The sequence below is a fragment of the Malaclemys terrapin genome, chromosome 8, assembly GCF_027887155.1.
Source record: "Malaclemys terrapin pileata isolate rMalTer1 chromosome 8, rMalTer1.hap1, whole genome shotgun sequence".
NCBI lineage: Eukaryota > Metazoa > Chordata > Testudines > Emydidae > Malaclemys > Malaclemys terrapin.
Genome location: NC_071512.1, coordinates 40,779,157 through 40,923,335, shown reverse-complemented (window position 1 = coordinate 40,923,335; position 144,179 = coordinate 40,779,157).

The following is a 144,179-nucleotide window of genomic DNA, read 5'->3' as shown; positions in this document are numbered from 1 at the left end:
AGTCTAAGCCTAATACAGTAGGAGACTAAATGCAGGTAAATCTTACCCTCAGAGATGTTCCAATAAGCTTCTTTGACAGATTAGACTCCTTCCTAGTCTGGGTCCAGCAATCACTCACACCCTCATAGTTACTGTCCTTTGTTCCAGTTTCTTTCAGGCATCTCTTGAGCCAGCTGAAGACAAAATGGAGGGGTTTCCAGGGGCTTATATAGTCTTTCTCTTGTGGGTGGAAACCCCTCTGTTCTCCTGTGTAAAATCCCCTCAACAAGATGGAGTTTTGCAGTCACCTGGGCAAGTCACATGTTTATGAATGTCTATGAATGATTCAGCTTTTTGCAGGCCGACGCCATTGTTTACATTAGTTTGAATGTTCCCAGGAAAGCTTAGATGTGGATTGGATCCCAAAGTCCATTGTTAGACAAGTACTCCCAATTACTTGAATAACCACTTCACACTATGTTGACCAAATCTGCCGTGTGCTTCCTACAGCAAACACTTTAAACACAAGCATAGAGTCACCGCTCATAACTTCAGATATAAAAATGATACATGCATACAAATAGGATGAATCCATTCAGTAGAACATAACCTTTGCAAAGATATGTTACATGGCACATCTAGCATGAAGCATATTCCAGTTATGTCACATTTACACTCATAAGCATACCTCCATAAAGTATTATGGGGTGCAATGTCACAATCGCACGACTAAAAAAATTAATCACGATTAATTGCGATTAATCATGCAATTAATCGCATTGTTAAACAACAATAGAATACCATTTGTTTTAAATATTTTTGGATGTTTACTACATTTTCAAATATATTAATTTCAATTACAACACAGAATACAAAGTGTACAGTGCTCACTGTATTTTTTATTACAAATATTTGCACTGTAAAACAAAAATAATTGTATTTTTCAATTCACCTCATACAAGTACTCTTTGCAATCTCTTTATCATGAACGTTGAACTTACAAATTTAGAATTATGTAAAAAAAACCTGCATTCAAAAATAAAACAATGTAAAATTGTAGTGCCTACAAGTCCACTCAATTCTACTTGTTGGTCAGCCAGTCACTCGGACAAATAAGTTTGTTTATATTTGCAGGAGATAATGTTGCCTTCTTCTTGTTTACAATGTCACCTGAAATTGAGAACAGGCATTTGCATGGCACTGTTGTAGCTGGCGTTGCAAGATATTTACATGCCAGATGTGCTAAAGATTCATATGTCCCTTCATGCTTCAACCACCTTTCCAGAGGACATGCTTCCATGCTGATGATGGGTTCTGCTTGATAACGATCCAAAGCAGTGTGGACTGATGCATGTTCATTTTCATCATATGAGTCAGATGCCATCAGCAGAAGGTTCATTTTCTTTTTTGGTGGCTTGGGTTCTGTAGTTTCCGCACCTGAGTGTTGCTCTTTTAAGACTTCTAATAGCATGCTCTACACCTCGTCCCTCTCAGATTTTGGACAGCACTTCAGATTCCTAAACCTTGGGTCAAGTGCTGTAGCTATTTTTAGAAATCTCACATCGGTACCTTCTTTGTATTTTGTCAAATCTGCTATGAAAGAGTTCTTAAAACGAACATGTGCTGGGTCATCATCCGAGACTGATATAACATGAAATATATGGCAGAATGTGGGTAAAACAGAGCAGGAGACATACAATTCTCCCCCCCAAGGAATACAGACACAAATTTAATTGACGCATTATTTTTTAAACAAGCATCATCAGTATGGAAGCATGTCCTCTGGAATGGTGGCGGAAGCATGGAACGGGCATACAAGTGTTTAGCATATCTGGCATGTAAATAACATGCAACGCCGGCTACAAAAGTCCCATGTGAATGCCTGTTCTCACTTTCAGGTGACATTGTAAATAAGAAGCATGCAGCAGTATCTCCCGTCAATGTAAACAAACTTATTTGTCTTAGTGACTGGCAGAATAAGACATAGGACTGAGTGGATTGGTAGGCTCTAAAGTTTTACACTGTTTTGTTTTTGAGTGCAGTTATGTAACCAAAAAAATCTGCATTTGTAAATTATGCTTTCACAATAAAGAGATTGCACTTCAGTACTTGTATGAGGTGAATTGAAAAATACTATTTCTTCTGTTTATCATTTTTACAATGAATATATTTGTAATAAAAATAATAATATAAAGTGAGCACTGTGCACTGTGTACTCTGTGTTGTAATTGAAATGAATATTGAAAATGTAGAAAAGCATCAAAAATATTTAATACGTTTCAGTTGGCATTCTATTGTTATAAGTGCAATTAATCACGATTAATTTTTTTGAGTCAATCGCATGAGTTAACTGCGATTAATTGACAGCGCTAATATATACATAAAGGATTGAAATATTCCCCAGACAGCTCAGTCCCAACTGTCCTCCTTCGTTGTTGCCAGTGAAGCTCAGTTCTGTCCCACAGCCCCAAGAACAGCTGGCTGCAAGTCCTGGCCCTGATGTGAAGAAAATGTATGGGTGACTCTGGCTGCCTAGACTTTTCAGTAGAAAAATTCAGACACAATACTATGTTTGGTGAAGGACATACAGATGTGTTGTTTGATTGTTTCCCTCATTTTAAATGTTCTTGATCATTTCCATGAGACCATGAAAAAAGGAAGAAACCGTGAAAATACCCATGGGAGAGAGGGAGGTTTCTGAGAGGTGGGGTAGAGATGGAGATTTTCATGAAAGGGAGAGAGGCCAAAGTAGGACATTTAGCTGGAGCAAAGGGAGAGGTTTTTTGGGCAGTTTCATTTTAACCAGCCTACATCCTTTAGTCCCTAGTGATCTAGAGCCTCCACTCTGGCAAAGCCACCTGTGACTCCTGAGACAGCCCCATGTCTGGCTCTCCTCCCCACTGCAAAACTGCAGAGCCCCATGGACTCCCTCTCCTAGCTGAATCCCGTAGCAGCCAGAGTTCTCTGCAGAGCTGTGGTGGTTACTCTCCTAGGTGTCTGTTCAAGGACGACTATTGGCTTATCCTGAGAATGCAGCTGAGAAATGACTCTCCCTTCTCTAGATTCTCACTTCTGGGCTCTGAGAAGCAGGCTGGAGTCTGTATGATAAAGTCCATTCAAGGGGGAGGGATAGCTCAATGGTTTGAGCATTTGCCTCCTAAACCCAGGGTTGTAAGTTCAATCCTTGAGGGGGGCATTTAGGGATCTGGGGCAAAAATCTGTTTGGGGATTAGTCCTGCTTTGAGCAGGGGGTTGAACTAGATGACCTCCTGAGGTCCCTTCCAACCCTGATATCCTATGAAATCCCCCCTCACTCTTCTCTTCTGCAGACTAAATAGCCACAGTTCTCTTAGTCTCTCCTCATAAATCATATGCCCCAGCCTCCTAATCATTTTCCTTGCCCTCCGCTGGACTCTTTCCCATTTTTCCACATCCTTCTTGTAGTGTGGGGCCCAAAACTTGACACAATACTCCAGGTATGGCCTCACCAATGACGAATAGAGGGGAATGATCACATCCCTCGATCAGCTGCCAATGCTCCTACTAATACAGCCCAACATGCTGTTGGCCTTCTTGGCAGCCAAGGCACACTGCTGACTCATATCCAGCTTCTCGTCCACTGTAATGCCCAGGTCCTTTTCTGCAGAACTGCTGCTTAGCTGGTCGGTCCCCAGTCTGTAGCGGTGCTTGGGATTCTTCCTTCCTAAGTACAGGACTCTGCACTTGTCCATGTTGAACCTCATCAGATTTCTGTTGGCCCAATCTCCAATTTGTCTAGGTCCCTCTGTATCCTATCTCTACCCTCCAGCGTATCTACCTCTCCCTGCATCTTAGTGTCATCTGTGAACTTGCTGAGGGTGCAATTCATCCCATCATCCAGATCATTAATAAAGATGTTGAAAAAAAACAGTCCCAGGACCGACCCCTGGGGCGCTCCGCTTGATATCGGCTGCCAATATCCCTAAATCACTGCTCTATTAAGTCATTAATTGCACGTTCCTCATCTGTGAAAGGGTTCAAAGAAACTAAGTTGTTGGATATAATTGGTTCATTGAGACCTTTTAAGCTTCTGCTTATAACAGTCTCAATAAGGTCTATATCTGTGTTGTGGTGAGGCGGCGGCTTTAATTGGCTCTGAGGTTGTGGCTTAAAAAGTAAGCAATAATTTGTTTTCAGTATTGAAATATTCAATTAGCTCAGTCTGGATTGCACTGGTTGATTTCAATTCTCTCTTTTAGGATTTATAAGTGTTGATTTTCTGCTGTATTAATCTGATGATTTGCTTAAGCTGGTGACCTGGTTCCAATATAATAAACTCATTGATTTGACCCAAACGTGATAACAGTATTATTTCTCCCTTAGCTAACTGAGTGGTGTTTATAGTAGTTTTGCCTTAGTGAGCTGTATTCGTGATTGTACTGGTTCATTTTAATAAACTGTACAAAAGGGATATAGAATCAAAATTCTTTCACTGAGCACCATGAGCTGGAACTGTAGCAAATCTGGGTGGAGATCAGCCTCTCCACCACAGAGTCCCATCGGCTCCCTCTCAGTTTAACCTCTGGTTCTCACAGGGGAGCAGTTGAGGTGGGTAGCAATCTAAGAGCCAGCTGAATCCTGTAGCACTCAAGGCGGTACAAGGGAAAATAATCTCCCCCATGCAGGCTTTTTGGGAGTGTGTGTGAGGGCTGTGTGGCTGAGGGAGGGATCACTGCACTGGGAGGTGTTATGAGTGGGTGGAGCTTGTTAGGTATTTACTGTCCTACCCAGGCATAGTCAGGGACCTCATCTGGCTCACCCTGTTCAGGGCAAGCTGAGGCTGTAGATCTGGTTTGAAGAGATCTAAATGGAAGGGAAAAGCTCCTCCTCTTGGTGGCCTGAGAATTCAGGCTCCAACACTGAGCTTCACTCGAGCTTCCCAGGAACTGGCAACACACAAATACCTTCTGTCTGGAAAAGGCATGGAGTAGCCCCAAGCACTGCAGACACATGCTCCTTCAACCCTACTCCAGTAGTGTAACACCGACAGATCCCGGTCGTCTGTGGGTGGGATTGAATCTGGGACTTCTGAAACTAAATGCATGAGCCTCTATTGCATGAGCTAAAAGCCACATGGCTCAAAGCTAATGCTGTAGAGCAGACTCATTAATCTCTCTCTAAGTGGTCTCGGTGCCACTAGATGGGACAAAACACCACACCCAGGTGGTGCGTGGGTTACAGTAGCGCACCTCTCACATGCCTCCAGCTACAGGAACTAGCCCCAACAGCTGCAGCAGTAACCAGAATTGGGAGCAGGGCCGGCTCTAACTTTTTTGCTGCCCCAAGCAGCAAAAAAAAGCGCCGCCCCTCCGAGCGCCGCACCACGCTGCGCTGCCGGAACCCCTCCCTGAGCGCCATGCCCCGCGCCGCCCCCCCGCCGAGCACCGCGCCGTCGGAGCGCACCCCCCCCGAGGAATGCCGTGCCGCGCCGCACTGCCTCCCGCCACCCCAAGATTGGCCGCCCCTTACCAGGTGCCGCCCCAAGCATGTGCTTGGTTGCCTGGTGCCTGGAGCCGGCCCTGACTGGGAGGTGGGGGGAGGTTCAGTCTAAGCCTAAAAGCTGCTCCCTCCAAGGAAAGTCAGGCCCTGGGTGAGCACCAAAACTGAAGGTGGATTTCTTTCACGCTCTGTGTAGAGCCTTGCACTGCTGCAGGAGAGAGCACTCAAGGAGCAAATGTGCCAAACATTCTACACATCCTGCCTCAGAAAGGAAATCCAAGTCAGCAAATTCACTTAAAGATAGAAGCAGAGATACAGTTCACCCTACCATCAACAGTGAATGCAACCATCTAAGAGAGACAGCAACACCCCAGTGCTTTTCATAAGAGCACAAGCTCTTTTTCCCTCCAGATTGCAAGGCCAGGAAATTGTGCCTACAGTGCCAAGCATTAAAGGGCATTTTCTCAGGAAGGCCACCTACTGAAGAGAAAGAGTAACATCAAGGTCCTGGGGCATGCACGAGAGAGAAAGGCTCCCTGCCTGATCAGTAAGGCTGCGAGCCAATCACGTAGCTCACGGAAGTCACGGATTCCGTGACTTTCCTTGACCTCTGTGACTTCTGCAGTGGCTGGTGCTGGCTCAGTAGCTGACCGAGCCAGGCAGCCCCTGGGCTAGCAGCAGCAGTTTGAGTGTGTAGGAGGGGGCTCAGGGCTAGGGGCAGGGAGTTGGGGAGTGCAGGGGGTGTGACATTATGAGTGTAGAATAATATTTCATTGAAAGATGACAGGGCCAGAAAGAGTTAATTAACTCAGACTGACCTGACCCAGCGGTGAACTGTATAAACTGGTTAGGAAGATATGTAAAGGAATAGAGCTTTGAAATGCAAGTCTGCATTGTTAGAGATCTCAAGGGTAGATGTTTGCTCAGGTCTTGTGATGTAAGCAAACAAGTCTTGTCTATTGCTGTAACTTTAATTCAAAGATCAAAAAGGAATATTAACATTTATGTTGATACTTTAGTGAAATAGTATTATTCTCTATATGTCTCTGAAGGTTGTGGTAACCTGTGTCTGAACTGTTGAATGGATAAATTACTTTTGCTAATTGCCAGGATGTTTGGAAGGAGGATCAAGTCTATTGTTTTCTCAGGCCGAAAGGCTGCTGAAAATGTATAAGAAGCCTGGGACATGATGCTATTTCATCTCACATCTGCTTTGGGTTTCAAGAGGGGGAAACCTTAAGCCACAAGGATTGAGATCCCCAGTCATTGACTGGAGCCAGCCTGAATATGGACATTGGACTATAACCTATGGACTATTTCTAAATGGACTTTTGGCAACTACAAGCTCACCTCTGCTATGCATCTGAACCTCAAGAATTGAATTCAAGTCTGTATGTATATTGATCTTTTAACCAACACTCTCTCTCTTTTTTTAATAAATTTTAGCTTAGTTAATAAGAATTGACTATAGTGTGTATTTTGGGTAAGATCTAAGTTATAATTGAACCTGGGTATGTGGCTGATCCTTTGGGATTGGAAGAACCTTTTCTTTTATATGATGAAGTAAGATTTTCAGTAATTTTCAGTAATCATCATCATATCTGACAGGTGTGTCTGGACGGAGACCTGAGGCTGGGTACTTTAAGGGAACTGCATTGTTTGGCCTTCCGAGTAACCAGTGAGGTACTATAGAAGCTGTTTTGTGCTGGCTTGGTAAATCTAAGTATTGGAACATCCACCAGCGTTTGGGGTTTGTCTGCCCCGTTTTGTTTGCAGTTCACCCTGATTGAGTGGCCTCAGTTGGCTCCCATGGGCAGCACCGTCACAGGGGGTGCTTACCTCGGGGTGGGGGGCTCCTTGGCTCCCACTGGCATGGCCACCTGCAGCTCCTAGGTGGCGGAGGGGAGGAGGGTCTCCGCGTTGTGTGTTGGCAACAGACCCCGCCTCCACAGTTCCCATTGGCTGCGGTTTCCAGCCAATGGGAGCTGCAGCAGCCGGCACTTGTGGTGGGAAAATACCAAAAATACCCGTGACTAAAACATAGCCTTATTGATCAGGGCTGGCTCTACCATTTTTGCTGCCCCAAGAAAAAAAAAAAAGCCGCCCGGACTGTGCTGCCCCAAGAATCAACGGAATGCCGCCCCTTAGCATGTGCCACCTCAGGCAGGTGCTTCCTCCACTGGTGCCTGGAGCCAGCCCTGTGCCCACCACAATATCACCCTTGTTGCTCTCCCCTCTAAACTTAACGAAAGACTGGAGAAAAGCCTATTGACAGTTTCATATTGGAGCTCTGAGTAACCATACTGCTCTCTTACATACAGTGCAACTCTTCCACCTTTTCTCCCCCACCTGTCCTTCCTGAAGAGTTTATACCTATCCATGACAGCGCTCCAGTCATGTGAGTTACTGCACCAAGTTTCTGTTATTCCAATAACACTTCCTTGGTTGTGCCAGGACTTCCAATTCTCCCTGCTTGTTTCCCAGGCTTCTTGCATTCATGTAGAGGCACCTAAGATAACTAGCTGATTGCCCTACTTTCTCAGTATGAATCAGAAGGCCTCCCCTGTTGCACCCTCCTCCTTGTGTTTCCTCCCGGTATCCCTGTAACAATGCTGGTTCTGGCGGGACCCAACTGAGAGTGCCAATTCAGGACAAATTGCTTACAGCAGGGCAGTTACAGCTCAAGGCTGCAGTTTTTCGACCTCTAAGGCAAACCAAATCAGCCAGATAAAGAGGACTTTGGTCTCACCCCAGCGGCTAACCACAAGTCACACAAGCAATTCCCTTAGACACTCCAGTTTACCAGTATCATCACCAGTGCCACTCATTATGGGGACAAATGGTTATGAAAACCAATGCCCTAATAAAAGAAAAAGGATTATCTCCATCCCAAAGGACCAAGCCCCAGACCCAGGTCAATATACAAATCAGATCTTACCCACAAATCACCCTGTTGCCAATCCTTTAGAATCTAAAATTGAAAGGTTTATTCATAAAAGGAAAAAATATAGATGAGAGCAAGAATTGGTTAAATGGAATCAATTACATACAGTAATGGCAAAGTTCTTGGTTCAGGCTTGTAGCAGTGATAGAATAAACTGCAGGTTCAAATCAAGTCTCTGGAGTACATCCCCAGCTGGGATGGGTCATCAGTCCTCTGCGTAGAGCCTCCATTTGTAGCAATGTCCCTCCAGAGGTAAGAAGCAGGATTGAAGACAAGATCGAGATGAGGCATCAGCCTTTATAGTCTTTTCCAGGTGTAAGAACACCTCTTTGTCCTTACTGTGGAAAATTACAGCAAAATGGAATCTGGAGTCACATGGGCAAGTTCCTGCATACGTTGCTGAGTTACAAGGCCTATTTGCCTTCTCTCAATGGGTCAATTGTATAGCTGATGGTCCTTAATGGGCCATCAAGCAGGCTAGGCAGAGCTGACACCAACTTGTCTGGGGTGTCACCCAGAAGCATAGCATAAGCTTGAAATACAGACAGTATAGAGCCAATGTTCATAACTTCAACTACAAAAATGATACACACATATAGACAGCATAATCATAACCAGCAAAGCATAACCTTGTCTTAGACACCTTATTTGACCCCCTTTATAAAAGATTTGGTGCCACTACAGGACCTTGGTTGCAACCATGTTCTATACGGTCCCAGTTCAAGTAAAAAACATGACAATTCCACTTCTCCACTTACCTCAGGGCTTAGATCTCTACCCACCGGTAACCTTGTTTAAAGTCCTCCTCACTAGGTTAGTAAGCCTGCCTGCAAAGATGTTCTTCCCTCTCTTCGTTAGGTGGATCCCATCTCTTCCTAGCAAACCGTCTTCTTGGAACAACATCCCATGGTTGAAGAATTCAAAGCCTTCTCTCCAACATCACCTGCACAACCATACATTTACTTCCACAATTCGATGGTCCCTACCTGTCCCTTTTCCTTCAACAAGGAGGATGGATGAGAATACAACTTGCACCTCAAACTTCTTTATCCTTCGTCCCAGAGCCACATAGTCTGCAGTGACCTGCTCAAGGTCGTTTTGGCAGTATCACTGGTGCCCACATGGAGAAGTAGGAAGGGGTAGTGGTCTGAGGATTTGATCAGTACACTATATCCACTGGATCCCCCTTTTCCACATGGTTGTTGAACCCCGTAAACAATTCTAGTAGACTGATGAGGCATCATTTCCCTTTACAAAAACCACGTTGACTCTTTCCCAACTAATTATGTTCATCTATGTGTCTGACAATTTTGTTCTTTACTATAGTTTCAACTAGTTTGACTGGTACTGAAGTCAGGTTTACTGGCCTGTATTTGCCAGGATCACTGGAGACCTTTTTAAAAATTGGAGTCACATTAGCTATCCTCCAGTCATTTGATACAGAAGCTGATTTAAATGATAGGTTACAGACCACAGTTAGTGGTTGTGCAATTTTACATTTGAGTACCTTCAGAACTCAGGTGAATACCATCTGGTTCTGGTGACTTATTACTGTTTAGTTTATCAATTTGTTCCAAAACCTCCCTATTGACACCTCAGTCTAGAACAGTTCCTCAGTTTGTCACCTAAGAAAGAATGGGTCAGGTTTGGGAATCTCCCTCACATCCTCAGCTGTGAAGACTGATGAAAAGAATTCAATTAGTTTCTCCGCAATGGCCTTATCGTCCTTGAGTGCTCCTTTAGCATCTTGATCGTCCAGTGGCCCTACTGGTTGTTTAGCAGAGTTCCTGCTTCTGATATACTTAAATTTTCTTTGCTATTACTTTTTGAGTATTTATCTAGCTCTTCTTCAAATTCTTTTTTGGCCTTCCTAATTATAATTTTGCACTTCATTTGCCAGAGTTTATGCTCCTTTCTATTTTCTTCACTAGGATTTAACTTCCACTTTTTAAAGGATGCTTTTTTGCCTCTCACTGCTTCTTTTACTTGTTGCTTAGACACGGTGGAACTTCTTTGGTTCTCTTATTATGTTTTTTTAATTTGGGGTATACATTTAAGTTAAGCCTCTATTATGGGGTCTTCAAAAAGTTCCTACGCAGCTTAGAGGGATTTCACTTTTTGCGCTGTACCTTTTAATTTCTGTTTAACTAACCTCCTAATTTTTGTGTAGTTCCCCTTTCTGAAATTGAATGCTACAGTGTTGGGCTGCTGTGGTGTTTTCCCCACAACAAGGATGTTATATTTAATTATCTTATGGTCACTATTACCAAGCGGTCCAGCTATGTTCACCTCTTGGACCAGATCCTGTGCTCCACTTAGGTCAAGAATTACCTCTCCTCTTGTGGGTTCTAGGACTAGCTCCTCCAAGAAGCAGTCATTTAAGGTGTCAAAAAACTATATCTCTGCATCCCGACCTGAGGTGGCATGTAACCAGTCAATGGGGGGATAGTTGAAATCCCCCATTAGTACTGAATTTTTTATTTTAATAGTCTCTCTAATCTCCCTGAGCATTTCACAGTCACTATCACAATCCTGGTCAGGTGCTCGATAATATATTCCTACTGCTAGATTCTTATTACTAGAGCATGGAATAACTATCCATAGAGATTCTATGGTACAGTTTGGTTCATTTAAGATTTTTACTTCATTTGATTCTACGCTTTGTTTCACATATAGTGCCACTCCCTCACCAGCACGACTTGTTCTGTCCTTCTGATATATTTTGTACCCTAGTATTACTGTGTTCCATTGATCACCCTTATTCCACCAAGTTTCTGTGATGCCTGTTATATCAATATCCTCATTTAATACGAGACACTCTAAATAATAAAATGGGTGAACTAGACTTCTAGTATTTGTATATAAGCACTTTAAAAACTGCTCTACAGTCTTTTTAATTTTAACTAAGGGCTTGGGGAAAGCCGACAGGTGTGGGGGAGCATGTGGTTTGAACAGACACATCCCTTAGGGGAGGATCTATTAATGGAGATTCTCTATGTCCTAGTAAGGAGGAGAGGATGGAAGATGATAAAATACAGGTAGGGTCTGATGAGAAACAGTCAAATGAAAAAAAGTACCATTCTATTACATCATGTAATGGAAGACAGCTAAAAAGTGACAAGTTTTTAAAGTGCCAGCAATCTGGTTCCATTTTGGTTTAGGTGGAGCTCAACCTTCCTGTATAGACGCCCCCTTTCCCAAAAGTTTCCCCAGTTCCTAATAAATTTGAACCCCTCCTCCCTTACACGATCCCTACATGCATTGAGACCCTGAAGTTCTGCCTGTCTAACTGGCCCTGCACATGGAATTGGAAGCATTTCAGAGAATGCTATCATGAAGGTCCTGGACTTCAATCTCTTACCTAGCAGCCTAAATTTGGTCTCCTATCCTTCCCTGTGTCATTGGTACCTACATGTACCACGACATCATAAAGTTCCTAGCTGAACAGAATTCAGACTTGCCTGACCTGCTGAGTGTCATGGATTGGAGCGACAACTCAAAGCGATCAGGGGAGGTCCTGGATGACTGGAAAAAGGTTAATGTAGTGCGTATCTTTAAAAAAGGGAAGGAGGAGGATCCAGGGAACTACAGGCAGTCAGCCTCACCTCAGTCCCTGGAAAAATCATGGAGCAGGTCCTCAAGGAATCAATTCTGAAGCACTTAGAGGAGAGGAAAGTGATCAGGAACAGTCAGCATGGATTCACCAAGGGCAAGTCATGCCTGATTAACCTAATTGCCTTCTATGACAAGATAACTAGCTCTGTGGATGAGAGGAAAGCAGTGGATGTATTATTCCTTGACTTTAGCAAAGCTTTTGTTACCGTCTCCCACAGTCAGGGCCGGCTTTAGGAAGAGCGGGGCCCAATTCGAACATTTTTGGCGGGGCCCCGGCAGGGATGACTAAAAAAAATAAAACACGTAAAAAAAACCCTTTCATTTCTTCCATGTAATATTTACTTTCCATAACTATATAAATAATAACAAAATTATGTATTACGTACATTGCTGGCTGGAGGTATGTCAGGGGCTGACTGGCAGTAGGGTCTGGCTGGAGGCAGGGCAGGGGGTGTGGGGCTGGCTGGAGACAGGGCCTGGAGGCAGGACAGGGGGCAGCAGGGGCTGGCTGCAGGCAGGCGGGCAAAGCACGGGGTGTGAGGCTGGCTGCAGGCAGGGCAGAGGGTGTGGGGCTGGCTGGAGACAGGAGCTGGTGCGGGCAGGGCAGGGGGTGTAGCAGGGGCTGGCTGTAGGCAGGCGGGCAGGGCATGGGGCTGGCTGCAGGCAGGGCAGCGGGTGGGAGGCTGGCTGGAGACAGGGGCTGGTGCGGGCAGGGCAGGAGGTGCGGGGCTGGAGGCAGGGCAGGGGATGCAGCAGGGGCTGGCTGCGGGCAGGGGGTGCAGCAGGGGCTGGCTGGAGAAAGGGGCTGGCTGCGGGCAGGGCAGGGGGTGCAGCAGGGGCTGGCTGTGGGCAGGGAGTGCGGGGCTGGCTGCAGACAGGGGCTGGCTGCGGGCAGGGCAGTGGTGCGGGGCTGGTGCGGGCAGGGGGTGCAGCAGGGGCTGGCTGCTGCTGCGGGAAGGGCAGGGGCTCCCCTGCTTCTACCGCCCTGGCCCTTTAAATAGCTGCCGGAGCCCTGGGGAAGTAGCGGGGCTCTGGCGGCTATTTAAAGGACCAGGGTGCCTGTAGCAGTTGGAGCCCCGGCCCTTTAAATAGCCCCCGGAGCTCCCCCACTACCCCAGGGCTCTGGGGGCTATTTAAAGGGCCCGGGGCTCCCCTGCTTCTACTGCCCTGGCCCTTTAAATAGCTGCTGGAGCCCTGGAGAAGTAGGGGGGCTCCCGCAGCTATTTAGAGAACTGGGGTGGCAGAGGCAGCTGGAGTCCCGGCCCTTTAAATAGCCGCGGGAGGCCCCTGCTACCCCAGGGCTCTGGGGGCTATTTAAAGGGCCCAGGGCTCCCCTGCTTCTACCGCCCCGGCCCTGCACGAGTTGCAGCCGGTCCGGTTCCAGACCACGCCACGAAAACTTTTGTACACGCTCATGCTCCACACCCTTCATGTCCTCACCCTTGCATCCTGCCCTGACACCAAGTGGCGGGACCTCTTGTCACCTCTGGAGGGTGAGGCGCCCCGGTGGGCCAGCCTGTATTCCACCCTGGTCCCAGGGCCCACCGGGGACGTAGGCTGGCGAATCCTTTATGGAACCGTGAGCACGGGCATGTACTTGGTGTGGTTCACTCCCCTTCCAGACACCTGCCCCTTTTGCTGTGTGAGGGAGACCCTGGCACATGTGTACCTGGAGTGCACCTGGTTGCAGCCCTATTCCGGCTCCTCCTAGATATTTTATTACATTTTTAGTTGCACTTTTCCCCTCACCTTCTCATCTACGCACTCCCTATCCGTGGCCCCACAACGTCTTGAGACCTCCTTGTCAAAGTCCTCCTAGCCCTGGTCAAAATGACCATCTACAAAACCAGGGAGTGGAGGTTGGCTGATGGGGTTTCCCACAACTGTGGGGCCTATTCCCGCTCCTCAGTCCGCTCATACATCTGGGCAGAGTGGCTCTTGGTGGTGTCCACTGGCTCCCTTGACACCTTTGTGGAGCAGTGGGCACTGTCCAGGGTTCTCTGCTTGGTGTCCCCATCAGGTTCCCTTTGTTTAGCCCTGTGACCTCATTCCCATTCCTGTTATATCATTAGTTGTCCCCCACAATTATTTGGAATCCCAGAGCTGTAGAGAGGTCCGTTAGATCCACTTCCTGGATCCCAACAAGACTACTCTGCTGTACCCCACTGGCTTGGGTCTATCACAGTATATATAAGAGTAACACATTACTCTGTGTGTGTGCGCACACACACACACACACCTCCCCCTCACCCTCCTCCAGGAGAGGTCCCAGAAGACTGGAGAAGAGCTAAGGTAATGCCCATATTTAAAAAGGGGGGGAAAGGAGGAGCCAGGGAACTATAGGTTAGTTAGTCTGATCCAGATACCAGGGAAGCTACCAGAGCACTGTAGAAAACATTCAATTTGTGAATACCTGGAGGATGAAGGGGTAATCGTTACCAGTCAGCATGGCTCTACTAAGAACAAATTATGCCAAGCCAGCTTGATTTCCTTCTTTGACAGGGTAACTGGTTTGGTGGATAGAGAGAATGTGGTGAACGTAATATATGTGGACTCAGCAAGATTTCTGCTGCAGTCCCACCTGATAAGTAAGCTGGAAAAATGCAGGCTCGATAGAACTATCATTAAGTGGATACATGATTGGTTAAACAACCTCACACAAAGAGAAGTTATTAATGGAATGATGTCAGATTGGAACCCCATTTGAGACCTCCCTCCATAGGGATCTGGCCCAGTGTTTAATATCTTTATTAATGACCTGGATGTAGAAAGAGAGATCCATACTGATCAAATTTGCAGATCACACAAAGCTAGGGGGGTTACCAAGACTTTAGATGATACTGCTAAAATTCAAATGTATTTTGATAAATTGGAGAACTGGGCTATAGACAACAAAATGAAATTCAACAAAGACAAATGTAAGGTGCTACACTTAGGGGAGAAAAACCAAATGCATGAATACAGAATGGGGGATAACTGGCTTGGCAGTAGCAGAGCTGAGAAGGATCTGGGAGTTGTGATGGATCATAATCTGAACATGAGTCAGCAATGCGAGGCTGTTGTGCATTTGCTTTTTTTTTTTTTTTTTTAAAGGTTAGGTTGCATTAACATAGTACTGGGAGGTGATAGTACCGTTCTATTCAGCGATGGTTAGGCCTCAGCTGGAGTACTGTGTCCAATTTTGGTCACCAGTTACTGGTGCTGCAATAGGCAGAGAGGCATGGTGTCACACTGCTGGGGATACCCAGGGCTGTGAGCCACTGTATTGCCGTTCTACCTCAGCAAGTGTGAGGTTTCCTGGTGACTAGACTTTGTCAGCTTCCTGCCCTGCAATGTGTCTTCCTCACCAGCAAACTCCTGAAGTTACTTCTGGCCCAGACCTTGCCTACCAGATAGCAATCATTGGACTTCAGCTCCCGAGCTGCTCAGAGCTGTTTCTCTGCAATGCACAGCTCCTACCATCTTGCATTCACAAAAGATATTAACTTCACTGCTCTGTTAAAGAGTCAGGCCTTGTCTACACTAGCCATTCGGTCCCTAGTCTGTAGCAGTGCATGGGATTCTTCCGTCCTAAGTGCAGGACTCTGCACTTGTCCTTGTTGAACCTCATCAGGTTTCTTTTGGCCCAATCCTCTAGTTTGTCTAGGTCCCTCTGTATCCTATCCTGAACGTCCAACATATCTACCACTCCTCCCAGTTTAGTGTCATCTGGAAACTTGCTGAGAGTGCAGTCTACGCCATCCTCCAGATCATAAATGAAGATATTGAACAAAACCGGCCCCAGGAACGATCCTTGGGGCACTCCACTCCCGGCTGCCAACTAGACATGGAGCCATTGATGACTACCCATTGAGCCTGATGATCTAGCCAGCATTCTATCCACCTTATAGTCCTATCCATCTCTGGAACCACTCTTCCACCCTGTCCTCTAAATCTTGCCAGTTTTCTCGCAGACACGGATGCCTAGCAGAAAGGTAAACGCCAAGATAGAGCAACGGACCCGCGCTCCACCGGATGGCCTGAAGTGCGGGTGGGAGGGAGCTCGCCTGATACCTGTCCCTGACCATTGGGCCAGAGCTCTTGACCCCATTGACCCGCGTGGAGGAGGCCGCCAAGTAGACGGCCTGGCAAGCCTCTACCCCCACCAAGTCGCCCGGGTCCTGGACCACAAGGAGCACGTTGTTGGCATATGCCGACAGGACCAGCTGCAGCTCCGGCTCCTGAGCATCAGTCCTGTCATCCTCCAGCAGAGGATCACCAGAGTGTACAGCTGGCCCGAGAGGGGGCATCCTTGCTGTACTCCCCACCTGAAGCTGTCTGGCTTGGTCAGGGTCCAGTTGAGCCTGACCAGACACTCTGTGGAGGCATACAGCACCTGGAGAAAACCCACAAACTGGGGTCCAAAGCCAAACACTTGCAGAGTGCCCAGGAGATACCCGTGGTCCACCCTGTTGAACGCCTTCTCCTGATTCAGGGACAGAAGGGTGAACAACAGACCATCCCTACACAGGAGCGCCAAGAGATCCTGGACCAAATAGAGATTATCAAAGATGGTATGGCCAGGGACAGTGTAGGTCTGGTCTGGATGGACTACGTCCGCCAGCAGGGACCCCAGCTGCAGCGAGATGGCCTTCACTACAACTTTATAGTCTGTGCTGAGGAGCGAGATGGGATGCCAATTCCGAAGGTCGTGAGGGTCCCTCTTCTTTGGGAGCAAGGTGAACAAAGGCACCCCAGGCCCAATGGTCCTCGAGGGCCCGGAGCGCCTCCTGCTTCTCCCGGCATGCTCCACAGAGGGATGGATCCTTGGGGCTGGCGGCCAGATGCCTCTCCAGCGCTAAGACCTCCCATTCCAACTGCTCTATCGTCGCATCCCTCTGTCAGCTGCCGACCTGGGTGTAATCGCAGCAGAAGAGCCGGGCGTGCACCTTCCCCACGTTCCACCCCCGCCGCGCCAAAGGAAAGGCGTGCCTCCGCCCTCGCCAGGCCAGCCAGAACTCCCAGAAGGACGCCACAAAGCCCACATCCTCCAACTAGCTGTTATTAAAGTGCCAATAGGCCGGACCCAGACTCTCCATGCAGAGAGAGGCCATCACGGTCGCTAGGTGGTGATCCAAGAATGGGGCCAGCTGGATGCTGGAGGAGTGGGCCCATGAAAGGTGACAGCACGAGAAGTAAATGCGGTCCAACCGTGAGTGGCGCAACCGATGGGCCTCCATCCGGACAAAGGTGAACGTTGAGACGTCGTCCGGGTGGTGGTCACGCCAGACATCCACCAGGGAGTGATGGTTGACAATCTCCTGGAGGACGTCTGCGGCGGCCGGGCACTGCTTGGTCCCTGAACGGTTCTGCTCCTCAAGGGTGATGTTAAAGTCCCCACTCAGATCCAGGCACTCGCAAGAATCCAAGGAGCTGAGGAAGGCGGATGCCTGCTGATAAAAATGCAGCCACTTTGGGCCCGATGTCGGGGTATAAACATTGACGAGGTTGACCACAAGCCCCTCCATGTGGACCCGAAGGTGAAGCAGGTGGCCCGGCACAGCCTCGGCGACCCCCAGCACCTCGAGCCATAGGTTGGGGGAGAACAGGGTGGCCATCCCAGCCAAAGTGGTGGTGAGGTGGCTAAAATAGACCCTGTCCCCCAACTCCACCTGCCAACTTGTTTTGGCAGCTGGATCCGTATGGGTCTCCTGCAGGAAAACCACATAGTGCCACCCCTTCTGAAGGAAGGAGAGCACCTGGCACCTGTGGAGACCCATCCTACAGCCCCTGGTGTTTAACGTTGTGAGATGATGGGCATCATGTGAAGGGCTGGGGGGGAAATCCTCGCCGGCAGGAATGCTCATGGCCCCCGTTGGGCCGCGCAGCAAACTGTGACCTACCCCATAGGTGAGCAAAGAGTCACGGAAGCTGCGGGCCCGCTGGTAGGCCAAAGCGGCCTGCCTCCTGATCCCTTTACCCTCCCCTGGAATGGTCCTTATGGCCCGGAGGATTTGATAAAATTCCCCCCAGAGCTGGAGAGCGAGCTGCACCTTGTTCCGGGACCCACGGGCATCTTGGAGAAACTCTTGCAGCTCCTCTCACAGCCTATCGGGGGTGGGGTTACAGGCCCCTGGCTGTCCTCTAGTGGGGCCCCTGCTGAATCCCCATGGCCTACCGAGACGGGCAGGCAGGGGGCAGACCCTGGCATGGCACCCGATGTGTCGGTACCACACACCCCGGCTCAGACCCAGGCTCAGTGGGGGGTGGCGGAGGGAAAATAGCAGCCCCTATGGGGTCGGGAGAGGGGGAACACGAAGGCCGCTCCCTGGGGGTCATCCTCCAGGAAGGGGAAGGAGATGGCACCGGCACCAGGGGCAGCAATAGCAGCATGGGAGGTGGAGGGGAGAGGGGTGGAGTCAGCAGCAAGGGCAGGGTAGGGGTCAGGAGCAGGATTGGGGAGAGGGGTAGAGTTGGAACCGGGGGCCTGGAATCAAGCTGCTTGGGGTGGTGGCACCTCTCAGTCAGGCTCAGGGGTCTGTGGAGTGGGATGGGGGCCCTCAAGAATATTGGGCTTGCACTCCAAGGAAGGTGTTGTGGCCATGGCATCGATATGTGAGGAAACAGCAGTGGGGTCCCCACCTGGGACGGAGGTCGCATCAACGAGGGATGGCCCTGATAACTTGGGTCCTGGCCGCGTGGCACTGGCTGTTGCCTCAATAGACTCGGTGGCAGTTAGCAGGGGGCCATCTGCGTCCTGGCTGGTGGAAGAGTCCAGGGGTTCCTCAGAGGCGGGAGCAGAAGCAGCAGTTAGGGGGAGAGAGCATGGGGAAGGGGACGCTGGGGTGAGATTGCCCAGATCGAGGCCCACAAGCAGAGGATCATCCTCCCCCTGGGTGACTGGGGTCAGACCCAGGGCCTCGATCTCCTGAAAGATGGAGGGGAAACAACCGCCCCACCACCCCGGGGACCTCCTCACCAGAGCCCTAAGTGACTCTCACCTCGGAGCATGCAGAGAGGGCAGGTGGCAAGGGGGCAGGAGGGGTTCCATTGGGGGCCCCCTAGGGAGGGACTCCGGAGGAGGGGTAGTGCTACCCTCCATTGCTGCCACGTCATCCCCAGCCAGCTCTAGCAGATGGGATACACCCGGGGGCAAGGCAGAAGGCTCGGTGTCAGGGGCCCCCTTCCTGGGCTTTCGGGGGGCATCGGCATCAGATGGAAGGAGCAGTGCTCGAGCCTTCTGCTTGCCCCGCTTCCCCTGTACTTGGACCCAGCCCTCTATGGCATCATCCGTGGGCTAGTGGACAGGGGTTCGGCCGGGGGGCAGGGGCAGTGGCACTGAAGCTCGGGGAGTTACTGGTCGGGCAGCATGAGGGAGGGAAGATTCACCCTGGGGCAGGCCCTCTCCCACGCCCGGCGGTAATCCCGCCATACCCTCCTCAATAGGCCCTGCCATACTACATGTAGCAGAGGCAGGGTTCTCATGCTCGTCTGGGCATGCTGAGGGAGGTGCGCTCAGCACCTGAATGGGAGAAGTGGTGGGCTGGGAAGGAGGAGGGGTGGCTCCGGGCGCTGGGCAGCCAGGGGCACTGGCGATGACATGGCCAGCACCCTGCTGGGGCTTGGGGCTCCCAGACTCTCCTCCGTGCCAGGCCAAGGGGCAGTCCCTCCGGACGTGCCCCATCACCTGGCAGAGGTAGCACCAGGCTTCCCACATAAAGTAATGCACCTGGTAGCAGGCCTCTGGTAGGGAACTAGAAAGGACCCCTTGAGCTCCTCTCCGACACAGCGGTGGCAGTTGAAGCTGTACCTGCTGGAGTGCGGGGTCTTTGCAGGCCAGCAGGAGAGGGCTGACAACAGAGATTGGTTTCCCCAGGGCAGAAAGGGCGGGTAACAGGTTGGCGTTAGGGAGGAACAGAGGTCAGGACCAACCAGATGCCAGGGTCCTCCAGGGCTCCAGGGCAACGAACTGCCCCCCCCCAGGCCCTTCTCCACCGCCTCTTGGGTCGCAGTCTCCGAAGCCAGGAAGAAGACGACCTTCCCACAATGGCCGTGGGCCTCACCACCCTCACCAATGCCCGCACGCAAGTCTCCACGTGGGGCAAGGCAGGCACCAGGAGGCAATGGACGCCATGCTTCATGCTTCAAAGGGAAGGGGTCCCGGCCCCCGGAGATGGTAGCAGAGGCGGTGGCCGGGAGAGATGACGTAGCGGCAGGCGGGGAAGTGGCCGCCCCCTGGGTGTATGCCCTGGGGGCCGGGAGAGGAGCACCTGCAGAGCTGGTGGAGGGAGCAACAGGGAGGGACGCCATGGCCGGTGGCAGGGCTGCGGTAGAGGGGGCAGTCCCTGCCATGGAGGACTTAACCTTTTTGGCGGGGCCCTTACCTTCTTTTTTCCTTGGCCTTTCCCACAGGCTGGGAGGGCTCCCTCAGAATCGGAGAGGGCAAGGGACATGGCAGCAGTGGAGTTCACCCTGTTGTCCGCCGCTGCCCCAGCAGGGGCAGTATCAGGTGGATTGGCAGCGGTGTTTGAGATGGAAGCCACAGGGGATAATGGGGGGGGGCAAGTGGAGGAGGGGCAGCGTGGTCTACCTGAGGGGTCCCACCTACATTGTCCCCTGCCCTAATGGGCAGGGAGGGAGGAGAGACAGCGGACTGGGGTAGGGAAGGGGGAAACTGGACGACCACTCCTCCCCGCTAGGCTGCAGGGAGGGGAGGAGGGCACCAGAAAAGCGGGGGGGGGCTATCAAGGGTCAGTCACCAACTCAGTTTGGGTTTCCAGATCCTCTAGCTGCACTAGGGGAGGGGGGTTATAATAGCATTGTGCGGGGAGTGCAGTGAGACAGGGGCCAAACAAACAGGAGAGGGGCACAAGCGCACGGAGCAAAGGGCCAGGCAGGCACGGGGAAGGACAGGGAAATGAAAGGGCTAGCTTCAGAGGCTGGGGTAAACAAAACTGCAGAGGGAAAAGGATGGGGCAGGAAAACAAACTGAAGGTGCTGAGGGACTGGGGCAAAGTCAGAGGGAGAAGCAAAGGGCTGCAAAGGGAGAGGGGGTGACTGCTGCAGGGAAGGGGGTGTCAGTCCAAGGGAGGGGGGACTATGTGCACCCACGTGCACTTGCAAATAGTCAATGTTTGCTGGCTTCTGTTTCAGACCCAAATGGTGGAAACAGGGCGTGGCAAGCCAAGCAAGCAGCTGAGTCCTTGAGGCAGGAGCTGAGGCAGATGGTAAGTGTCCACTGGTGGTGGTGGTGGAGGAGGGAGCAGGGGGAGGACACAGATGGGGCAGGAGGCAGCTCCACACCACACTCCCTGTGTCCTCACAAACACAGTCAAGACCCACAATGACAGAGTGGACCTCTACCTAGAGTGCTTCCGCAGACATGCACAGGCTGAAATTGTGGATAGACAACATCATCACTTGTCCCATAACCTCAGCCGTACAGAATGCAATGCCATCCACAGCCTCAGAAACAACTCTGACATTATCATCAAAGGGGCTGACAAAGGAGGTGCTGTAGTCATAATGAACAGGTCGGATTATGAACAGGAGGCTGCCAGGCAACTCTCCAAGACCACATTCTACAGGCCACTATCCTCTGATCCCACTGAGGTATATCAAAAGAAACTACACCATCTGCTCAAGAAATTCCCAGCTACAGTATGGGAACAAATCTACATGGACACACCCCCAGAACCCCGACCAGGGGTATTCTATCTGCTACCCAAGATCCATAAACCCTGGATGCCCCATCATCTCAGGCATTGGCATTCTTACAGCAGGATTATCTGGCTATTTGGACTCTCTCCTCAGACCCTACGCTACCAGCACTACCAGCTATCTTCGAGACACCACCGACTTCCTGAGGAAACTACAATGCATTGGTGTTCTTCCTGAAAACACCATCCTGGCCACCATGGATGTAGAAGCACTTTACACCAATATTCCACATGAGGATGGACTACACACTGTCAGGAACAGTATCCCTGATGAGGCCACAGCAAGACTGGTGGCTGAGCTTTGTGACTTTGTCCTCAACCACTTCAGATTTGGGGACAACTTATACCTTCAAGTCAGTGGCACTGCTATGGGTACCCACATGGCCCCACAGTATGCCAACATTTTTATGGCTGACTTAGAACAACGCTTCCTTAGCTCTCGTCCCCTAGTACCCCTCCTCTACTTGCGCTACATTGATGACATCTTCATCATGTGAACCCATGGAAAGGAGGCCCTTGAAGAATTCCACCTGGACTTCAATAATTTCCACCCCACCATCAACCTCAGCCTGGACCAGTCCACACAAGAGATCCATTTCCTGGACACTACAGTGCAAATAAGTGATGGTCACAAACACCACCTATACCGGAAACCTACTGACCGCTATACGTACCTACATGCCTCCAGCTTCCATCCAAGACATATCACACTATCCATTGTCTACAGCCAATCCCTAAGATACAACCAAATTTGCTCCAACCCCTCAGACAGAGACAAACGCCTACAAGCTCTTTATCAAGCATTCGTAAAACTACAATACCCACCTGGGGAAGTGAGGAAACAGATTGACAGAGCAAGACGGGTACCCAGAAAACACCTACTACAGGACAGGCCCAACAAGGACAATAACAGAACACCGCTGGCCATCACATACGGCCCCCAGCTAAAACCTCTCCAGCGCATTATCCACGATCTACAACCTATCCTGGAAAATGATCCCTCACTCTCACAGACCTTGGGAGGCAGGCCAGTCCTCGCTTACAGACAACCCCCAAACCTGAAGCAAATACTCACCAGCAACTACACACCACACCACAGAAACACCAACCCAGGAACCAATCCCTGTAGCAAACCTCGTTGACTACTCTGTCCCCATATCTACTCTGGCGACACCATCAGAGACCCAACCACATCAGCCACACCATCAAGGGCTCATTCACTTGCACATCAGTGGTTTGAGCATTGGCCTGCTAAACCCAGGGTTGTGAGTTCAATCCCTGAGGGGACCACTTAGGGATCTGGGGCAAAATCAGTACTTGGTCCAGCTAGTGAAGGCAGGGGGCTGGACTCTATGACCTTTCAAGGTCCCTTCCAGTTCTAGGAGATGGGATATCTCCATTAATTTCATATTTCATGCCATCATGTGCCAGCAATGCCCCTCTGCCATTTACATTGGCCAAACCAGACAGTCCCTCCGCAAAAGAATAAATGGACACAAATCGGGCATCAGGAATGGTAACATACATAAGCCAATAAGTGAAAACACTTCAATCTCCCTGGTCATTCTATTACAGATTTAAAAGTCACTATCATTGAACAAAAAAAACTTCAGAAACAGACTTCAAAGAGAAACAGAACTAAAATTCATTTGCAAATTCAAGGCCATTAATCTGGTCTTGAATAGGGACTGGGAGTGGCTGGCTCATTACAGAAGCAGCTTTTCCTCTTCTGGAATTGACACCTCCTCATCTATTATTGGGAGTGGATTACATCCACCCTGATTGAATTGGCCCTGTCAACATTGGTTCTCCACTTGCGAAGTAACTCCCTGCTCTCCATGTGTCAGTATATAATGCCTGCATCTGTAACTTTCACTCTATGCATCCGAAGAAGTGAGGTTTTTACCCACGAAAGCTTATGTCCAAATAAATCTGTTAGTCTTTAAGGTGCCACCAGACTCCTTGTTGTTTTTACAGTCAAGACCCCCACCACAAGAGCACAGTTCGAGAGTTACTCAGTCCTTGAAGGCCCCCTCCATGGTGGTCTGCAGTCTCTGTTTGCTCTCCCAGCAGCAGATGGTCCCCTTCTTCCTCCTCTTCAAAGCTCTAGTAGCTCCCAGGCAGTAACAGCAGCTCCAGTCAGCAGTCCGGTGCCCAGGCAGGAAGGACCCCTCTCAGGTGGTGGTGTCCACAGCAGCAGTAGCAATGGTTAGGGCTCCTCACTCCCCTCCTCTGGGAAGCAGGCCAGCAGGCCCCCCCCTCAAGGGGCTGCAGCAGGAACAGCAACAACCAGGGGTGGTCCAGCAGCCAGGTAGCAGAGAAGGGGGGGGGGTTGTTTGGCTCAGCCAGGGGAATAGCTGGAGCAGAAGCAGCAGCAGCAAAGGTCCAGAGCCTAGCAGCAACAGCACCTCCTATTGGAAAACCCAGGAGGTGTGCAGGTGCAAGCCCATCCACTTCTAAAGGCCCCTCCCCCAGCCTAGCAGGAGGGACCACTGGACCCAGGAACCAAACGAATGCGGGGGACAACTAATGAAAAACGGATTGGAGTGATGGTCACAGGTTCAAAACAAGGTACTGGGTGGAGACACTGAGCAGAGGACCCCGGACAGCACCCACTGCTCCTCATCAGTGTCTAGGGAGCCAGCAGACGCTGCCCAGTGGAACTCTGCCCATAGACGTGAGACCAGGGAGGAACAGAAATAGGCCCCACAGTCACAGAGCACCCCCTCATCCAACATCTTCCTCCTGGTGTTATAGATGGTGACTTTAGCTAGAGCCAGGAGGAGGTTGACAAGGAGGTCTTGCGGCTTTGTGGGGCCTCGGATAGGGTGTGCGAAAATGAACAGGTGTGTGGAAAAGTGCAGCCAGAACCTGGAGGAGCCGGAATAGGGGCTGCAACCTGGTGCATTCAAGGTAAGCATGCGCCAGGTTCTCCCTCACGCTGCAGAAGGAGCAGGCCTTGAGTGTGGGGTGAACCGCGCCCGTGCTCACAGCTCTGTGAAGGAGCCGCCAACCGATGTGCCCGGCGGGCTGTGGGACCAATGTGGAATAGAGGCTTGGGGCGCCTTCACCCTCCACAGGTGGTAAATAGTCCTGACACTTGGTGTCAGGGAGGGATGAGAGGGTGAGGAAAAGCAACGTGTGGAGCACGAGAGTGTACAGTTGGTCCCCGGGTGCGGTTCGGAAGCGAACCGACTGCAGGGTGCGCAGCTGGCTTGGAGTATGGGAGCTGGGAAGCCGGGGGAGGGGGGGTTCACGGAACAGGGGCCTGATAAAAAGGTCCAGAGGGCCTGGGGTGAGGGGTGGGTGGGGAGCGCCCTCCTCCTGGAGTACATGCAGAAGGGTTGGAAAGGTGGAGAGCCCCATGTGCCGACCTAGCACAAGGGGATCCACCCAGTCACCCCTGTGATAGTCCAGGAGGTCTCCCTGGTGATTTCTGCCAGGACACACCTCTGGCACACTGAGGGAGACTTTGCCACCTGCACACGTAGACCAGGGATATGTAGCAGGGGCTCCATGAGGAGGTCTGCTCCCTCGGTGGCCACAACAGACCTAGTCACTGAAAAAAGCTTCCAGGTCAGGAGAAGGTCCTGGTAGAAGACTGGCACCTCTGAGAGGTGGAAGTCCCCTCGGGTGAAGAAAAAAGAGCTGCCAGTCATATCTGAGCCCTCAGAAGCGACAGAGGAAGGCGTGCGCCAACGTGCTCCATGCCGGACTACGTGCACCATAAAGGGCCTGGAGGCGGAAGATATTGACCTGGCTATGAAGGCAGACCAGGCCATGTCCTCCCACCTCCAGGGGAAGACTCAGGACCCCTGCAGAGACCCAGCGTAGTCCTGGCCAGAAAAACTTCAGGGCTGTCCTCTGGAGCCTGGCCAGGATCGCTGGGGCCGGGCTCAGGGTGTTGAGCTGGTGCCAGAGCATGGACAGGACTAGCTGGTTCAGCACCAGTGCCCTCCCCTGCAGTCCTGTCCATCTCCGCAGCTGCTCATTCACCCTGGCCTCCAAATCCTGCCAATTCTCCAGCGGAGAAAGATGTGTGTCAGAAAGGTAAACGCCGAGATAGAGCAGCGGACCCGTGCTCCACCGGATGGCTTGAAGCGCGGGTGGGAGGGAGCTCGCCTGCCACCCATCCTGGACCACCAGGCCAGAGCTCTTGACCCAGTTGACCTGGGTGGACAAGGCCACCGAGTAAACAGCCTGGCAGGCATCCACCCGCACCAGGTCACCTGGGTCCTGGGACCACCAGGAGCACGTCGTCGGCGTATGCCCACAGGACCAGCCACAGCTCCGGCTCCCAAAGCACCAAACCCATCAACCTCCGGCAGAAGAAGGGCTCGATTGCCAGAGTGTACAGCTGGCCCAAGAAGGGGCAGCCCTGCTGTACTCCCGCCTGAAGCTGACTGGCTCGGTCAGGGTCCAGTTGAGCCTGACCAGACACTCTGCGGAGGCATACAGCACCTGAAGAAAGCCCACAGACTGGGGCCTGAAGCCAAACGCCCGCAGAGTGCCCAGGAGATACCAGTGGTCCATCCTGTCGATGGCCTTCTCCTGGTCCAGGGACAGGAGGGCAAATGACAGACCATCCCTACACCCCAGCTCCAAGAGATCCCAGACCAAATAGAGATGATCAAAGCTGGTATGGTCCGGGATGGTATAGATCTGGTTTGGATGGACCATGTCCGCTAGCATGGACCCCAGCCGCAGCAAGATGGCCTTCGCTACAGCTTGATACGTGCTTCTTGGCCCTCCTCTTTTTCTCCAGGGAGTAGAAGAAGCGGGAGTCACGATCCATCTCCCGAAGGAGGTGGATGCGGGATCGAACAAAGGCACCCTGGGCCCGATGGTCCTCGAGGGCTCGGAGCTCCTCCTGCTTCTCCCAGCATGCTTCTCCCTCAGAGAGATGGATCCTCAGGGCTGGCAGCCAGATGCCTCTCCAGCTCTAAGACCTCCCATTCCAACTGCTCTATCGTCGCATCTCTCCGTTGGCTGGGGCCCCAGGTGTAGTAGTGGCAGAAGAGCCAGGCACGCACCTTCCCCACGTCCCACTACCGCTGCACCGAGGGAAAGGTTGGGGGGGGAAACAGGGTGGCCACCCTAGCCGAAATGGTGGTGAGATGGCTAAAATAGACTCTGTCCCCCCAGTCCAGCTGCCAACTTGCTTCGGCGGCTGAAGCCATATGGGTGTCCTGCAGGAAAACCACAGAGTGCTCCCCCTTCCAAACGAAGGAGAGCACCTGCGGAGACCCATCCTACAGCCCCGGGTTTTTAATGTTGCGAAGATGATAGATGCCATGGGGAGGGCTGGGGGGGATCCTCGCCAGCAGGGACACTCACAGCCCCCGTTGGGCTGTGCAGCAAACCGTGACCTATCCCGTAGGTGAGCAAGGAGTCACGGAAGCCGCGGGCGTGCTGGTAGGCCGAAGCGGCCTGCCTCCCGGTCCCTTTACCCTCCCCTAGAATGTGTCACGGACTCACAGACCGTGCCCACTCTTGGCCCCGTGCAGTCTGTGGGGGATGTAAACTGGGGCCTTCTCTCCTTGCTTCTGTCCTCTGGCTGGAACCGGCTGGTTAGGTCACTGGGTCCTCACTCTGCAGCCCATTGTCCACCCACTAGCCAGAACCGGCTGCGTCTCCTCAGCTGGGCCTCCAGGTCACCAGTTCACCGGTCACCGGGGTATCCATCCTCCAGACCATCGGTGGGGTCCCCAAGTCCTCTCTCCGGTCCTCTACAAAACAAACTCCTTCTCCCGTCACCTCGTTAAACCAGTAACACTCAGGGAAACTGAGTCCCACCCCCTCCGCATGCAAACCATTGAACACTCCACAGAAAACAAGAAAACCCCCCACTTCGTCACATCTCTCCCCCCTTCGAGATGTAAAGGAGCAGGGTCACTTAGCCAGTGACCTGGGGAAGTTCAGGGTCCCCGCCCCGCGATAAAGCATCCGCTATAACATCGGCACTCCCCCTCACATGGACCACCTCCATGTCATACCCCTGGAGGAGCAGGGCCCATCTCAGCAGCTTGGCATTAACCCCTTTCATTTGGTGCAGCCACGTCAAGGCGAATGGTCGGTGTACACGGTGAAGCGCCGCCCAAATAGATATGGTTGCAGCTTTTTAAGGGCCCACACCATGGCCAGGCATTCCTTCTCTATGGCCGCATAGTGCTGCTTGCGGGGCAGCAGCTTCTTGCTCAGGTACACAATGGGGTGTCTCTCCCCCTTAGTATCAGTTTGCACCAGTACTGCCCCCAACCCTGTGTCCGAAGCATTGGTGAACACCAGGAAGGGTTTGTTAAAATCCAGGTTTACCAGCACTGGGCCCCGGATAAGTCACAAGGGGATAAGTGCCCCCTTCAGCGCACAGAGAGCCCTCTGGCACTGCTCGGTCCAGACCACCTTGTCCAGCTTTCCCTTCCTACACAGCTCCGTGAGGGGAGCTGCCAGGGAACTAAAGTGGGGCATAAATCTCCGGTAGTACCCCGCCATCCCAATGAAAGCCTGGACCTGCTTCTTAGTCTGGGGGGGGGCGGGCCAGGCTTTGATTGCCTCCACTTTAGCTGGCTCTGGCTTCAGGTGGCCACCCCCAACCTTGTGGCCCAGGTATAAAACCTCTGCCATCCCCACCTTGCACTTTTCAGCTTTTATGGTCAGTCCTGCATCCTGGAGGCGACCCAGCACCCTCTTCACCTGGGACGCATGTTCCTCCCAGGTCTGGCTAAAGACACAGATATCATCAATATACGCTAGAACAAAGCCCTCCATCTCCCTTAGTAACTGATCCACCAGGTGCTGGAAGGTGCCCCCTTGAGGCCAAAAGGCAGGACCAGGAACTCGAAGAGGTGGTGAAGGCGGACTTCACCCTGGCCTCTGGGTCCAAAGGCACCTGCCAGTAGCCTTTGGTAAGATCCATGGTAGTGAGGTACCGGGCACCCCCCAACTTGTCTAGGATCTCATCGCTCCTAGGTGTGGGGTAGGCATCGGACACGGTAATTGCATTGAGCTTCCGATAGTCCACACAGAACCGGATTGACCCATCCTTCTTGGGGACCAGCACCACGGGCGAGGCCCAGGGGCTGGCGGACGGCGGGATCACCCCTAAAGCCAGCATGTCCCAGACCTCTCTCTCCAGGTCCTAGGCTGTTTTCCCAGTGACCCTGAATGGGGAACACCTGATGGGATGCTTGGTTCCCGTCTCCACCTGGTGGACAGCCAGGTTAGTGAGCCCAGGCCGGCTGGAGAACAGCTGCCGGTATTAATGCAGCACCTCTCTGATCTCTGCCTGCTGGGCAGGGGTTAGCTGGTCTGAGAGGAGAATTGATTCTAGCGAGGGGTTAGCCCCAGCCTCAGGGAGGAGTCCCACCAGGGGGTCCTCTCCTTTCTCCTCCCACTGCCCACACACAGCCAGCACCAACTTCTCCCTGTCCCAGTACGGCTTCATCATGTTGACGTGATACACCCGGTGGCTGTGAGCCCGGTTGGACAGTTCCACCACATAGTGCACCTCGTTTACCTGTCTGCTGACCGTGAAGGGGCCGTCCCAGGCCGCTTGCAGCTTGTTCTTCCTCACGGGGATGAGGAGCATCATCTGGTCCCTGGTAGCATATGAGCGGGCACGTGCTGAGCAGTTGTACCAGACCTTCTGCTTCCTCTGGGCCCTTGCTAGGTTCCCCCTAGCCAAGCCCATGAGCTCCACGAGCTTTTCCCAGAAAGTCAGTACATACTCTACCACTGATTCCCCATCAGGAGAGGTCTTTCCTTCCCACTCGGCCCTCATCAAGTCCAGGGGCCCCCCTCACCCTCCTTCCGTACAGCAACTCGAATGGGGAGAACCCTGTGGATTCCTGGGCACTTCCCTGTATGCGAACAGCAGATGGGGTAAATACTTGTCCCAGTCCTGCGGGTGCTGGTCCATAAAGGTTTTCAGCATCCTGTTTAAAGTCCCATTGAACCTGTCCACCAGCCCGTTGGACTGAGGGTGGTAGGGTGAGGCCCAGGTGTGTCGGACCCCACACAAGCACTGGAGCAGGGTTGACATGAAGTTAGACCCCTGGTCTGTAAGGACCTCCTTGGAGAACCCCACTCTGCTGAAGATGGTCAGCAGTGTGTCTGCCTCGATAGAGGACAAGGCCACTGCCTTGGGGTAGCGCGTAGCAAAATCTACCACCACCAGGATGTATTTCTTCCCTGATCAGGTCACCCTGCTGAGGGGCCCCACTATGTCCATAGCCACCTTCTGGAAAGGCTCCTCTATGATGGGCAAAGGTCTCAGTGGGGCTTTACACTTATCCCAGGGCCTTCCCTACCCTCTGGCAGGAGTCACAGGACCTGCAATACTGTTGGACATCAGAGACCCCGGACCAGTAAAAGTTCTGCAGCAGCCTCTGCCTGGTGCGCCGGATGCCCTGATGCCCCAAAAGGGGGATATCGTGGGCCAAGAACAACAGTTTGCGGCGGTACCTCTGGGGAACCACCAGCTGCCTCCCACCTTTCCACGATTCAGTTTGCCCTGAACCAGTCCATTCCCGGTACAGGAATCCCCTCTCCCACCGGAATTGCTCCCGGCAGTCCTCCCCCTGGGACCTGCACTGCCGTGGCTAGCCAGGGCCCTCAGTTTCTCCAAGGAGGGATCCACCTGCAGCTCCGCTTGGAATTCAGTTACTGGGTCTGAGGATACAGCCCTGGCTGGTGGCACCTCGGTTTCCCCACCCTGGGACGGAGGCTCCGGCCCAGCCCTGTCGAGCCCTACCCTCGGCACTTCAGCCCCCTCGGGAGGTCCTGCGCCCCTCGCTGGCTTTGGCTCCGGGTAAGGACCAGGGCATTTTGAGTGCCATCCAGCCAGTTCTCCAAGTCACTACCCATTAGCACCTCAGTAGGCAGGTGGTTGTGCACCCTGACCTCTTTGGGTCCCTCCTTAGCCCCCCATTTCAGGTGTATCCTCGCTACAGGCACCTTGAACGGGGGCCCAAACACTCCCCTCAGGGTCAGGTAGGCATCGGGCACTAGCTGGTCGGGTCCACCACCTCGGACCACACCAGCGTCACCTCTGCACCCGTGTCCCAGAACCCCTGGACGCATCTTCCCCCCCCTCAATGGGGATGATGTGGTGATTGTCCCCCGGGCCTGTCCCATGCTCACCCGGCAGATTGGGTACGGGTGCTCTGGACCTGGGGCCCCCCATTCCCCTGCTGGCCTGGCCTGGCGGTCCCCTCTCCCTGGCATAGCCCTCTTGACTGCAGCCCCTGGGCCCGGTGGTGCCCCCTCCTGGTGGGCTTCCACCCAGTTAACACCCTGCAAGTTCTGCTTGGCCACCATTTCCTTCATCTTCAGGCACTGTGCCACCTTCTGCCCCTTTTGGTCACAGTAATTACATCTCAGGTCCCTCAAGTCCCACGAGGGGGGTCGCCCCACCCCGGCATCCCCGGACACCCCTGAGTTGGGCTTCCTGGAGTCCCACCTTTGAGAGGTCTCTAGGTGACTCCCCTTATGAGTCCCCGATGTGGGTCTCCCTCCTACCCCCGATCTGCTGTCCATGAACTCCTCTGCCAGTGCACCTGCACTGCGCAGATCCTTGGGCTTCCGGTCCACTAGCCACATTTTAAGGTCTGGAGGGCAGATGTCATACAGCTGCTCCAACCCCACCAAGTTATACAGGTCCTCTGCGGTAGTGGTCCCTGCGCGCTTCCCCCACTTACGGAGATATTCCCCCAGCAGGTTGGTGACCTCCTTGTAAGAGACACCTGGGGTCTTGCGTACACCCTGGAATCACTTCCTGTACACCTCGGGGGTCAGTTCCTACTTCAGTAGGAAAGCCTGTTTGAACAGGTCATAGTCCCCCGTCTCAACACCATTCATTTGGCTGAACGCCTGTATGGCTTTGGGACCCAGCAGGGGGTCAGACAGTGAAGCCTGTCTGCAGGGTCAATCTGGTCAGTTCACAAGCCTTCTCAAAGGCTGTGAGGTAGGCATCAACATCCCCCCCTCCTCAAACTGGGTAGCAGTTTGGTGTCTAGATTCCCCACACCACTGGCGTCTCGGGGCCCTTCCCCACTTACCCTGCGGCAGGCCCTCTTGGCCTGCCTCTCGTCCATCTCCAACTTGTGCTTCCACTGTTCTACATGGTCCGCTCATTCTCTCTCTCTCTGTCCACTAGCCTCCGATCCTCTACCTCCAGCTCCTTTGCTTTCAGCTGCAGCTCCAATTTCCGCAGCTCCTCTAGGGAGGACCCTGACTGGGGTCTCCCTGTACTGACTGGGGAGCCAGGTCTGACCCACTCCCGGTCGCTACACAGACTGCCCCCATGGCTACTCGCCAGCTCTCCGGATACCCTGGGAGCCCCCCTGGGGTCTGGAGCCTGTGCCTCAGACTGGTAATTCTCTACAAGATGAGCAATCAGCCGCTCCTTAGCGAGCCTCCCCACGCTCAGCCCTCTCTCCCTGGACAGACGTGCCAGGTCGCTCTTACGGAGCTGGTTGTAGGCCATTTCCAGGCTGGTTCCGCTCAATACCCTCGTTCTATCGCTGGCAGCCACTCACTGCAAAGCGCCTGCACCCGCAGCCAACGACTACAGGGTGCATCCACGAAACATCCCACTTCTGACACCACGTTGTCACAGACTCACAGATTGTGCCCACTCTTGGCCCCATGCGGTCCGTGGGGTCACGGTCAGTGCGACAGCCCTTCTCGGGGGTCCACTCTCTCGGGGTCAGGCCCCTCCATCTCCTGGAGCCGCACCTCTCTGAGCCTTAGCACGTCTGTCTCTGCCGTGGGCCCCCTCAGGGAGTCCACTCGCTCTGGACCCCCGGGGCCTCCACCCACGAAGGATTGATGCAACCCTGTTCTCTAGACCGGAATGACTCTCAGCCAGCATAAAACAGGAGGATTTATTGAGAGGTGAACACAGCACAGGAAACTCAGGGCCTCAGGCCTGGCCTCCCTCAGCCCAGCACATCCCAGTCTCTCTGCATCCAGGTGGGCTCTGCCTGCTCCCCCTCTCCAGCCCCGAGCCCCCCTGCTTCCCAGCTGGGCATCTGAGATCACCGGTCACAGGCCCTCCTCTGTCCATTGTCTTCTCTCCAGGTAAAGAGGGTTGTAAACTGGGGCCTCCTCTCCTCGCTTCTGTCCTCTGGCTGGAACCGGCTGGTTAGGTCACTGGGTCCTCACTCTGCAGCCCATTGTCTGCCCACTAGCCAGAACCGGCTGCGTCTCCTCGGCTGGGCCTCCGGGTCACCAGGTCACCGGGGTATCCATCCTCCAGACCATCGGTGGGGTTCCCAAGTCCTCTCTCCGGTCCTATGCAAAACAAACTCCTTCTCCCCTCACCTCGTTAAGCCAGTAACACCCAGGGAAACTGAGTCCCACCTCCTCCGCATGCAAACCATTGAACACTCCATAGAAAACAAGCAAACCCCCCACTTCGTCACGGGGCCTCTGCCAAAGTCCCATGGCCTACCGAGATGGGCAGGGAGGGGATGGACCCCCAGTGTGGCGCCCGATGTGCAAGCGCTACGCAGCCTGCCTCAGACCCCTGCTCAGTGGGTGGTGGCAGAGGGAAAATAGCAGCCCCTAGGGGGTCGGGAGAGGGGAACATGAACGCCACTCCCTGGGGGTCATCCTCTGGGAAGGGGAAGGAGACGGCCCCAAGGGCGGCTATAGCATCACGGGAGGTGGAGGGGAGTGGGCCGGGGTCAGCATCAGGGGCAGGGCAGGAGCAGGGTTGGGGAGAGGGGCAGAGTTGGAACCGGGGGCCCCCGCAGCCGAGCTCCCGGGGGGTGGCACCTCTCGGTCAGACTCAGGGGTCCATGGAGTGGGAAGGGGGCCCTCGACAATATTGGGCTCGCGATCCAAGGTGGGTGTTGGGGCCACGGCATCAATAGGTGGAGAAAAAGCAGCGAGGCCCCCACCCGTGAAGGAGGTCGGCTGCCCCACAGCAGCAAGAGAAACCCCCGGTGACTCAGGTCCCAGCCATGTGGCACCAGCCGTCGCCTCAATTGGCTTGGTGGCCGTTAGCGAGGTGCCATCTGCGGCCGGGCCGGTGGAAGAGTCCAGGGGTCCCTTGGAGGCGGGAGCAGAAGTAGCGGTTAGGGGGAGAGAGCATGTGGAAAGGACAGTCGGGGTGAGGTTGGCCAGATCGAGGCCCGCTGGCAGAGGGTCGTCATCCCCCCGGTCACTGGGGTCAGACCCAGGGCCTCAATCTCCTCAAAGATGGAGGGGAAATCACCACCCACCATCCTGGGGACCTCCTCATCAGTGCCCGAAGCAACTCTCACCTCGGAGCATGCAGGGAGTTCAGGTGGCAAGGGGGCATGAGGGGTTCCATCAGGGGGCCCCCCCCAGAGAGGGACTCCGGAGGAGGGGCAGTGCTACCCTCCATTGCTGTTACGTCATCCCCAGCCAGCCTTAGCAGATGGGATATACCCAGGGGCAAGGCAGAAGGCTTGGTGTCAGTGGCCCCCTTCCTGGGCTTTCGGGGGGCCTCCGCATCAGACAGAAGGAGTAGTGCTCGATCCTTCTGCTTGCCTTGGTTTCCCTGTACTTGGACCCAGCCCTCCATGGCATCATCTGTGGGCTGGTGGACAGGGGTCAGGCTGGGGGGCAGGGGCAGTGGCACTGGAGTTTGGGGAGCTAGTGGTGGGGCAGCATGAGGTAGGGAAGATTCACCCTGGGGCAGGCCCTCTCCCATTCCTGGTGGTAATCCCGCCACACCCTCCTCCACAGGCCCTACCAGACTACATGCAGTGGAGGCGGGGCTCTCCCCAGCACGCCCAGATGAGTGGGAAGGTACCTCCAGGGCCCGAGCTGGAGCAGTGGTGGGCTGGGAAGGAAGAGGGGTGGCTCCGGGCACCAGGAAGCCAGGGGTGCCGGTGATGACAGAGCCGGCGCCCTGCTGCGACTCGGGGGTCCCGGACACTCCTCCTTGCCGGGCCAAGGGGCAGTCCCTCCGGATGTGTCCCATCACCCGGCAGAGGTGGCACTCGGCCGAGGTAGCACCCGGCCTCCCCTGTAGAATAATGCACGTGGTAGTGGGCCCCCTGGCAGGACGGACCCCTCAAGTGCCTCTCTGTCATGCGCCGCCAGCGGCAGTTGAAACTGCACCTGCCCAGTGGGAGAGGGCTGACAACAGAGATTGGTTTCCCTAGGGCAGAGAGGGTGGGTAACAGGGCAGCATTAGGGAGGAACAGAGGTCAGGACCAACCGGATGCCCAGGTCCTCCAGTCCAAACATGCCCCCCCACCGCCAGACCCTTCTCCGCCCCCTCTTGGGCCACAGCCTCCAATGCCAGGAAAAAGACTGCCTTCCTGTACATTACGGAGGCTGCCACGATGGCCGTGGGCCCCACCACCCTTGCCAACGCCTGCACATAGGTCTCAACGTGAGGCGAGGTGGGCACCAGGAGGCAAAGGACGCCATGCTTCCTGGTCAAGGTGGGGACGGGGCCCCAGCCACCAGAGATGGTAGCAGAGGCGGTGGCCGGGAGAGATGACGTAGCGGCAGGCGGGGGAGCCACCACCACCACCTGGGCGTATGCCTTGGGGGACGAGAGAGGGCACCCGCAGAGCTGGTGGAGGAAGCAAGGGGAAGGGATGCCACGGCCAGTGGCGGGGCCGCGGTATAGGGGGCAGTCCCTGCCATGGAGGGCCTAGCCTTTTTGGTGGGACCCTTACCCTTCTTTTTGCCCTGGCCTTTCCCGGGGCTTCAGCAGGAACAGCAACAGCTGGGGGTGGGGGTGATCCAGCAGCCAGGTAGCAGAGAAGGGACATGGTGTCTGATCCAGCCAGGGGAGTAGCTGGAGGAGGAGCACTAGCAGCAGTAAAGGCCCAGGGCCTAGCAGCAGCCCCAGTAGCCTCCCACCACTTTCCAAGCTAGAGGGCTATAGGAGAGAAGTCAAAGGACAAGCTACTAGCCACTGCAGAAACAACAGGGTTCTGTTCCCTGACTGACCAGAGCAGGGGCTGTTCTAGGCTAGAGTGGACACATGACTCCAGTTAGCCTGCAAAGAGTCAGTTAAAGCCCTTAGGCAAATGAGAACACGTGACTCCAATTAACGTGCAAAGAGTCAGGTGAGGCTGTTAAGCTAATGTGAACACCTGACTCTAATTAAGGCCCCTCTGATACTATAGGGTTACCATATCTATTAAATAAAAAAAGAGGACCCTCCACGGGCCCTGGCCCCGCCCATTTCCCCACCCCCAGCCCCGCCCCAACTCCGTCCCTTCCCCGCCCTAACTCCGCCCCCTCCTCCCTCCCACTCCCAGCCACAGGGAAAGGGCTGCCCGAGCGCTACCGGCTTCACGGTTTGCCGGGCAGCCCCCAGACCCTGCGCCCCCGGCCGGCGCTTGCCCAGCGCAGCTGGAGCCCGGGAGGGGAAGCGCCCAGCCGGGGGCGCAGGGTCTGGAGGCTGCCCAGCAAACCGTGAAGCCGGTAGCACTTGGGCTTCGGGGAGGAGCAGAGCAGCCGCGGCTGGAGGCTCTGCTCCTCCCCTGACTCTTCGGCTCTGTTTAAGAGCCGAGCTGCCCCAGCGCTACCAGCTTCGGGCAGCCCCCGTGGCTCTGGACCCTGCACCGCCAGAGCCCGGGAGGGGAAGTGCCCGGCCGGCGGCTGGGGTCCGGAGGCAAGAGGGCTGCCTGAAGCCCATAGCGCTCGGGCAGCTCGGCTCTTAAACAGAGCCGAAGAGTCAGGGGAGGAGCAGAGATGCCATTTTCCCGGACATGTTCGGCTTTTTGGCAGTTCCCCCCGGACGGGGGGTTGAGTGCCGAAAAGCCGGACATGTCCGGGAAAAAGAGGACATATGGTAACCCTACATTACCGGAATGCTCTTATCTGTAAGGCTTCCTCTCTCCGGCTTGGCAGTAACAGTAGAAAGTGCAGCCCCTGAATCCAAAAGACAAGAATAGGCGGTTCCTCCCAATGTTAGGCGAACCTGTGGGTCTGTGAAGGAACAAACATAAGTGGTAAAATCATTTGAATAGATGACCCCCCCGGTTGCCGTCATTCCTCATTAGCAATAGCGTCTGTTCTTGTTACAGCTATCTGTTGTTGAGATCAGTCTCGGCGACGGGGTTGTCCTCCGGCAGGTCGGTTCGGACACTCTCTCTTCCAGTGGCCAAGCTGCTTACAGTAGTTACATATGTCATTGGCGTGTCTCGGGGTCCTCCCATAATCCGATTTTGGTTGCCACCTGGGGGGGTCCCTGCCGCCCTCCCTGTTTTTCATTTCCAGTGTTTACAAGGGCTGCTAGCATCCTCTCCTGTTTGGTCTCTTGAACTTTTTCCCTTGTATGATATACCCGGGTGGTCACGCTTACCAGTTCCTCCAGGGATTTTCCTTCAGCACCCTCGAGCTGCTGCAACCGCTTCTTGATGTCCAGGGCTGACTGGGAAATAAAAATAAGATTGACCGTGGACTGTGTCCGTGGCCTTGGGATCTGCATTGTGGCATCCTCAATCTTTGTTGGTAATATCTGTCTCGGTAGACCTACTATCGTGGGCTCCGTTGAGGAGGGTACCGGGTCCACCGCAATTGGTAATGCTGCCGCCGGGGGTGGGTGTGGTCTAGAACAATACATGGGGTGCGATATCCTCCAAATAATCAGCCTTGTGAGGGGCAGAAGCTTTCGGGAATAGAGGGGCCTGAATCTGTACCTTCTTCATGCAACGATGAGCCTCATCGTCCCACAAAAACCAATAGTCCATTTGCCCCGGCGCTTGGTTTTCCAGTGTCAGGCGTAAGGGGGTTAAATGGGTAGGAATATCAAAGGAGCCATACTCGGGCCATGCAGTACCCAGGGCTGGCCAATCCTGGGTGAAAAGTTGTAAAAAACGCTTCCTTGACATCCCTTTTTGAACACTGGGTAAGGGCCATTTGCTTAACATATAATCCAAAGGACTATCCTTTGAGGGCTTTACCAGAGACCCAACCATCTGCCTGCTGACACTCTAACGAAGAATTACACAGAGAACAGAGGGGAATTATGGCCTAATAGGAGCCTATTACAGGAATTTCTACTAATACTGACTGCTAGGGGACGGGACAGAAGGATCCCAATTCGACCTCAGAGCTTCATCGCACATGATGGCTTCCACTCTGAGGAATTACGAATGAGAGGCTCAGTTCCGTCCACACACACACCTAACGCCCAATGTATAAGACAGAAATTCATTAACCGGTTAACCAGACCAGAACCAGAATCAGATAGTGTCTCCTTATCTTATTAGGACTCACCTTATCGGAACACGAACCCCAGGGGCTGCGGTGAAGCAGTGAAAAGGGGCGAAACACCCCGTTGGCGCTGTTCCCAGTTCGCCGCAGCCGTCCAGAGTCCAATGTCCGAGCTAGGAGAGTCCCGGCAGAGGGACTGTCACCGAAATATCGGGTCCACCTAGCTGAGAGCCAATAACAGCCAGACAGGGATAAGGAAGAGTTGCTTTATTCTGCAGAAGAAAGGAGAGCCTTGTACCTTGGTACAAAGACTGTGTCTTACACACATTTTACAGATTCTTTATACACATTCAGACCAAGGTCCTTGCAGTGTTAACACTTGATTGGTGGTTGTCAGACCCGTGCTTTTGCTATCTGGTCAGTGAAAACCGGCTTGGGACCAGCTCCAGCTACCTTAAGGCCTTGAAGGTAAAACAGTTGAAAAGTTCAGGCTACTGTGTCCTTAAGGTGTCTGCTTCCCCCTAATGGCCGCTGGCTGACATAACGACTGCTCTATTAAGGGGGGGGGTCACTAGTAACTTTCACAGTTCCTTGTTCACCAGGAGCAGTTGTATCCTCTGCTTGTGTTGCCAGATTATCAATATAATGTCTTTTGTCCTCTCTCACAAGGAGTTTGACCTCACGGTGTGCCTTGCAATACTGCTTGTGGTCTTTGTCCTTTAGCTTCTGGGATTTTGTATAAAACTTTTTTTTTCTTCAGGGCTCATGTGGTTTCTATGGTGTTCCATGTGCTGGGTGTAATCCACTCCTTCCTTCTCCTCTGCCTGTAGCAGATTGTGCAAGGGTGCTGTTCAATTGCAGTGATTTGGACTCGGGCTGGAGCCTGGGCTCTGGGATGCTCCCAGAGTTAAGGCTGCAGCTCCACCCTGAACATTTACACCAAAATTACACAGCCCCCTTATCCCCAAGCCCCATGAGCCCGAGTCAGCTGACATGGGTAATCCGCAGGTGTCTAATTGCAGTGTAGACATGCCCCCATTTGGCTCGCCCAACCCCTTTCTAACTTGTTTCCTATTACAAATGTAAAAAAGCATTACAGATATTCTCCTACTACCAACTCCAAAAGCAGACTGTCCCTGACAGCTTCCCACCCATCACTCCTAGGACTGTGCATGGAATGAGTGTGTAGAATTGTGCTAGGTATTGATAAAAGGTTGGAGATTGACAAATACAAAGATGCACTTGTCAGAAATGTGAACCACTGCTGTGAAATGCTGCCTCGGTTTTCCCCATCTCTGCAATAGGGACAATGATTCTGAATTTCCTTTGTAAAACATACTGAGATCGACAGATGAAAAGGTCACTGGATGTACTAATCATTATGGCCTGGCAGTGCGGTACCTAAGGAAGGGCATCCAAGAAGTCTGAGTACACTTTGGAAATTGCACCGTGCCATGTATAGAAATAATGACTGTAGTGAAAGGTTTTTAACAAAGAGATTATGGAGGGGGTTTGTAGGGACTCCAGGTGTACAAACTCTGCCAGGGAGCAGTTGAGGTGGCACAAAGTGCCACAAATCCTCCCTCTGCGGTAGGATCCAGAGTAAGCCAGGGCAGACCATAAGCAGGTCGAGGCAAGAGAGATGCCGTGGGCCATATTCTTTGCCCCACACCAAAGAGATACAAAAGGGCAGCAAATCCAACCAGCTAAAGATTCTTCCAGGATGGGGGAATCCCCAGCTGGCTTATTGCTAAAATACTAAGCTCTATCCCAGCCCCCGCTACAAGAAAGAAAAGATGCCTTAGGCAAATCATCGCTGCCCTTTGGGATTCCCTGGCTTCTGGACAACCCTTTGTGGCCACTGGCCATCTTAGAGCCACTTAGGGTTTGACAATAGAATCCGGCAACATGAAGGTGACACAAAACCACCTCTGTTCCCACACCTGCTCAGGTACGTGCCCAGTGCACATTGTCTCACGTTTGTGCCACATCTCACTATCTCATTCTCTGCATCTGTCTGCCTTGATATGAATGTAATCTGTGAAGCAGGGCCCCTACATGCACAGAAATAGAACATACCCTGTTTCTGTGTCACCTAGGCATTGAGGTCCAGGCATGTTGCGGAGTTTTGTGGTTTTTCAGCAAGCTTCTTGCTGCTGTCATTACCAGAGGGGAAGAAAGTTTTGGTTTGGGGAATTCTGAAGGCTGTGTCCAGAGCTGGCTCCAGGCACCAGCGTAGCAAGCAGGTGCCTGGGGCGACCAATGAAGAGGGGGGCGGCACGTCCGGCCGTTTGGTTGCAATTCAGCAGCGGGGCCGTCACTCCCTCTTGGAGCGCAAGACCTGCTGCCAAATTGCCGCCGATCGCGATCATGGCGTGCGTGCGTGTGTGTGTGTGTGTGTGTGTGTGTGTGTGTTTGGGGTGGCAAAAACACTAGAGCCGGCCCTGGCTGTGTCCCATTGTCCCATTCTTACACAGTACCATCTGCAATGGAGACAGCATCAGAATGAAAGAATTGCCCACAATTGAAGAGGGAAGACAGGAGTTCAGGAACCAAGACCTCTTCGAAACCCAGGTCTTTTTTCAGAGGTCTTTGAAATCAGCCCACAGGAAGCTCCTCTGTGTGTAAAATACAAAATGAAGCAGACATCATTTTGAACAAGTATTTGAAGGAAGATTAAATGAGAAAGGAACTGTAATAGTCTTTCCTTTGTGTCTCAGGCTTTTCTTATTGTAATTCTCCTACCTCCTTTGGCCTCCAATTTTGTCCTGGCATTTCCACTGTAAGAAACAGTATGAGAAGCTCAGAAAACTTTATTACTTTTTGTGTAGGACTAAACATGGAGTAGGAGGTCAGAAGAGCCATTTTCCTCTAATAATGAGATGTTGGACACTGTGGAAAGCAGGGACATGAAGAAGAGCAGCAGGTGATGGAGACAGCAGCTGCTTTACTCTCCTTTGCGTAGAAGTCACCAGGGACCAGAATAATAGACCAGATATCATGCCAGGAAGCTATTAAAAACATATGCACCATCTATAACTTCAAGACATGTCCAGTCTACTGAGGACAGCCATGGTGTAGCACACGGACAGAGACATCCTCTAAATTATGTGTTTACTTATTCATTAAAGTTTATATTCATGATAGCTGTCTCCTTCAGCTGTCACAGCCAGGTTGTCAGCAGCCAGACCTAGTGGTCAGAGTCAGAGTTCACAGACACAAGACAGGAGTCAAGAGACAGCTGGATCAGGATACTGGGAGATTAGAAGCAGGAGACAAACTTGAGATCAGAACTATGAGTTGGGAATCAGAGTCAGGCCAGGTCAGGATATGAAGGGCTTAGAAGCAGGAAAAAAACCGGAGGTCAGAAAATACAAGTCAGATGCCAGGAGTCAAACTGGATCAGGATACCAGGAAATGAAGAGCTGTTCAGACAGTTTCCTGTTCCTGTTCCTGGCTTAAGTAGGACCATAGGACCAATTTGCCATTCAGGGGCTGCGCCAGTCAGACTACAGGGGATGAGCCTCACCCTGGAGCTGAGCTTCATGGGACCTAGGAAAGCCATCTACAGGCTGCCTTGTGGAGGGGTGGAGTGTGGCTGCAGACCTGGGTTTGAGACCCATAGGTCATGACTAAGTCTGCGATTCTGTCACAGAGATCATGGATTCTGTGATCTCTGTGACTTGTGCAGCGGCCAGTGCAGCTGATAACAGGGCCACCCGAGCAGCTAACCACTGGGTCCTGCTGCTGCTCGGGCGGCCCTGAGGAGCACCCCTGAGCAGTGACCAGTGCGACTGACCCCAGGGAGCTCCCGAGCGGCAGCCCTGGGGAGCGCTCAAGTAGCAGCTGGTGTGGCTGGCCCCGGGGAGCTCCCAAGCATTGGTTCTGGGCGTGCCCAAAGCAGCGACTCCAGGGAGCACCCGAGGGTCATCAGTCCCAGGGGCAGCCCCGTGAACCCTCTGAGCATCAGCGGTCCCGAGTGTTGCCAGAGTAGCAACCCTGGGGAGTGCCTGAGCATTGGTCCCGGAGGAAATTGGAGCAGTGGCCCGCCGGGGGCAGTCAGCCCCCACCACTGGAGCAGGGGCCCCCAGAGCAGTGGTGTCCCAGGAACAGAGATTTAGTCATCATCGGTATTTATAGTAAAAAAGTCATGAACACGGGCTGTGAATTTTTATTACCCTTAACCTGTCCATGACTTTTATTACAAATATCTGTGCCTAAATCTTAGCCTTACTTATGGCATCAGCTTGAACTGATGTGATGTGCTTTATATGGGGCTATGCCTTAAACCTATTGACTATTTGTGATGATGCTGCCCGTGGAAGCCAGCTGAGGTCACTCAATTAGGGTGAACTGCAAACAAAACAGGGCAGACAAACCCCAAATGCTGGTAGATATTCCAATACTTAGTTTACTAAGCCAGCACAGAACAGCTCCTATAGTACCTCACTGGTTACTCGGAAGGCCAAACAATGCAGTTACCTTAAAGTACCCAGCCTCAGGTCTCCGTCCAGACACACCTGTCAGATATGATGATGATTACTGAAAATCTTACTTCATCATATAAAAGAAAAGGTTCTTCCAATCCCAAAGGATCAGCCACATAGCCAGGTCCAATTATAACTTAGATCTTACCCAAAATGCACACTATAGTCAATTCTTATTAACTAAGCTAAAATTTATTAAAAAAGAAAAGAGTGTTGGTTAAAAGATCAGTATGCACACAGACTTGAATTCAATTATTGAGGTTCAGGTACATAGCAGAGATGAGCTTGTAGTTGCCAAAAGTCCTTTTAGAAATAGTCCATAGGTTATAGTCCAATGTCCATGTTCAGAGTGACCCCAGTCAGTGACTGGGGATCTCAATCCTTGTGGCTTAAGGTTTCCCCCTCTTGAAACCCAAAGCAGATCTGAATGAAGAAGGATATTGTCCCAGGGTTCTTATAAATTTCCAGAAATGGAACATTCTGGGGCAAGCAGGGAGGGTCTGTCCAATGTCTAGGAACCTGCTCCTCCAACGTACTATTTGTTAGTATATGAAGTAGGCTGGATTCTCTGACTACTGCGTCATGTCTCTTATCCTCCGTGCAAGGTCTACACTTAATGTGCAATTAAAGGCAAGCTCAAAGGAAACCTCCACTTATGTTAATCCTGTTTAAAACAGATACAATGTATATTACAGAACTGTGGTGGCAAATATAGAGCTGTATTGGGGGCCACTTTAATTTTAAATTTTCTTCCAAATGTTTTTGTTTGAGCAGAAATTCCTTATGCTGCTTCTCAGCCTAAAAGTGAATTAATTTTTGGAAGTTTTGTAAAATTGCAAGCAGCTATTTTTGGTATGGGAATTGTTGGATTGAGATTCTCTTATTCAGCAAATGGATTGAACATATCTTTATTAAGGCAAAATACTCAGCAAAACGCAGTTATTCACAGGCTCATCGGGATGATCTTATCACAGTTTCCTCCAGCACCAGATCATACAGCTTCAACCTCCCTGTACACAAATTTATTTATAACTTTTTATTATCTTTTTCATATACATTTGCATTAGTCTCTCATTTCCATGTTAGCTCTCTTCCGCTGTCAGTACAGGGTTAGTGTAAGTTCAGACCAGTCTTTTCTAGCTTTTAAATTATTTTATATTTTCTTTTTCTCACAATTACCCTGCAGTTTCTCACACAGGTGCAACACTAAACACGATATCTCTGCAATTTCTTACACATGCACAATTCTTATGCTTATGCTGTTAAACATCAGAACAAACTCTTAAAATCCACAGAAGGATTCTGTCTGGCCTAAATCTGCCTTCGCTCCCATCAGGACTCATATTTTGAGATTTCTTATGTATGTCAGATCTAAACAATAGTATTACAGAAAGGTTTTCTTCATTCTAACAATACACAAATACAACATTAAGATAGCACAGTTTTAATACAATCAGAAAACTCCATAATATTGTGACTGTAGGAACCCTAATCCAGCCAGATGCATATCCCATTTATATAGCTGTTACACACAAGTAAACTATGTTAGAAGAACATTATTGAAGATGAAAAGTTAAGCACTCAATAGTTAGGAGATGCTAAAATTCTGACAGAAGGAAGAAAGGAGAGCAGCAGAATATGGACCCTGGACTTCAGAAAAGCAGACTTTGACTCCCTCAGGGAATTAATGGGCAGGATCCCCTGGGAGGCTAATATGAGGGGGAAAGGAGTCCAGGAGAGTTGTCTGTATTTTAAAGAAGCCTTATTGAGGGCACAGGAACAAACCATCCTGATGTTCAGAAAGAATAGCAAATATGGCAGGCAACCAGCGTGGCTTAACAGAGAATTCTTCAGTGAGCTTAAACACAAAAAAGAAAGCTTACAAGAAGTGGAAACTTGGACAGATGCCTAGGGAGGAGTATAAAAATATTATTTGAGCGTGAAGGAGTGTAATCAGGAAGGCCAAAGCATAGTTGGAGTTGAAGCTAGCAAGAGATGAGAAGGGTAAAAAGCAGGGCCGGCTCTAGCTTTTTTGTTGCCCCAAGCAGAAAAAAAAAGCGCTGCCCCCTGGCCCCCCTGCCGAGCGCCGCCCCCCCCAACCGAGCGCCACGCCGCCCCCCCGCCGAGCGCCGCCAGAATCACCCCTGATCGCCCCCCCCGCGCCGCCCCCCCCGCACTGGAGCCCACCCCCCCGCGTGGCGCGCCGCCGGAACCCCCCTCCAAGCGCCGCGCCCGCGCCGCACCCCCACCGAGCGCCGTGCGCCGGAACCCCCCCCGCGAGCGCCAAGCCCCACGCTGCCCACCAGCCGAGAGCCACGCCACCGGAGCCCGACCCCCGCCAAGCGCCGCCGGAACCACCTTCCAGCGCTGCACCCGCGCCGCCCCCTCGCCGAGCCCCGTGCAATCAGAGCCTGCCCCCCCAGCGCCGCGCCGCCGGAGCGCCCCCCCGCGGAAAGCCACGCCGCCCTCCTCCCCGCCGCCTCTTACCAGGTGCTACCCCAAGCATGTGCTTGGGTGCCTGGTGCCTGGAGCCGGCCCTGGTAACAAGAAGGGTTTCTACAGATATATTAGCCATAGGCGCTGACTCCGTGGGTGCTCTGAGGCTGGAGTACCCATGGGGAAAAATTGGTGGGTGCTCAGCACCCACCAGCAGCTCCCCACTCACCTCCGCCTCTGCTCTGCCTCTGCCTCCTCCCCTGAGGACGCTGCATGCCAGCTTTCCCCCCCAGCTCCCAGTGCTTATGCTGCAAAACAGCTGTTTTGCATGGCTGGAAGGGGGGCGTAGGGAGAACGTGGTGCGCTCGGGGAAGAGGCGGGGCTTGGGTAGGGATTTTGGGAAGGGGTCCAATAGGGGCAGGGAGCGAGTGGAGTTGGGGCAGGAACTTTGGGGAAGGGGTTGGAATTGGGGCGGGGCAAGGGAGGAGTTGGGGTGGAGCGGGGGGCGCAAGTGCCCACCAGCGCCGGTGAAAGTTGGCACCTATGATGTTAACAACAGGAAGAAGGCCAAGGAAAGTATGGGACCCTTACTGAATGGAAGAGGCAACCTAGTGACAGATGATGTGGAAAAAGCTGAAGTGCTCAATGCTTCTTTTGCCTTGGTCTTCACAGACAAGGTCAGCTCCCAGACTGCTGCACTGGGCAACACAGTATGGGGAGGAGGTGAGCAGCCTTCAGTGCTGAAAGAACAGGTTAAGGACTATTTAGAAAAGCTGGACATGCACAAGTCCATAGGGCTGGATGCAATGCATCCAAGGGTGCTGAGGGAGTTGGCTAAAGTGACTGCAGAGTCACTGCCCATTATCTTTGAAAACTCATGGTGCTTGGCGGAGGTCGTGGACAATTGGAAAAAGGCAACTATAGTGCCTATCTTTAAAAAAGGGAAGTCTGGAAAAGTCCACAATGCTAGGAACTCAGTTCTATTTACTTTACAAATAAAGGAAAGTTTGCTCCCAGGATCACTATGGACATGATTGGTGTGGAGATTACTCCAGTTATCCCTGGAGACCAGGCTTATCCCCTGCTGCCCTGTCACAGGCCAGGCCACTTGGACAGTAGAAAGGCACTGTTTAACTACCACCTCAGCAGTTCCAGAATGACAGTATAGATTGCATATGACCCTCTGAAAGGAGGGTGGTGTTGCTTGTGGAATAAATTGGAAGCTGCAAAAACAAACAAGCAAACAACCCCATGCCAAAGGCTATGTTTACACTTGGCACATAATCGAGGACTGGGCTGTGCTGGACACACCTATAGTGCTCTATACACATATATTACCATGTCCACACTCCCACTGAAGATATGTGACGTTAATGCTTCCATTTCAGCAGTGGTATCCCTGGCTTATATGTGTCACAGGGAGACACTCTACGAACCACTTTGCTGTGTGTTGTTTGGACTGTCCCCTGCTGAGGGCACATCCTGACCATTTCATCCTTCACTGTTGTTCCCTGAAAAAGTGGGTGGAACAAATGGAGAGTAGTATAAGGGGTTTACCGTCAATCAAACATTGGCTCCTCCCCCTTACCTATTAGCCCCCCCATCTGTCGCCCTAAGACCCGCCCACTATGATATTACTTCCAGGATCAAGACAGAGACATGACCCGAAACAAGGGGTATCATGTGACCCCTCTAAGAACTCTTCCCATCACCCTCTACCAATCAGGATGGGTTTCAGCCACAGAGAACCACCCAGAGAGCAGATTTGACCAATTGGGGAATCTCTGGGGTGGGGTAATTCATCTGGAAATGTGTCATGTGACCCATCTAAGAACTCCTCCCATCACCCTCTACCAATCAGAGTGCAGCACCACTACCCTATAAGTCCCAGCGCCATATGGAAGAGGCCATGTCATTGTGTGAGTTTTAGAAATGAGAGCTCTGAGGGTTTCAACCACCTGCGGAGAAAGCACTCCATCAGCGAAAGTTCCAAGGAGGAAGAAGAGAGAGCAGCTGAGAGGAGCCCTTTGGCCCAGCCATTGATGGATACGTTGGAACCTGACCCTGAAACCCAAGCGTTCATGAGGAAGACCAATGAGCGTGATGGCCTCTTGTTGGCCAACCCCTATGGAGGAAGGTGACCGAGGCTTGTGGACAAGGTGAATGGAAAACACATCGCTCAGGTAAATGAACAATTAAGAAGTGACAGTAGAGGATGAGGTGTAATAGGGTCAGGAACCAACCCGGGATTGCATAAATCTAAAAACAAGCAGTGGGGGCTTACAGTTGTTTCTTTTATGAAAATCTCTTAACAGCGCAACGATGTCTTTCTAGAGGACCTGGGGGCCCTGAAGAGCATTGTATCAGACGAGGAAGATGAACCAGGCCTGTCTTATTTTTGCTCAACACCGATACAAATAGTTGAAGAGGACACTGAGGATGACAGCTGGAGTTTAGGAGTGGGCTTGGCATGGAACTAAATGACCCAATGCCACGTCATGAGCATAAGAAAGTCATGTGGTCTATTGTACATGTTGCTGTTAATGCTGTCCTTAATCACTGTCTTAGGGAAAAACTTTTTGAAGATCCTGAGGGCTATGTGACTTGGACTTCAGAGGATATAAACTGCAAGCTCCAGGACCCCTGTGCTGAACTGTGTTTTGAAAGTTTATTAAATGCAGTTATTGCCATAGGTTATGCACTGCAACAATATCTGTGTTTAACTCAAAAACATTTAGCATAAGGGGTGATCTTGGTAAATGCTGTGCAATTCGGTCAAGACCCTGATAGTATTTTAAAGAAAATGACGAAACCAGAGGATGTCTGCTCAGAGTGTTATATTGATTGTCTGCTCCGCACAAAAAGTTACAGAACCCTGCTTAGAAAAAAGACTATTTGTAAGAAATCTAAAAGGATTAAGTTAGGTCTGGTCTATACTACCCGCCTGAATCGGCAGGTAGAAATCGACCTCTCGGGGATCGATTTATCGCGTCCCATCGGGACGCGACAATCGATCCCCGAATCGGCAATCTAACTCCACCAGCGGAGGTGGTAGTAAGCGCCGCCGACAAAAAGCGGCAGAAGTCGATTTTTCCGCCGTCCTCACAACGGGGTAAGTCGGCTGCAATACGTCGAATTCAGCTACGCTATTCACGTAGCTGAATTTGCGTATCTTAAATCGACTCCCCGCTGTAGTGTAGATGTACCCTTAGAGAATGGTGAGGGGACAAACATGTGATATAAAAGTTGGTAGCTGTAAATAAAAATATCTATTGAAAAGGGCTTTGTGACTATCTGTGTTTCTGTTAGAAGGTCTGTGTGGCCCTTAAATAAGATAAAAGTTTTTATGGAGCATCTTGGTTTGTTGTTAAGGGGCTGTATGTCTTTTAAATAAATACAAAAATAGTTTGTGAGAACCTAGTTCTTGTGTCTTTGTGTAAATGAGACCCATTTACAGCAAAAGCTGAAATGTGTGTAGTAGAATCTTGTGGGGGGAAAAAAAACAAAAAATGTGTTTAAAATAAAAGCAAATAAAAATTTTTATACTATATTCTGTATAAAACAGGGATGTTTGAGTACAATAGAGCTGACTCATTCTGTTGAGCTGATGGTTTAACCACATCCCCACTAAATAGTAAGGGTGACTCTATTACCTTAAGGAGTTTGTAGGCCTAGGTGTGATTATCCACCCTTGTTTCCATCAGGGTTAAATTTATTAGTGATCAGTAATTAAATTTGATGGGTGTACACCCACAGTAACGGGAGTGGGTGGAGATATCAAGCTCTGATTAATATTAAATGAAATAAAACCTCAGGAGTTTGTAGATGCTATTGGACTGTTTAAATACAACCCCAGAAGTTGGTTGAACATTATGTGTCATGCTTTCTAGCAACTCAGTCATTAAAAGTTTAAAATAATATATTTACAAAAAAACCCCAAGGATCTTACCCAAAGCTCAAACGTTTCAAGAGTTCACAAACCTCCAACATACTTTTATAAAACAAGCATTTGCTGTAAAAACATTAAAACATTTAAAAGCTATGGGTATTTTTAGGGTGTTTACTATGGTTGTGATTCATCCATTTTATTTCAAAACAACCCAAAACTTTAAACATGAAACAAACATGTTTTAAAAAAACAACAACCCACAAGACAGTCATTGATATCTGCAAGGTGCCCCTACTCAGGAGAGAATATAGTAACATTAAGGATTTTATGTAAGTGGATTCACTGTTTAATACTGTAAGATGGCCCTACAGTGCTCTGTTTTTTCATTGAAACAGAAAAATGTATTTTAACTAAAAGAAAAAAAATGCCCAAAGCAGCCCAGTTCTGTAGACAACTTAATTTTCACACACACCCCAGATCACAAAAGGGAACGTTTGGGGAGGGGTGCCTCAATTCCTTAAGTATCTCTTAATTCAGAGTTGTAGTGATCAAATCAAACCGCTAACTACAGACTTTTGTTTGAAACAAAGAGTTAGGATGGTATAAAAAAACAGGTTTTTGGAGACGGTACTCTTTTTATCTTGAAGAGAATAGCTGCTGGACTGCAAGTAAATGTATGTTGCTTGTTTTTAACTCTGAAAATATATACTATATAATGTCCCTCTTTGTCCATGCTGTTCTTACTAGCTATCTTTATTGCAGGGTGATCTGTTTGGTATGGCAACAGCAACTTCAAGCTCTGTTTCACCAGGGCCAGGTAAAACCCCATTTTAACTATAGTTGTGCTTAATACTCTTAAATTAAAAATTTAATTATAGTTGTGCTTAATCCTCTTAAATTAAAAATTTTTAACACCAGGTAATACACAGGTTGCATAGGGATTTGACGCTGTGGAAGCAGAGAAAGAACTGACAGGAAGGGGATGCAATGCATGACAGTTCGTTAGCAAGAGTTAGGCTAACTGAAACCCTAATAACGCGAGATTTGTAGAAGCGAGGAATGTGTGAGACGAGTTGGAAAGAACTGTGTGAGAAGTTGTTTCGACCTTGTGTAGATAATGTGTAGATAATATGTAATGTAGACTGAGAGTCTACATTAGTGAGCAAAACAAGATATCAGAATGACCTATGTATAAACAAAATGCAGCTGTTGCTCATTATTGTCTGTAACAAAAGGTATAAATGCTTGTTGTAATTGTTTACCTGTTGAGAGACCTGTTTAGCTTTCTCCCTCTATGCAATTGATAGAGAGAAAATAAAGTATCTGATTTGCTGTACCCAAACAAAAAGTGAAACTCTGTTATTCTCCGACAACGCATTTGGGAAATAATACCAACTAATTTTTTTCTTTAACCCAAAGGCCCAAATATACATGGGGAAAACAGAATAACAATAACAGCATCCCTTTACCCTGGGGTGGAAGGCAACTTTCTGCAATTGATTTTTAAAAGGGTGTGTGTTTTAAAATATTTTTTTAAATTAATTTTAATGTTTAAATTGTGAGTTAGGGGCCTGTGCAAGACATAGGTATGTTTATTGAAAAGTATATTGTTGCAGACTGTTGGTTTGGTGTGTTTCAAACTAACAGGGTTTTTTACTGAGCAAAATGTAAGAATGGGTTGTTTTAAAATTAGTTTTAATGTTTAAATTGTTGTTGGTGATTTAGGGGGCCTGTTGAAGACCTAGTTATGGTGGGGGATTTAAAAGTATTTTATTGCTAACTTGCATGGTGGGAACGTGCTTGTATTAAAAAATGTCTAGATTTTGGAGAAACACTAGTGGTAGAAATAAATTCAAATCCTATATTGGTTGTACAGACTTAAATGGATTATTTTGTTTAAAGCTATGACTTTTTACCTAGAAAAACACCCTAATGAATATTTTATTTTTATGTTTGCAAGACTGTTTCATGTGTTTGCTCCACAGTATGGTCAAAACATGAGACCCTTAGACAAGAGGGTAAACAAGCTCAAAAGAAAAAGGAAAGAGACAGCGGAAAAGGCAAATTCAACAGCATCAACGGCTGATGGATGGGTGAAGCCTAGTAAATATATTTTACTTATTGGTTTGGTGTTTTATGAGGTTTTGTATTTTAAGCAAATACGTAAGTGTGGGTGAGAGAGATGGTAAAGTTAAGTTTTGTGGTTTTGGTGAACTTTGTAAAATGTTTATTTGATGCTAAATTGGAACATCTCTGTTTTTCCTAATCAGGCATGGGCAAATCCCCTGACAATGCCGTAGTCAGAGCTACAGGGACTCCTCCACCAGAACTGCCAAAGAACCAGAAATCTGCTCTTGGATCTTTAATAACAACGCCAATGCAAAACAGCAGAAGAGTGCAGACAAAACATCAGGATAGTCCAAAGCTCGTATATATCAAGTCAAAGGATAAAACAAAAGATTCTGGTAAAAAGCAACCACGCAAACACAACTCCAGTTCCTCAGAAGTCAACACCACACCAAGCCCTGAGAAAACTGTGAGTGAAAACACACACATTCACAAATCCAGAGCACGTGCTTTATGGGTTATGAATAAAAACCCAAGGACTGAAAGCTCCTGTGATGCTGGGGTATATTCTTATGAAGTATCTGAAAATTATTACGAATCATTTTCCCAATAAAATAAGCTCAGCACAGCTCTTTGGTATTCTAAAAAGATTTGGGAAAAATGCGATGCTTCATTCAGAAAGCTGATGGATCCTGTATCCTCTGAAACTGTAAAAGAAAGGAGGACTGGAAACTACATCCAAAATGCAAAAGCTCTTGCGGGTGACTTTTTGAAAAATACTTCAGTTTTTCAAGATGATGGCTCTGAGCATGACTAGTCATGGAAAGGGCCTGGGTAAAAGGGGCATCCTCAAGGGTAAACATCAGCTAAGGTGTAAATAAAAGGGGGGGGGGGCAGCATTTGGGCATGGCTGCCCAAAAGTTATGTCCCAAATTGTAAATTTTTTTAAAAGGCTAACGAGGTGATGAGGACAAAAAACAAAGAGATGCACTCTATTGGAGGCTCTCAAACAGGTGCGTCTGAGAAGGGAGAGGTGGAATCCAACTTGCGGGGCGGTGGTGATTCTCACAGAGTCTGATTTAGAATATTCCCCACAATGCTCTCTAGATAGTCCCCATCTACTCCTGATGATCCTCGCAGTGGCCCCTTGGAGTCTGAGTCTCAAATATTGTCTGACTTAGAATTTGTAGCTGATTGTCCCATAGAGGAACCCCCAAATAACCCTGAAAATGCAGCTGCAGACCCCCCCAAACAGACGTGTATATGGAGTGAGTGAGAAGTTGGCAATGGGAATTACCTAGATTTGGGGGTTCGATGTATTGTGAGGAATTTCATTTTGTTAATCTTGAGCGATTAAATTCAGCTCAGCAGGTTGTTGAAGCTGTATACGGGGATACAGTTAGTTCTTGATGACATTAGCAGTAGCCTAGCCCCTGACCATTATGTTCAGTTAGGTTTAGAGAGTCATAATTTAACCAACCCTTTGTTTTCGGTAAGAAGAACTACGGATGAGCTGTCTGCTGATGATTTCTTAAATCAGACTGTGACACTCTGCATCTTGGGCGAACACGCTACAGCCCCATGTTCTCCCTTATAATATGATTGCACGGTATCCAATGCAAAGTTTGTCATGTTGAGTGTCTTTGGAAGGCTCATGATGCACTGAGCATTGTTATTATAGTAATGTTATACGTTGTAATTTCATGTATATAGTTATGAGGCTGAAAATGTGTCCTCATGGCTTAAAAAAAGCCTAGGCAAAACTCTCCAGGAGCAGAGGGGCAGTTCACACCTCATCAAGGCATGTATGGGACAAACTCAGCCCAGCCTCACAAGAAGAAAGGACACTGGCCTAGTAGCAACAAAGGATCTCTTGGAATCTCAAGTGAGTCACCCCCCCTTCCCTTGGTCAGTTTGGGGCTACGATGAGATAATGCTAACCTGACTCTGAAGGGTGGAGGGCAAAGCCAAGAGAGAAGAAAGAACATGATAAAAGGAAGCGACGTTTGCCATGCTCTCTCTCTCTTCCATCTCCACCTACAGACACGACCGCTAAGCAACTGAAGTGCTGATCAAAGGGGAGAGCCTGGCTGAAGGGCAACCAGCCACCTGTGGTGAGAAGCATCTAAGTTTTTAAGGGCACTGAAAGTGCTAAGATCAGCTTAGAATGTATTTTGCTTTTATTTCATTTGACCAAAAAAAGACCAAAAAAATGACCAAATCTGACTTGCTATGCTATTACTTAAAATCTATCCTTTGTAGTTAATAAATTTGTTTGTTTATTTTACTCGAAGCAATCTGTTTGGTTTGAAGCGTGTCAGAGACTCCCCTTAGGATAACAAGACTGGCACATATCTATTTCTTTGTTAAATTGACGAACTCGTATAAGTGCCCAGCTGGCATAACTGGAGGTTCCTAGTGTTGTGTCTGGGACCAGTGATATTGGCTGGTGTCATTCAGTTGCACAATCCAAGCAGTGGCTGGCCAAAAGTGCTCATTTACATAGTTGGGAGCAGTTTACATGCTAGAGTCTATGTGTGAACAGTCCAAGAGTGGGGGTTCTCAGCAGAGCAGGCTAAGGCTGGCTCCCAGAGCCAAAGATTGGAGTGGCCTAGCAGATCACTGGTCCAGGGGAACATCACACAGACCTCAAAGCTGTTACAGAGTAATAGAGAGATGCATGTCGATGGTACGTTGCACCTCATTGTGATGGCTGTAAAATCATGGGAGGGGGTGACCATAGAATTTTACATTCTATCCTCAATAGTCAAATTGTCCATAGAAACAGACAGTGTTTAGTAGGCCTGACTTACCTGACCGGTACCAATCTATGTTTCGCGGGTGGGGTCTTGGCTGTCATATCCAACTGTAAACATACAGATGCAGAATTGTTATTTGCATGAGAAACTGGGGTGGTCAGATTAAAAAAAAATATGCTTAGCGACGTAGCAGTGTTTGAACAGCATTTACCAATCAACATACGTCTTTCTACCTTTGTTAAGACCTTCTGTCAAGGCTGTATCCCCACTTTGAACTTTAGGGTACAAATGCAGGAAAAGACTATTGGTTTTTTTTTTAAAAATGGGGGGGGCCCAGTGTACCCCAAGACTTTTATTTTCATCCTATTGCACCATGAGCATTACTATAGGGCGCTGGATGTGAAAAAGTTGTTCAGTGCAAAAAATTATTGTGAGTTTTGCCACGTGGTGTACAGTCACGACCATTCTTGCAGGTGTCGTTGCTTCCTCTTCTTGAGTTCGACTTGCTCAGACAGTGTGGGCGTGCAGCTGAGGAGTCCTAGCTGTAGACTGTATTGTCAGTCCAAAGAGTGTTTAGACAGACATGTAGACTGTGCATTGTTGAATGCCTGTCTAATGCTTTATGTGATAAGTGTCAGTGTTATGTGGACAAGGGGCACAAGTGTAAAGGGAGGCGTTGAAAGCAGTGTCAGGGTTTGATCACTGGTGATGTAGACAGCCACCTGTGTTTTTCTGGACAACATTAGAAAGCCCAAATCACCAGAAAAATGTATTTTTTACAATTTTGAATGCACGCAGGAGACTGGGTTGCATGTGCCCAATTATATTTTTGCTATAAGTTTGACCCTCAGTACAGGGTCAAACTTAAACTGGTTAAAGGCTTTCTGACACTTATCAGTCCACTGAAGTGCATTTGGTTGTTTTTTCCTGGTTAGGTCTGTTAGTGGGGTGATAATTTGGCGGTAGTGTGGTACTAATCATCAATAATACCCGGCCAAGCCCAAGAAGGACTGGACCTGCTTCTTTGACTTAGGGACAGGCCAATTTTGGATAGCATTTACCTTAGCCTGTAGGAGTTGATAGTACCTTGACCCACCTTGTGTCCAAGGCACATTACCCTGTTTAGGCCTATTTTACACTTTTTGGCCTTAATGGTTAGTCTTGCCTCCCTTATCTGCTGGAAGACAGCTTGGAGGTGTTCCAGGTGTTCTGCCCGTGAATCTGAGAACTATAGCCACATTGTCGAGGTAGGCAACTGCTAATTCCCCAAATTGAGCCAGAATGTTATCTAACAATCTCTGGAAGGTGGCATATTAAATGCATACAGCCCTACATGGGTGATGAAGGCTGACCTTTCCTTGGCTGGGTCATCTAGTGACACTTGTCAGTATCCCTTAGTTAAGTCTAAGGTGGAGATGAACTGGGCACGTCCCAGTTTCTCCAATAGTTTATTTGGGCATGGCATTGGATAGTTTTCTGGGTGAGTTACAGCAAAAGAGAATGTCCCCATCTGGTTTGGGAACCAGAACCACTGGAGAGGCCCATGCACTCTCAGAGGGGCAGATTACACCCATCTGTAACATGTCCTTGATTTCCCTTTCTATTGCGGTTTTGGCTTGAGAAGCCATCCGGTTGGGTTGGGGTCTAATTGGGCGAGCATCACCTGTGTCAATGGAGTGGTACGCCTGTTCTGTCCCTCCTGGGGTGGCTGAAAACATTGGCGCAAAGCTGATGCACAGCTCCTGGATTTGCTGTTGCTGCTTAGGCCCAATAGTGACGGAAAGGCTCACCTCTTCTACACCACCATTATTTTTTCTGTCAATAGACTCCTTCAGATCAATCAGCGTCATCTATCTCCTGGGCTGTAAACTGGAGAACCTTGAATTCTTGGGAATAAAAGAGCTTTAGAGAATTAACATAGTATAGTTTAGGTTTTAGGGTAGAGTCTGGGAACGCTATAAGGTAATTAACAGCTCCCAGGCATTCTCGGACCATAAATGGCCCTTCCTATGACACTTTCATTTTATTGCCTTGGAGCGCTTTCAGGACCATGACTTGGTCACCTACTCTGAAGGAATGCTCTCTGGCATGTTTATCATACCAGGCCTTTTGCTCTTGTTGAACATCCTATAGGTTTTCTTGAGCAAGGGATAGTCTTTGAGAGCGTTTTGCAGGTTGGTTACAAAGTCCAAAATGTTAGTTCCTTGAGAAGATGTAACCACCTCCCTTTGCTGCTTCACCAACTGAAATGGCCCCTTAACTTCATGGCCATAAACGAGTTCAGGGGGTGAAAACCCCAAACTGGGATGTGATACAGCCCTGTAGGCAAAGAGCAACTCCTGCAACACTAAGTCCCAATCATTGGTGTGCTTATTCATGAATTTACGTATCATGGCCCCAAAAGTCCCATTAAACTTCTTCACTAGGCCAACCAAGCGGTTCACCCCATTAGCTTCACAAAGACATTTCATGGTCCCTGTCAGGAAGTTAGTTCCCGAATCTGTAAGGATGTCAGAGGGCCAACCTATCCTGGCAAAAATGTCTGCCAATGCCTGGCTCACGCTTTTAGACCTTGTGTTGCTTAGAACTACTACTTCCAGCCATTGGGTAGCAAAATCCATGAAAGTCAGTATGTACAGCTTTTCTCTGGGTGTCTTTTTAGGGAAAGGACCCAGAATATCCACAGCTACTCGCTGAAATTGAACCTCAATTATGGGGAGTGGCTGGAGAGGGGCTTTGACCTGGTCTTGGGGTTTTCCCACTCTTTGGCACACCTCACAAGACCGGACATAGGTAGAAACATCCTTGCCCATTCCCTCCCAGTGGAATGACCTCCCCAAATGGTCCTTGGTCCTGTTCACCCCAGCATGGACTCTAGGATGATTGTGAGCGTAGCTCAAGAGCTTTTCCCTACATGTAGTTGGAACTATCAATTGTCTCTGAGAATGCCAGTCCTTCTTGCGCCCACCAGAAAGGGTCTCCTTGTATAAGAGTCCTCTTTCAATAACAAACGGCCTGTCGGAAGAGCTGAGAGGCAGTGGGTTGCTCCGTGTTGCCATCCAAGCTCCCTTCAGTTTTCCATCCACTTCCTGCTCTGCCTGGAACTGCTCCCTTGATTCTGGAGACATTAGTCTCCCTTGCTCTGTTGTGGACTTGGGCTTGGTCCCACTGGAAGCAATGCAGGTGATGGGGTTGTTTCTGTCGATTGTGAACGGCTCTCCACTGGTGCATTAGGTGGTATTTCAGGCACCGGTTTAGCTGCTGCTGCAGGTGCAGGCTCTGTGGCACCCTTTGGTGCTGGATCCTCTGACTCTGGTGATGTTGCAAGCTTGGGCTCTGGTGCTGACTGCACCACCAGTTCTTATCCTTGGGCTGGTTCTGGCTGGGTCTCAGGAACTGGATCTACAACTGCTGCCATAGACTCTGGTCTGGAGTCACGTTTCGCCACCTCTAGCTGGGTTTCTGTCGGAGGCTCAGGAATGGAGTTAGGTGTGGAGGCCTGTTTAGCCTGGCTGTGGGTGACCATCCCCCCACCCTTTTTGTTAGCCTTACATGTTGGCTAAGTCTTCTCCCAGCAGCATGGGAATGGGATAATTGTCATAGACTGCAAAAGTTCATATTCCTGACCAGCTCTTGTACTGGACAGGTAACTTGGCTGTAGGCAAGTTAAAAGAATTGGCTGTAAAGGGTTGAACCATCACTTGGGCCTCTGGATCGATTAATTTGGGGTCCACCAGGGATTATTGGATAGCTGACACCCGTGTGCCAGTGTCTCGCCATTCAGTAATCTTCCTCCCACCCACCCACACACAGTTTCCCTTCGCTCTGGGGGTATTTGTGAGGTATCTGGGCCTGAAGGCTCCAGTGGGACTCTGGGGTGAGGAGTTGCAGTCAGTCAGTGCTTTTGGGGTAGTTAGCCTTCACATGCCCCAACACATTACATTTGAAGCATCACCCACCCAGCTGACTGTGGGCTAGGGCGAGGTGGGTGATTGGAGAGTGGGGTGGTGGGACGAGAGGGGTCCTGGAGTCTCCCTGGCTGTATGGAGGGTTCCTCCTTGTGAGGTGGGGCTTTGGGCTGAGCCTGATGGTGGGGTGTTGTCTCGGGTTGCCCCTTCTGTTATCTGCTCCAGCTACTAGCTTTCTTCTTCTCCGCCACCTCCACCCATTTGATTCTGATCTCCCCCGCCTCAATTACAGATTTCTTGCAATGGGGAGCAGTACCTGGAGAGGACTGTTAGGATTACCATGTTGAGCCAGTTTAGCCCTTCTAGCTTTAAGCACTTCAGTTCCATTTCCGTCTCCAAGCGCTTAATTTCCAGGCACTTCACCTCTCTCCTCTCCTCCGCATCCGCCTCCAAGAGCTTGTCCTCTGCTTCCAAGCGCTTCATCTCTAGGAAGAAATTCCTTTCTGCCTCAGTTAGAACTCAGCCTGAGTTAAAGGCATCCCTCCATCCTGGCACCTGGATCTCAGGTTGGGGAGGGCTGACCCTTCCCTCCTGGATAGGGGTCGGGGCAGTCAGGGGACTGGGTCAGGGGGGGGTTGGTGGAGGGTGGGGTCCTAGGGTGGTGGTTGGGGGAGGTCTTGGGGGGGTGGTGAGGGGACAAGGAGCAGGATGGGTCGGGGATTCTGAGGAGGTAGTCGGGGGGCAGGAAGTGGGTGGGGGGGTCGGTTGGGGTAGGGCCAGGCTGTTTGGGGAGGCACAGCCTTCCCTACCCTAAAGCTCATTCAGCAGTTTGATGCTTGCAGACAGCTATTTAACACAAAGAGACAAGCTGTTATCTTTTCCCTGAGGGCTACCACTTCTCAAATGCCAAATTATAGTCTACATTTAATTTCATGTCAGAGGAGGGTAGCTTCATTTAAAATTAGCCACTTTAGATTAACAGTGAGAGAGCTAAGAGAGCCATTGGGGAGGGATCACATGAGAAGAGCAATATCCTACACTACCTACTTCCTTCCCAACCCTACCAAGGGAGAACCCCCCGCCTGCATTCCCAGAGGCTCCAGAGGGATTAATTCAGTGGTTCTCAAACTTTTGTACTGGTGACCCCTTTCACATAGCAAACCTCTGAGTGTGACCCCCCCTCCCTTTATAAATTAAAAACACTTTTTTATTTATTTAACACAATTATAAATGCTGGAGGCAAAGTGGGGTTTGAGGTGGAGGCTGACAGCTCGCGACCCCTAGTAATAACCTCATGACCCCCTGAGGGGTCCTGACCCCCCAATTTGAGAACCCCTGGCTTAATTTAATTTTAGCACCCTGTGTCCATTCGCATACATGTGCTATTTTGAGCATTTCAGTTTTCACAACATAGGCTCATCCCAAATTCTGGAACAAGCTCAAATGCTCAGTTTGTGGATTATGTACATAAGCTGTACTAAAGACAAATCCACAGTAACCGTCTCCAATCTGTGAGGGACCCCATGGAGCCAGTCTCTAGGAAACAGATACATTCATGGAGGTTAAATCCATTAATGGCTATTAACCAGGATGGGTAAGGAATGTTGTCCGTAGCCTCTGTTTGTCGGAGGGTGGAGATGGATGGCAGGAGAGAGAGATCACTTGATCATTGCCTGTTAGGTTCACTCCCTCTGGGGCTCTTGGCATTGGCCACTGTCAGTAGACAGGATATTGGGCTGGATGGACCTTTGGTCTGATGCAGAATGGCCATTCTTATGGTCAAACCTAAATGAACCCAAAGTTATGGAGACAGATATGAGTCAAGGAAACCAGCAGAATATCAGAAACCTGGAAAAATCTCTGACTGGATGGGCACAGGCATATGATCACAAGCTGAGGTGGTTCAAAAATTTTGGATTTTTTTTTTAAGCAGAATTTTTTTATTGTTTCTTTAAACAATCAAACACAGCAAACAGCAAATATTTAGCCACACACATCTAAAACCTAAACCATGTTCAGGTTTTGGCAGACCAATTTCAGCTTTTTAATTAAAAAAAAACACAACAAAATTTGAAGGAAAGCAGACATTGTCCGTGATTTTTTCTGCTTTTTAAAAACCCCTAGTTTTCGATCCAAAAAAAGTTTTCACGGAAAATATTTCTCCAACCCTTTTAATGCGATTTAGTGCCTTTTAGCACTAGCTGATGCTGAGAACCAGTGATACCTTGTAAAGGTGACATGAAAAGAAGTTTTCTCAAAAAATACGGAAGGTTTTTAAATGTTTATTTTTCCCAGGGCCGCCCGGGGGTGGGGGTAGGGGGAAGTGGGGCAATTTGCCCTGGGCCCCCAGGGGCCCCACGAGAATATAGTATTCTATAGTATTGCAACTTTTTTTGTGGAAGGGGCCCCCGAAATTGCTTTGCCCCACTTAATCCGTTTATAGATACAAGGATTGAAACCCCCTGTGATGTCTGCTGAGAAGGGGATTTTTTGGATGCTGGGCTTGGGGACCAAACCCAGAATATTAGCTAGCTCCCTGCAGATAGAAAAAGTATAAGTAAAATCAGCAGATTTATGTCTGTTTTCTAACCACAGGGTTGTAGTTCATGACCACCTCACGCGGATGGCGAGCCAGGGTACTGTTCATATGATCCAGTAATTTGGGTATGGACAAATAATAACCTCGTTGTAGGATGAAACTCCATGTTTTAAATCCAAAGTTGATTTCGAAAGAGGTGTCTTCATTGATACTGTTCCAGCTGTGCAGGTATTGTAGTTCATAGAATGATAGAATCATAAAATATTAGGGTTGGAAGAGACCTCAGAAGGTCATCTAGTCCACCCCCCGCTCAAACCAGAACTAACACCAACTAAATCATACAAGCCAGAGCTTTAAAAACTTCTAAGGATGAAGATTCCACCATCTCCCTCGGTAACCCATTCCAGTGCGTCACCACCCTCCTAGTGAAATAGTGTTTCCTAATATCCAACCTAGACCTCCCCCACTGCAACTTGAGACCACTGCTCCTTGTTCTGTCATCCGCCACCACTGAGAACAGCCAAGGTTCATTCTCTTTGGAAGCCCCCCTTCAGGTAGTTGAAGGCTGCTATCAACCCCCCCACACAGAAGAGAACTTCTGCAGACTAAACAAACCAGGTTTCTACAGCCTCTCCTCGTAAGTCATGTGCTCAGCCCCCTAATAATTTTTGTTGCCCTCTGCTGGACTCTCTCCAATTTGTCCAAATCCTTTCTGTACTGGGAGGTCCAAAACTGGATGCAATACTCCACATGTGGCCTCACCAGTGCTGAATAGAAGGGAATAATCACTTCCGTCGATCTGCTGGCAATGCTCCTACTACTGCTCCTATTAATATGCTGTTAGCCTTCTTGGCAACAAGGGCACACTGCTGATTCATATCCAGCTTCTCATCCACTGTAATCCCCAGGTCCTTTTCTGCAGAACTGGTGCTTAGCCAGTTGGTCCCCAGCCTGTAGCGGTGCAGGGGATGATTCTGTCCTAAGTGCAGGACTCTGCACTTGTCCTTGTTGAACCTCATCAGATTTCTTTTGGCCCAATCCTCTAATTTGTCTAGGTCACTCTGGACCTTATACCTACCCTCCAGCATATCTCCCACCAGCTTAGTGTCATCTGCGAACTTGCTGAGGGTGCAATCCATCCCATCATCCAGATCATTAATAAAGAGGTTGAACGAAACCAGACCCCTGGGGCATCCCGCTTGAAACTGGCTGCCAACTAGACATCAATCCATTGATCACTATGTGTTGAGCCCAACAATGTAGCCAGCTTTCTATCCACCATTCATCCAATCCATACTTCTTTAACTTGTTGCCAAGAATACTGTGAGAGACGTATCAAAAGCTTTGCTAAAGTCAAGATATATGACATCCATCACTTTCCTCATATCCACAGAGCCAGTTATCTCATCATAGAAGGCAATAGGGATGGTCAGGCATGACTTTCCCTTGTCGAATCCATTTTGACTGTTCCTGATCACTTTCCTCTCCTCTAGGTGCTTCCAAATGGATTTCTTGAGGACCTGCTTCATGATTTTGCCAGGGACTGAAGTGAGGCTAACTTGTTTGTAGTTCCTTGGGTTCTCTTTCATCCCTTTTCAAAAGATGGGCACTATATTCGCCTTTTTTCAATTGTCCGGGACCTCTCCCAATCGCCACAAGTTTTCAAAGATAATGGCCAATGACTCCAATCACATCAGCCATCTCTCTCAGCACCCTCGGATGCATTATATCCGGAACCATGGACTTGTGTATATCCAGGTTTTCTAAATAGTCCTTTACCTGTTCTTTCACCCCTGAGAGCTGGTCACCTCCTCCCCATACTGTGTTGACTAGTGCAGCAGTCTGAGAGCTGACCTTGTCTGTGAAGACCGAGGCAAAAAAGCATTGAGTACTTCAACTGTTTCCACATCATGTGTCACTAGATTGCCCTCCCCCCATTCATTAAGTGTCCTACACTTTCCCTGACCTTCCTCTTGTTGCTAACATACCTGTAGAAACCCTTCTTGTTACCCTTCATATCCCTTGCTAGCTGCAATTCCAGCTGTGCCGTGGCCTTCCTCATTACACCTCTGCATGCTCGAGCAATATATTTATACTCCTCCCTAGTCATCTGTCCAAATCTCCACTTCTTGTAAGCTTCCTTTTTGAGTTTAAGCTCCCTGAAGATTTCACTGTTAAGCCAAGCTGGTTGCCTGGCATATTTCCTATTCTTTCTGCACATCGGGATGGTTTGTTCCTGCATCCTCAATAAGGCTTCTTTAAAATACAGCCAGCTCTCCTGGACTCCTTTTCCCCTCATATTAGTCTCCCAGGGGATCTTGCCCATCAGTTCCCTAAGGAAGTCAAAGTCTGGTTTTCTGAAGACCAGGGTCAGTATTTTGCTATTCTCCTTTCTTCCTTTTCTCAGGTTCCTGAACTCAGCCATCTCATGGTCACTGCTGCCTAGTCATCCCACTTCCCAGGCACCTGGGAGATCCAAGGCTTTAATTAGCTGTATTATAAAGTTCAAGCTGGTGTTTTGGGGAACAACCCCAGAGCTGGCATTGCTGGGCAAAGTGATGGAAACCCCCCCATTGCTCATTTTACTCATTTCTCTCTTTCTTTGCAACAAGAATTGTTTTCGTTTGCCTGTAAATGTCACGGAGTTGAGAAGCTTCCACCCAGCTGTTTAACTTATGGGGCCACCACAACTGTTTCACCAGTAGCTGCTTTTTTCTCCCTTTTCCTTTCTTTGCAAGAATTTTTTCAATCCTGTAAATCCTGTCTCATTTGGGGTTTACTTTTTGTAATTCTTCAGGGTAAAAAGATCCAGTTATATTCTCACCCTTGTAATATTTTAATTGGTATACAGGTCTTCGGCCTCTGGTTAAAGCTTCATCCACTATGAATATCTCATCGGTAAACATTTGTTCATAACCTTTTTCAAAAGCTCCTTTGGTTTCAGAAAGTCTCATGTAGTCACCTTTTATAAAATGGGCAACAACCGATTTTATTTTAAAACCATGTTTTCTGTACCTTCAGAGAATTTGAGGGTTAGCATCAGTGGGTCTGGTACATATAATTCTGTGAAAGCTCCGGTTGTAACTCTTTATAAAGTCAGGTAATACGTCAGTGTAACTAAAGGTGTTATGGGCTGTAAAATATCTCCACGTCCTAGATTTTAAAGTTTTGTTAAATCGCTCCACAACCCCTGCTTTGACTTCATTATTAGCAAAAAATAGTGAACACAATGCCGCTTTAAAATTCTGCTTAAAAGTTTGTTTAAAAATTCATTTCACCGATCTGTTTGTAATTTTTGAGGCACTCGACCTTTGCTGAAAATAGCTTTAAAGGCCTTAGAGACCTCACCACCCATCTTGTCTTTTAGGCCTAAGGCGCGGGCGTATTTGGATAGAATGTCTATTGCTGATAAGATGTAGTTAAAACCCCTGTTGTGTTTGGAGAACCAGTGCATATCCACCAAATCTGCCTGTCATTGCCCATCCACATCTAAAAACAATGGTCTTGTTTCTTTTCAAATGTATTCGAGCTGGTTGGTGTAAAGCGTAAGTGTCCTGGTCTGAAAGTCAAGCTGTTACCTGTTTTCTATTCCAAGTTTTACTATGCTTTTTGGCCACTTGAAAAAGAAGGGTCCACTCCACCGAAGCTCCCAGCTACCCTGGGGGTGTAATATATTTTCTTTAACAGAGCTGTCTGCGTAGACATGACTGTTACTTGTATCATCTTTTACTAAAATGAGTATGAAGTGGACACATTCACATTGACAAATTTAAACAAGTTTTATTAATCACCTGGTTTACAGCCACCTGCAAAAACGGATGAAATGACCCCTATCATTAGGGAGTCTGAGCTGGTTCATTCTTCCATTTTGATCTTTTCTGGATTTTTCCTCTCGAGATCTGTCTCAGACACAAGCAAAAACCTGATGCAGGATAGATTTACTCCCACAGGTTTACTCATATGTAAGTTAAAGTTCTCAAACACCTCTAGGAAGGCATCATCGAGCTGTTGAGAGATTTTCAGAATAGAAACAACTGTATACCCCCCACTGCTTGTTTTTAGATTTACACAACTCTGGGTTGGTTCCTAACCCCATTACACCCCATCCTCGACTGTCATTTCTTAATCGTTGATTTACCTGTGAAATGTCTTTTCCATTTACCTTGTCCACCAGAGCCTCCCACGAGCCTCGGTTGCCTTCCTCCACAGGGGTGGACAATGAGAAGCCATCATGCTCATCGGTCTTCTTCATAAATTTTTGGGTTTCAGGGTTAGGTTCCAGCATAGCTATCAAGGGCTTCTCCCCCCTTTTTGGCCTCTTGTAACCTACAAAGAAACCTTCCACTCTCCATTCACACACCTTTGGCCCTCCCCAAAATGCTTTGCGATACTTGCAACAGCATTAGCAATATACAATGCTGATCTACTTTCCCGGGGGGGGGGGACTCCCTAAGGGGAGGGGACCATTGGGGTGTGACACAGGTACACTAACACATATATGCCTGTCCCGTTGCAACAGCTAGCTAAGTTAATGGCGGGACTTTCCATTATCCCCTAGGCCAGCCAAAGACATTCCCTCTGAGATATCTTTTTATACATCAATGACAACAAGTTATGTACTGCGACTCTGACATAGTTAGTTGACACCCTCTGATATAACCAGTTACCACCCATCATGTACATCTCTATCAATCAGACCGTCATCCTGACCTTATCTTTAGGATGGGTCAGCGTGTTCCTGTTATCATTAGGGAATGTGTTGGTATTGAGGTATTCTGGTACCACCCTTCTGGAATGTGTTTGCGGGAGTGCTCTGCGGCTAGCACCTCTTAGGAATGTATGTTTTTGCAATATCAGCCCTGTTCTTGTCCGATTCTGTGAGTTTGCAAGCAGGCAGAGCTCATTTTGCTTCTTTGCTTTATATCAGCAAAGCTTGACCACTACTTTATTTCTGCCCTTAGACCTGACCCCAGGCCTATGATACAGGGCCTTACGTTTCAGGCTCTCTTGCTACTACAACAACTCCCACTGCAAGGAGTCAAGGACCAATTGAGGAAGATGAACCAGTCTAGCTAGAGGGTGAATAGTGGGATGATAAACTGTCCTGAGACACATCTGAAGGGGGCAAAGGTGCAACCTTGCAAACTGAACCACTTGTGTGCAAGCGGACATGTGGCCCAAAACCTCAGGCAGGTCCAAACTTTCATGAAAGGCTGAGACTGGAGACTGAAGCAAAGGTGGTGAATTGTCTGAAAATGGTCAGCCAGTAGAAATACTTTTGAAGTAGTGGAATCTAACAAGGTGCCAATTAACTCATTTTTCTGAGTGGGAGATAAGGTTGACTTCCTGATGTTTAGGATGAGATCCAGAGGGTTGTGTAAGCATGGTGTGATTCTGATGCAAGAACTTCCTCGCTCGGTAACCAGTTGTCCAGATATGGGAATATGTTAATTCAAAGTAATGAACATTGGAAAACATAATCCCAACTATATATATATATATATACACAAAATAATGGAATATAAATTAGCTGTTACCACTCAAGAAAGAGTGGCTAGTTCTCTGAAAACATTTGCTCACTGTACAGCAATAGTCAGAAAAGCTAACAATGTTAGGAACCATTAGGAAAATAGATAATAAGACAGAAAATATTAAAATGCTGCTGTATAAATCCATGCTATGCCCAAACCTTGAATACTGTCTGCAATTCTGGGCACCCCATCTGAAAAAAGATATATTGCAATTGGAAAAGGCACAAAGATGGGCAACAAAAATGATGCGGGATATGGAACAGCTTCCCTATGAGGAGAGATTAAAAAGATGGGGACTTTTCAGCTTGGAGAAAAGATGCTAAAGAGGGGATATGATAGCGATCTATAAAATCATGAATGGCATGGAGAAAGTGAATAAGGAAGTGTTATTTACTCCTTCACATAACACAAGCACCAGGGGTCACCCAAAGGAATATTAATTCAGCACGTTAAAAAAAAAAACAAAAGGAAATACTTCTTCACACAATGCACAGTCAACCTGTGGAACTCATTGCCAGGGGATGTTGTGAAGGTCACAAGTATAACAGGGTTAAAACTAGAATGAGATAAGATGATGGAGGATAGGTCCATTAATGGCTATTAGCCAAGATTGTCAGGGATGCAACTTCATGCTCTGGATGTCTAACTCTGACTGTCAGAAGCTGGGAGTGGATGAAAGGGAAAGCGCGACAGGAGATGGATCATTTGATGATTGGCCATTCTGTTCATTCCCTCTGAAGCACTTGGCATTGGCCACTGTTGGAAGACAGGACACTGAGCTAGATGGACCATTGGTCTTACCCAGGATGGCCGTTCTTATGTTCTTAAGCACAGTGTACCAAAAGTGGCACTCTGCTATGATGAATAGAAGGAACTTTCTGCGGCTCGCGTAAATCGCCACATAAAAAGTAGGGATCTTGAAGGTCCAGAGCAGTCACTTGGGGGGTACTTGAAAGATACTTAGCAGCACTCTGGGGAGCAGCTGAATTAGGAAGATGAGATAGCAGTTGCTGTTGGACTGGTTCAGTGAACCCTGAACTCAGCTACCAGTTCAGTGAGCCTCTCCATTAGGGAATTCTCCTGTTCTCTACAGCGTGCCTCCTGCTCCATTAACTGGTACATTAGTGTCTTCTCCTGCTGAAGAGCCCACTCCTATGCCCCAAGGAATTCAAACTGCTCCTTGCCTCTCCTGTCCATCCCTAGGAGCAGCTCTTCCCGGGTCCTTCTCTGTCTGCCTCCGCTGTCTATGGGATGCTACTCCTGCCCTCCTGGTATGATGGTTTCCATCTCAGGAGCTGAAAGTCCTACCAATTCAAAGAGAAATGCAACATTAATTTTGCCATAGAAGGCCCCAATTTATTCCAGGAATGTGACTGTTAGACCATCTTAGGTTTTCAAATAACTTTTGCAGCTGAGGAGGAAGGATCAGAGGCTAATAATGGTAAGAAAACTGTACTAATGTATTAAAAAAGTTTAAATATTCATAGGTCTCAAATGGGGGTAGGGGTTAGTTTCTTCCCGGGCCTATGTTACCAGGTTATAATTTCTTCTTGAAAGGCTGACCAACATTTGGAAAGTATAGCTGGTTTCAAGGTACCAGAAAAGGAAACAGGAATGGCTTTCCAGTCCTGTGGCGGAGATATCTGCAAAGGACATTTCTGCTAATGGTCATGCCTCTACATATTGCCAAATGAAGAGGTCAGCTGTGAAGATGGACCTAGCAGATTTGAGCTGCCATTTAACTTCAGGACCCAGCTACACCAGAAATTGGCTGAAATTTCCACTGGAAATATCCACTGAAATATCTACTGGAAATTGACCATATTCTCAGCTAGCATATGGGGTTTCCATGAAAAGGGAGATTCAAACCCAAACCACAAGCACTGCCCACCCCCCCATGGCATCACTAGAAAATCCTGCCCCAGTGCCTAAAACAGTGAAACAGATGATAGAGAAGAAGACACACCATAACTATTTCCTTCCCTGAAGTTTCATCTGAGCATCAAAAATCCCTTGCCTCTCCACCGCAGAGACCCCAAAGTATGTTTATCCAGCTGCTAGACAAGATCTTTCTCCTACCCCTTGCCCCCCAGCTTGTGCAGCATAGGTCAGCGCAGGGCTCAGTCAGACATCTGGGACAGGTAGAGTACAAAACTGTTTATCTTCCAAGAGAGAAAGGACAGCTGTGACTAACTTTTCCTCAAACTATCAAAGTACTCTACAAGTGTGTTCTGTTGCTTTCCACTTCATAGGCCTAACCCCCTGACGGTGTTCTACATGGCTCCCTTTTGTAAGATCAGAGATTGGGGGAGAAGCACTGAAACTGTGTAATCTTCCAGGGGACAAAAGACAGCTGTGACTAACTTTACACAACCAACTATAAGTTTTCTACAACTTTTCCATCCACAGCCAGGGGTTGTGTAACCCATCTTCTCCCATACTCGACTCTGCTCAGACCTTTGCTGACTGACTGCTGGCTGAGAAACACACAGACATGGGACAGTGTTTTTCCTTAATAATCAGATTTATAACTGTGTCTTGATCAGGGACCATTTCAGGGCGGATTGGAAGGTGGGCTGGATGGAGGAGAGAAAGTTGGAGGCTTTTTGTGAGAGGCCAGGGCATGACAGTGCCATGGTTTCAGCAAGACAGTTCAAATTCGCAGACATACTAATGTAATGTAATATAGCCACCCGCAGGTCTGTCACTGAATGACCAGTCAGGTTAAAGTTTTCTCCCACTTTTGATTCCTGATGTCAGATTTGTGGTGGCTGAACTTTGTGATTTTGTCCTCACCCACAACTATTTCACATTTGGGGACAATATATACCTTCAAGTCAGCAGCACTTGTATGGGTACCCGCATGGCCTCACAATATGCCAACATTTTTATGGCTGACTTAGAACAACTCTTCCCTAGCTCTGGTCCCCTAACGCCCCTACTCTACTTGCGCTACATTGATGACATCTGCATCATCTGGACCCATGGAAAAGAAGCCTTTGAGGAATTTCACCATGATTTCAATAATTTCCATCCCACCATCAACCTCAGCCTAGATCAATCCACACAAGAGGTCCATTTCCTGGACACTACTGTGCTAATAAGCGATGGTCACATAAATACCACCCTATACCGGAAACCTACTGAACGCTACACTTACCTACATGCCCCCAGCTTCCATCCAGGACACACCACAGGATCCATTTTCTACAGCCAAGCTCTAAGATATAACCGCATTTGCTCCAATCCCTCGGAGAGAGACAAGCCCCTACACGATCTCTATCAAGCATTCTTAAAACTAAAATACCCACCTGCTGAAGTGAAAAAACAGATTGACAGAGCCAGACGAGTACCCAGAAGTCACCTCCTACAAGACAGGCCCAACAAAGAAAATAACAGAACACCACTAGCTGTCACCTTCAGCCCCCAACTAAAACCTCTCCAGCGCATCATCAGAGATCTACAACCTATCCTGAAAGATGATCCTTTACTCTCACAGATCTTGGGAGACAGACCTGTCCTCGTTTACAGACAACCCCCCAACCTAAAGCAAATACTCACCAGCAACCACACATCACTGAACAAAACCACTAACCTAGGAACCTATCCTTGTAACAAACCCGATGCCAACTCTGTCCACATATCTATTCAAGTGACATCATCATAGGACCTAATCACATCAGCCATACCATCAGGGGCTCGTTCACCTGCACATCTACCAATGTGATATATGCCATCATGTGCCAGCAATGCCCCTCTGCCATGTACATTGGCCAAACCGGACAGTCTCTACGCAAAAGAATTAATGGACACAAATCTGACATCAGGAATCAAAATACTCAAAAACCAGTTGGAGAACACTTTGACCTGTCTGGTCATTCAGTAACAGACCTGCGGGTGGCTATATTACAACAGAAAAACTTCAAAAACAGACTCCAACGAGAGACTGCTGAGCTAGAATTGATATGCAAACTAGACACAATCAACTCCGGTTTGAATAAGGACTGGGAATGGCTGAGCCATTACAAACATTGAATCTATCTCCCCTTGTAAGTATTCTCACACTTCTTCTCAAACTGTCGGTACTGGGCTAGCTTAATTATCACTTCAAAAGTTTTTTTTCTCTTATTTAATTGCCCTCTCAGAGTTGGTAAGACAACTCCCACCTGTTTATGCTCTCTGTATGTGTGTATATATAAATCTCCTCAATATATGTTCCATTCTATATGCATCCGAAGAAGTGGGCTGTAGTCCACGAAAGCATATGCTCTAATAAATTTGTTAGTCTCTAAGGTGCCACAAGTACTCCTGTTCTTCTTTTTGCGGATACAGACTAAAACGGCTGCTACTCTGAAACCTATCAAATCCCATGTCACTCTTCTCTTCTGCAGACTAAATAAACCCAGTTCCCTCAGCGTCTCCTTGTAAGTCATGTGCCCCAGCCCGCTAGTCATTTTCATTGCCCTCTGCTGGATTCTCCAATTCGTCCACATTCTTTCAGTAGTGGGGGGGCCCAAAACTGGATGCAGTACTCCAGATGTGGCCACACTAATGCCAAATAGAGGGGAATAATCACTTCCTCGATCTGCTCCTACTAATGCAGCCCAATATGCCGTTAGCCTTCTTGGCAACAAGGGCACACTGTTGACTCATATACAGCTTCTCATCCACTGTAATCCCCAGGTCCTTTTCTGCAGAAATGCCGCTTAGCCAGTCAGTCCTCAGCCTGTAGCGGTGCATGGGATTCTTCCGTCCTAAGTGCAGGATTCTGCACTTGTCCTTATTGAACCTCATCAGATGTTTTAGTCCATTCCTCTAATTTGTCTAGGTCACTTTGAATCCTATTCCACATCATGTGTCACTAGATTGCCCCCCTCCACCCATTCATTAATGGTCCTACACTTTCCCTGACCTTCTTCTTGTTGCTAACATACCTGTAGAAACCCTTCTTCTTACCCTTCAAATCCCTTGCTAGCTGCAACTCCAATTGTGCTTTGGCCTTCCTCATTATACCCCTGCATGCTCGATCAATATTTTTATACTCCTCCCTAGTCATCTGTCCAAGTTTCCACTTTTTGTAAGCTTCCTTTTTTGTTTAAGATCATTGAAGATTTCTCTGTTAAGCCAAGCTGGTTGCCTGACATACGTGCTATTCTTTCTGCACATCAGGATGATTTGTTCTTGTGCCCTCAATAAGGCTTTTTTTAAAATACAGCAAGCTCTCCTGAACTCCTTTCCCCCTCATATTAGCCTCCCAGGGGATCCTGCCCATTAGTTCCTGAGGGAATCAAAGTCTGCTTTTCTGAAGTCCAGGGCCCATATTCTGCTGCTCTCCTTTCTTCCTTTTATCAGGATCCTGAACTCGACCATCTCATGGTCATTGCTACCCAGGTTGTCACCCACTTCTACTCCCCCCTACCAATTCTTCCCTGTTTCTGAGCAGCAGGTCAAGAGGAGCGTGGCCCCTAGTTGGTTCCTCCAGCACTTGCACGAGGAAGTTGTCGCCAACACTCTCCAAAAACTTCCTGCATTGTCTGTGCACTACTGTATTGCTCTCCAAGCAGATTTCAGGGTGGTTAAAGTTCCCGATGAGAAACAGGACTTATGATCTGGAAACTTCTGTTAGTTGTCTGAAGAAAGCCTCGTCTACCTCATCCTCATCCTCCTGGTCTGGTAGTCTATAGCAGATGCCCACTACGACATCACCCTTGTTGCTTCTTCTTCTGCTTTCTGGTGTTGAGTGTCAGGGCTCAAAGTTAAAAAGGGTCGTTAGATGGCTTGAAAGAGCTGGTGGTCTCTGGGAGCCCAGTTGTGGAGGCATAGCAGGGAACTTATGCTGGTGTTCCCAGTACCTTGTATTGTCCAGAGTCTACAGAACATGGCTGGGTCCTGTCTGAGGGGATTTTAGCTAGTGGTACAAGGAATCTGCTTTCGCCCATCCCCACAATCTCTGCCATTTGGCCAGGTAGCATACTGGCCTTTGGGACTACACTCTGCTTAACCAGAGAGATCTGGGCCCCTGTATCCCTCTGTCCCAAGTACTCCCTGCCATTAATTTGGACAGCCTTAACATGCACCATATTTGGTTCTGCAGAGGCTAACCTCACAAAACTCATATGATAGGTTTCAATTGCTTGGGGGTTTCTGTGTTGAGGACAGCAGAGCTAACACGAGCTATTGGTTGCCTGTTCCCTCTCAGCGCAGGGCATTTATTTCTCAGGTGATCAGTAGAATTACACTGATAGCACCTTTTGGGCTTTTCTGCTTTGACAGGAGATTTGGGATAGGAGTTACCAGTAGAGGAATGTTTTGGGGTAAAAGAATGTTTAGGCTCCCAAGCCCCTTCTCTCTTTCCAGGGGCAAAATTGGATCCTCTCTTCCCACCAGTTTTAAACCCCTCTTTCTGTGGCCTTCCCTCTATAGATGCCTGATTCTGTTTGAAGGCATCAGCTAAAAAAGCCATCTCATCCACAGACTTTACATCTTTGTCCCATAGACACTGCTTTACATCAGCCGTACGTATTCTTAGGAAATGCTTTTGAGCAACAAGATCCATTTCCTCTAAACTTGCCACCTCTGTACCCCTCACCCATGTTCCCCACAAATGTTTCATTTTGTTTACATATTCCCCATTACTCATACCAATATCCCTCTTAAGATTCCAAAATTTAACTCTATATGTTTCAGGGGTAATCTGAAAACTTCGCAAAACAGTATCTTTAAATTTACAGTAGTCTAAAGCATCTTCAATAGGCATTGCATTGAATACATTTCGAGCTTTACCAGTTAATTTCGCAGTCAGGGTAGGAACTCTTTTATCATCATTACATATTACACACAGCCTTTTGAAGGTAGTCAGATATTCAGCAATATCATCATCCTCACTGTATGCAGGACATAAGGGTTCCCATTTGTGGATATTTAGAATGATGGGAGTCATTGAAGTCGGGGGGGTTCTGGTTCTGCTTCTCTAGCAGGTCCAGTTGGTGTTTTCGCTCTCTTTCTCTTTCTTCCCGCTCTCTTACTCTTTCTCTTTCTTCTCTCTCTCTTTTTCTTCTCATGCTTTCTCTTTCATAGCCCTTCTGTATGCAACCTCCTCTTCTTTGAGCCTCATTTTTCCTTGCCACATCTGAAACTCATGGTCCTTTTACTTCTCTGCAGCTTCCAGTCTGTCCAGCTCTAGTTTTGTAGCTGCCTCACTGGTTGTCATTTTTCTGCTTTCTTGAGCTTATTTCCCTCAACCGAAATAAACAAACAGAAAATAACAAAACTGTGACCTCTTGACTGTTCTTAGCCACTGCACTTAAGACACTTAAAATCACAAATATCAGTGATCAGTGTGAACTTCACCTTGGGGTAACAAGCTGCACATACACCCTGCTCGCTGCGCCACTGTGGCATCCCACTCTGCTGGTATCTGGACCGGCGATCTGCTAGGATTCAGAGGCAAGCAACAAAGATGATCAAAGAGATGGAATGCAAGCCATATGAGCAAAGACTGAAGGAACTGGGTATGTGTGATGTTCCCCTGGTGTTATCTGGACCAGTAATCTGCTAGGTAACGCCAATACTCGGCTCTGGGAGCCAGCCTTACGCTGCTCTGCTGTGAGAACCCCCACTCCTGGGCTGTTCATGCACAGCCTCTAGCATGTAAGCTGCTCCTTGGATTGTGCAACCGAATGACGCTAGCCAATATCTCCTGTCCCAGATACAACCCTAGCAACCTCCGTCTTGCAGTGTCCAGTTATGCCCGCTGGAAACTGCAAGCTTATATGAGTTTGTCAATTTAACAAAGAAATTGATATGTACCAGGCTTGTTATCCTAAGGGGAGTCTCTGATACACTTAAATCCAAATACACTGCTTCAGGTAGAATAAACAAACAGCTCTATTAACTCCAAAGATAATTTTTAAGTGATTATAAGTCAAAGCTCAAGTCATATTTGGTCTAAATGAAATAAAAGCAAAACGTATTCAAAGCTGATCATAACACTTGCAATGCCCTCACAAACTTAGATGCGTCTGACCACAGGCTGGCTGGTTGCTCTTCAGCCAGGGTCTCCCCTTTGATCAGCACTTCAGTCGCTTGATGGTGATGGTCTGTAGATGTACGTGGAAGAGAGGGGAAAAGCATGGCAAACGTCTCTCCTTTTAATTATGTTCTTTCTTTCCTCTTGGCTGAGCCCCCCCCCTTCACAGTCAGGTGAGCATTACCACATCACAGTCCCAAACTGACAAAAGGAGGGGGGGGTGACTCACAAGAGTCCAACAGATCCTTTTGTTGCTGCCTAGGCCAGTGTACTTTGTTCCTGTGATGCTAAGCTGGGTTTATCCCATGCAAGCCTTGATGAGGTGTGAACTGCCCCTCTGCTCTTAGAGAGTTTTTGCCTGGGCTTATTTTAAGCCATGATGGTAGATTTTCAGCCCCATAACTATATACAAGAAATTATAACCTACAACATTTACTATAACATCACTATAACAACAATGCTCAGTGCATCATGAGCCGTTCAAAGACACTCAACATGACAAACTTTGGATTGGTTACCACACAATCATTTTATAAGGATGAAAATGAGGGTATAAAATGTTCCCGTGAGGTACCGAATGTGACAGGCAGTTGAAAATATCCCTGGAGAATTGCATTTTATCCCTGCCTCTGCCACAGCACCTTGTGTGATGTTAGGTCAGTCACTTAAACCAAACTTGTTAGGCTGGCCTGACTCTTGATGATGTTACACTGAAGCAGGTGACTAGGAGGCAGAGAATGGCCTTATTCAAAAATGGCAAAGGGCAGCACAACGAGACCAGGATGATCCCTCCAGAAGTGCTGCAGGAGAGACAGGAAATTGTGAGCTATGTCACATGCAGTGGCCTTACAGCAATCCCATATATTGTACAGACCAAAATAGAGCAATCTTTCAATCTGAGCTTCTGCTTTATCTCCCCTGCAGACATCCCCGCTCCCCAAGTCCGACCTGTACCTCATCGTGGTGGAGGGGGGGTGTAACATCTGAAGTAGGGGATTACTCATTGGAGCTATGCCATCAGCGATGAAGGCTTGTCCGAAATATCGCCTTGGGCATTATACGAGATCGACAGATCCAATGTGAACCCTGAAAATGATGGCTAACAGGCGGCGAAAATGCAGGGTAGCAGCTGCACCTAACTACCCGAGGCAAAGGAAGTCGCTGAGAAAGACTCAATGGCTCCGGTCGTACAATGTGAAGATAGTACTGGTAGACCAGGAAAAGGGTCATGTTACTGTGCTTCCGTCTCATCCCAATGGGACGAGGTATTTCCTTGGCATAATTGTTCGCTCTTGTTTTTTTGACCATGAATAACCTAGTACTCAACACCAAGGCTAGCGCCTCTGCCTCTCTTTCAGCTGTAGATGCCTTGTCGATGCTGTCACCCCACGGTGCAAACATGACAGGTTCGTGCCAAAGCCACCGGGGATGCGCATCCTCTGATGTTGGCAGACATGTCTGCAGTACATTGTGACAACGCATCCAATTGTATCTGGGATCTTCGACAGTCCACCAAAATTGCAACTTGAATGTTGCAACTCTTCACAGACATGGTCATCAGGTCACTGTCTGACACAAAATGGACCATCTTGGTATATCAATCGCAGGACTAACAGAAACAAGGCTGATAGATCACAGACGTCATGAGGTGGAAGAATCTTTACTTCTGTATTCTGGTGGCCCAACCATTTATATGGGATAGCACTACTACTGCAAGAAGAGGCAAAGTCCTCCCTGACAACCTGGACGCCCGTGTCTCCTTGGTGACTTATTGCACCTCTTAAACATCGGCACGGTTACTTCACTGTCATAGTAGTCTATGTGCCGACAGAGGAATCTGTTAAATCAGTTAAAGATCATTTCTACAATCAATTGGAATATCTAGTATGCACAGTCCCTCCATATGATAATCTAGTGATCCTGTGTGACCTAAATGCAGTTATTGGCTCTGTGTAAACTGGGTTTGAACAGGTCATTGGTCATTATGGTTCAGGCACACTCAATGATAAATCTCGCTGCTTGCTTACATTCTGTGCCTCCCAGAATCTTTCCATTCTTGGGTCATGGTTCAAGCAGCGACGCATACACCAGATGTCATGGATCTCTCATGATGGCGTCACTCAGAAGGAGTAGGACCACATCATTACATGCAATAGGCATCTCTTCACCTCCTGTAGAGTATATCATGGTGCACAATGCATGATGAACACAGATCACCATCTAGTGGTCGCCCATATGGTGTTGATTCGCCAATGAGCAGGTAAGCCTTCTGCGATGATGAAGAAGTTTGACATCGATGCACTCCATGTTCCAGGTTTAGACAAAAGGTTTTGTACTGATGTCAGCAATAGATTCTCGGTGCCAACTAATCTGCCAGATAACGTGGAGGTTGCCTGGTCCCTGTTCACTTCTACCCTCAACCAATCTGCTGAGCAGACGATTGGCTATAGGCATCCAGCATCCCGAACAGGACCACATTAGATGCCATTTTGGCCCTTCGCTTGTTGTCAGAGATACATTGCGAGTTCAGGAAGCCCTCTTGCACGTAGCATATGTTGAGCTTAAGTCTCCATTTGATTCAGTAGACCATGTCGCGTTATGGAAGGCCTTAAGGGGCGTAGGTGTCCCTACAATTCTGCTGGACTTGATTAGAGATCACTGCCTATGGTCATCTGGGGAACTGGATGTCAGCGCCTTTTAAATCAGTATCTGGTGTTAGGCAGGGTTGCGTTTTGGCTCCTGCACTCTTTTGTCAGGCAATGGATTACATAATGCAGCATTCCATCATGTCCATAGACATTGAGATTGGTGATCTCTCACTCAAATACCTTGACTGGTGACACTGTTCTTTTAGTACAGAGCCACCACAGGTTTCATGAGGCACTCCAGCATGTGGAGGAGGAGTCAGCTAAAATTGGCCTCCCATGTTTCTTGGTCAAAGACAAAACCGCAAAATCTAGGACCTACCCACGACTCTGAGTTGAGGATTTATTCGCGCTGTATCCTTCCCATACTGTTGTACAGCTGTGAAACATGGACACTATGCCACTCAGACTGGACAAAGCTGGAGGCTTTCCACACAAAATGTCAATGTCGTATATCGGGCATAAAGTGGAATGACTTCATTGGTAATGCAGATGCTTATGGTTGCGCGGGTCTACAGACTACTGGGGCCAATGTCCACAGGCAGTGCCTTACGCTTTTCGGACATGTCGTAAGGAGCTGTTCCAGCAAATGCTGTTCTCTGGGTGGCTTGTAACATCCAGGATAAAATTCCACTCAAGGGGTGGAGGTGGCCTCTATTACATAGTTTCATCAAGTCTGTTCCAATGTTGGACTCTCAGGCTGTCAAGCCTTTGTGGTTGTGCAGGAACAGACAAAATGTCGAATGATCTCTATGTCCGACTGTCTGGCTAAGCGTTGAAGAAGAAGACATACTGAAAGTGCAGAGAAAAATAGATCGGGGTCTGCACTGATTGGTTGAAACCTTAACTGCTCCAAGACTTTCTCTATGTGTAAGCTTATGACAAGCCTTTAAAAGCTATACAGCCAAAAGGCCAGAGAAAGGCTTGCCCCTGATCATAGCACAACCTCACTCTTTACCCCTCATATGGGGTACAAAAAAGGTGGGACATAGACCCCCAGACCCACGCCCCCCCCTCCAAAAAACAGAACATGGTCATAAGTTGTAAGGGGTGGGACGGTGGACATGCATTTCAGATATAATTATGCCTGCTGAGGAGGGGTGGGGTCGGAGCACTGAAAAACAAGACTCTGTGGCCTAACCCCAATAAACATTGCATTGCCTGCACTTTGGACTTCTGGTCTTCTGCTTTCTGTCTGTGTGGTAAGAACGAGGGGAGCGGGTGAAGGGAAAGCCCTCTAACATTGTGTCCTACCCTGTTATTTTCCCTATCCCCTGTCTATTTTGTCCCCTGGGGCTCTCCCCACACACTGAACTATGAGCATTTCATTTGCCCCTGGAGCCAGCAGTAGTTGCAGCTCAGGGTGATAGAAGGGCTCTGGGCTGGGATTGTCACAGACTTTGAGTGTAGTTCTACTCTTAGACATGAATAAAAAAGTGACACGTCTTTGCACAAAAGGCCTGCTCCCGGTGTGTATCAGAGTAATAGGGCGTTGGCTTAGTTTCTGACTTGCACATCAGTGGAATTGTTAACTAAGTTGTGACTGGAGACTCTTTAACATGTGAGCCAGAAAGAGACCAGCTGTGCTCTCCAGTCTCTGGGGGGAGCTTGTAGAACTGAGCATTTGGGAAAAAACCCTCTTAGCATATATAAATTGGGCTGATTTGCTCTGGAATCAGTGAGAGACATGTAAGCAGGGTCTTAATGAGCATGCCATCTAGTGACAAACTGGGGGGCAGAGGGAAGATTTCAGAAGTAGCCTGTTTTTGCATAAACCCACCTAGGTGCTCAGCAGCTGGAGCTGCTTTCCCCAAGTGATCAATTTTGGTTGGTTTTGGTTTATAACTCACTTTAGTACTGAGTGATGAAATGTTGCTATCCTTACTGTATGAGTAATGGGCAGCAGACTGTCATGATTAAAGAGGCCTATGCAAATATAGGCTGCTCCTGCAGTCTTCCCCCACAGTTCATCACTAGATGTCAGGGAAGAGTTCATTCAAACCCTGCTTATAGATAGTAAATATGGAACTCCATGGTGCCATTTATACAAAAGCACTTTTCAAATTATAATTGCAATTTGGAGGTGACCAGCAGAGGATTTTTTGAAAAATTGTTTGTGACGTTGCACTCCATATGTTTTATGGAAATATGCTTACGAGTGTGAATATGATGTAACTGGAATATGCTTTATGCAAAAGGTCTCTTGTAAGGTATTATAACAAAGGTTATAACTTACTGAGTATATTCCTCCCATTTGTATGCATGTATCATTCTTGTATCTGAAGCTAGAAATATAAAGTATAACTCTGAGGCCCTATTGTAATTATGCGAAGTGTGGGCTATTAATGGTGGTTTAGAATCTTGATGGCTCCCAATGACTAGGCCAATTGGTTGTAAATGGTTTATTTACCTGCACACCTTCCTGTGTACGTGTGGGCCAACCCAGGAAGAATGGAGACGAGGGGTCTCACAGTCACATATGACCATGTCACATGATATAGGAATCCATCTTAATCCTTGTACTTTTCCTTTGATGAGGCAGGGGTGGGGGTAAGCACAGACAAAAGATTCCTGTCTTGTGCCAAAGCTATAAAAGGGGTGGCGGGGAGCAAGACAAAAGAGGCTGCCAGTTTTTCGCCTTCCTCCGCAGCATGGGGAGGGGGTAGCTAGCTGGAGGATTCTCTGCGACTTGAAGTCTTTAAATCACAGGATTTGGGGACTTCAACAGCTGAGTGAAGCGAAAGGGGGGTGGGTCCGCTTTTGTGGCCTGCATCATGCGGGAGGTCAGACTAGATGATGATAATGGTCCCTTCTGACCTTAAAGTCTATGAGTCTATGAGTCTATGAGTATTCTATGCTGCTAAAACAAAGAGCAGAAACAAAAGCCTTCCCCTCCCCAAGATTTGAAAGTCTCTTGTTCCCTTATTGGTCCCTTGGGTCAGGTGTCAGCCAGGTTACCTGATCTTCTTCACCCTTCACAGGTAAAAGGATTTTGGTGTCTCTGGCCAGGACGGATTTTATAGGATTGTACACAGGAGAGTTGTTACCCTTCTCATCATAGTCATGATAAAGCTGCTCATTAAAGAGCCATGGAAGCTCAGAGGTTAGCTCAGCAAGCTGCTCAAGAAGAGAATGAAAGAGAGAAGCAGCAAGCCCTAGAATTAAGAGACAAAGAAATTGAGGCCGAGAAACAGGCTCAAATGAAGCACAAAAAGCTGCCTTGGAACTCAGGCAACTGGAGGCTGACAAAGAAAAAGCTGCGCACCAGCAAGCCCTGGAGTAAAAAGACAAAGATTGAGATCCAGAAACATGAACTGGCTATAATGGAAGAGACAAAACCCTTCAGCACCTGGCTCCACTTTCCCCAAAATCCACAAATGGGAATGGCTATGCTCACCATATGAGGAATTCCTGAGGAACAAAAGATGACTACTTTGGTTGCAAAATTGACGGGGAGAGCTCTGGTCATATTCAATAAGATGCCTATTGCTGATGCTTATAGTAGCCCCATCTAAATTGTATTTGCCTAGTTTATCGATAAGAATATCATGTGAGACCGTATCAAATGCTTACTAAAGTCTAGGTATACCACATCCACAGCTTCTCCCTTATCCACAAGACACATCCTATCAAAGAAAGCTATCAGATTGGTTTGACATGATTTGTTCTTTACAAATCCATGCTGGCTATTCCTTATCACCTTACCACGTTCCAAGTGTTTGCAGATGATTTCCTTAATTACTTGCTCCATTATCTTCCCTGGCACAGAAGTTAAACTAACTGGTCTGTAGTTTCCTGGGTTGTTTTTATTTCCCTTTTTATTGATAGCGAAAGCTTATGCTCCAATACATCTGTTAGTCTTAAAGGTATCACAGGACTCTCTATTAAATTCATACAGCCCTACATGGGTGATGAAGGCTGACCTTTCCTTGGCGGGTTCATCTAGCAGTACTTGCCATTACCCCTTGGTTAAGTTTAAGGTAGAGATGAATTGGGCATGTCCCAATTTCTCCAATAGCTCATCGGTGCGTGGCATTGGATAGTTGTCGGGATGAGTTAGAGCATTTAGCTTACGGTAGTCCACGTAAAAGCATATTTCCCCATTTGGTTTGGGAACTAGAACCACTGGAGATGCCCATGCACTGTTAGAGTGGTGGATTATACCCATCTGTAGCATGTCCTGGATCTCCCATTCTATAGCAGTTTGGGTGTGAGGAAACACCCGGTAGGGTGGGGTTCTAATTGGGTGAACATTACCTGTGTCAATGGAGTGGTACACCCGTTCAGTCCGTCCTGGGGTGGCTGAGAACATTGGCGCAAAGCTAGTGCACAGCTCCTTGATCTGCTGTCACTGCATAAGTTGAGAAGAGGTTCACCTCTCACACGCCACCATCACTTTTTCCTTCGTAGTAGACACCTTCAGGCCACTCAGCGTCAACTGTCAAATCTTTTTTAATTCTCTGTAATAAAAGGGCTTTAGAGAATTAACATGGTACACTTTAGGCTTTAGGTTTGAGGTGCGGGATGCTATGAGATAGTTAACAGCTCCTAGGTGCTCTTGGACAGTGAATGGCACTTCCCATGATGCTTCCATCTTATGGGCCTGGAGCGCCTTCGAGACCATAACCTGGTCCCCTACTTTGAAGGAATGCTCTCTGGCATGTTTATCATACCAGGTTTTTTGCTCTTCATGAGCCTCTTTTAGGTTTTCTCTAGCAAGGGCTAAAGAGTGTTGGAGGGTGTTTTGTAGGTTGCTTACAAAGTCCAGAATGTTAGTTCCTGGAGAAGGCATAGAAGCCTCCCACTGCTGCTTCACCAACTATAATGACACCGTAACCTCATGGCCATACACAAGTTCAAATGGTGAAAACCCTACTCTGGGATGTGGTACAGCCCAGTAGGCAAAAAGCAACTGCTGCAACACTAGATACCAATCATTGGAGTGCTCATTTACAAATTTACGTATCATGGCCCCCGAAGTTACATTAAAATTCTTTACCAGGCCATTTATTTGTTGGTGGTAAGGGGTGGCAACCAAGTGATTTACTCCATGAGCTTCCCACAGGTTTTTCATGGTCCCTGACAGGAAATTAGTTCCCAAATCGGTAAGGATGTCAGAGGGCCAACCAACCCTGGCAAAAATGTCTGTTAGTGCCTGACACACACTTTTAGCTCTGGTGTTGCTTAGAGCTACTGCTTCCGACCATCGGGTGGCAAAATCCATGAAAGTAAGTATGTACTGCTTTCCTCTGGGTGCCTTCTTCCCGCCCACATTCACAGTTTCCCTTTGCTCTGAGGGTACCTGGGAGGCGTTTGGGCCTGAGGACCTTGGGTGTGACTCCGGCGTAATGAACTGCAGTCTGTTGGGGTTCTTGGGGAGGTCGGCCTTCACATGCCCCAGTTCATTACATTTAAAACATCACCCAGCTGACTGGTCACTGGGCCAAGGTGGGTTGGTGGAGACTGATGTGGTGGGACGATAAAGCTTTCCTTGGGACGTAGGTGGGGCCTTGGGTTGCCCCTGGTGATAGGGTTTGGTTTCCGTTTGCCCCCTCTGATATTCTACTAGTTTTTTTTCTTTTGTGCCACCTCCACCCATTTGGCTCCAATCTCCCCCCCCGCCTCGATTACAGTTTTGATCTTCCCATCTAGGATGTACCTTTCTATTTCCTCAGGAAAACCCTCTAAGAACTATCCCATTTGCATTAGGAAGGGAAACTCTTCTGGAGATTTAACACTTGGGCCTGATATCCAGGCATCCCAATTTTTCACAATATGGTAGGCATGTCGGATAAACGAAACATCTATTCTCCACCTTAGGGCTCTGAACTGCCGACAGGCATGCTTGAGTGTTAGCCCCATTCTGATTCTGGCCTTGTTTTTAAAAAGTTCATAACTGTTCATGTGTTCCCTTAGGCATTTCAGCCGGCACCTCTGCTAAGGGTCCACTGAGCTGCGGCCTCAGCTCTACCATGTATTGGTCTGTAGAGATGCTGTACCCAAGGCAGACCCGTTCAAATTTTTCTAAGAAGGCCTCGGTATCATCACCTGCCTTGTAGATGGGGAATTTTCTGTGATGGGAAGCGGTACCTGGAGAGGGGTTGCTAGGGTTGGCTGGTATATCCTGCTTAGCCCTTGCCCTCTCTAACTCCAGTTCATGCTTCCTCTCTCTTTCCCTCTCCTCCATCTATTTTTCTTTCTCCATAGCTCTCTTGTGGGCAGCCTTGTTGGGTTTCTCTGCTCTTTCAGCAGCTTCTTTCTCGAGTTTTTTTAATTCGAGCAGTCTCTTATGATTCTTTTTAGTTTCTTCTGCTGCCAGTCTGGCCAGCTTTAGTTTATTAATGGCGTCACTGGTACTCATTTTCTGCTTCCTTGTGCTGGGCCACACCCCCTCTGCAGTTCACTGAAACTGGGATGTACTCAGCTCAGGGCTGCTTAGTTAACAGAGACTTTCAGAGCATTCAGTGTTTAGCATTAGCGAGTTAGAAAGAAAAAAAATTCAGCTTGTAAATTCCTTTTGCTAGCTGCTTGCTCACAGCTTGAAATCTTCCCTTAACAAAGACACTTCTTAAAAAAACTTAAAACCTCTGCCTTCAGGCAAAGAGAGATAAGATCTGCATCTACCTTCCCAGCTGAAAAGGCGAAAAAAAATCTTACTGGCTTTTCTTTTAAAATTATCCCACCGCTCTGCCACCATGTCAAGGTTCCTTCCCCACTCTGAACTCTAGGGGATCTGCATGAGAACCTCTAAGCTTAACTACTAGTTTATATTTGGTTTTGCTGCCACCACACAAATTATTTATGAGTCATTTGGGAAACTGTCTACCTCCCCCCCAGAAGATCTCCCTCCCAAGTACTATAAACCTTCCCTGGGTAGCCTTGAGAGACTTCTCCATCAATTTCCTGGTGAACACCGATCCAAACCCTTGGATCTTAAAACAAGGAGAAATTAACCATTCCCCTCCTTTCCCCCATCCGGTGAGACCAGATCCAACCCCCTTGGATATTAAAACAAGGAAAAATCAAACAGTTTCTTAAAAAGAAGGCTTTCAATTAAAGAAAGAAAGGTAAAAATTCATCTCTGTAAAATCAGGATGGAAAATAACTTTACAGGGTAATCAGATTCAAAGAGCCCAGAGGAACCCCCTCTAGCCTTAGGTTCAAAGTTACAGCAAACAGAGGTAAACCCTCTAGCAAAAGGAACATTTACAAGTTGAGAAAACAAAGATAAAACTAACAAGCCTTGCCAGGCTGTTACTTAAAAGTTTGAAATATGAGAAACTTGTTTAGAAAGAATTGGAGAGCATGGATTGATGTCCGGTCCCTCTTAGTCCCAAGAGTGAACAACCCCTGCATAGATAAGCCAGGAAATTTTTAGAAAGTGTAGGGGACAATTTCCTGGTGCAAGTGCTGGAGGAACCAACTAGGGGCAGAGCTTTTCTTGACCTGCTACTCACAAACAGGGAAAAATTAGTAGGGGAAGCAAAAGTGGATGGGAACCAGAAGGCAGTGACCATGATCTCATGGTCGAGTTCAGGAGCCTAACACAAGGAAGAAAGGAGAGCAGCAGAATACGGACCCTGAACTTCAGAAAAGCAGACTTTGACTCCCTCGGGGAACAGATGGGCAGGAACCCCTGGGAGAATAACATGAAGGGCAAAGGGGTCCAGGAGAGCTGGCTGTATTTTAAAGACTCCTTATTGAGGAGTTTGCAGGAACAAACCATCCCGATGTGTAGAAAGAATAGTAAATATGGCAGGCGACCAGCTTGGCTAAACAGTGAAGTCCTTGCTGATCTTAAACGCAAAAAAGAAGCTTACAAGAAGTGGAAGATTGGACAAATGACCAGGGAGGAGTATAAAAATATTGCTCAGGCATGCAGGAGTGAAATCAGGAAGGCCAAATCACATTTGGAGTTGCAGTTAGCAAGAGATATTAAGAGTAACAAGAAGGGTTTCATCAGGTATGTTAGCACCAAGAAGAAAATCAAGGAAAGTGTGGGCCCCTTACTGAATGAGGGAGGCAACCTAGTGACCGAGGATGTGGAAAAAGCTAATGTACTCAATGATTTTTTTGCCTCTGTCTTCACGCACAAGGTCAGCTCCCAGACTGCTGCACTGGGTAGCACTGTATGGGGAGGAGGTGACCAGCCATCTGTGGAGAAAGAAGTGTTTTGGGACTATTTAGAATAACTGGACGTGCACAAGTCCATGGGGCCGGATGCACTGCATCCGAGGATGCTAAAGGAGTTGGCCGGTGAGATTGCAGAGCCATTAGCCATTATTTTTGAAAACTCATGGCGGTCGGTGGAGGTCCCAGATGACTGGAAAAAGGCTAATGTAGTGCCCATCTTTAAAAACGGGAAGAAGGAGGATCCGGGGAACTACAGGCCAGTCAGCCTCACCTCAGTCCCTGGAAAAATCATGGAGCAGGTCTTCAAGGAATCAATTCTGAAGCGCTTGGAGGAGAGGAAAGTGATCAGGAACAGTCAGCATGGATTCACCAAGGGCAAGTCATGCCTGATTAACCCAATTGCCTTCTATGAGGAAATAACTGGGTCTGTGGATGAGGGGAAAGCAGTGGACATGTTATTCCTTGACTATAGTAAAGCTTTTGATACGGTCTCCCACAGTATTCTTGCCAGCAAGTTAAAGAAATATGGGCTGGATGAATGGACTATAAGGTGGATAGAAAGCTGACTAGATCGTCGGGCTCAACGGGTAATGATCAATGGCTCCATGTCTAGTTGGCAGCCGGTTTCAAGTGGAGTGCCCCAAGGGTCGGTCCTGGGCCGGTTTTGTTTAATATCTTTATTAATGATCTGGAGGATGGTGTGGACTGCACTCTCAGCCTAAACTGGGAGGCGTGGTAGATACACTGGAGGGTAGGGATTGGCTACAGAAGGACCTAGTCAAATTAGAGGATTGGACCAAAAAACACCTGATGAGGTTCAACAAGGACAAGTGCAGAGTCCTGCACTTAGGACGGAAGAATCCTATGCACTGCTACAGACTAAGGACCGAATGGCTAGGTAGCAGGTCTGCAGAAAAGGACCTAGGGGTCACAGTGCACAAGAAGCTGGATACGAGTCAACAGTGTGTTCTTGTTGCCAAGAAGGCTAATGGCATTTTGGGCTGTATAAGTAGGGGCATTGCCAGCAGATCGAGGAACGTGATTGTTCCCCTTTATTCGACATTGGTGAGCCCTCATCTGGAGTACTGTCTCCAGTTTTGGGCCCCACACTGCAAGAAGGATGTGGAAAAATTGGAAAGAGTACAGCAGAGGGCAACAAAAATGATTAGGGGTCTGGAGCACATGAATTATGAGGAGAGGCTGAGGGAACTGGGATTGTTTAGTCGCCAGAAGTGAAGAATGAGGTGGGATTTGATAGCTGCTTTCAACTACCTGAAGGGGGCGGGGGGTCCAAAGAGGATGGAGCTCGGCTGTTCTCAGTTTTGGCAGACGACAGAAAAAGGAGAAATGGTCTCAAGTTGCAGTGGGGGAGGTCTAGGTTGTATATTAGGAAACACTATTTCACTAGGAGGGTGGTGAAACACTGGAATGCGTTTTACCTGGGGAGGTGGTGGAATCTTCTTCCTTTTTAAGGCCTGGCTTGACAAAGCCCTGGCTGGGATGATTTAGTTGGGAATTGGTTCTTCTTTGAGCAGGGGGTTGGACTAGATGACCTCCTGAGGTCCCTTCCAACCCTGAGATTCTATGATTCTATGAAAGCTACATTTCTGGAGTTTTGTGAGCAGCTTGCCCTAACTCTCCAGTGTAAAGACACCCTTGCTGGTCCAGAAGCGGGTTGCTATAGCTGGCTACCCCAGAGGTCCATTGCAAAACAGTTTTGTTTTGCTGGGAATTTGACTGTGGGTAAAGTGGTGGTGGAGGTATCTGAGGAAATCAGGTGTGTGGTTTGCCCTAACATGGCAGGCATAAAAGAAATTCCTAAAGTAATTGTTGGCTTTGAGAGACTGGGGTTTCCAAGCTGTGCCGGGGCCATTGATAGGAGTCCTGTGCCTATAGTTTGCCCCCCCCCCCCCAGGAGCACATGAGTACCTAAATCACAAAGGGTACTATTCCATTGTTATGCAGGCCCTCATGGACCTCAGAGGCAAATTTATGAATATCGGCATGGGTTGCATTGGGAAAGTTCATGATGCCAGGGTTTTTCACTGATCCGGAATCTACATTCATGGACCGGCTGGAACATTATTTCTACCAAATGACATTTGTCATAAATGGAGTTACTGTCCTCACCATTATTCTGGGGGACCCTGCACACCAAATTTTGCCTTGGCTTATGAAACCAAACCCTGATTTCAGAGGCCATGGCAAAAGATGGTTTAATTATACTCTTAGCAGATTGAAATCCCGTTGGAGATGTTTACAGACCCATTTGGATTCCAATGACACTGATATTGTCCACATCATTGTGGCTTGCTGTGCTCTTCAAAATCTCTGTTAAGCCAGATGTGAGCCATTTCTTCCTGAATGGACCTATGAGATTCGCTGAATCGGTACGCTCAACCAGAAAGTGCTCCTACCACAGCTGGAGCTGGATGCATGCAGGAAACAATGTCAGGGATGCCTTGTGCTTCCACATTATGGACTTGCATCGTCCAGTGGAAGAGGGAGAATAGCACCTCTATAAATATGCTTTGGGGGCATGCGGGCTCAGTGATTGTGGGGAGGGGCTGAATGTTTGGAGAGGGGTATGGAATTTTAGTGTCATGCAATGTACTTATGAATGACATGGCCACTTATGAAACGGGGAGAGGGGTTATTCACAGTATGGACTTTTAGAAGACTTTCCCTTCACCCCCTCCCTTGGTTCTTGTCATGCAGACAGAAAGCAGAAGACCAGAAGTCCGAAGTGCAGGCAATGCGATGTATATTGGGGTTACTTCCAAGCAAGCATATCCATAGATCTACACTCCAGCAGAGTCTGTTTCCCAGTGTTCCATTCCCAGATCTGACGCTGCAGAGCGTTTACCCCGTGATTCCCATCCCAGCTCTGACACCACAGAGCCTTGCCCTGTGTCTCCATTCCCCCCTCCCCATTCCCACCTCCTCTTTCTTAGCAGGCCCAAATATACCTGCAATGCACTCCCTGGGTCCCACCCATTACAATTTATGGTCATATTCCATTTTGGAGGGTTGTGAGTCCAGGGTCTTCATCCCACCTCTTCATCCCACCCCATAGAAGTAGTGAGGAGTGAGGTTGTGTTATGGTTAGGGACAGACATTGCTTTGGCCTTTTAGTGTTTTATCTCCCCCCCCAACCCTCCTTGTCCTGCCCAACTAGTTGCTTGACCTTGCCTTGAGAGAAGAGCCAGGCACCCTTTCAGTGTATGCACATATATTACACTCCTACCATACCCTGTAACACTTTAGCTCTATCCCTTATCTTTTCTCATTGTACTAAAAGCCCCATCTGATTGCGGGAAATGCAACACACACTGTTCATTGTTCTTTACACATATTAGTATAAAAAATTAGTATCAAAAAGTCAAACCCAAAATTCTATCTCAGGCTAACAAACAAGCCTATATACTAACATGGACTGATATAAGGAAGTGATTGAAGTTTGAATTGCTGTAGATAACTATACTGCGGGAGAGTCTTTGCATACTAATGCCTAAATGTCCCTGAGAAGGTGTTTACCTTTATTATTTTGAATACCCACCATATGATGTGAAGCAGTGATAGAAATAAACTTTCTTGATGAAATCAAAATCTTTTTTTATACACTTGCATTAGAAAAGTACAACATTTACCCATTCTCAGGCAGGCTAGCTGCCATTTACACACCAAAATACAGTAACAATAGAACCTTACAGAAAAAATACCCCAATAAAAACAAAGTGCATGAAGAAGTTCAAACAGTGAAACCATGTACAAGACAGAAACTCCATACTGAGGCATGTCCCCTGGCCGATTGTCCTGTCACTTCTTTCCCTGTTTGCAGCACATGTGGTGCTGTGGGGGGGGGAGACATCAACAGGGGAGGAGATGCCCAGCCCAGTCATGCATGGGGCCCGATTGCGTGGATTAACCAACCATGGAGTCTCCCAAGTTGCTTCTGGACTGCAGCACAGAGTAGTGCAAAGGGGACTCAGACCACAGGTGTGTGTGTGTGGGGGGGGGGAAGGTGATGCAGTGAGAGCCCTACTCTTGCAGTCCTTAGTGATCTGTTCTAGCAACTGTGATGCAAGTGCATGCTCCCACACTGAAACTCTGTCCTCAAGCTGTGCAGCCAGCCTGAGCTTTTCCCTTTGCCTATCGCAATGCCTTTCCTCTAGCCACAAGTCCCTCTGTCTTTGAGAGACCTGCTTGTTGGCCTGCTCCAGAATTTCAACTATAAGTTCATCACAGAAACACTCCTCTTGAAACAGGCTGTGAAGGTACATTGGCCCAGGCTTCTGCTGCTGAGTGAGAGAGCTGTGGAGGTACTGCACCAAGTAAAGGTTGAGGGACCTAGAACAAGAAAAGACACAGTGGTTATAGTCTTAAATAGCTCACTGCAGGAATACAAAAAATCCTCATGGAATTTCAATGGCATAACATGAAAATTTTACAAACTGAAGTTCAATAGATAGTGGGAGGGATGCTTCAGACCACAGACCCTTCCTGGACACAGCCTGGTTAATCGCAGCAAAAGAATTGCAGGCACAATTATAAGTTAAAAATGCTGCTTTTTTGACTTTAGAGATTTGCAAAACTACTTGGGTTTGGGAGGGAAATACGGGGGGCAGGGAGTTACCATCAGTGGCCATTCTCCAAAAGCTTTTTCCAGCCTTCTACAGTTTGGAGGACATAGTTCTTGTGGTGCCTGACTAGAAAAGGGAGATGTTATTCAAAGCTACTCGTGGGAAACATGCAGTTTCTACAGCCAAAGTATTCAAACATATACTGACTGAACAAAACATCTCTGATTGGAGTGGGCTGGTCAGCTACCAAAGTGGCTCTGGAAAATACGCCCTTCCCTGAAATAATAGAACTGTAAGGCTAGAGGTCATCTAGTCCAGTTCCCTGTACTCATGGCAGGACTAAGTATTATCTAGACCATCCCTGACAGGTGTTTGTCTAACCTGCTCTTAAAAATCTCTAATGATGGAGATTCCAAACCTCCCTTGGCAATTTATTCCAGTGCTTAACCACCCTGACAGGAAGTTTTTCTTAATGTCCAACTTAAAACTCTCTTGCTGCAATTTAAGCCCATTGCTTCTTCTCCTATGCTCAGAGGTTAGGAAGAACAATTTTTCTCCCTCCTCCTTGTAACGACCTTTTATGTACTTGAAAACTGTCATCTTGTCCCGTCTCAGTTTTCTGTTTTCCAGAATAAACAAACCCATTTTTTTCAACCTTCCCTCATAGATCATTTTTTCTAGACCTTTAATCAGTTTTGTTGCTCTTCTCTGGACTTTCTCCAATTTGTCTACATCTTTCCTGAAATGTGGCACCCAGAACTGTACACAATACTCCAGTTGAGGCCTAATCAGTGCAGAGTAGAGCAGAAGAATTTCTTCTTGTGTCTTGCTTATAACACTCCTGCTAATATATCCCAGAATGATGTTTGCTTTTTTTGCAATAGTGTTACACTGTTGACTCATATTTAGCTTGTGGTCCACTATGACCCCCAGATCCGTTTCTGCAGTACTCCTTCCTAGGCAGTCATTTCCCATTTTGTATGTGTGCAACTGATTGTTCCCTCCTAAATGGGGTACTTTGCATTTGTCCTTACTGAATTTCATACTATTTACTTCAGACCATTTCTCCAGTTTGTCCAGATCATTTTGAATTATAATCCTATCCTCCAAAGCACTTGCAACCGGGTTGGTATGATCCACAAACTTTATAAGTGTACTCTCTATGCCATTATGTAAATCACCGAGGAAGATATTGAGCAGAACCAGATCCAGAACTGATCCCTGCGGGACTCTTTATGCCATGCCAGCATGATTGTAAACCACTGATAACTACTCTCTGGGAATGGCTTCCAACCAGTTATGCATCCACCTTATAGTAGCTTCATCTAGGTTGCATTTCCCTAGTTTGTTTATAAGCAGGTCATGCAAGACAGTATCAAAAGCTTTACTAAAGTCAAGATATACCATGTCTACTACTTCCCCCCGTGACATTCTCCTGGTGATATCTGGACTGGTGATCTGCTACGTTACTCCAATCCTTGACTCTGGGAGCCAGCCTTACCCTGCTCTGCTATGAGAACCCCCACTCCTGGGCTGTTCACGGACAGCCTCTGGAAGGTAAGCTGCTTGGATCATGCAACCAAATGACACTGGTCAATATCTCCAGTCCCAGACACAACCCTAGGAGCCTCCGTCTTGCAGTGTCCAGTTATGCCCACTGGACACCACAAGTTTATATGAGTTCATCAATTTAACAAAGAAATTGATATGCACCAGGCTTGTTATCCCAAGGGGAGTCTCTGACACACTTCAGACCAAACACACTGCTTCAGGTAGAATAAACAAATTTATTAACTGCAAAGATAAATGTTAAGTGATTATAAGTCAAAGCATAACAAGTCAGATTTGGTCAAATGAAATAAAAGCAAAACACATTCTAAGCTGATTTTAACACTTTTTTTTTTTTTTTTTTTTTGCGAACAGGGGCTGCTAACAGGGAGTTTCGCAACGGAGTTTGGAAGGGGAGCAGGAAGGGGGCGAGGGTCCCTTGCCGGTTCCATCTATTTTCTCTTTATTCCCCTTAATACCTATAAACCAATTACATTCAAAACTTCTTGCTTAAACAACCCTTTCAGCCGACAGGGGGCTGCAGACGGGAGTTTGACAGAGGGAGGCTTACGATGGTTAGGAAGACCCGCAACACCTGTGCCAGCACTGCTTCTGTCTCCTCCACCTGTGCCTGTAGCCAGACAGAGCGCCTAAGCATGGATGCCTCTACCCAGATCCTGGTGTGGTTTTGCAGAGACTGTAACTTGCAATTTCCACTTACTGATATCCAGGCTGGGGGGAACCATCCAATGTGAGAGGTGCCTGCTGGTGGAATCTCTCAGGCAGCAGGTGGGAGAGCTACAGGAGGAGGTGGCTAGGTTGAGGAGCATCCGAATCCACGAGCAATTCCTCGACAGTGTCCATGTGGAGACAGCTGAGGTAGCTGTCCCAGTACGCAGGACTGCTGATACACCACTGGTGGAGGAGGAGATGGCTCAGGGTGGACACTGGCAGCTGGTTACTTCTGGCAGCAGGCAGTGCTCCACCCCTGCTCCGAACCCTCCTGCTGTGGTAATAAGTAACCGTTATGCTCTTCTTGATACAGGAAAGAAGGAATAACTCCCTAAAGTAAAGGAGGAGAAGCCTCGTACCCCTAAGGCTGGGAGGTCTGCTGCCACCACTGCGAATAGGAAACATAGGGTAGTGGTGGTCGGAGACTCTCTGCTGAGGGGGACAGAGGCGCCCATCTGTCACCCTGACATTTCATCTCGGGAGGTATGCTGCCTGCCGGGAGCCCGTATCTGAGACGTTATGGAGGCATTGTCGAGGATTATCCAGCCCTCTGACTATTACCCCATGCTACTCATCCATGTGGGCACAAATGATACTGCGCGGTGTGACACTGAGCGGATCAAGAGTGACTACAGGGCTCTGGGAGTACGGGTGAAGGAGTTTGGAGCGCAGGTGGTATTCTCTTCAATTCTTCCTGTCAAAGGTAGGGGCCCGGGCAGAGACAGATGCATCATGGAGGTGAATGCCTGGCTGCGAATATGGTGTCGCCAGGAGGGCTTTGGCTTCCTAGACCACGGGATGCTATTTGAGGAAGGACTGCTAGGCAGAAATGGCGTTCACCTTTTGAGGAGAGGAAAGACCCTATTCAGACACAGACTGGCTAGTGAGGAGGGCTTTAAACTAGGTTCGACGGGGACAGGTGAGCAAAGCCCACAGGTAAGTGGGGAACATGGAGACCGGGGAGATGGGTCGGAAATGAGAGGGAGTGTGGGCTATATTGGCAGAGAGAAAGGAGGGTCAGGACAAAACTGGGAGGAAAGATCAAACCAGTATCTTAGATGCCTATATACAAATGCGAGAAGTATGGGAAATAAGCAGGAAGAACTGGAAGTGCTAATAAATAAATACAACTATGACATTGTTGGCATCACTGAAACTTGGTGGGATAATACACATGATTGGAATGTTGGTGTGGATGGGTACAGCTTGCTCAGGAAGGATAGACAGCGGAAAAAGGGAGGAGGTGTTGCCTTATATATTAAAAATGTACACACTTGGACTGAGGTAGAGATGGACATAGGAGACGGAAGTGTTGAGAGTCTCTGGGTTTGGCTAAAAGGGGCAAAAAACAAGGGAGATGTCATGCTAGGAGTCTACTACAGGCCACCTAACCAGGTGGAAGAGGTGGATGAGGCTTTTTCCAAGCAACTAAAAAAATCATCCAAAGCCCAAAATTCGGTGGTGATGGGGGACTTCAACTATCCGGATATATGTTGGAAAAATAACACAGCGGGGCACAGACTATCCAACAAATTCTTGGACTGCATTGGAGACAACTTTTTATTTCAGAAGGTTGAAAAAGCTACTAGGGGGGAAGCTGTTCTAGACTTGATTTTAACAAATAGGGAGGAACTCATTGAGAATTTGAAAGTAGAAGGCAGCCTGGGTGAAAGTGATCATGAAATCATAGAGTTTGCAATTCTAAGGAAGGGTACAAGGGAAAACAGCAAAATAGAGACAATGGATTTCAGGAAGGCAGATTTTGGTAAGCTCAGAGAGATGATAGGTAAGGTCCCATGGGAATCAAGACTGAGGGGAAAAACAACTGAGGAGAGTTGGCAGTTTTTCAAAGGGACACTATTAAGGGCCCAAAAGCAAGCTATTCCGCTGGTTAGGAAAGATATAAAATGTGGCAAAAGACCACCTTGGCTTAACCACGAGATCTTGCACGATCTAAAAAATAAAAAGGAGTCATATAAAAAATGGAAACTAGGACAGATTACAAAGGATGAATATAGGCAAACAACACAGGAATGCAGGAGCAAGATTAGGAAGGCAAATGCACAAAATGAGCTCAAACTAGCTACGGGAATAAAAGGAAACAAGAAGACTTTTTATCAATACATTAGAAGCAAGAGGAAGACCAAAGACAGGGTAGGCCCACTGCTTAGTGAAGAGGGAGAAACAGTAACAGGAAACTTGGAAATGGCAGAGATGCTTAATGACTTCTTTGTTTCGGTCTTCACCGAGAAGTCTGAAGGAATGCCTAACATAGTGAATGCTAATGGGAAGGGGGTAGGTTTAGCGGATAAAATAAAAAAAGAACAAGTTAAAAATCACTTAGAAAAGTTAGATGCCTGCAAGTCACCCGGGCCTGATGAAATGCATCCTAGAATACTCAAGGAGCTAATAGAGGAGGTATCTGAGCCTCTAGCTATTATCTTTGGAAAGTCATGGGAGACGGGAGAGATTCCAGAAGCCTGGAAAAGGGCAAATATAGGGCCCAAATCACGTCATACCAACCAGATAGCTTTCTTTGACAAGGTAACAAGTCTTGTGAATAGGGGGTGTGTGACAATCTGTGTCTTGGGGGAGCACTCTGCACCCCCATGTTCATCCTTATAACATGATTGTGTGGTATCCAATGCAAAGTTTGTTATGCTGGGTGTCTTTGGAAGGCTCATGATCCACTGAGCATTGTTGTTATAGTAATGTTATAGGTTGTAATTTCATGTATATAGTTATAAGGGTGAAAATGTGTCCTCATGGTTTAAAACAAGCCGAGGCAAAACTCTCCAGGAACAGAGGAGCAGTTCACACCTCATCAGGGCATGTATGGGACAAACCCAGCCCAGTCTCACAGGATCAAAGGACACTGGCCTAGGCAGCAACAAAGGATCTGTTGGACTCTTGAGTGAGTCACCCCCTTCCCTTGGTCAGTTTGGGACTACGATGCTCATCTGATCCTGAAGGGGGGAGGGTTGGTATGACGTGATTTGTACTTGACAAATCCATGCTGAAAATTCTTATTTTCTTCTAGATGTTTGCTTAATTATTTTCTCCATTATCTTTTCGGGTACAGAAGTTAAGCTGATTGGTCTATAATTCCCTGTGTTGTCCTTATTTCCCTTTTTATAGATTGGCACTATAATTTTCCCTTATCCAGTCTTCTGGACTGTCATAAATATAAAGGGAAGGGTAACCACCTTTCTGTATACAGTACTATAAAATCCCTCCTGGCCAGAGGCACAAAATCCTTTTACCTGTAAATGGTTAAGAAGCTCAGATAACCTAGCTGGCACCTGACCAAAAGGACCAATAAGGGGACAAGATACTTTCAAATCTGGGGAGGGGGAATAGGCTTTGTTTTGTCTATTCTTTGTCTGTCTGTTCTGTGTGCTTGCCGGAGACAGATCAAGAAGGCAAGCAATCCAACTCAATTAGAATTAGTAAGTAATAATAAGGGAATGCGTTAGCTTACTTTTATTTTGGCTTGTGATTTTCCTTGTCTAGAGGGAGGTTTTGTCTAGAGGGAGGTTTATCCCTGGATTTGTAACTTTAAGGTTTTGCCTAGCGGGGAGATCCTCTATGTTCTTGAGTCTTTTGTTATTCTGTAAAGTACTTACCACCCCGATTTTACAGAGGTAATTCTTTTACCTTTTCTTTAATTAAAATTCTTCTTTTAAGAACCTGAGTGATTTTTCATCATTTTAAGATCCAAGGGTTTGGGCCTGTGTTCACCTGTTCTAATTTGTGAGGATATTATCCTCAAGCCTCCCCAGGAAAGAGGGTGTAGAGACTTGGGGGATTATTCTCAAGCCTGCCCAGGAAAAGGGGTGTAGGGGCTTGGGGGGATATTTGGGGAAGGAAGGGCTCCAAGTGGCCCTCCCTAAATGTTTGTTTAAATCACTTGGTGGTGGCAGTGTTACTTAATGAAAGGAATAGGGAGTTTTTAACTTAAGCTGGTAGAAATAAGCTTAGGGGGTCTTCATGCAGGTTCCCACATCTGTACCCTTAAGTTCAGAGTGGGGAGGGAACCCTGACACGGTGGCAGAGCGGTGGGATCATTTTGAACCAGAGATCATTTTGAACCAAAAGCCCAGTAGAATTTTAAAAGGACATTTTTTCCTTTTTGGCTGATTAGAAAGCAGATAGAGATTGTATTTCATTTTGCCTGGAGGCAGAGGTATCAGGTCCTTGTAACAAAGGGATGTTTTTAAGCTGTGAGCAGCTGGAGTTTTTTGTCTCTGCCTGAGGGTAGGGTAGTTAACTTTCTACAAGGGAATTCACAAGCTAGTTTTTTTTTTTTATAGCTCTCGGGTTAGGCTAGGTTAAGTACAAAAAGCAGGAACATGACTACCAGTGAAACAGCTAATAAACTAGAGCTGGCTAGACTGGAAGCAAAGGAAAAAGAGAATGAACATAAGAGACTGATTGAATTAAAACAACTAGAAATTAAGGCACAGGAAGCTGCCCACAAGAGAGCCCTGGAGTTACAAGAAAAAGAGAGGAAGCAAGGGCTAAGCAGAATGTACCAGACAACCCTGGCAATCCTTTTCCAGGTACTGCTTCCCATCCCAGAAAGTCCCCCACCTACAAGGCAGGCGATGATACCGAGGCCTTCTTAGAAAATTTTGAAAGGGCCTGCCTTGGTACAGCATCTCTACAGATCAGTACATGGTAGAGCTGAGACCACAGCTCAGTGGACCTTTAGCAGAGGTGGCGGCTGAAATGCCTAAGGAACACATGAACAGTTATGAACTTTTTTTAAAAAAGGCCAGAATCAGAATGGAGCTAACACCTGAGCATGCCCGTCGGCGGTTCAGAGCCCTAAAGTGGAAACCAGATGTGGCATTTTCCCGACATGTCTACCACATTGAAAAAAAATTGGGATGCCTGGATATCAGGAGCAAGTGTTAAATCTCTGGAAGATCTGTCTTTCCTAATGAAAATGGAGCAGTTCCTAGAGGGTATTCCTGAGGAAATAGAAAGGTATATCCTAGATGGGAATCCCAAAACTGTAATCGAGGTGAGGGAGATTAGACCCAAATGGGTGGAGGTGGCAGAAAAGAAAAAAACTAGTAGCAGTTGGAGTGGATATCAGAAGGGGCAACCCAAGACAACACCCTACCACCAGGGGCAGCCCAAGGCCCCACCTACATCCCAAGGAAAACCCCAAACATCTTATCATCCCACCACACCCGGTTCTAGCAACCCACCTCGCCCCAGTGACAAGTCAGCTGGGCAATGTTTTAAGTTTAATGAGCTGGGGCATGTGAAGGCCGACTGCCCCGAGAACCACAATAAACTGCAGTTCATTACACCAGAGTCACACCAAAGGTCCTCAGGCCCAGATGCCTCCCAGGTACCCTCAGAACAAAGAGAAACTGTGAGTGTGGGCGGGAAGAAGGTTACAGTGTGGCGGGACAGGTGTCAGCTATCCACCAATCCTTAGTGGACCCCAAATTCATCAACCCAAAGGCCCAAGTGATGATTCAACCCTTTATGTCAAAATCTTTAAACTTGCCTATAGCTGAGTTGCCTGTTCAGTACAAGGGCTGGGTAGGAATGTGGACTTTTGCAGTCTATGATGATTATCCCATCCTCATGCTGCTGAGGGAAGACTTGGCCAACCATGTGAAGGTAGCCAAGAGGGTGGGAATGGTCACCCGCAGCCAGGCTAAGCAAGCTTTCACACATATCCCTGTTCCTGAGCCTTCCACCTGGGCCCTGTCTGTGTTACTAGAGACCCAGATGGAGGTGGTGGAACTGGATCCCCTGCCAACAACTCCAACAGCCATAGTGGATCCAGTCTCAGAGACCCAGCCAAAGCCAGTCCCAGAACCGGAACTGGCAAAGCAACCAGCACCAGAACTATTGCCAGCACCGAGTCTAGCGCTTGCAACCCCGTCTACAGCTCCAACACCAGAGGGCACCACGGAGCCTGCACTCACCGCAGCAGCAGATAACCTTACACAAGAAGCTCAGCCAGAGCCTGAAATACCACATAATCCAACAGTGGAGAGTGATTCACAGTCAACAGAAACAGCCCCATCACCTGCATCGCTTCCAGAGGGACCAAGCCACGGTCCACAATCCAGTGTGGAACTGTTGTCTCCAGCATCAAAGGAACAGTTCCAGGCTTAACAGGAAGCAGATGAAAGCCTCCAGGGAGCTTGGACGGTGATACGGAGCAACCCACCGCCTCTCAGCTCTTATAATCAATCCCGGTTTGTTGTAGAAAGAGGACTGTTATACAAGGAAACTCTTTCTGGTGGGCATCAGGAAGACTGGCATCCTCAAAGACAGTTGGTAGTACCGGGTAAAGCTCTTGAACTTAGCCCACGATCATCCTAGTGGCCATGCTGGGTTGAACAGGACCAAAGACCATTTGGGGAGGTCATTCCACTGGGAGGGAATGAGCAAGGATGTTTCTACCTATGTCCGGTCTTGTGAGGTGTGCCAAAGAGTGGGAAAACCCCAAGACCAGGTCAAAGCCCCTCTCCAGCCACTCCCCATAATTGAGGTTCCATTTCAGCGAGTAGCTGTGGATATTCTGGGTCCTTTCCCAAAAAAGACACCCAGAGGAAAGCAGTACATACTGACTTTCATGGATTTTGCCACCCGATGGCCAGAAGCAGTAGCAATACCAGGGCTAAAAGTGTGTGCCAGGTATTAACAGACATTTTTGCCATGGTAGGTTGGCCCTCCAACATCCTTATAGATTCGGGAACTAATTTCCTGGCAGGGACCATGAAAAACCTGTGGGAAGCTCATGGGGTGAACCACTTGGTTGCCGTCCCTTACCACCATCAAACAAATGGCCTGATGGAGAAGTTTGATGGAACTTTGGGGGCTGTAGCGGGGTGAACACCCGGCTCTAGCCCGGAAGGGGTTGGAATAGCCCTGCAGAGGGCTGGGGCTGGGCAAGGGAGTAAAACCCCGGCTGATTGGGGGAAGTGGCTGCAGCTGGGGCCACGCCCCAAACTAAACAACTGGGCCTTATAAGAAGGCCAGGGAAGCCAGAGGGAGCAGTCTCACTCTGACTTGAGAGGGAGACAGGCTTGGCTGCTGGGGAACTCACCCAGGGGACCTAGAGGGAGGCAAGGGCTGGGGAAAGGCCTTAGGATCTGGGAAGCCCTTAGGATCTGGGAAGCCCTAGGCCAGCAACTCCCCAGGCTGCAAGGCCTAGTTTTAGGCTTCCTAGGTATTGGGCTTGCAGAGGGGCAGCCGGAGGGTGGGTAAAGGCAGCCAGTTCAAACCGCTTGTTGACTGTGATCGGCTGATAGACTGCAGTCCGCCCCAGGGTGCGAGGGCTAAACAGAGACTGGCAGTAGCCATGACTGAGGCGACATGGGGATAGGGGGTGGGGGAAACCCAGCAAGACTGTGTGGTAGTGCAGGAGGCAGAAACCTGAGACAAGGGCACTGGGGTCCTGGGAGGGACACGGGGAACAACCACAAGCGGATCACTGGCCTGCAGAGGGCACTCCTGGGTTGACGAGCTAATTCCCAAGGACGACCAGTAGGAGGCGCCGCAGTGGTGAGTCTGCATTGTGCTACACGTGGTGGAAAATGCGGGTATGTGCGGTCTGCCCCGATACAAAGGGCAGGGCAGGGACTGTGGACGATTGCCATTGGTGAGAGGTGGAGAAGCAGGGGATGATGACCCTGGGTACGCTGGGGTTTACTATGCAGAGGCCCCAGGTACCATTCCTGGATGGGGCCTGGAGGCAGCGACCTGGTGAAAGGGTGCCAAAGAGCTGCTGAGATTACGGGAGACCCAACAGGAACTGTGGGAGGTGCTATGGAAGAACAGCGGGCCCTGTGGAAACCCCTTGGGTAGGAGTTAAGAAGAGACCACAGGGGGCTGGAGCAGTGGAGCGCCAAGGCCTGTAGGAGGGTGCCGGGCTTGCTACACCTGCAGTATGACTAGACACATAAGACGGGACTGTCCCTATGGGGTTGGAGGCAGAGCGCCTCGCCCTGAACAGAAAAAGCAGCAAGTCCCTCAAGCTGGCTGCTGGGTGAGGGAACCCAGGCGGCGGAGGATATGTTGGGCCTGTGGGCGGGAAGGCCACCTGTGGTGGGCATGCCCAGGCCCGAGGCAAAGGGTCCAGGTCAGCCCCGGCGAGGAGGCGGGACCTCTGAGGGATCCTGAAAGGCCCACGACAGCCAAGCAGCAGCAAGTTTGCTGGTGCTGCCAGCAACTAGGACGTAAGGAGGCACTGCCCCCTCGGGGAAACTGAGGGGGCCTGAAGAAGGTGCCTGGAGGCCTGGGAGGGCCAAAACCGGATAAGGCCAGGGTGGAAGTTGCTGAGGTGACAGTGGACTTGCCCAGGTGCCACCCACAGGGGGCGGCGGATAAAAAACCGGGAACTGAGTGGGCCCGGCAGGAGGCTTGGACCCAGACCATGGCCAGGACCACCCTTACCCAGGAAACCCAGACTGAGTGGGCCCAGCAAGAGGCTGGTCTGGGAGCAAGCCATCAAATGGACCCAGACCCTGAGGGAAGAGGGTCAGGGGGAGGCTGACCTGAGGGCGTGGCTAGAGGCCGCGGAGTTGGCCTGGAGGAAGGCAGAGACCCAAACCTGGGAGATGGCCTATGGCTGGGAGACTGTGGAAAGGAGGGCAGCAGCCCTAGAGGGGCGGCCCTGAAGGGTCAACTTTGGGGAGTTGAGGCCATGAGTCTCCTCCCCACTTCCCCCAGGGGTGGGGATTTTGAGGGTGTGTGTGTGTAGCGGGATGAACACCCGCTCCAGCCCAGAAGGGGTTGGAAAAGTCCTGCAGAGGGCTGGGGCTGGGCAAGGGAGTAAAACCCCGGCTGATTGGGGAAGTGGCTGCAGCTGGGGCCACACCCCAAACTAAGCAACTGGGCCTTATAAGAGGGCCAGGGAAGCCAGAGGGAGTAGTTTCACTCTGACTTGAGAGGGAGACAGGCTTGGCTGCTGGGGAACTCACCCAGGGGACCTAGAGAGAGGCAGGGCTGGGGAAAGGCCTTAGGAGCTGGGAAGCCCTAGGCCAGCAACTCCCCAGGCTGCAAGGCCTAGTTCTAGGCCTCCTAGGTATTGGGCTTGCAGAGGGGCAGCTGGAGGGTGGGTAAAGGCACCAGTCCAAACCCCTTGTTGCCTATGATGATTGGCTGATAGACTGCAATCTGCCCCAAGGTGCGGGGGCTAAACAGAGACTGGCAGTAGCCAGGACTGAGGCAACATGGGGATAGGAGGTGAGGGTTTCTCTGGGGTGGGGGAAACCCAGCAAGACTGTGGGGTAGTGCAGGAGGCAGAACCCTGAGACAAGGGCACCGGGGTCCTGGGAGGGACACGGGGGGCCAACCACAAGCGGATCACTGGCCTGAAGAGGGCGCTTCTGGGTTGAAGAGCTAATTCCCGAGGACGACCAGTAGGAGGCGCCGCAGGGGTGAGTCTGTGTTGTGTCACAGGGGCCATGATACGTAAATTTGTAAATGAGCACTCCAATGATTGGGACCTAGTGTTACAGCAGTTGCTTTTTGCCTACAGGGCTGTACCACATCCCAGTTTAGGGTTTTCACCATTTGAACTTGTGTATGGCAGTGAGGTTAAGGGGCCATTACAGTTGGTGAAGCAGTAAAGGGAGTGGTTTATGTCTTCTCCAGGAATCAACATTCTGGACTTTGTAAACAACCTAAAAAACACCCTCCGAACTTCTTTAGCCCTTGCTAGAGAGAACCTACAAAATGCTCAGGAAGAGCAAAAAGCCTGGTATGATAAATATGCCAGAGAGCGTTCCTTCAAAGTAGGGGACCAAGTCATGGTTTAAAGGTGCTCCAGGCCCATAAGATGGAAGCGTCGTGGGAAGGGCCATTCATGGTCCAAGAGCGCTTGGGAGCTGTTAACTATCTCATAGCATCTCAAACCTCAAGCCTAAAGTGTATCTTGTTAATTCTCTAAAACCCTTCTATTCCAGAGAGTTAAAGGTTTGTCAGTTTATAGCCCAGGGATGAGATGATGCTGAGTGGCCTGAAGGTGTCTACTTCGAAGGAAAAAGTGACTGTGGCATGGAAGAGGTGAACATCTCCATGACCCTTGGACGTGTGGAAGCAGAGAAAGAACTGACAGGAAGGGGATGCAATGCATGACAGTTCGTTAGCAAGAGTTAGGCTAACTGTAACCCTAATAACGCGAGATTTGTAGAAGCGAGGATTGTGTGAGGCGGGTGAGAAAGAACTGTGTAAGAAGTCATTGACCTGGTATAGATAAGATGTAGAAGACCTTGTATAGATAAGGTATAGAAAATATTGTATGTTGGCAAGAGTCAAAACAAGTGAGGAAATGAGATATCAAGATGGCCTATGTATAAACAAAATGCAGCTGTCCCTCATTTCTGTAATGAAAGGTATAAATGCTTGCTGTAATTAGTTACCGGGGAGAGACTTGCTTAGCTCTCTCACAATTGCGCAGAGGGAGAGTTAATAAAGCATCTGACTTGCTGTACCTAAACAAATAGTGAGAACTCTGTTTTTCTCCGACAGACGTATGCAGCGACAGCAGATCAGTGAGCTAGGACTAGCTTTGCGCCGATGTTCTCAGCCACCCCAGGACGGACCGAATGGGCATACCACTCCATTGACACAGGTAATGCTCACCCAATTAGAGCCCAACCTTACCGGGTGTCTCCTCAAGCCAAAACTGCTGTAGAACAAGAGATCCAGGACATGCTACAGATGGGTGTAATCCGACTCTCTAGCAGTGCATGGGCATCTCCAGTGGTTCTAGTTCCCAACCAGATGGGGAGATACGCTTTTGTGTGGACTACCATAAGCTAAATGCTGTAACTTGCTGTAGCGGGGTGGTTACGCTGCTCCTGCTGCCTTGAAGGGCTTAAAACCGCCCTGGGAGAGGGCTGTGGCAGGGAAAGCTGGACTGAATGGGGAAACAACCTCAGTTGTGGCCATGCCCCAAACAGACCCAGCTGGCTCTATAAAGGCAAGGGAAGCCAGGAGCAGAGTCAGTCTCCTCTAACTGTGGAGGGAGATGGGCCTGGCTGCTGGGGAGCTAGATAAGGTACCGGGAGTGGAGCAGGGCTGGGGGAAGGCCAAAGGAGCCTGGGAGCTCAGGCCTGGAAACCCCCCAGGCTGTGGCCTAGTATAAGGCCAAACGGGTACTGGGGGTAGCAGAGGGCAGCCCAGGGGTAGGCAAAGGCAGCAAGTCCAACCCCCCCTTGCCAGTGATGAGTGGCATACACTGCAGTCTGCCCCAGGGAAGGGGGGCTAGTTGGTGACTGACAGTAGCCTTACACTGAGACAAGGTGGGGATAGTGGGTGGAGGTTCCCCGGGGAGAGGACACCCCGAGACTGAGGGGTGTACGGCCAGGGGGCCGCACCCCAGATAACGGGGAACCGGGTCCGGGAGGGACACGGGGGGGGCCAAGCAGCAGTGGGACCCCAGCCTGCAGAGGGCGCTCCAAGGCTGGAAACAAGCTAATTCCCGGAGACTAACAGCAAGAGCTGCCGCAGGGGTGAGTCCCGCACTGCTACACTCGCTCAGACAACTATCCAATTCCACGCACAGATGAACTATTGGAGAAACTGGGACATGCCCAGTTCACCTCTACCTTAGACTTAACCAAGGGGTACTGGCAAGTACTGCTAGATGAACCCGCCAAGGAAAGATCAGCCTTCATCACTCATGCAGAGATGTATGAATTTAATGTGTTCCCTTTCGGGCTGCGAAATACACCTGCCACCTTCCAGAAACTTGTAGATGGTCTCCTAGCGGGATTGGGAGAATCCATAGTCGCCTACCTTGATGATGTGGCCATCTTTTCTGATTCATGGGCAGAACACCTGGAGCATCTACGAAAAGTCTTCGAGCACATAAGGGAGGCAGGACTAACTGTTAAGGCTAAAGTGTCAACTAGGCCTAAACGGTGTGACTTACCTTGGACACCAGGTGGGTCAAGGAACTATAAACCCCCTACAGGCCAAAGTGAATGCTATCCAAAAGTGGCCTGTTCCAAAGTCAAAGAAACAGGTCCAATCCTTCTTAGGCTGGGCCGGATATTACAGGCGATTTGTACCATACTACAGTCAAATTCCCACCCCACTGACAGACCTAACCAAAAAGAAACAGCCAAATGCAGTTCAGTGGACTAAAGAATGTCAGAAGGCCTTTAACCAGCTTAAAGCGACACTCATGTCTGACCCTCTTCTAAGGGCCCCAGACTTTGACAAACCGTTCCTAGTAACCACAACAAACCACAACCGTTCCTAGTAACCGCGTCCGAGCATGGTGTGGGAGCAGTTCTAATGCAGGAAATACTGGATCAAGAATTCCATCCTGTTGTGTTTCTCAGCAAAAAATTGTCTGAGAGGGAAAGCCACTGGTCAATCAGCGAAAAGGAATACTATGTGTAATCCATATTGTGTATATGCTGGAAAAGCTACGCCCATACGTTTGGGGATGGTGTTTCCAACTACAAACAGACCATGCTGCGCTGAAGTGGCTTCACACCATCAAGGACAATAACAAAAAACTTCTTCAGTGGAGTTTAGCTCTCCAAGATTTTGATTTTGAAATACAACATATTTCGGGAGCTTAGAATCATAAAATATCAGGGTTGGAAGGGACCTCAGGAGGTCATCCAGTCCAATCCCCTGCTCAAAGCAGGACCAATTCCCACTAAATCATCCAAGCCAGGGCTTTCTCAAGCCTGACCTTAAAAACTCCTAAGGAAGGAGATTCCACCACCTCCCTAGGTAACCCATTCCAGTGCTTCACCACCCTCTTAGTAAAAAAGTTTCCTAATATCCAACCTAAACCTCCCCAACAGCAACTTGGAACCATTACTCCTTGTTCTGTCATCTGCTACTACTGAGAACGGTTTAGATCCATCCTCTTTGGAACCCCCTTTCAGGTAATTGAAAGCAGTTATCAAATCCCACCTCATTCTTGTCTTCTGCAAGACTAAACAATCCCAGTTCCCTCAGCCTCTCCTCATAAGTCATGTGCTGCAGCCCCCTATTCATTTTTGTTGCCCTTCGCTGGCCACATCCCAATTTTTCCACATCCTTCTTGTAGTATGGGGCCTAAAACTGGACACAGTACTCCAGATGAGGCCTCACCAATGTTGAATAGAGGGGAATGATCACGTCCCTCGATCTGCTGGCAATGCCCCTACTCATACAGCCCCAAATGCCGTTAGCCTTCTTGGCAACAAGGGCACACTGACTCATATCCAGCTTCTCGTCCAGTGTAACCCCTAGGTCCTTTTCTGCAGAACTGCTTCCTAGCCATTCGGTTCCTAGTCTGTAACAGTGAATGGGATTCTTCCGTCCTAAGTGCAGGACTCTGCACTTGTCCTTGTTGAACCACATCAGGTTTATTTTGGCCCAATCCTCTAATTTGTCTAGGTCCCTCTGTATCCTATCCCTACCCTCCAGCGTATCTACCACTCCTCCCAGTTTAGTGTAATCTGCAAACTTGCTGAGGGTGTAGTCCACATCATCCTTCAGATCATTAATGAAGATATTGAACTAAACTGGACCCAGGACCGACTTTTGGGGCACTCCGCTTGAAACCAACTGCCAACTAGACATGGAGCCATTGATCACTACCCGTTGAGCCCGACGATCTAGTCAGCTTTCTATCCACCTTATAGTCCATTCATCCAGCCCATATTTCTTTAACTTGCTGGCAAGAATACTGTGGGAGACCGTATCAAAAGCTTTACTATAGTCAAGGAATAACATGTCCACTGCTTTCCCCTCATCCACAGACCCAGTTATTTCCTCATAGAATGCAATTGGGTTAATCAGGCATGACTTGCCCTTGGTGAATCCATGCTGACTGCTCCTGATCACTTTCCTCTCCTCCAAGCGCTTCAGAATTGATTCCTTGAGGACCTGCTCCATGATTTTTCCAGGGACTGAGGTGAGGCTGACTGGCCTGTAGTTCCCAGGATCCTCCTTCTTCCCTCTTTTAAAGATAGGCACTACATTAGCCTTTTTCCAGTCATCTGGGACCTCCCCCGATCGCCACGAATTTTCAAAGATAATGGCCAATGGCTCTGCAATCACATCTGCCAACTCCTTTAGCACCCTCGGATGCAGCGCCTCCGGCCCCATGGGCTTGTGCTCGTCCAGCTTTTCTAAATAGTCCCAAACCACTTCTTTCTCCACAGAGAGCTGGTCACCTCCTCCCCATACAGTGCTACCCAGTGCAGCAGTCTGGGAGCTGACCTTGTTCGTGAAAACAGAGGCAAAAAAAGCATTGAGTACATTAGCTTTTTCCACATCCTCTGTCACTAGGTTGCCTCCCTTATTCAGTAAGGGGCCCACATTTTCCTTGACTGACTTCTTGTTGCTAACATACCTGAAGAAACCCTTCTTGTGACTCTTAACTTCTCTTGCTAGCTGCAACTCCAAGTGTGATTTGGCCTTCCTGATTTCACTCCTGCATGCCTGAGCAATATTTTTATACTCCTCCCTGGTCACTTGTCCATTCTTCCACTTCTTGTAAGCTTCATTTTGCGTTTAAGATCAGCAAGGATTTCACTGTTAAGCCAAGCTGGTCTCCTGCCATATTTACTATTCTTTCTACACATCAGGATGGTTTATTCCTGCAACCTCAATAAGGATTCGTTAAAATACAGCCAGTTCTCCTGGACTCCTTTCCCCATAATTTTATTCTCCCAGGGGATCCTGCCCATCAGTTCCCTGAGGGAGTCAAAGTCTACTTTTCTGAAGTCCAGGGTCTGTATTCTGCTGCTCTCCTTTCTTCCTTGTGTCAGGATCCGGAACTCAACCATCTCATGGTCACTGCCTCCCAGGTTCCTATCCACTTTTGCTTCCCCTACTAATTCTTCCCAGTTTGTGAGCAGCAGGTCTAGAAGAGCTCTGCCCCTAGTTGGTTCCTCCAGTTTCAAACAATGTGACTGATGCACTCTCCCATGAAAGTTTACCAGAATCAACTGTTTAAAATTGTCCTTGAAATGTGGAAAATATTGTTAGTTTTTATATGTTCAGTAGGATATCTAAAGGTACATGTGTCTTATTAATTCTATTTTCGTCTAGAGCTCCAGGAAGAAATCAGAGCCAGTGTGGAACTGGCTGTCCAACACTATCTGATTTGAGGGTGTCATAAATATAAAGGGAAGGGTAATCACATTTCTATATACAGTACTATAAAATCCCTCCTGGACAGAGGCACAAAATCCTTTTACCTGTAAAAGGTTACGAAGCTCAGGTAACCTAGCTGGCACCTGACCAAAAGGACTAATAAGGGGACAAGATACTTTCAAATCTGAGGAGGGAGAAAAGGCTTTGTTTTGTCTGTTCTGTGTGCTTGCTGGAGACAGATCAAGAAGGCAAGAAATTAGAATTAGTAAGTAATAATAAGGGAATGCGTTAGCTTACTTTTATTTTGGCTTGTGATTTTCCTTGTCTAGAGGGAGGTTTATCCCTGGATTTGTAACTTTAAGGTTTTACCTAGAGGGGAGACCCTCTATGTTCTTGAGTCTTTTGTTGTTCTGTAAAGTACTTACCACCCCGATTTTACAGAGGTAATTCTTTTACCTTTTCGTTAATTAAAATACTTCTTTTAAGAACCTGAGTGATTTTTCATCATTTTAAGATCCAAGGGTTTGGGTCTGTGTTCACCTGTACCAATTTGTGGATATTATTCTCAAGCCTCCCCAGGAAAGGGGTGTGGGGGCTTGGGGGAGAAATTATTCTCAAGTCTTCCCAGGAAAGGGGGGTTAGGGACTTGGGAGATATTTGGGGAAAAGCAGAGTTCCAAGTGGCTCTCTCTAAATATTTGGAACACAAGTGGTGGTGGCAGTGTAAATTTAACCTCACCAATTAGGCTTGGTGAACACAGATCCAAACCCTGGGCTCTTAAAACAATGAAAAAATCAATCAGGTTCTTAAAATAATTTTAATTAAAGAAAAAAAGGTAAAAGGAGTAACTAAGATTAGAATGAAAGATAATGTCACAGAGAATCAAATTCAAAACACAGAGGGCAAAACTTTAGTTACACAAAGAACCCAAATTTATCCTCCTTCTTATTTGCAAAAGAACTCACAAACAAGAAAATAAAAGTAATCTAATACATCCCTTCTCTAAATACTCACTACTCTATAGGAGTGGGTTGGCTCCTTCTTTCTCTGTCTCCGGCAAAAGCCCCCACACAGCACAGACAAAAGACTTTTCCCCCCCTTCCAGATTTTAAAGTATCCTGTCCCCCTTATTGGTACTTCTGGTCAGGTGTCAGCTAGGTTATGTGAGCTTCTTAACCCTTTACAGGTAAAAGAGGAATTAACCCTTAACTGTATGTTTGACACTTGTTCTCTCCCTATTTTAGCCTCTGATCTGCTGAAGTGGGTTTTAGTCCATGAAAGCTTATGCTCAAATCAATTTGTTAGTCTCTAAGGTGCCACAAGTACTCCTCGTTCTTTTTGCTGATCCTACCTCTCTTTCACTGGCATCACTATGTTAGACATCCAATCACCCCCAACCTTCTTGGTGAAAACCGAAACAAAGGTCATTAAGCACCTCTGCCATTTCCACATTTTCCGTTATTGTCCCCCCACCCCATTGAGTAATGGGCCTACCTTGTCCTTTGTCTTCTTGCTTCTAATGTATTTGTAGAATATTTTCTTGTGTTCCTTTATGTCTTTGATCTTGTTTTGTCCATACATACTATTTATTTATATTCGTCCTTTGTAATTTGATCTAGTTTCCAGTTTTTGTAGAACTTTTTTTGATTTTTAGATAAATGAAGATCTCCTGGTTAAGCCAGGGTGGGCTCTTGCCATACTTCCTATCTTTCCTACACAGTGGGATAGTTTGCTCTTGTGCCCTTAATAATGTCTCTTTGAAAAACTGCCAACTGTCCTGTCTTCAATTGTTTTTCCCCTTAGACTTGATTCCCCTGGGATCTTACTTACCAACTCCCTGAATTTGCTAAAGTCTGCCTGCTTGAAACCCATTGTCTTTATTTTGCTGTTCGCCCTCCTACCATTCCTTAGAATCATGAACTCAACCATTTCATGATCACTTTCACCCAAGCTGCCTTCCACTTTCAAATTCTCAACCAGTTCCTCCCTATTTGTCAAAATAAAGTCTAGAATAGCCTCTTCCCTAGTAGTTTTATCCACCATCTGAAATAAAAAAATTGTCTCCACTACATTCCAAGAACTTGTTGGCTAATCTGTGCCCTGCTGTGTTATTTTCCCAACAGATATCTGAGTAGCTGAAGTCCCCCATCACCACCAAGTCCTGTGCTTTGGATGATTTTGTTAGTTGTTTTAAAAAAATGTGACTACCTATCTGGAGTTCCTGTGGCAGGAAAACTTTGCAGCTCAGGAAAACCTCAGAACCCAGGATTAGGTCAGAATGTTAAATTCTGCATGGCATACCCAGTTCTGGCTGCATGCCAACACACAGTACTGCACAGCCTTCCTCCCCCTGCCCCCAGCACATTTCTGGACAGAATTTCAACCCCCTGTTATACTTTGGACAAATGATTTTGTCACTTATGGACTACCTCTAACTGAAATGGACTAGATTTGTAAATGGAACACATTACCACCTCCCTCACATCCACACAGTTCACTGTTTCCAGGCTCCTTGATAACCATTGAATGGTCACAGAATGGCATACTTATAGGCATGTTGATGTAAGGTTATTATTCTTAAGCAACAGGAATGCCCTAGCAAAAATCTGTACCTTTCCAGTAAAACTTCACTTTAGAGTTATTCTTTACTGTTTGCATTTGCTGGTTGCCATTTTGATCTCCACATGATGGTGAGGAAGGGGATGGGAAGACACCAACGTGCTGGGATACAATCTGCCGTTAGTGGATACATGCTGCTACCTAGGGCTTCTCATAACTTTTGCATTGTTTCATACAGAGGAGAGCCCTCCCATTACTGTATTAATAAACATTAAAATGGGGGCAGAAACTTACCAGACTCAGGGGCAGCTTCTGTCCCTTCCTTGTCTGTTGAAGGATCTGCAGTGGGCTGTTTCTCAGGGGGTGCATCAAACAGCTCCTCTGAGTATGGTCCCAGAATTTGTTGCTGCTGCTCCTGTTCCAAAGCCTGCTTTGGGACCAGTTTCAGCAACAGAGTGACTTAACTGTCTTCACTTGGTGCCTGCTGGTTGCTCCCCTCGATCCCCATGCTCGATTAAGGGGCCACACATCATGCACCATGGTTGGCTCCGTGCCCAGCACCCAATCAAATTCCTCATAAAAGGGGCATAATTTGGCAAATTGCCTGAGGTGCAGTTCTGAACCCTGGTTTTCCAATGCTCGCTCTTGACCCACTTAATCCATTCTCTGCACTGGTTACCTGTCTGGTAAACTTCGCTATTTGTTGGTACATGTGGTCATTCCTGGTACTTTTACTAATGTTCACAGTTTTGCTGGCCTCCGAATGGCTTTGTTCCTGTGACCATGAAGCAGCGTGATTTGCAAAAAGCTTCTTCTGTTCAGTCTCCATTGCAAGCACAGAAGGCTCTGCTCTCTGATGGTGTGTTTGCAGCTCAGTGGTCAGAAGACAATGGAAAGGTTAATGCTGATTCACTGAGCTGCTGCACTGCACAACAGGAGGATGTTACCATTTTAAATAGAGCAGATTCGAGATTTTTGGGATAGAGAGGACAAAGAGAGCTGGCCTATGGGATTGTGGGATACTTTTGGAGGACTCCCAGGAACTGAGGTGGGGGGCTATGTCTACACTACAAAGCAATAGGGCTCAAACCCTGGGTCAAGGGTGGACTCTGGCTCAGACCCTACAGCCCTCAGGATCCTGGGACCCTGGGGCTGAACCCTGGGTTAGCATGATTTATATGCAGATGGTAGGGGGGGATAGGCTTGAACCTGACTTTGAACCCTGGGAATATATTGCAGTGTAGACATACCCTACTCTGTCATGTAAGACTGGGTTCAAACTCAGGCTGAAGTCTAACCCGACTTCTGTTTGCACACAAGTCATGCTAACCCAGGGCTTGGACACAGGGTCCCAGTACCCCACAGGAGTGGAGCATCTGAGCTTGAGTCAAGCTGGGACCCTTGCAGTGTAGATGCAGCCCCGCTGGACTTATGCTCTGGGTGCCCACCAAATGTATCCCATAATCCCATAGGCTAACTTTCTTTGTCCTCTGGGCAGTCAAGTTTGGTGGACAGTCAAGTTTTGCCACGCTGCACCACGAACAACAGGCTAGAACAGCCACATTTTGGGAGGGCACTAGGAAGTCTGGGATATGCATGGTTAGACTTGAGCCTGCATAATGCAGTGTAGACAATGGAGCCCCAGGGTTCAACAATTTCTAACCTGGGGTTACAAATGAGTCTAGATGCTCAAGCCCTAGGTTAACAAACCCAGAGTCTGCTAACTTAAGTTCTGTTAACCATGGTGTGGTAGGGTCGCGCCGGGGCTCTACCCTCCGAGACGGGGGGGGGAGGGGGTGCCACACCGGCTCACTATAGCGCAGTCAAAGCTCAGGTCCCTTTACGCAGGAGCTGAGCGGCCCGCAGTTCAGGGATCTCAGGCCCTTAGGCAGGGGCTGAGCACTAATCAACAGTTTAGGCAGGCCCAGGCCCTGGATCAGGGCGGGGCACAAACAGTCACAGCTCAAGCCCTTTGGGGCAGGGGTTGAGCACTAAGCAACAGTTTAGGCAGGGCCCGCCCTGGGGTCCGGGCGGGGCACGAACTGTCACAGCTCAGGCCCTTGGATGAAGGGGCTGAGCAAACAAGCAGTTAAGGAACTCAGGCCCTCTGGTGCAGGGGCTGAGCAGGCAAGCAGTTAAGGAGCTCAGGCCCTCTGGTGCAGGGGCTGAGCAGACAAGCAGTTAAGGGGCCCAGGCCCTGGGTCAGGGTGGGGCACAAACAGTCACAGCTCAGGCCCTTGGATAAAGGGGCTGAGCAAACAAGCAGTTAAGGAGCTCAGGCCCTCTGGTGCAGGGGCTGAGCAGACAAGCAGTTAAGGAGCTCAGGCCCTGGGTCAGGGCGGGGCAAAAACAGTCACAGCTCAAGCCCTTTGGGGCAGGGGTTGAGCACACAAGCAGTTAAGGTAAGCCCAGGCTCCTACACCTGAGCGTTGGGTGAGGGGGAAGCCTGCCACCCGTGAGCGGGGTGGCAGGGGGGAACGCAGGCCCACCCACTCCACTGCGTTCCAGCCCGGGGCCCTAGCAGCAGTTATTGCCGCTGCTGGTCAGTGGGGTATCCTGACCGAAACACACTGACATCGGCTACTTCCGTACCCCCGGGCTACTTCCGTGTTCCCCCTCGGGGCCTACCTCATTGGCGATGCTGGGTTCGGGCCAGTCCAGCAGCATCGGCTCCTCTGGTGCGGGGCTTGGGGGCTGGTCCGGCAGCTCTCCCCCATGGTAGCTGGCACGGGGCAGGCTTGACCAGTCCTCCTCGGGGTAGCTGGTCCAGGGCAGGCTTGGCCAGTCCTCCTCGGGGTAGCGGGTCCGGGGCAGGCTTGGCCAGTACCTCCTCGGGGTACCTGGCAAGAGGTAGGCTCGACCGGCGCGGGGGGGTAGCAGGCGGCTTGCGGCTTCCGGCTGTCTCCCAAGTGGGAGCTCGGTCCGGGACGTCTGCTCTCTCTGGTGGTCTGGGCTTCACTGAGCTCTGCCGGTGGGCTTTTATATTTCCAGGTCGGGGCCGTGACCACGGAGGGGCGGGGCCCAGGCCCGGTGGCTCCGCCCACGCTGGGGTTAGAGGAAGCTCGGCCCTATCCGAGACGGAGGGGGTGCCACACCGGCTCACTACACATGGGCTTACATTACAGTGTAGACATACCCTAGCAATCAAACAGGTCCAATTGCTACACCTGAAATCTCCATCTCCAGATCTGCTCTAATGACTCCCGGGTATAATTTGATGGAGAAGCAAATGTTCTGGAGGACACAGCTGAGCAATAATGGCTTTCACCATCTTCATGCCTGAATGAATACCAATGTGAGATCTTCTTTGACAATACTACTTGAGGCCTCTGTCATGAAAGGAAAGACCCAGTGATCATTCAGTAGTTCAGAGCAAAGTTGGCCATGATGGTGACCCCAGTTCATTAAGAGGCACTGCACCCAGCCAATGGCATCTGCGCTATACCTGCCAGTCGCCAAAAGAGCTGACAAAATGTTCCAAGTGTCTCAGTGTAGATTTAAATATTTTTATCAGCACCCAGGGGTTCTCTTGTAGCTTCAATAGCTAAGGAAAGACACAGGCCTTGGACAGTTTTATAATCTATGCTGGAAGAGGCGGGTAAAAAGTTCTGGAAAGCTCTGCAGAGCAAGTCATAATTGTCAGCTTCATTGATATTATTAATTGCAAATTACATTGCTGGTAATTTGTTGGTGTGGCTTCTGTAGGTGGAGTAGTGGTTTTTACTGCTGGGGCATCTTGCTGAATCAGAATGGAAAGTGAGGCATAATTTGTGCTCTCTGATGGACTGAATTAGCTAAATATATGGGTGGTGCAATCTGACAAGGCAGGCCAGCTGGTTACAACTGTCATTACCATGACCATAACTCTGGCCTGTTCCCAGAGGTTCAGGTGAAGATGAGTTATCACTTCAAGATGAATTCAGCTTCTAGACATGTGCTGTGTTGAAAAAAGTGGGGGTCATGCAATCCAGATCACTGTTCTTGCACCTACGGTAATCATACCCACATGGAAATTCATAATAATATTCCAGAGACAGTCCTTCTCCCTGCAGACTGGGGGTCACTTACACTGTCCTCACCAAACACAGTCTTTTCCAACTGGGCACTGGGGTGGACATGAAAAAAATAAGTCTTTCTTCTCCCACTGCTGCTGCTTTGCCTAAGGCAACTTCCGGCAAAAAGCAGATTTGATGGGATGCTCAAGAGGCCATCATTGAACCATACCATCAACTAGCATCTCCGGGACACCTTTCACCACAACATATTAAGGGACAAAGTAATTTCACTCCTGTAGTTGGGAGCAACTCTGAAAGAGATTTGGGGGTTGTGACAGGATCCCCCCAAGTGCATCCTAGGACCGTGGGATTGCTGTGTTCCCTAAACTCTCTCCAGCCTGGGCTGTCTCAAACAATGCCTTGCTAGTGACCAGCAGCAAGCTCCTCCAGGCGCTGTGATCACTCAGCACAACAGCATGTGGAGTCACACACCCAGTTATATTGCATGAATGCTCTCAGAGCCACTTGTGAATCACACAGAGAAAGACACCAGCCAAATCCCCCCTCCCCCAGCTCCCAGTACTGTACCTCAGGAATATACCATCTAATTTATTAATTGGTTCAACACTTCAACAATGGAAAGTGGACATACAGCAGCCTTTGTCAATTTGAGCAGATTTGCCCCCACACATCATATCAACTCACTGGTAAAGATAAACAGTTAAACAAATGTATTGACTATAAAAGTGATATTAAGTGATAGGCAAAAAGTCAGAGTTACTTACCAAAATAAAATAAAATATAAGCACGCAGTCAAAACTCTCAACCCTATTAGACTGGGCAACATCTAGACTAAGCAGTTTTTCTCACGTCACTGGATATTGCAGTCCTTAATATACAGGTTTGTTCCTTAAACCTGGGCCAATCTCCTCTGGTGGAGTCTTGTCTTCTTCTCAGAGTCTTAGTTGCTTGCAGCGTAGGTGGGGATAGGAGAAAAGGCGTAGTATGTGTCCACTTTGTCTGTTTTATACCCTCAGTCCATGTGCTTGGAAAACACAAGTCCAGGCATGTCTGGGGGGCATTGCTGAATCTCTCCAGGCAAGGTTGAGCAATTCTCCTGGTGTGGCCTCATGCAGGTGAGTCATTGCATTGTAGCTCCTTTGCTGGACAATAGCTGTTGATGGGTTGTTTCACACCCCACCCAGGTGTTGGTTACTTTCCTTGCTGTTGCCTCTGGGGAGCTAATACCTGGCTGATTCCCCAATTTACAGCATTTTTTAGTGACAACCATACAATACAATTCTCCTAACTTCATATGCATTAATGATATACATATATGGATAGAGAAATGACTTTCAGCAGATCATAATCTTTCCCCGATGCCTTACAAGCCATGCTTTATATGTAATATCACAATTATATACAGATGAGGAATATGGCAGGTTACCGGGTGTTTCCCCAAGGTACAGAACATCACAGGGGTCATTGGGGATAATCAGCTGAACAGGAGCTCCCAGTCCAATGCTGTGGCCAAAGCAGAAAATGCGATCCTGGGGCACATGAACAGGGGAATCTCGAGTAGGAGCAGAGAGGTTATTTTATCTCTGGATTTGGAACTGGTGCAACTGCTGCTGGAATACTGTGTCCAGTTCTGGTGCTCACAATTCAATAAGGACATTGATAGATTGGAGACAGTTCACAGAAGAGCCACAAGAATGATTAAAGGATTAGAATACATGTCTTATAGTGATAGACTCATGGAGCTTAATCTATATTTAGCTTAACAAAGAGAAGGTTCAGGGGTGAGACTACTCGAAGTACTTCCTGTGCTGTGTTCCAGTTTATGAATAAACTCTACTGTTTTGACAATGCTGTGTGGGTATCACTTCAAATGCTTGGTGAGATGCGTTAATCTCAGCAGAGTGGACGAGTCTCCATCAGGAATCTGTCCCTGTTGGACTCACTGAACAGAGCTGACAGTGTGAATCATGAGTGTCGAAGGCCCAGTGGTCCTGTCTAATGAGGCAGTGAAGCGATGTGTCTTAACATGGAAGAAGAATGAGACTGCTTGAGGGTCTGGAACACTGAAGGGGTTCCTCCTAGAGACTGTTCCAAAGCTGGGGGCATAGCATTAATCATGTGCACTTGCAGAATTCTAGAACCCAGGTCTTGAGTGCTTGCTGACCCAAGTCAGATTGATTTGTATGTGGACAGAAGGGAGGCTTGGGCTCAAATCTGAATCAGTGTATATTGTATATAGTGGGTATAGTTGCTCTGTGAACAAATCCACTATTTTCTCCCCATGAAGGTACATTGTAATCAAGTAATCTCTGTCTTCTTTTTGACAAACTAAACAGATTGAGCTCTTCAAGTCTCTCACTATAAAGCATTTTCTTAGTCTTTGAATATTTTTCTTCTTACTATTTACTGCATTCTCTTTATTTTTTCAACATCTTTTAAAAAAATCTGGACAGGAGAACTGCATGCAATATGCTAATGTAGGTCTCACTAGTGTCATATATTGCACTTAATAACTTCTAATATATACACCTCTACTCCGGTATAACGCTGTCCTTGGGAGCCAAAAAATCTTACCACATTATAGGTGAAACCACGTTATATCGAACTTGCTTTGATCCACCGGAGTGTGCAGCTCCCCCCCCCCCCCCCCAGCACTGCTTTACTGCGTTATATCCGAATTTGTGTGATATCGGGTCGCGTTATATTGGGGTAGAAGTGTATTCATTGCTGCCTATTTCCCCTTTTTTCATTTGTTATATGTTGCTTTTTCATTTCTAATTGCTGCCTTCAATTTGCCATGGAACCAAGAATAAAGGCTTTTGGTCATCTAATAAACTTTCCTTAAAGAACTCCCAATTTTCATTCATATTCTTACGTCTACATTTTTTCCCCACAAAAGCTGAGAATTCATAATTTTGCTAAACCTTGGGAAATTAGCCTTTCTGAAGCACCAAGCTTATATATTACTGGTTGGGGATTTTCTCAATTTGCCCATACTGAATGTCATCATGATTACTGGTCCCCAGACAACCACCAACTTCCATTTCAGTTATCAATTACCATAATCTAACATAATTATAGCCCAGTGTAAATCATGATTTCAAGGACTGCATGGAAATTGTGAAATTAGCTTAATGCTGTGATTTTTCAAATAGTGAGGAAGCAGAACCCCACTTCCCCTCTCCACTGAGACTGTGGCTGCTTGGGGGGGGAGGGGGGGTTAGTGGGCCTGTCCTATCCTGGGAAGTAGGGGCAGGGCTGCCAGCCCAGGAGGGTATGTCTTTCCACATGGCGCCAGCTGGCCTGGCCTAGCCTGGCCCAGGGCAGGGACTGGGGTTCAGTCACTCTGCACTCCGCTCTGGCCCAGGTTGCCACCTCTGCTTTCCGCTGGCCAGCATGATCAGGATGGTGGTGCAGACAACATGGTGATGAGAAGCCCCAGCCCAGGCCAGGCCTGGGGGAAACCTTGCAGTACCAGGATTCATGCCCCCCATCTTAGCCAGCATCACCACCACTTTGACCATGAGCAGCTGAGGAGGGCCCTGCCCTGGGGAGGGATTGGGTATGGGAGTGGTCCTGCCCAGGGGGGTATTGAGGAGAGGGAGGGAGATCTATCCTGGGGGGAGGTACTGGACTGTGAAGGGGAACTCTGCCCAGGCAGGGGGAATTGGAGTACATTTCTGCTGGTTCTCCCCCAGCAGAAAGATTGGTGACAGCCAGGGGCCTTAGACCAGTGTGGGGATTGGGATCTGTGAGGGGGGACATGGCCGCAGTAGGGGGTTTGGGTGTGAGGGGACCCTGTCCTGGTGGGGGGCTTTTGAGGTGTGAGGGGCCCTGGCCCTGTGTTGGGGATCAGGGATTGAGGGGGCCTGGCCCAAGCAGCAAGATTGGGAGTGGGGGGGCTTATCCAGGTTGAGGGACTGGGATGTGAGGGGGGGTCCTGCCCCAGCAGGGGAATCAGGGTTTGATGAGATGTGCCTTGGCATGGGGAGAGATTGGTGTGTGAAGCATCGTGTCTTGGCAGGGGTAATGGGCTGTGAGTGGGGCCTACCCGGGGGGGGATTGGGGTGTGAGGTGGCCCTACCTTGCAGGAGGGATTGGGGTTTGAGGGACCCTGCCCTGGAGGAGGTATTGGGGGTGAGAGGGAGCCCTGCCCCAGTAGTGGGGGAATCAGGGTGTGAGGGAAGGGCTGCTCTGGTGGAGGGATTGGGTTGTGAGGTGGGCCCTGTCCTGGTGCGGGGATTAGGGTGTGAGGAGGGGCTGTCCAGGTGAGGGTATCGGGGCTGTGAAGTGAGAATTTTTAATTCTTCTTGCCTGTTACCCAGACTCCCAGCACTCATATATAAGCAAGTGAACATTTTCTTCTCTTCACTCTTTTCTACATTGGTTCAATTTGTTTGTCACATGTTGAGTTTGAGTTTGTACTGCATTTGCCTTCTTAGTAGAGCTAGTTACAGAGTGACAATTCCATTTTGTGACAACTTTTGAGATTCCCAAATTTGTTTTTGTTCTATATTTGAATGAAAACAAAACCTTTCGAACCTTTTTATGAAACAGAATTGAGTTGAAATGTCTATCTTTCGTCTGAAAAGTTCAGGTCTCTCTGTCTCTCTCTGTGTGGAAATAACTGGCTAGTCCACCCCACACCCAGAAACCCTCTCATTGAAAATGTTGGTGAAATTACTACAGCTCAATGAAACAGCATATTTCGACAAAATAACATTTTGGCAAAAATGTTTTGACCAGCTCTACTTCTTAGCACCCTCATATTGTTAAATATCCTTCTGGCTGTTCCAGTCAGTACCAATTGATGAGGTTAGCCCTCTTACTTATGAGATGCAGGCCGTCTCATTTGTAATCCTCGTTTTCCCCTGCACTGTAGCCCAATGCTTCATATAACCAAAACCTTCAGTTTCACAACAGTCATGTAGCCAATGGTTCACCGCTATTATTTTGTGTCTTCTGTGTTCTCTCGCTTGTGAGACCAGAAGGATATCTGAGAATATCACTTGGACTATCTTCTTCTTCAGTTCCATTCCAAGTTTCCTGAAGTCTTCTATAATCTGTGTAGTTAAACATGATGCTGAGTCATTGGTTCAGTGTGTATCATCTCCAGTGGCGGTTTGCCAGATGACATCATCGGGTCTTTTGAGAGAAATTTGGGGGCCCAGTACATCAAGTTCACTGGGTCCCCATACTCTCTCATTTTACCCCCATTTTACCCATTACAGATATCTTGGGGGCCACCTGGCTTGGGGCCCTGTGATGGGGTGGGTTAGATCTGGAGGCCCCCTTCTGGAGGCCTTATGGCCCTGCCACACCCCACCTCAAAAAAGGCTGTAGAGAGGTCCTCCAAGCTACCTAGACTGGCTGCATGGGAAGCAGCCAATCAGGGACCAGCAGGCTAGTATAAGAAGAGCTGCAGGGGCAGAGTGAGATCAGTTCCTTGCTGGAGCTGGAGGAGTGTGGATGGTGCACCTGGCTGGCTGAGTGAGCCTGGACAGAGCAGTGCTGGCACAGGCTGAGGAGAACGCAAAGGAAATCCAGGTTGGCTGCTGGGACTCAACCAGGACAAGTCCCCGAGGTAAGGGCGAAGAATGAACTGGGGCTGCAGGGAAGTAGCCAAGGGAATTGTAGGGACATGGTGAATGGCTGCTATCTATAGGGTCCCTGGGCTGGGACCCAGAGTAGGGGGTGGTACCACCCCCTCCCTACCCCCTCCCCACTGGGAAAATGTCCTGGACTTTGAAACACCCCAGAAGGGGAACGGAACTCTTTTAGTGGCCCAGCTGAAGAGCTTGGGCCAGAAAGGCCCAGAAAAGTGAAGAGTCTCAAGGGAGGCAGTCCTGGAGGACGTGGCCCCACACCAGGGCTGGGACTGCTTGAAGAGCAGAGACAATTTGAAAGAGGCCAGAAGGGGCTGAGAGACAGTTTGAAGCATGGTACTGCAATAGGCCCTGCTGGACTGATTGAAGAGTGAGCCCAGAGATAAGGCTGCAGATCGAGGGACCTTACAGAGGGCGCTGGGATAGGCCCCCTGTTGGACTTATATGCAGAAGGGGGTTGATTTTTATCTCATATACAGACTGTGTGACTCGGCTGGAAGCCTGAGTCACCAAAGAACCACCACACACTGAGAGAGAGTAGGCACACACACTGAGGCTAGGTCTCTACTACCCGCCTGAATCGGCGGGTAGAAATCGACCTCTCGGGGATTGATTTATCGCATCCCGTTGGGACGCGACAATCGATCCCCCAATCGGCGCTCTTACTCCACCAGCGGAGGTGGTAGTAAGCGCCGCCGACAGAAAGTGGCAGAAGTCGATTTTGCCGCCGTCCTCACAACGGGGTAAGTCGGCTGCGATACGCCAAATTCAGCTACGCTATTCACGTAGCTGAATTTGCGTATCTTAAATCGACTCCCCCCTGTAGTGTAGATGTACCCTGAGACAGGTGGTGTTCACAAAAGGTGAGTGCACCCCATTACAGGACCTGATACAATTGTCTCCCTTTCCCTGCTTCTTGTCAGCCCTGGACTTCATAATTCTATCCAGTCATGCAGTTACATCTCATATTTTTGCTCGGGGGAGACAGTATCCAATCCTGCTGTTCTTGTGTCCCTTGCTGAATTCTCTTCCACTCTTCTTAATATGGAGTTGCTGATGATGGCTGTTTGCTTTCTTAAGATGGTTAAAAAGCCTCTCTTGGTAGCTCCTGGCTTCATACCACAAGGATGCCCATCAGGTATGTCCCTTGTATTTTTCTGGTCCATTCCTCTGGAGATAGGTTCCTCGGTAGCTGACTCAGTGAGTATCTGATAATGATCCAATACTCCTAGCTAGGGAAAAGCAGAGGCGACTACAGGCAGAGCCAGAAAACTGCCTGTCATTAGAGCCAGAAAGGAGAGAACCTGCGAGGCTACCTCTATGGGAAGGCATGCCACTTTCTGTGTCCCAGGGGACATGTAACCCACATGCTTTGTTGTGCAACATTTGGCTGTGTTTGGCCCAAAGAAAGGGAGAGAAGCTGTGGGGAGAGGACATGGCGTTTAATTGGAATATTCGGTGTCTTTGCACATGTGTGGAGTGCAGGACAGGGCATTTCAGCTAGACAGGCACAGAAACATCTAGACCTAGGATGTGTCAGCTACTACATATCTAGTATAGGTAGGAGAACCTGTAGGAGAACACTTCAGTAGCTGTTTCTGAAGCTTTCATTGTGGGCAAGCAGCCTGGCACGTTATACCCACTCACTCTCTGAGAACTGAGCCAATCCGAGCATGTGAGTGGGAAAGATTATAAATATAGGAGTTAAAGACAGCCAGTGGACTCAGTGGCTGTTCGATACATGATGGAGAGATGTGTGTGCATTAAATATATTTGACTGAGGCCATAGCTATACTACAAAACTGTGGTCGACGCAAGTTAGTCTGGCATACAACCAGGGGCGGCTCTAGCTTTTTTGCCATCCCAAGCACAGCAGGCAGGCTGCCTTCGGCGGCATGCTTGCGGGAGGTCTGCCAGTCCCGCGGCTTCGGCGTACCCGCCACTGAATTGCTGCCAAATCCGTGGGACCGTTGGACCTCCCGCAGGCATGTCGCTGAAGGCTGCCTGACTGCCGCCCTCGCAGGGACCGGCAGGGCACCCCCCCTCCCCCGCAGCTTGCCGCTTGGAGTGCTGGTGCCTGGAGCCGCCACTGCATACAACCACCCAAGTTTGTATATTGTTTGGGTGCATGCATACGTGGCTGCTTGCATCTGCTCTGTGCGTAGCCATCAGGAGTGCTTGTGTCAATGTAATGTGGTGCACCATGGGTATGCATCATCCCAGTATACCATGCATCCCTATCCAGCACAATGCCTTTTGGGAACACTTATCAAGGTGTTGTGGGGTAGAAGTGACAAAGATCTCTGGGAGCAAGGGTTCAAGTTCCTAGCATGCAACTTTCTCCATCCCATAATGTCATCTATATCATATGACTTTCACACCTTTCCTAAAATATTCCCACAAGTCTGCATGACACTTCTCAGTGTCTTCCATCTCTGACAGAAACATGGAGCCCACAGAGTTCTGCACTATTCTCATGTATTTTGCAAATACAGGACGCACAATTCTCCTGTATTTGAAGACCCACAGGAAGTACCACAATAACCAGGGAGATGTGGATGTCTTCAAGGACAGATTGCTGAGGGACACAGCTGTCAGAATTCAGGGCAACTGCACCTGAATTTCCCCCCAGTGGTCCAACAAGAACAGCCACTCTCAGGCTTCAAGCCCTTAGTTCAGAGGTCCCAAAACTGTGAGGTGCCTCCCCCTTAAGGGGTGCAGAGGAACGTTCAGGGGTGTGTGGCTGGGACCCAGGCCATCCCCCGCAGGGGAGGGAGCACCACCCAGCTGCATTCCTGGCCCCACACCCAGGGCTCCGGCTGCTGTCCCCGTGACCAGGGCTCCCAGTGCCCCCAGTGCCTCCCATCTGTGGTCACAGCGGGGGCGGGGGGGCAGAGAGCGGTAAGGGGGGGTGCAACCCTGAAAAGTTTGGGGACCAGTGCCTTAATTTAAGAATTTCTCTATAATCTTTTTAATTTTACATGCCAGCAATCTGGTTCTGGTTTGGTTTAGGTGGAGCCCATCCTTCCTGTATACAACACGTCAGAGATCTTCTGACCAATTTGAATGGATTCAAGTCAGCAGAGCCTGATATTATTCATTTGAGGGTACTGAAGGAATTTCCTGAAGATATTGTGGAGCCACGGGCAATTATATTTGCAAACTCATGGATGACAGAAGAGATCCTGGAAAACTGGAGAAGGTCCTGGAAAACTGAAAAGACTGTTTCCTGGTGTGCCTGGGGCAGTCCTCACTGAAAAGGGAGAGCAGATACTCCTAAAACAGGTTGTTAACACTGAAGTTAAACTCACCAACCACTCACAAACTGTGCTTCTGATCCCCCACACTGGTTATCAAGAAGTTGAAAAAAGAAATCACACAGCTGTCTTTATTGCATTCCAGTTTTATGGCTCCCAATCAGCACCTACGTCCTGAACTGTGAGAAGTTATTTAAAAACTCTGCTCACATATACAAAATGTTCCTCTGACCCCAAAGGGTCAGCCACATTATCAGGTCAATATTAGTTTGAATCTTATCCAAAATACCACATTGCTAATCAATACGTTTGTGTCTAAAACTAAAGGTTTATTATACAGAAAGAACAAGACGAGAGTTGTTAAATGGTAACAACGAGGTTAAATGGTAAAGCAATCAGATACATATAGAGACTTCAAAGTCCATATATCAGGTTCTTAGGAGTAATCGTGAGTTTGCTGGCTTGAAAGTCCCTCTGGAACACATCCAAAGCGTGAATGGGTCATTTAGTCCTTTGTTCAGAGCTTCATTTGTAGAAAAGTTACTCCAGAAGAAAGACGCAGGAATGAAGACAAAATGGAGAAGATGCAGCTGCCTTTTATATTCTTTTGCCATGTGGCCTGTACGTCCTTTGTCCCAAACACAAGTATATAGACTGTTCTCAGTGGTACCAGATGAGAGAACATGGAGTAATGGTCTCAAGTTGCAGTGGGGGAGGTTTAGGTTGGATATTAGGAAAAACTTTCTTACTAGGAGGGTGGTGAAGCACTGGAATGGGTTACCTAGGGAGGTGGTGGAATCTCCTTCCTTAGAGGTTTTTAAGGTCAGGCTTGACAAAGCCCTGGCTGGGATGATTTAATTGGGGATTGGTCCTGCTTTGAGCAGGGAGTTGGACTAGATGACCTCCTGAGGTCCCTTCCAACCCTGATATTCTATGATTCTATGATCAGACAAAACTGGGGGGAGTGGGGGGTGTTGCAAGCACTTTGGAGGATAGATCTAAAATTCAGAAGGATCTTGTTAAATTGGAGAACTGGGGTATAGACAACAAAATGAAATTCAATAAAGACAAATGTAAGATGCTACATTTAGGGAAGAGAAACCAAATGAACAAATACAGAATGGGGGATAACTGGCTTGGCAGCAGCACTGCTAAGAAGGATTTGGGAGTTGTGGTGGATCACAACCTTAACATGACTCAGCAATGCAATGCTTTTGGAAAAAAATCAAATGCAATTTTAGGTTGCATTAACAGAGGCATAGCATGCAAGTCATGGGAGGTGATAGTACTGCTCTATTCAGTGCTGGTTAGGCCTCAGCTGGAATACTGTGTCCAATTTTGGTCGCCAATGTATAGAAAGGATGGAGAAAAACTGGAAAGGATCCAGTGGGTGACAAAGATGATCAAAGGGACGGAATGCAATTCATATGAGCAACTGGGTATGTTTAGTTTGGAAAAGAGGAGATTAAGGGGAAGATGATAGTTGTCTTCATATACTAGAAGGGCTGCCATAAAAATGATGGAGAAAAGTTGTTCTCTCTTGCCACAGAGAGCAGGACAAGAGGCAATGTGTTCAAACTACAGCATAGCAGATTTAGATTAAATCTCAGGGAAAAACTTTCTAGTTGTAAGAACAGTAGGACAATGGAACAGACTGCCTAGGGAGGTTGTGGAAGCTTCTTTTTTTCAAAAGAAGGGTGGATCGCTATTTATCTTGGATGGTTTAGACACAGCAAATCCTGCCTCATGGCAGGGGGTTATACTAGATGACCCTTGCGGTTCCTTCTAACCCTCTGGTTCTATGAATCTATCATCCAGTCTGACCTTCTGCAGAGCTTAGACCAGAGGATGTCATCCAGGGAGCACTGCATTCATTTCAATAACTTGTGACTGACCAACAGCATTTCTACCAAGTATCAGAGGGGTAGCCGTGTTAGTCTGAATCTGTAAAGAGCAACAGAGGGTCCTGTGGCACCTTTAAGACTAACATAGCAGAGGGGCATAAGACTCCTGCTACAAGACAGGCCCAGAAGAGAAACCAACAGAACTCCACTGGCCATCACCTACAGTCCTCAGCTTAAACCTCTCCAATGCATCATCAGTGATCTACAACCCATCCTGGACAATGATCCCTCACTTTCACAGACCTTGGGAGGCAGGCCAGTCCTCGCCCACAGACAACCTGCCAACCTTAAGCATATTCTCACCAGCAACCACGCATCGCACCATAACAACTCAGGAACCAACCCATGCAACAAACCTCGATGCCAACTCTGCCCACATATCTACACCAGCAACACCATCACTGGACCTAACCAGATCAGCAACAACATCACCGGCTCATTCACCTGCACGTCCACCAATGTTATATATGCCATCATATGCCAGCAATGCCCCTCTGCTATGTACATTGGCCAAACTGGACAGTCACTACGCAAGAGGATAAATGGACACAAGTCAGATATATCAGGAATGGCAATATACAAAAACCTGTAGGAGAACACTTCAACCTCCCTGGCCACACAATAGCAGATGTTAAGGTAGCCATCTTACAGCAAAAAAACTTCAGGACCAGACTCCAAAGAGAAACTGCTGAGCTTCAGTTCATCTGCAAATTTGACACCATCAGATCAGGATTAAACAAAGACTGTGAATGGCTATCCAACTACAGAAACAGTTTCTCCTCCCTTGGTGTTCACACCTCAACTGCTAGCAGAGCACCTCACCCTCCCTGATTGAACTAACCTCGTTATCTCCACACTGATATATACCTGCCTCTGGAGATTTCCATTACTTGCATCTGAAGAAGTGAGGTTCTGACCCACGAAAGCTTATGCTCCCAGTACTTCTGTTAGTCTCAAAGGTGCCACAGGACCCTCTGTTGCTTTTTACAAGTTCCGGATGCTGCAGCAACACAGGCTATCGTGAGTACATCACACCTGTCCTCTGCTCTCTACATTGCCTTCCCATAGACTAGTGAGTTTAGTTCAAAGGATCAGTCCTTATCTTCAAAGTGCTCAATGGACTGGGTCCAGCACATCTATATGATTGCCTAAAGCTCAGGAATGAGGAGTGTGGTTCACAACTCTGCTTCTCAGAAACAGTGAGAAAATGGAAAAACTCATCTGTGCAGGAGACAGAGCTTTCTCAGGGGCCAGTCCCAGACACTGGAATTAACTCGCACTGGAGCTAAGGATTATTACAAATGCCACCACTAGAGCTGGTGGGGTTTTTTCCTCATGGAAAATTTTGTTTTCCTGGAAATTTTCAATAGAAGATCTTTAATTTTCAGCAAAAAATTGAAAGCAAAAATATTTGATTGAAAACATTTAGTTTAAACCTGAAATTTTCCATTTGGTAATGCTGTTATCATGCCTCAAGGGTGCAGTGTGTCTGAATTTATTAACAATGTGAGATGTCAGATAATCGGCTGAATTTACTTGTTTAATTACAGATTATTAGTCGAAGATTACCACAGTACAGAAAAGAAAAGTAAACATACCAGTCTGGGGAGCAGCTTAGCAGTGTTAGTCTGTTCCAACAAGGTCCCAGAATTATAGCTCCTTAAATATTGGTATAGGAAAGTCCTTTAAAATCTTTCCTTGCCATACTTTGATTTTATTTTGCAAATTCTCAATTTACCTAATCAAATCAGCCAGTGACATCTATAACTATTTTACCACTACTGAGACCATCTGTGGCCACAATTAGAGCTTAATGCTTAGACATTAATGAATACATGGTTTGCTGTTGTATTGATTGCAGAACACATCGGCAATACCAAATGTTCCCTATTCATTTTGTTAATTACTAATATTTGATCAATTACACTGGTTTTATGACAACAAGCATCTGTTAGGGTAGTTTTGATAAGCTAAATGCATCTTTTGATAAATCAGTGGTTTTCCACCTTTTTTCATTTGCAGACCCCCTAAAAAATTTGAATGGAAGAGTGGACCCCTTTGGAGAGCGTAGACAAAGTTTGTGAACTCCCAGGGGTCCATGGACGACAGAGTGAAAACCACTACAATAGATCATGATGTTATTCTGTCTTCATCAATTACAAGTGGTTCCTTTCTGGCGAACTGGACACATTTCCCTAAGGCTCAAGGTTTAGAGTAAAATAACACACAATCCATTATTTAACATCAGGATAAAGTCTAGCTAAAATTCAACTTACCGATAACACACTAGGATCAGCTAAAGTAAAATTAGTGTGGATAATTGAGTAGAGACTTAATATGATTACAAGTATCAGGGGGTAGCCGTGTTAGTCTGTATCTACAAAAACAACAAGGAGTCTGGTGGCACCTTAAAGACTAACAGATTTATTTGGGCATAAGCTTTCGTGAGTAAAAACCTCACTTCTTCGGATGCATAGAGTGAAAGTTACAGATGCAGGCATTATATACAGACACATGGAGAGCAGGGAGTTACTTCACAAGTGGAGAACCAGTGTTGACAGGGCCAATTCAATCAGGGTGGATGTAGTCCACTCCCAATAACAGATGAGGAGGTGTCAATTCCAGGAGAGGAAAAGCTGCTTCTGTAGTGAGCCAGCCACTCCCAGTCCCTATTCAAGCCCAGATTAATGGTGTTGAATTTGCAAATGAATTTTAGTTCTGCTGTTTCTCTTTGAAGTCTGTTTCTGAAGTTTTTTTGTTCAATGATAGTGACTTTTAAATCTGTAATGACCAGGGAGATTGAAGTGTTCACTTACTGGCTTATGTATGTTACCATTCCTGATGTCCGATTTGTGTCCATTTATTCTTTTGCGGAGGGACTGTCCCGTTTGGCCAATGTACATGGCAGAGGGGCGTTGCTGGCACATGATGGCATATATGACATTAGAGGATGTGCAGGTGAATGAGCCCCTGATGGTGTGGCTGATGTGGTTGGGTCCTCTGATGCTGTTGCCAGAGTAGATATGGGGACAGAGTAGGCAACGAGGTTTGCTACAGGGATAGGTTCCTGGGTTGGTGTTTCTGTGGTGTGGTGTGTAGTTGCTGGTGAGTATTTGCTTCAGGTTGGGGGGGTTGTCTGTAAGCGAGGACTGGCCTGCCTCCCAAGGTCTGTGAGAGTGAGGGATCATTTTCCAGGATAGGTTGTAGATCGTGGATAATGCGCTGGAGAGGTTTTAGCTGGGGGCTGTATGTGATGGCCAGTGGTGTTCTGTTATTGTCCTTGTTGGGCCTGTCCTGCAGTAAGTGATTTCTGGGTAATTTGTGATTTGTTGAATGTTTATGTTTTCTTTTGTTTGATTTTTAGATGAATATGACATTTTCTTTAGAAAACAGACGTCTGCAAAAAAAAAAAATCCTTCATTTGAAAACCCAATTTTCTATGCAAATTTCCACCTCACCTCCTTTTGCTCTAAATGCAAGGTGCCCTTCTCCGCCTGACTCCTTGTGAATGTCCTGCTTTGAGATGAAACTTAGCAGTGCCAGAACTGAACTTCTGATCTTTCCCCATAGCCCTTCTACCCTGTTTTCTGTCATGGTGAGCACCACCATCATCCCTATCACTCAAACCTGTCATCTTGGCTTCACCTTTGACTTAGTCTTCTTCTCTGAGCCATACAATGTTGCTTGCTGCTTCTTCCTCCACAACATCACCTGGACCCATACTTTCCTCTCTGCCAATGCTACTGTGGCTCTGTTCCAAGCCCTGATTATCTTGCACCTTGACTAATTTCTCTGGCTTCAATGCCCGAAACCTCTCCTCTCCAAACCCATTCACAATGCTGCTGCTAACTCATCTCCTTGGCTTGTTGCTGTGCCTACGTCACCCACTTTGAGTCCATCCAGTGGCTCCCCACTTCCACCACATTAAAGAACAAACTCATTGTCCTTAAATCCAGAGTCCTCCATATCTTAGCCCCTCCCTATTACTTCAGTATAAGCTCGATTCCCATCTTTATTGTCCTGCCTGATTGCCCAGTTCTCTGCTTCTCTCAAACCACTTTCTCCCAGGCTGCCCCTTAAAAGTGGGAAAAACTCCCAGTCAAAATCCATAAAGCTATTGCTGTGTCCTTCTTCAAGGCCATCCTCCAAAACTCACATGTGCTGTAATGCATGCAGGAAACTGCAACCTGATAACGGCTGGGCAGGAGGAGAGCTGCGATCTTTGCTCTGACTGGCCCAGAGTCTGGACATCCTAATGGATTTGTTTCTCTGTCTTGCTCTCCCACCCCAGCCTGCTCATTTGTCTCATCCATATGCTATGGCTTGTCATTTTGACAGTATGTCCTTTGGTGCAGGGGTTGTAATGCTTTATTCTATGATTATACAGGCAGCAGGAGAATGGTGCCCAACTATTAGGCACTCTGGCAATAAATAAATTAATTAAATTAAATAATAATCAATAAGGGTGGGAGTGGCATAAGAACCTCAGAAAAATAGAATAGAATAGATGCAGAAATCCATGGGTGACATTCTTTGGCCTGTTTTAGGCAAGAACTCAGATTAAATGACCATAGTGGTCCCTTCTGGCCTTACAATCCCCACCTTTATGAATAAAGGGGGTTGGCAGCCTGAAGTTAGCTTTGGAAATCACACTGTAGCTAACTAGTCTTTACAAAGTCACCAGAGGAACTGTCAGGGTAAGAACTGATTCAGACAGTGAGCAAGAGCTGTGCTGCTACATCAGGTTTCCTAGTTTTTATTTACTTCCCTATCTACTTAGGAAATCCTCTGGCCATAATTCCAGGACCAATGTGACATTAACATCTCTGTGTCTGACGTACGTGATGTGAACCTGCAAACCTTGGAGTTAATGTGTTTCTCTCTACGCGTGACGCCATGAGCAATGCTTTGAGTGGAAAATGAGGATGGTGATTCTGCCAAGCACTGTTCTTCAGATGTGGGAGATGCTGGCCTGGCCAGAGCTGTCTTGCTATACTTTCAGGCTGTCTCTCCATTCTGATGCACTGGAGATGCTAGGGGAACTCTTCTGACTTGGAAGCACATTCAGTATTTCACAAACCTTTCTTTCAACCCACTTCTGATGAGAGTTTAGTATATTTTCAGTCAGTATTCTCAAACAAAGAAGTCATTTGAGAAAGCATTCTTGGGCAGCTGATGTTCACTCTGATTAATTCAGATCTCACAGAATTTATTTCTAAGCTATGTTTACGCATTCAATACATTTATACGATAACTATCAACAAGCATCTAAGCACATCTAAAAGCACCTGTTAATGAATACTGCTCAACTTTCCTTTCTTAGATGTATAAGCAGAGGAATGTTGAGTAGGAGGGTGATGTTATCTGATTAAAATATGACCATGTAGAGCATTGTTGCTACCACAGTTATATAATTGCAACAAATCTTGCACAAAATGTGGAATGTAAGATGTCTATGAAAAGATTATTATTCAGTGAATATGATTATGCTATTTGTATGCATGTATCATTTTTGTACTTGATGTTATGAGTATTGGCTCTATACCTGTTTTTCAATTGTTTGCTCCTGGGGTAATGCCCACAAGGTATTTAGCCTGCACATCTTGAAGGGACTATTCAAGTTAAGTGCCTCATCAAAAGGACACTTAACTCACAATGGAAGACACCCATCTACACTGAATGGACTGTCCTGTGAACTTTCTGTTTGGGGTGCAGGTAGTGGCTTTTTTTGTGACTAAGCAGAATCATGTAGAGACGTGATTTGCCCACGTGACTCCAAACTCTATCTTTTACCCAGGGCCGGCTCCAGGCACCAGCGCAGCAAGCTGGTGCTTGGGGCGGCCCATGGAAGGGGGTGGCACATCCGGGTCTTTGGCGGCAATTCGGCGGCAGGTCCCTCACTCCATCTCGGAGAGAAGGACCGGCCACTGAATTGCCACCGAAGAATGAAGCGGTGCGGGAGAGCAGCTGCCGAAGTGCTGCCAATCGCAGCTTTCCCCCCCCCCTTCGCCGCTTGGGGCAGCAAAAAAGCTAGAGCCAGCCCTGCTTTTACCTGTAATTTTCCCCCTCCACATGGCAGAAGCTATAAAAGGCACTGGAAACGTCTCCATTTTGCCTCTTTCCTGCTCCAGCCTCTTTCCTGCTCAAACCTCTGGACTATGGACTAATACTAATGGGAGCATTCTAACCAAGGGACTGAGGACCTTCCAAAGATTTGGGAGCAACCAGAGACTTGACTTAAGCCAGCAGTTTACTCCATCACTGCTACAAGCCTAAACCAAGAACTTTGCAATTACTGTATGTATTTGAGTCCTTTAACCAATTTTAACTCTCATCTTTCTTTTTATAAATAAACCTTTAGATTTTAGATACTAAAAGATTGGCAACAGTGTGATTTTTGGGTAAGATCTGAGTTATATATTGACCTGGGTGTGTGGCTGATCTTTTGGGATCAGAAGAACCTTTCATTTGATGAAACTGGTTGTAAAGAACCACTTATCTTTAAATCCATTGTTTTTGGGGATGATACAAGGACTGGGATGCCTAAGAAAACTGCTTTCCTAACTTCTTGTTAGCCAGTGTGGTGAAACAGAAGTTTACTTTTGTTGTTGGTTTGGTATATCTTAAGGGAGAATAACCATCAGTTTTGGGGTGTATCTGCCCTATTTCTCAGCAGTTTGTCCTGAATTTAGTATTCTCAGTTGTAATCCATGGAGGCACAGTGATAAGGAGTAAGGAAATGGTTTTACCTCTGTTTATGGCATTAGTGAGGCCATTTCTGGAATACTGTGTCCAATTTTGGTGTCCACACCTCAGAAACTATGCTGAAAAATTGTAATTGGAAAGGTTGCAGAAAGGAGTCACATGAATTACTCAAGGTCTGGAAACCTGCATTACAGAGAAAGAAAGAAGAAGCTCTGTCTAGTTAGTTTATCCAAGAAAAGGTTAAAGAAGTGGTTTCATGGTTTATAAGTACCTACATGGGGAAGACAATTATGATTATAGAGAGCTATATAGTCTAGTAGAAATAGTCCAAACAAGATCCAATGGCTGGAAACTGAAGCTTGACAAATTCAGACTAGAAATAAGGTGCACATTGTTAATAAAAAGGGGAACAACTTACCTAGGGATATGGTGAATTCTCATTACTTGAAGTCTTTAAATCCAAAAGAGACGCTCTAGCTCAACCAGAAGTTATGAGCTTGATGCAGGAATTACTGAACAAGGTTTCTGTTATAAAAGAAGTCAGACGAGATTATCATAATGGTCCATTCTGGCCTTAAAATATATGAATGTAAAGCAGACCTCCAACTTTACTGCATTAGTAGGCGAGGAGCTCTGGTGTCATCACAGGAGCATATACATTGCCTTTCATTTGGTGCTAGTTGGTCACATCACATTTCTGATAAACATGAAAAGTGACAGATGACCAGGTCTCACGTGCAAAACTCTGATATACATGGAGCTCATTTTGGGATTGAAACCTTCATTTATATAGAGAAATTTTAAGCTCCTCGGGTAGAGTTCTTGCCTTCTATTGTGACTCTCTCTGTTAGCACTTAACAAATAAATAAATCATCATCATTGTCACTGTCTGAGATCCCAAGAAAGATAAAAGCAAAGAAGTATTTCCTTTGTCATTATCATGTATCAGATTATGCCTTCTCCATTAATTTATGGACATTCAGATACCATCTGACTTCTAGAAATATGTGTCATTTTAGAAAATGTCAACAAATTAATGTTTTATGGCAGTTAGTGAGGAAGATTTCTTTTTGCTGCATAGGCTCAAAAATAGAGACTTTTAGATACTGAAATCAAACAGATTGAGAGATGGTGTGATTGAGCAAAGAATAAATTCCCATGAGTCCCCCGATGAATTATAATTCAGTTTTAATAAAAAGCTTCAGCACCTACTGTTTCTTAAAATTCTGTACAAAACACATATCTTTAATTCTAGCAGCTGTATAAGGAAGACTTCATTATGTTCAACTATGTGTGTGATGAGGAGGAGGGTGATTTGAAAGATCTTTCTGCAGTAAATTCTATTTGTTTGCAGACCTCATATTCTTCTTAATTACAAGATATTGAAACAAGCTGACTTTTTATTCATCACTAAAATTAGAAACAATATTACAAATGGATTTAGGGCACATAGTCATCCTTAGTTGTTTCAGTGTATTAGAAAATAACACATGAGGTCATAGATTCATAGAGACTTTCTGTAGTGTAGAAAACCAAAGAATGCATGATGATAAAGCTTATTGGCAGGAGAATGAGGTGGCTGCATAACTTATGAGTAGAAATGGTCAAATTATATGGAATGAATAATATTTGGTATGAATGTATCATCTGTCTAATCTACCAAATTGTTTGAAAATGGAGCCCTGTTTCTGTCAATGAGTAATGCATTTATTATTCCTATCTTTTTGACAAAACCAGTGAATAAATCATTTCCATCTATAGATTCTTTTTGACAGTGTCTGATATAATTAATATTTGTTATGCTGGTTGTGTGATTGGTCAACTAAATCACATGGGGGGGAGGGTTCTGCTCCCTAATTGGACAATTAAAGCACAGTTTCTTTTTAGAGAGGCTGAACTTGTATGGCTGACTCCATTAATGTCAGTAGTGGCTGAAAGTGCTGAGCACCTCTGAAAACCAAGTAACTGTGATGAGATGCCTAGCTATGGCATTAGGTGCCTCACTTAAGGCACCCTGGTTTGCAAATGTCAGTCTAAGCAAATAATATACTACTTGTACATTGAACTAACTGACTGGTCATATTCTGATACCTCTCTTCAAGTAGCACTGACCTAGACATATCATCCTTGTGTGCATGTGCGTGTCTGTGTGCACGTGCGCATGCACACACAGTGCTTGCTGTATACAGGGTAGCAATATCTCAGGGAGAGTCTCTGATTTGCAGGACTGGCTCCAGGAGTTTGGGGAAGTTCACAGCAAGCTTTCTTGCTGCTGTGTTAACCGAAACAGTGGCCTGTTTCTGTTTGTAAAGTCCCATATTCCTGGTCCTGGTCTGGTCTTTTTCACCAACCCAGAAGGGTATGGGTCAGATTCATAGGCCTTACACTGTGAATAGCTCCTTAGGGAGGGAGACTCTAAATACATTCCTTTCTCACCACCGGCAAAGAAATATCCCCCTTGTGTCCTATACATATGGACACAAGGAAAAATTCTTCATTTCTGGACTGTTCAGATTCTAACAGGGCAGAATAACTGAAGGAGAAGACAGAGATCTCCAAAGTTACTCTGGGTAGCCCTAAAAGACTTTTGGGAAACTGGCAGATTACTAAATCTCTGCTACCTTTTGAAGTTATAGACTATGCATATAGTTTTATCTGCTGTAACCTCTCAATAACTCTCATTCCTTTTTCTTAGCTAATAAACCTTTACTTAGTTTACTATAGAATTGGCTACCAGAGTCTTCTTTGATGTAAGATCTAGGATGCAAATTGACCTGGGCGAGTGGTTGGTCTCTTGGGACTGGGTTCAACCTGAATATTTTGTGATTTTCAGTGTAAGTGACCATTTATCACATAGTTCAGCTTGCCTGGGTAGCAAGATAGACTGGAGTGTCTAAGGGGACTGCCTGTGAGTCCATTATAAGGGTACGTCTTCCGGCGGGTAGTAATCGGTCTAGCGGGGATCGATATATCGCGTCTTATAAAGACACAATATATCGATCCCCAAACGCGCACCCCGTTGACTCCGCAACTCCACCAGAGCGAGCGGCGGTAGCGCAGTCGACAGGGGAGCTGCGGCCGTTGATCCCACGCTGTGTGGACCCCAGGTAATTCGATCTAAGATACTTCGACTTCAGCTAAGCTATTCATGTAGCTGAAGTTGCGTATCTAAGGCCTGGTCTAAACTACGAGTTTAGGTCGACTTTAGCGGCGTTAAATCGAATTAAGCCTGGACACGTTCACAAGACAAAGCCCTTTCTTTCGACTTAAAGGGCCCTTTAAACCGGTTTCTTTACTCCACCTCCGACGAGGGGATTAGCAATGAAATCGGCCTTAGCGGGTCGGAATTGGGGGTAGTGTGGATGGAATTCGACGTTATTGGCCTCTGGGAGCTATCCCACAGTGCTTCATTGTGAACGCTCTGGACAGCACTCTCAACTCAGATGCACTCACCAGGTAGACAGGAAAAGCCCCGCGAACTTTTGAATTTTATTTCCTGTTTGCTCAGCGTGGAGAGCACAGGTGACCACGCAGAGCTCATCAGCACAGTTAACCGTGATGGAGTTCCAGGATCGCAAAAGAGCTGCATCATGGACCGAATGGGAGGTACGGGATCTGCTCGCCGTATGGGGAGATGAATCAGTGCTAGCTGAACTCCGAAGCAGTAAACAAAATGGCAAAATATTAGAAAATGGGCGGCAGAGACTGCGGGAACTGTGGGATAGCTACCCACAGTGCAACGCTCCGGAAGTCGACGCTAGCCTCGGTACTGTAGACGCGGGAGAGCAATACAGCGGTGCACAGGCAATCCAGGAAATTTTTGGATAGTGTAGGGGACAATTTCCTGGTGCAAGTGCTGGAGGAACCAACTAGGGGCAAAGCTTTTCTTGACCTGCTGCTCACAAACAGAGAAGAACTAGTAGGGGAAGCAAAAGTGGATGGGAACCTGGGAGGCAGTGACCATGAGATGGTCGAGTTCAGGATCCTGACACAAGGAAGAAAGGAGAGCAGCAGAATACGGACCCTGGACTTCAGAAAAGCAGACTTTGACTCCCTCAGGGAACAGATGGGCAGGATCCCCTGGGAGAATAACATGAAGGGCAAAGGGGTCCAGGAGAGCTGGCTGTATTTTAAAGAATCCTTATTGAGGTTGCAGGAACAAACCATCCCGATGTGTAGAAAGAATAGTAAATATGGCAGGCGACCAGCTTGGCTAAACAGTGAAATCCTTGCTGATCTTAAACGCAAAAAAGAAGCTTACAAGAAGTGGAAGATTGGACAAATGACCAGGGAGGAGTATAAAAATATTGCTCAGGTGTGCAGGAGTGAAATCAGGAAGGCCAAATCACACTTGGAGTTGCAGTTAGCAAGAGATGTTAAGAGTAACAAGAAGGGTTTCTTCAGGTATGTTAGCAACAAGAAGAAAATCAAGGAAAGTGTGGGCCCCTTACTGAATGAGGGAGGCAACCTAGTGACCGAGGATGTGGAAAAAGCTAATGTACTCAATGATTTTTTTTCCTCTGTCTTTACGAACAAGGTCAGCTCCCAGACTGCTGCACTGGGCAGTACAGCATGGGGAGAAGGTGACCAACCCTCTGTGGAGAAAGAAGTGGTTCGGGACTATTTAGAAAAACTGGACGTGCACAAGTCCATGGGACCGGATGCGCTGCATCCGAGGGTGCTAAAGGAGTTGGCGGGTGAGATTGCAGAGCCATTAGCCATTATTTTTGAAAACTCATGGCGATCGGGGGAGGTCCCAGATGACTGGAAAAAGGCTAATGTAGTGCCCATCTTTAAAAAAGGGAAGAAGGAGGATCCGGGGAACTACAGGCCAGTCAGCCTCACCTCAGTCCCATGAAAAATCATGGAGCAGGTCCTCAAGGAATCAATTATGAAACATTTAGAGGAGAGGAAAGTGATCAGGAACAGTCAGCATGGATTCACGAAGGGGAAGTCGTGCCTGACTAACCTAATTGCCTTCTATGATGAGATAACTGGCTCTGTGGATGAGGGGAAAGCAGTGGATGTGTTATTCCTTGACTTTAGCAAAGCTTTTGATACGGTCTCCCACAGTATTCTTGCCGCCAAGTTAAAGACGTATGGGCTGGATGAATGGACTGTAAGGTGGATAGAAAGCTGGCTAGATCGTCGGGCTCAACGGGTAGTGATCAATGGCTCCATGTCTAGTTGGCAGCCGGTTTCAAGCAGAGTGCCCCAAGGGTCGGTCCTGGGGCCGGTTTTGTTTAATATCTTTATTAATGATCTGGAGGATGGTGTGGACTGCACTCTCAGCAAGTTTGCAGATGACACTAAACTAGGAGGCGTGGTAGATACACTAGAGGGTAGGGATCGGATACAGAGGGACCTAGACAAATTAGAAGATTGGGCCAAAAAAAACCTGATGAGGTTCAACAAGGACAAGTGCAGAGTCCTGCACTTAGGACGGAAGAATCCCATGCACTGCTACAGACTAGGGACCGAATGGCTAGGTAGCAGTTCTGCAGAAAAGGACCTAGGGGTCACAGTGGACGAGAAGCTGGATATGAGTCAACAGTGTGCTCTTGTTGCCAAGAAGGCTAGTGGTATTTTGGGCTGTATAAGTAGGGGCATTGCCAGCAGATCGAGGGACGTGATCGTTCCCCTTTATTCGACATTGGTGAGGCCTCATCTGGAATACTGTGTCCAGTTTTGGGCCCCACACTACAAGAAGGATGTGGAAAAATTGGAAAGAGTCCAGCGGAGGGCAACAAAAATGATTAGGGGTCTGGAGCACATGACTTATGAGGAGAGGCTGAGGGAACTGGGATTGTTTAGTCTCCAGAAGAGAAGAATGAGGGGGGATTTGATAGCAGCCTTCAACTACCTGAAGGGGGGTTCCAAAGAGGATGGAGCTCGGCTGTTCTCAGTGGTGGCAGATGACAGAACAAGGAGCAATGGTCTCAAGTTGCAGTGGGGGAGGTCCAGGTTGGATATCAGGAAAAACTATTTCACTAGGAGGGTGGTGAAACACTGGAATGCGTTACCTAGGGAGGTGGTGGAGTCTCCTTCCTTGGAGGTTTTTAAGGCCCGGCTTTACAAAGCCCTGGCTGGGATGATTTAGTTGGGAATTGGTCCTGCTTTGAGCAGGGGGTTGGACTAGATGACCTCTTGAGGTCCCTTCCAACTCTGATATTCTATGATTCTATGATTCTATGATCTCTGCTGCTGCTTCTTGAGGACAAGGGCCCGGGTTGGTCCTGCCTGTTGTACCTCCTCCTTGGATCTCCTGGTGAATCAGTGTAGGATTCTCCCCCTGTATTCACTAAGCATTACTCAATGGCGTTCGATTGGTAATCTTTATGCAAATGATGGATCCTCCTAACTTCAGCAAATGTCATGAGGAGTCCCATTGGACTCATCGATTCTATAAATATTGAATTAACTGAGATGGTCATTCCAGCAAACCTGAGATCTCTGGAGTCCAGTCTGGTTGAGATCTTGGGGGAAGTGACCACAAAGATTCCGTTCAGAAGGCTGGGGCCAGATTGACCAACAAGATTATGTCATTATCCAATGTGCAAAATTTCCAGTTACAAAATCTATTAATAACTGAAAACTTCAGAGTTGGACAAAAACAGTGAACTTATATTATCATTTTCTCCAAACAGCCATTCAGACATACTGGGCAATCAAACCACCTATAAGTCATATTAGCCTTCATTCTGACGGCAAGTTCAGTTCCTGTCTTTCTTAAACAGGCCTCATTCTTCCTTATATTTTCCACTGATGCTAATAGAACCAAAATAACAAACAGAACAGTATCTTAACAAAACTCAAATCTACAGGGGCTATTTTCACATTAAAATGTCACAGTTTTTGTCAGTTGTTAACATATCTACCTATGTGGAAGAGATTTCTTACATGGCTAATTAATGTCCTAGAACCTCTCTGATCATGGCACTTAGTTCTCCTGTTAGCAAGACTGTGGGAGTTGCCATTTTGTTCTTTGTACCACCTGGCTGTGATGACAGATGGCCCATTACATGAATCGGAAAGGAAGTCAATGACTAGCCTTGATGGCTGAACATTCCCTGCTTTATTCTAGATGGGGAAGGTGGGATTACCTGTGCTCACACAATTGCATTTAAATCTGCCCATTAGTCTCCTGTTTCCTTCCTGAAGCCAGGCGAATGCAGGCACATAAATTAGATGTCCAAAGGCCTTGAGCCGTTATGTTGATAGGACAAACCCGTTTGCATGCTCCCCACGTGATTGATAGTTTTGGGTGATAAATCTAAAGTTGACTCAACATCAACCCAAGGTTCTGTGTGGCTGAGGCTCTGCACTGGCACCTGGCTGCTGTCCCGGTCCTTCGTTCCTCTACTCAAGTTGATCTGTTTCACCTGCACTCATCCAGCATAATTAAGCTAGTTTTAGTCTTTCCAATGTATGCAGCTTGTTACAAATCATGGTTTATAGGAGCAGGTCCCCAACCTGACAGTCACTGGACAAGGGGTTTTGGGGCAAGAGAAACACTATTCTATGGGAACTGGAATTCAAGTACCAGAAAAGGCAGCAGGATGGCCAACTTGGATGAGCCAGGCAATTGTAGGACCAGCCACACTTTTAAGTAAACTTTGCAAAGAAATTCACCTTTGAAAGTCTGTCTGAGAAGGGAGAGGTTTTACTGGTGATTAGAAGAAGAACGCCATTGGAGAACACAGAGAATACAGGCATACAGAGGTTCTGGGGACAGCAGACACTAAAGAATCTGTCCATAGATGACCATTCCATGTTCACATACTTAGTACACACGACTGCGGATTACACTGGCCCAGTGGGGGGACAATGGGGAGGTTCTGCGCCTTCCTAGAGCTGCAGTGAATGTGGAGGGTTGCCATCTAGAGAGCCATGAATCATAGAAGATTAGGGATAGAAGAGACTGCAGGAGGTCATCTAATCCAACCCCCTGCTCAAAGCAGGAGCAACCCAAACTAAATCATCCCAGCCAGGGCTTTGTTAATCTGGGCCTAAAAAACCTCTAAGGATGGAGGTTCCACCACCTCCCTAGGTAACCCATTCTAGTGGAATAGTTTTTCCTAATATCCAAACTAGACCGCCCCCACTGCAATTTGAGACCATTGCTTCTCGTTCTGTCATCTGTCACCACTGAGAACAGCCTAGCTCCATCCTCTTTGGAACCCCCCTTCAGGTAGTTGACGGCTGCTATCAAATCCCACCTGACTCTTCTCTTCTGCAGACTAAATAAGCCCAGTTCCCTCAGCCTCTCCTCATAAGTCATGTTCCCCAGCCCATAATCATTTCGGTTGCCCTCTGCTGGACTCTCTCCAATTTGTCCACATCCCTTCTGTAGTGAGGGGCCCAAAACTGGATGTAATACTCCAGATGTAGCCTCACCAGTGACGAATAGAGGGAAATATTCACTTCCCTCAATCTGCTGGCAATGCTCCTGCTAATGCAGCCCAATATGCTGTTTGTCTTCTTGGCAACAAGGGCACACTGTTGACTCATATCCAGCTTCTCATCCACTGTAATCCCCAGGTCCTTTTCTGCAGAACTGCCGCTTAGCCAGTTGGTCCCCAGGGATGGGATTCTTCTGTCCTAAGTACACGACTCTGCACTTCTCCTTGTTGAACCTCATCAGATTTCTTTTGTCCCAATCCTCCAATTTGTCTAGGTCACTCTGGACCCTATCCCTACCCTCCAGCCTATCTACTCTACCCCCAGCTTAGTGTCATCCGCAAACTTGCTGAGAGCGCAAATCATCCCGTCCAGATTATTAATAAAAATGTTGAACAAAACTGGCTCAAGGACCAACCCCTGGGGCACTCTGCTTGATGCCAGCTGCCAACTAGACATAGTCTGTCCATCCAATCCATACTTCTTTAATTTGCTGGCAAGAATACTGTGGGAGACCGTATCAAAAGCTCTGCTAAAGTCAAGGTATATCACGTCCACCACTTTCCCCATATCCACAAAGCCAATTATCTCATCATAGAAGGCAATCAGGTTGGTCAGACAGGACTTGCCCTTGGTGAATCCATGTTGACTGTTCCTGATCACCTTCTTCTCCTCCAAGTGCTTCAAAATGGATTCCTTGAGGACCTGCTCCATGATTTTTCCAGGGACTGAGTTGAGACTGTAGTTCTCCTTCTTCCCTTTTTTAAAGATAGGCACTATATTTGCCTTTTTCCCATCATCCGGGATCTCCGCCAATTGCCACAAGTTTTCAAAGATAATGGCCAATGGCTCTGCAATCACATTAGCCAACTCCCTCAGCAGCCTCAGATGCATTGCATTGAATCTCTGCTCTCAGAAATCTTCTCCCATGTTACTGTGATCAAATCACCTCTCATCTATTTTTTTGGATAAACTAAACAGAAGCTCAAGCTTCTTCATTCTCTCTCTGTAAGGCAGATGTTTCAGACCTGAAATCATTCTTGTAGCTCTTTCCTGAACCCTTTTCAGTTTTCAACATCCTTTCTGAACTGCAGATACTAAATAAGCACAGTGTCTGATAATGGTCTGACTGGTGCTGTATACAGAGATAATACAAGAATAGCAATAGCCCTCTTTCTATAGCATCACCATAGGAGCTCCTGTTCAGGTGGTTTCACCATGATTCCTCAGTTCTTTTCAGAGTTACTGTTCTCTTGGATATAGGTCTGTGATGCTTTCCTCAGGGCATCCAGAACTTTAAGCCACTGTGTTACCTCTCTGCCTCAGCAAGGGAGAGATTTTCTGGAGCTTATACTGTGTGACAACTCCTTGCTACACCACTCTGCCTGCCTCATCTGAAAACTACACAAGAATCTGCCCGCCTTAACCTTGCCTTGCTGGTAATATTCAATGAACATCAGTGTGATGCTGAGAGATGAGGTGCCAGCTCATGCCAAGGCCCCTGGCCCTTATTGAACACTGACAAATGCACAGCTGAACACGTGTCTGGCTTACCTGTGGGTGCGTATAGTTGAAATAGATATTGGAATTCTAAGAATGGGTTTAGCTTTTGGATTTAAGGAAAGGTTGTAGGATGCTGCGTGTATTAATCTTGCTTATAATATCTCTATCCCATGGTATAAGGTAATATTTAACTATAAAAGATAGGCTATAACTATAAAAATATTTGCTAATACTTTAAACCTGTACAGTCAGGAGAGAAGCATTACCAAGTATGAAACACTAGTTTACAACAAGAGGCGCCATCTCCTCCCCAACAAAAGATGGCCTATAGATACCACACAAGCCCCTGTGGAACATTAGTGAATAAAATACTTTGTTGATTGCTTCCCCATATACATGAAGAAGATATGTGCACAAGACCTCATCCCATCACAGTTTGAACTTGGGGATGGGAATAAAAATTCCTGTTGAGGAGAAATTATCATGAGTATGCTGTTTGGAATTGGAGAAGGCAATATTTCTAAGCATAAGCAAGGGATCCCTACACTGCTGAGCTTGGTTTGTCCAAAAGGACATATAGAGCTTGCATATTACATCTGCATCTATTACCTTTTAAAACCTAAGACTGTAACTCATTTGTATGTGTACATTAACCTGCTTTAACCTTGTAAATCTCACTTATTTCTTGTTCCTAGTTAATAAATCTTTAGTTAGTTTATTACATGATTGGCTACAAGCGCTGTCTTTGGTGAAAGATCTAAGGTTCAATTGACCTGGGATAAGTGATTGGCCCTTTGCGACTGGAAATAACCTGAATATTGTTGTGATTTTTGGTGTAAGGGGCCATCTATCACAAAGGCAGTATTGCCTGGGTGGCAAAATAGACCCAGAATGCTGAAGGGAACTGTCTGTGACTCCATGTTAAGGATTCCATGTTAAGTCACTCTTTACTTCAATATAACAGCACTGAGATGGTTTATAGTAAAACTAAGAATAAGTTTATTAATAAAGAAAATCAATTTAAGTGATACTAAGCAAGAGAAAGAGACAGATATGGTTACAAACAAAATAAAATAAAACATGCTTTCTAGTATCCAAGAATTAACTTTAGTAAGCTACAATTTGTCCAAATAGCTTTCTCATTTACATCAAGTGACCAGCATCTCCAGCCCTTCCTGCCAAAGGATCCAACAATCAGACTCAGAGGTTTATTGTCCCTTTAGTTCCCTAAATGATGGATAAATAGAAGGCCTTTTTGTTCCCCTTATATTTCCCAGACCTCTTGAGGGTTCATACTCCAGTGTTCCCTCCAAGGTACACACCAAGTTGTTTCCTCGACTGCTTGTTGACTTGATTGCTTTGTTTACCATACAAGTAAATGTAGTTTTATTGTCTATGGCTTACAATGCTTGACCTAGACCGACAAATCCACATTCCTTTGTCTAAGACAGGGCTGTTTATCAAGTCTGCCCCCAAAACGTACATTAGGAACATATTTCCAGCACACATACAGAACTCTTTACACACCACCTGTACATACATCATGTAATGATATTCATAAGCAGTGTGTTGCCAGTTTTTATATGATACCTTACTCAACACACTTTCATAGTACAATAATATTGTACACAATCAGTTGATTGAATTATTCTTATTCTTTGGGGTTCAGACTCTCTGTTGTGCTTCTCTGTTGTCTGGACCTGATTGTCACAAGGCTGAATCCTGTAAGTGTGACCTACATTCTTTGTTCCTCCATAGGGGACATTGCATTGACTGTATTAAAATGCATGTTGTTTGAACAAGCCCCACTTACCAAGTGATCCAGACTTCTCTGTATGACTGACATGCCCTTATTTAACACTCCACCAACCTTTGTGTCACCTTCACACTATACCAGCAATAGTTTTGTCTTCTTCTAAATCACCGTTGAAGATTCAACATCACTGAACAGCATTTACCAAGCACAGAGCCCTGCAGTTCCCCATTAGAAATGCCTCCACCAAATGAGGATTCCCCATTTGCAATGTCTTTCAGATTAAGCAGTAGAGTACAGAGAGAAGCTATTTATCTGGCCCTGGTAGTAGCAAGCAAAGTTCCTGCTCCCTTCCTCCCCGAGTCCTAAGGAGATCCCCCTTGTGCTCACATGCTTTTGAGTTGAGCCTATTGCTCATTTCCCATCTGCACATTAGGCTTTAGAAATCAAATTCAATTGAAGAGCATGTAAAAATCTACTGAGAATTCCCCTCTCTGTAGCACAATGAAGATAAACTCGCTTTAGTTTCCACTATAATCTTACAACAACTTGTCAGTGACAAAACAGTCCCAAATCACCTCATTTATCAAATGGCCAATCCTGTTAACCGCTTAAGAGACATAATTACCTGCAGTCTCTCATGCTATTCTTTTTATTCCCATACTTACCCTCTCCCTGGCAGCATTCCAATGGGTTAGCTAAGAATTAAAGCACAGCTGCAACCACTGAATGATTCGGGGGTTATAAATACAATTTCTCTAATTATCAGGGCAATAACCATGGACATTTAGCATTCCCAATTGTAGCAGCTAGAATCATGTCTTCTTTGTCCATTGGGTAGAGAAGGGTTCAGGGGCAGATAGCCAAAGGCAGCCTCACTCACTTTACCAGCAGCGTCTGGATTCTCAGGCAGTGCTACATGTTATATCCTGTTCCATCCATGTAAAAAGAAGACCACACATTTCAATGAGGATGGTGTTCTTTATTATCTGCCCCTACTGAGGATACAACATTGCAAGCACATTGGCAATGGAACTGCCCATCCGGAGGATGCAGATGCTTGGGCATTCTCACAGAATAGCACCAGGAGATGTTCATTGGTACACCACATGCTGGAAACCAGTTATTTATCTGTCTCAAGGTGCGGCAGAGTCTTCATTTTAAAAGCAATTACAGAGAATGGCCCAGAGATATGTGACGTTTGAGGAAGTCTCTGGCCTGTGCTGTACAGGAGGTCAGACTAGATGATCACAAGGGTCCCTTCTGGCCTTGGAATCTATGAATCTATGAAGCCAGACAGCACTGAGGATGGAGGCTGGGCATAAGCCAAGGTTCCTCAGGACACAGGCCAGGCATGGCCCAGGGGCCTTTGAGAGACAGGCTGGGCATGGGCTGGAGTCATAAGGGTGCAGACCAGGCATGGACCAGGTCCCTCAGGATGCAGGCCTGGGATCTTGCTTAGTTTGAAGTTGATGTTCAACCAGTGTCATTGGAGTTGCAATTGCACCATTGTATGAGTCAGCACAGCCTGTATCTAGTGTTTTTTCTGCTGTGCCTGCAGTCAGGAGGGCAGACAGAATGCTGTCTCACCGTACTACTAACAATGATTTCAGCCACAAATATGATGTGTCAACATATGCACAAAACATGGAGTCTACCTTCATCTGATACAAGAATCTGCTATCATTGTGGACTCTCTGAACATTCACTGGGGAATGTGGGGAGAGGGTGCGAAGTGTTTGTAGTGTAAGAAAGTGGGGCACTGTGCTAGAGTTGCAGAAAGAAAGCAGATAATGAAAAAAACTGGACACTCAAATTCTCAACATAAGGAGGGCAAGAGAGTGTGAGCATTGGGGATGATAACACTGACTCAGAGACAGAGCAGTCTGCTTTGTGACGTAAGAAGTCAGAGATCCCATGACTGATAATGGACCAAAGCTGGAAATGGTCATTGGTCTGGGAAGGAAAAGAAACGTTGCTGTTTTTTCCTTTTTAAAGACACTTCTCTTGAAACAGCAGTTAGTAGCTAGAAAGAAACCATCTTTTGCCTATGCTGAGACAAGAGCAGTTCATTGTATCATCATTGTCATGGTCCAAGGGGACATTGCTTCCTTTCATATCAAGCACCACGCAGATTGATTCTGAAGATGGTCTGGCTGGATGTTCAGTCTATGTCCATCATTGGTAATCATATCATGCCACCAGAGCTTTTGGCC